General features: G+C 40.8%; 1 protein-coding gene across 2 annotated transcripts; it reads left to right on the forward strand.

Moving 5' to 3' along the window:
- The first annotated feature begins 6,771 nt into the window (after window positions 1-6,771).
- On the forward strand, window positions 6,772-62,255 carry COG6 (component of oligomeric golgi complex 6). Of its 2 annotated transcripts, none has more exons than XM_048295175.1 (19): window positions 6,772-6,915; window positions 7,480-7,623; window positions 7,957-8,028; window positions 11,356-11,414; window positions 21,839-21,950; window positions 23,908-23,990; window positions 24,225-24,295; window positions 25,543-25,636; window positions 30,322-30,450; window positions 30,560-30,651; window positions 34,917-34,981; window positions 38,777-38,868; window positions 40,536-40,653; window positions 49,423-49,554; window positions 50,098-50,265; window positions 52,198-52,305; window positions 53,718-53,771; window positions 56,203-56,282; window positions 59,830-62,255. In XM_048295175.1, the coding sequence occupies exons 1-19, from the start codon at window positions 6,787-6,789 to the stop codon at window positions 59,975-59,977; spliced, it is 1,950 nt and encodes a 649-aa protein (XP_048151132.1). In that variant the 5' UTR covers window positions 6,772-6,786; the 3' UTR covers window positions 59,978-62,255. The 2 variants fall into 2 exon arrangements, with proteins under 2 accessions (XP_048151132.1, XP_048151133.1); XM_048295176.1 differs by lacking the exon at window positions 6,772-6,915 and adding an exon at window positions 7,005-7,136.
- The last annotated feature ends 81,924 nt before the right edge of the window (window positions 62,256-144,179 follow it).

A 144,179-nucleotide genomic window follows, 5' to 3' on the forward strand; every position in this document is an offset into this window, starting at 1 on the left:
CCTGACCATATACTCTTGTCTGTTCTGTGCCACTACAAACATTTGTGCAGGATTTGCTGGGTTAGCAAGGTGAGAATTCTATCATCTTATGCAACTACATCCCAACCAACAGCTACCAGATCCAGTAGAGCAGTTATTAACACTAAGGACTGTACTTTGGATATTGACTATGGTAAAGGAGTCGCCTGGAGCTGAGACAAGCCTGTCATACTACCCTACCTGTGTGGCAGAAGTGTGTGTGTATAGATGCAAAAAGGGCAAGAGGGCAGAAGCTATATAACAGGAGTTTAAAAGGAGCTTTGGAAAATTCAAATAGTCTTCAAAAGAGAGACCAGCCAGTCAATGTAATTAAAAAGTGAAAAACAAAAAGGGCTGCAAAAATGCACTTCATTCTACATTCTTGCATTTCTTGTCCTGCCAAGTGGAGTTATACTATCTTGGAGTTCTGTATTGTGGATACAAATATGCAGCTAGCAAGAATTTTTCTTGCTTCTTTCCAGTCCCGTGAGATATTTTCTTGCTCATGGAAGATATTTGTAGAGTTCTATAAACTATGAACACCTGCGACCTTGCAGAGCTTTGTTTATAGTACAGTAGGAAAATATTTTGGCAATGGATGTTTTAGGATTTTAGCCAATCATCCCCAAGGGGTGGCTGATCCTTTGACCAATTAGACTATGAAGAAAAAAGTCTATAAAAGAGTTGTAAAATAATTAAATAGATGAATCTTGCTGCACAGTGCCTGCCTGCTGGATCTCTCTTCTCCTCCCTACCACTGCAGGATACCGCGGTACTGTATGAATCCTGAAAGGCAGCAATAGATGCTACATTTATCACACATCTTCGGTGACTTGAACTGTAAATACAAAATGACCATAGTGGCTGGGTTCTGGGAATAACACGAATGCTTCAGTGGAGAATAATCATAGTTGATCACTAGCTGGGGGGGGCTTAAGGCAGTGCCTGAGTTTCCACTAAGGTATCAAAATAAGAGCCTGTTCACAAGAAACATACCAGAAAAGTCAAGGGAGGAAAAAAACCAAGAGATGTGACAAACATCCATAAGACATGGACATATGACCCACAGTTCTGGATTAAAATACAGAAGTTGGAGTCAAAGTTTGCAGCAGTTATGGTCTTTGTTAAAACGTGTGTTGCTGATGTACTGACTCAAAAGGAATTCTTCTAATGCCATCATTCTTAAAATTTATTAGATCTACCTTTGGCTTGTCATGATCCACGTCATGACCCTGTCATGATCTCGTAGAGGGCCTTTTGTTGATCAGCTGATGTGAGGGCACTGCCCAGTAATTTAGGCATTGCTCTCTAGATTTTCTTTGCTAGAGATTGACTTCAGCTGAGATCAGCACATACTGAAGGATACCATTTCTTTGTCTGATGGGGAATAGTTGCAATTTTTGTTCAGTTGTTTGGGTTATTTTTATTCCACCTATAAAACAGAACACATTCCAGAGACTTTTTGCGAGCAGGACATGGAAAGTCATTGCTTGAAGAAATAAGGCAGCAGGTCTGGCACACATCATTATCATGTGTTATGTGTCCTGCTTCTATTTTTTTTTTTTTTTTTGGGTCAATATATTCCTCTTTGTTGCTATATTGTTATTATAATGATAAGAGTAATCTTCTATATTAGAGATCTTATCAGCATACTAGTGAGAATATGCAAAGGAAGATAAGCTTTATACTTCAGCCACAGAGACATAGTGTCACTAAGGTGATGCAGTTCGTCAGCCACAAGCAGATATTTGTTCTCATGGCTCCACAGCCTAAACCATTGTTTCCTTTTATTTAGACGAAATTTCGGCCCTCACTGAAGTGAGTGGCAGTGCCATGACCAATGTAATTGACCTTGCCAGGAATGTGGCCACATAGTTTAGACAACCACTTCCTTAGAAAAGTCCTCTATTCTGTAGTGTTCTAGTATTAAATAAATTTAGACTAAACCCTATTAGTTTTGCTGACACAGTACTTCCCTTGAAATCAATGGTTGGGATTTTTTAGCAGGAGCCAAATAGGAAGATTTCATGGGCTTGGTATGTATTAAAGTGCACACTGTACTGCTAGTGTTATCTTTTCAGTGAGTTATAACAAACAGAAGTTTTATAGCTCCTCAACCAGGTGGCTGATTCAGCATCACATATATTAGAGCCACTACTGCTGACTGTGAGGCATGACGATAAATCCCCAAGTGAGATAGCATGAGCTAACCTAAAACTGTACATTTTCCTGGACCATCAAGGGACACAGACAGGTTTCACTACATGACTGCATGTTGCTGTCAGGGTGACCTTTGGCCAAATCACCACAGTCATACCTCAATTTCCAAAATGAGGTCTACATTGTCTGAGTTTTTAAAAAAAATTGTTAGCTCAGGGAATTGATTTGATCTGGTGAAAAGTATCTACAATATTAACCTCTAAGAAAATAAATCATTAAAAAAGCCAGCTCTGACTTAAAGACACAGAACATTTTCCTGTGCTCCTGCCTATCACTTGGATTTTCTAGTCCAACCATAGCACAAAAAGGCATCAAAATACTGGAGAAAGCCAAGGAATAATTTCATGGCAGAGAACTAGTGAAGATTATAAGGTAGTGGTGGATTTCTTTTGGGGTATGCTGTGTGCAGTGGAGAGCCTGGCAGAGCCAAGTTCCACTCACCTGACCATCTGTAGGGATGACAGCATAAACATTTTCACAGGGAGGCATAGTTGAGCAGTAATATATCATAGACAGCTTCCTGCAGATACTCTTCTTCACTGCATCTGAAGGCATCAGGACCTGTAAATTGTATGTAAAATAGCATTGTCAAATTCCTTTTATCTATTCTACTGTAAGAAAAATACAACTAATTATGGGCATTTTTACATGACCTTTCACCTCCCTGACTTCACTTCATAATGCTTCCTGTTCCTATGTGCTCTGTGTGTCATATTGAGGCAAGCCCTGCATTAGTCTATCCTTCCTTCCTCCCTCCCTTCCTTCCTATTACTCTTCTTTTAATGTATTTGTACATTTTCTTTTTCCTTCATCACAGAAATCCTCCTTTATCACTCTCATTTGCCTATGACAACACTCATAGCAAGGGCTATTCCTTCTTCTTTGTGTTTCAGAAAATATTTTCTTTATGTCCAGCTCTGTCACTTCTCTTTTGCCACAGGGTAGGGAAATACATCCAGCCATTTCTTTGATCCCAGTCAACCTATTCATCCACTGAAGTTTTATTACTACTTAGCCTTTTGTGGAACAAATTCAGGTTACTACTACAAACCTTTTTTTTGTCTTTGTCTTCAGAAAGTACATGTACTTCCAAGCACTTGAAAGCACAACAGCACTTACTAGCTTTGGCTACGTAGACAGCAGGTGTCATTCCTGACCACACCTTGTTCTGCAGGCTGAACTGCGCTGCTGTCTGTAGTGCACCAAACGAGTGGTTTGTGAACACTTTCACCATAGTGGTAACAGTTGTCAAACAGTTTTGCTGTCTGATGGGGAAAGCCCACAAAACCAGAAACCAACACAGTAAGGAGCTAAGATAACCAAATTAACAGAAAACACCCTGTGCCAGACATTTCTTTACTGACACCTGTAGTTCTGCTGCCGTGTCAAGTTTTGGTAAGAGAACTTGCAGTGGAGTAAATTACACACACTATACAAACTGCCTACCATTGATACACAGAAACTGATAACTGAAATCAAAGTACCTTCTGGCAGTTACAGATCACAAAATCCCAAGCATTTTATCCCGCAGTGTACATCAAATTGATTTAACAGGATGTTTGCCGGTGAGCAAGCAGACTGGTAAGAGTATCATGCCAAACCCACCTTTGTGATGCATACAAGCCATGGCACACCAGCTGAGTTCTAGATGGTGACTTCGTCACAGTCACATTTGCATTTTTGTTTAAAAAGGTCTGTTCTGAGGAAAAATCTACCCTGAAAATATTATTCGTATCAGAAAAAGAGAGGATTTCTTTTTATAGCTGCATATAATATTCCTAAAAGATGAACAAGAGATAAGCACCAGTGTCCTCATACAAACACGTTTTAGACTTGTGAGAGGTAAAGAAGTGCTCCCTTGATTATTTATCCTCATTTTTTCAAAAGAACACATGCATAGATAAACACATGCTGTTTCAAAACTCCATTGGTGTTGGGGAAGATGAAACAGGAAAGCCTTGGAAATATGATTGCCTGACAAAAGATTTTGGGAATATGAAAACTACAGGCAACATCGAAATGAAAGCCACTTTTGAAATACCAGGTCTTAGTTACTGAACAACTAGAAAACAATGGTATGGCCGACTGAAGTAATCCCCTCTTGATGGAACAATACCCTCTGCTTGCAAACAGGTCCAAGGGTCAGAGCAGACCCTACTAGCTCAGCAGAAGGGGTCCAAAGAGTAGTTTTTAGAAGTTAAGATGTAACACTCTATGGTAATATAAGAACTCTTATAGGCTGTATGTAAATGCTATAGGATTTGTATCTTGTATTAGATTGGTTAGTGACAATTAGAATATTCAGTACAGAAGATGATTTATTGTATTGTAACCAGGACTTCAGACATTTCTCATTCTCATTCTCATTTCTCATTCTCACTTCTATTCATTCTCTCTTCTATTCATTCCTCTCTTCCACTTCTACTCTTGCTCCTACTCTCTCTCTCTCTCTCTCTCACCCGTTCACTCTCTTACTCTCTTGGGCCTGCTCAGAGCTGAGTCTGGCAGCTCTGAGCAGTGCCCCAATACCCACGCCCTTTACAATAAACCGGCTGTGCCCCGAGACCTGCCTATAGAGATCTCTCGTCTCCGTCTACGTCCGACCGTCCCGACCAGAACCTCAGAACCCCCGTAACCTACACATTGGTTCCTGTCAGCCTAATGTTTTACATTAGCTAGAAGCATTCTGGCTCACAAAACACATTCTTGAAGAAATGCACACCCATGAAGAAGCACCTGAAAACAGAACTGGTTGCTTCAAAAGAAAATGCATGTACTGACTAATAGAGGGAATTCTTTCTGGCTCCTTGTATGTTTGTGGTATAACTTGTTGGACAAGACTTGGCAATGGTCGTGACTTATCTGACACTTGTGCTTCAGATGTTGGAGCCTTTCTGACTTCAAGGTGTGCCTTCACTCTGTCAACTCATCCATCAGGTTAACAACATCTGAAGTGTTGTTCAAACAACTAACAACATCCAGCTTATAGGTGGGAGGGGATCTTTCTAATAATAGGATTTTCTTGACATGCTTAAATATCAATTGCTTACACCTGTGATGACTGCAGGCTATTTTATCTCTTCTGACGTGGAGAAGCGAGATCCTGGCTCCTGGAAGCTTAGTCAGAAGTAAAGGACATCTAGAAGGAGATAACATCAGTGTAATAGGGTGGATGAGAAACAGAAACTAAGGAAAACAAGATGTCTAAAAATGCTTGAAAACCTTCTTGCTGACTAGCCAAGAATAGAAACAAGTCACTACACAGACCGTTCAGAAAAGCTGGCCTTTTATGTAGAGGATCCATGTGAGGAAGCAAACAAACAAAAATTAAATAAAAAAATAGCCTATTGCTGTATCCATCATGATAAGATTTCAAGAGTGGGGCTCTGGTCCCACAGTTTTTTCTTGAGGTAAATGACTCAAACTAAAAGAACAAATAATTATTGAATAAAAGCATTCAGAAGCTCAGTGCTCCACCTTGGGCATAAAGGCAATGTCTACTTGACTTGTTTGCAGTTATTTTCAGGAAGGGTCTTTGAAAGAGCAATGTGAAACCCCCAAACTCCTGAAGAGTTAAGCTACTGCTTGAGTCTTTGGTTTTTGACCTCACACCATCAGACAAATGGAAAGGTGATGTTGTTTTCACAGCTAATACCACAGTGGGATCCGTGTCTGCTTATATAACAGCTGTGCACTATTAGTCATCTTCTTTCCATGGTGTCTTACCTTTATCTGCATACCTGCTTTCTGTCCTTTGGAAAAGCCTACAGAAATTCCTCCATCTCCCCTCAGCACTTCAGACAGGACAAGTGACAACATGAGAGGTCACAGACTTAAGCTGCACCAGGGGAGGTTGAGGTAGAACACCAAGAGGAATTTCTCCACAGAGAAATCAATCTCACAGAAAGAGTGATTGGGCATTGGAATGGGCTGCCCAGGGAGGTGGTGGAATCACCATGTGGCACTCAGTGCCGTGGTCTGGCTGACATGGTGCTGTTAGGACATAGGTTGGACTCGACGATCTCAGACGTCTTTTTCAACTTAATTGATTCTGTGATTTTGTGCTCTGGAGCTATGAGACCTTGAGAGTTCACCTCTGTGTCAGTAAATGCACAGCAGAAACAACATACCCTCCTCATTTTGACACACATTACAGCCACTGCTGTTGGCTTATACAATAGCGATCTCGTTTATTTTTTCTTTCTAGGTATGCTCAAAATTAAAGCACTTACTTTGTGAAATAAATATCGCTATCTGGCCTCGTGAAGTGAACCCTCTTTCTATCATCGACTCAAAATCCTTTATTTAGTAAGTAAATTATTTTTATTTATTAATATTTTAAATTTAATGTATTTTTATTTTAATGTATTTTTATTTTATTAGTAAAAACAAAGAAAGAAATAAACAGAAAAACCCCGAGTGCCACCTGGCACCAGGTGAGGCCTGGCTCTGCAGCCGGCCTGCGCTAGGCCGGAACCAAATCCTCGGAGCGCGTTTCCGCCGGAGCCGCTCCGTGTCGCGGCGCTGGGGCCGGGCCGGGCCGCAGCCATGGCCGACGCCGCTGCGCCGCCGCCGCCCGCTGCCGCCCCCGCCCCGGGGCTCCCGGCTGCCCCCGGCACCAACCCGCTGTCCCGCAAGCTCAACAAGATCCTGGAGACGCGCCTGGACAATGACAAGGTGGGTCGGGCGGCGGCTGAGGGCCGGGGCGGGGGCCGGATGAGCCGTCAGGGGCCGCGGGCCCCGACAGGCTTCGCGGCGGGGGGGCGAGTCCTGCCGTACCCTCAGTTCCGCTGCGGAGCTGCGGGCGGCCCTTTGCAGCCTTAATTACAAATAAAATTAGTTTTCTTTTCTCCAGCAGCATGCCACGCTCCTGTTTTATCCCTTCAGGTCGTAGAGAGGTTTGTATCGCTTGCCTCTTGAGAAGGGGCTTCTCAAGCTTTTTGTAATTTAAATGTTTTCTGGCTGCGGATAGGTCATTCATTTACAGAAAGTAGTCTTACTGATTAAAGCTACTGTAAAATTGTAGACAAAGTCTTCTGTTATAAGAGAAGAAGAAAAGCTCAGCAATTATTTTAGTTGTTTGCCAACTGATGTGGAGTGTGTTAAGGTAGTTTTTCCTCTAAAACAGTTTATTAGGTTTGGTTTATTTTTAATAAGACCGTGAACTTGGGGTGAGTACAGGCTATTTAACCTGCTTCTTTGTAACTGCATGCAAACTGAAGGTCTTTTGTTTTTCTCTAGGAAATGCTGGAAGCACTCAAGGCTCTCTCGACCTTTTTTGTGGAAAACAGTTTGCGCACCCGAAGAAACCTGCGTGGAGACATTGAACGACGAAGCTTGGCCATAAACGAAGAATTTGTGCACATATTCAAGCAAGTTAAAGAGGTGACATTTTTGCAGCATGACTAGCTATCTTACAAGAGTACTGCTATGTAATTGAAAGTTTAAAAAAGGGCTAAGAAAGATTTTTAACTTTCCAGTTTTACTTTACAGTAAAACTGTTTCATTTGTTGAAAATGTTGCATTGGATGTTTCAAACAGATAAGAGTCCTGAGTGAATGTTGATCTTTAGAGGTGCATTACTCTGTTCTGACTAACAGAGAGAGCCTAGAGCAACAATGTTCCTTGTAACTGGGGCATCTAATTGCAGTGGGAAGCTGGGCTTGGACACAGCATTTCTCATTAAAAGCACAGTTACTGTTACTTGAATTTATGCAGGAACTTGAGAGTATAAATGAAGATGTGCAAGCAATGAGCAGCTGCTGTGAAGACATGTCCAGTCGCTTGAAGGTAATACATAAATGGAAATGCTTTGAATATTTTCCCTTTTGAGGTGTGACTACTTTCTTTTAAAAGGACAAACAGTTATTTTTGAGGATTAACAGCAACACCAAGATGTTTCCATAGTATGCACACAATGTTACTTTAGGATATTAATATGCTTCTTTTAACTTGTTTAGAAAGCGTATCAAGAAAGTAATTTTAATTTCTTACAAATTGTAGTTCAAAAAGCAGCAATATACTTATTTTGAGAATAGCAATGTGATATCCAGGTGTATATAAGTGGAGAGAAAATATTTTATTAGATTGAATGTGAGATTTGAGGGCTAATTTGCGTATTTCCGTTTAAAATGGCTTTTGCATTGACTGTGTCTGTTGAGTTATGTGTTCATATAAATACCTCAAGTATGTCCATAGGAAAGTATCTTGTAATTCAGAGAGATTCAGAGAGGGAGACAAATCTGGTATGCATCTTCAGTTTATTGGTTTTGTTTCATAACATGGTCTCAGAATGCTGATATGCAACAAAACCAATTCTGTTTCACCTTAATTCTGAATCCATAATATTCTTGGCGGGGCTGGGAAGCGTAGGAAATTTGCGTTTTATGGTGTGTTACCAAATCTGGCTTGGTTTTAGGGTACAAGTTCGATATTCAATGCAGTGATGAGTATAAACAGCTTATGGATGCTGAAGTGTAGATGTTTGGCCAAACCAAACCTGTTCTGAACACAGCACATAAGTTATAGTATGTGAATAAGAATCCTTCACTAAAAAATCCTGTGAAAACTGTTGTTTTACTCTCCATATGTGTGTGTGGATATTAGATGTCCTCCTGCTTAAATAAATAGGTTTCACAGTCATTGTACAAGTGCTTGTAGCTTGATGAACTTGTACCAAAAAAAATGAGAGTACAGCATAGCCAACTGCAGTACTTAATTTTCAGTTTTGGAAGGAGCTGGGTAATGCACCTCAGAGGTCTCAGATCTCTTTGAACACTGTTAATGTGGATATATTCCGTAGTGCAGTTCAGGAACTGTTAGACTAAGCTCTTAGATGTGGAAATGAGTCAAGTGTCCATGCAGATTTTTGCTCTTTTCTGTCTTTAGATCATGAAATATAACTACTGTCTGTGATTTTTTTTTTTCTTTTCCCAGAGTAGAGCCACCCTGCAGAGATTTCTTTTTTCTATTGAAGTCAGTAGGTAGTTTTGTTCTGTGCCCCACAGAAAGTTTCCTCTAGAGCCCTGTAGAACTCGTAACTTGTTCAATTCAATCCATATTTTCTGTGTATGAATGTAAAGTTAATAAGCTCCTGAACTAGCATTCAATTGTGAGAGACTTTGGTACTTTATCTGTAGTAGGACATGAAGACTTGCAGGCATGTGCTCAAGCTGAATGAGAAGACAAAAATGCACTAGGTAGAGCAAATAGAAGATACAAAGAGGAGGATTTGGGGCATATAATGCAGAAAACTGTGCAAAGAGAGCAGTATATTAAGAAAGCAGAGCAAATAGAGGACATGAAAGGGAATACATTTGGCTAAGCCAAAAAGCTTTTTAGCTTTGTTATTTTGTAAGTTTCTAATACCATCTGATCCAAATAACCATATACTGTCACATTTGATTTTAGGACAGTGACTTGATAAATGCAGTGGCTGAAAGGGAGAGAAGGAGCAAGTGCTGAAATGGAATTAAGTGGGGTTGAAGTATAACGAAAGCTTTAACTAATATACTGAGGTGGAGAGGAAGAGAAAAATGTTTCTGTTTGGGATATACAAGAAACATCAAATACCAGCTTTCTGATTTTCCTGGCATGTCTGGCTCATTTGTGACAGTTACCTCGTTTGGTTAGATGTAAGCTCTTTCATTTCGTACATAAAATGATGACAATATCTGGCACGTATTTGAGTGCATATACAGAAAAACTGGCTTCCTGGTATACCTAGCTGGATTCAGAAAAAATGCTTTTACTTCCTTTCTGCTGTCTTATTGTTAGCATTTTTCGTGGTAATCAGTACTTCTGCCCAGAAAGTACTGGAAAGGAAGCAAATTTCTTCTTTTTTGTTTATTAAAATTTGGAATTAAGTTGGGCATGAATGGTTACAGTCCTACTTTCACCTTTCAAAGCATTTCTGTACTTTGACTGCTTTTCTGTTGTAACGAATGTAGTGTCAGGCTGAAATGAGTCAGGGTGTGTACATACTTTTGTTAGACCTCTCGGGAATCTCAAGACTGGGATCTTCAATTTGGCAAATGCTGTAATTTGGCCCTTAAACAGTATTGAAATCATTCACATAGAATATCTTTATTGCCATTTCCAGCACTTCTTTTGCAGTATTATTCTATACTGAATGCATTTTGATTTCAGGATTTTTTTTGTTAGACCATCTCATTTTTCTGTGTAAGGGATCACTGGTGGCATCCAGTGTGAAGCCAAAAATTCCAGATGTCTTTCAGCTTTTCACTGAGCAGTAAGTTTCAGAACACTTTAACTTCAGTTGCAGCAATCCTTTTAATCATGCAGTTGCTGTCTGATGCAGAATTGTTTCTGCATGGATTCTCTTGCACTGCCATCACTCAATAGTGATGAACTGTAATGAACTTCCTAAGTGCATTGCCCTTAGAGTGGTAGAGTCATTAAGGTTGGGAAAGACTTCTGAGATCATCGAGTCCAACCCAGCACTGCCAAATCCACCACTAATCCGTGTCCCTCAATGCTGTACCTGCACATCTTTTAAATACCTCCAGGGATGGTGACTCAACCACTTCCCTGGGCAGCTTTGTTCCAATGCCTGACCACCCTTTCAGTGAAGAAATTTTTCCTAATAATTGTCCTTGGTCCATACAGCTCTGTAAGCTGTTGGACTGTAGAGCTAGGCTTGCTTAGACTAGCAGAGCTGTGTTCATCATCTTCTCTAAAAAGTTTGGGTGGACACTGGTACTGAGCAGTTTAGCATCCAAAGGAATTTGTTTCATTTTTTGTTTTGTGACAGCAAACAATTTACAGTTGATGGGCAAACAAAATAATCAGAACTATTTCTAATATTTATAGTGTTTCTGTATTAAATATAAACTAAAAATAAACAGTGTGATTATAAATGTATATAAATATGGAAACAGAAATGAATAAGGATTAAAAAAAGTATGTTTTTTAATGCCCTGACATAGGGAGAGTTAATGAATACTTGTTTCAAGAAGGCCTTTTGTTTCAAAGAGTACATTCTTCAAATTGCTTGTACTCAGAAAGCTTCAAAAGTATTAGCTATTTTAAAGATTGTTTAATACATTTGATATGTTTGTGGTTTTCACATGCTTAACAATTCTAATTGTATTCTAGGCAGCAAAGGAACAAACCCAGGACTTGATTGTAAAAACCACGAAACTGCAGGCAGAAAAGTACGTATACCACCTTATTTATTTGATGGAATTTTCTTCTAGATGTGACTCTGCCACTTTGATTTATGACTTTGGTATTTTTTTCAACACTATATGTGTTTGTAGCTTAATTGCACTCTTAGCTTATTGCTAAATCATCCAAAAAGGTGAGAATGTGTGTTAGTATTTGTTTCAATAAAAATTTGCTTTATAGGGAAGAGAATCAGTTACAGTGGTACAGCATGCCAAATATGGACACACTTTACCTAAAGTCTGTTGAAAATGTAAGTTATATTGTGTCATAACAGTTATGGACCAACTCAGTTTCTCATCAGTTTGACAGGCTTCTTGTTATTAATGCCTTGTATCCAGGTGAAATCTCTCTCTTTTTCAGGGACTGGATGAGAGAGTGCGAAGTTGGATTCTAACTTGCTCTGCCTTATTTAAAGCTAACTGTAAAATACAGGAGTGCTGTTTAATGAGCCTAACACAGACCACTTTTTCCCTTGGTTCTCCAGCCTCCTGTGGAAGAAAAGATTTGTAGTTTTGTCTTTTCAGTATTTTTATTCCTGAGAAGGGGATAATAGCTAATGACAGATTCAAGCAGTCTTTATTGTTTTTATGGTTAGGATGTATGGTTTTATAGCTTCAGGTTTTCTCCATGTAGAAGAATGAATCTGCTTGCTTTATGAGCTTTCTTCGGAAAATTATGTACAGTTCACTGGAGGTTAGAAACAGTTATTTTGCAGTAGTAAGTTTCTAGTAGAAATTATGATTTTGGATAGCTCTCAGCTTTCAAAATCAGTAGGTTTATGATACGAACTTCAGTAGGAAGTGGATTATGTCCGAGTATGAAGCTGGAGTTTAATCTGTACATATTTTAAAAGTTAAATATAGAATAACTGCATAAAATGCAGTGCTGGTTCATATAAAGTGAAGGATTTGGTAAAGACACACTTTCAGTAAGTGAGCAGAAGTCTTAGAAAATACGTCATTTTAAATATGAGTCTGTGAAGTAGTAGGACAAAGAAGTGGTCATAGATTTTTGTAGTCTCAAGAAAAGGAAAGCTGCTTTGATTCCTTGTTCTGAAGCAGAATGGGAGATACCAAGACCAGTCCCAAGTGTTTTATCTCTAATTGGCCTTAAATTCCATTAAAAGAGATTATGGAGACTGTACATCAGTACTTCCACAAGATAGTCTTTGCACTGTTGTTTACTTCAAAGACCTTCTGCTAATTCCTTTAAAAGACAGAACATCCCCCTAGTGTGAAGAGGAAAAAGTTTAGGAAGTAGTCTGTCCTTCTCAGGGTCTGTGTGACCTCAGAGTGCACATGTAGGAAGAAGTTTGGAAGTTTATTTTTGAAGTATACCATGAAGTACCCATGAGCAGAAGCCAAAAAGTACCTGTGACTTTTACAGTAAGTCTGATAGTTATGGCAGGTTCGTATTACCATTTATTAGCGAAATTAATTTTTTCCCTGCCTAAACCTACGAAAAATTGTGAGGATTGTTTGGTTCTATTTGGGACATTTTAGTCATTTGTTCTTTTAACTCATTAAATTACTGTTCTGATGCATTCCTTTGGTTTACATCAAGCACAGGAAGAGGCATCTGCTGCCAGATATTAGAGGGTTTTTGAAGACCTGAAGTCTTGCCTCTGAAAATATACAGGCCTTAAATTGCTGATGCCTTCAACTTAATGTGACATTTTTTTAGCCAACAAATGAGTAAATGGTGAAACTGGAAGGACATGGCTTCTCTCTCCTCTGGGGGTTGTCCTAAAATGCTGTCTGTTTAAAATGCAGAGATGAAAACTGGACCTGTTCTAGTGTGTTCTTCTGTTAGGCTTAGCATTTGTGTGATTTACTTTAGCTGACCATGTTTATGTAGCTGAAAAAATGTTAGGATTTCATTCAGTGATCTAAAACTGAAGGGGGACTATGAACTTCCAGATCCATTTCCTGCATTTATGTTTACTAGGGATTTAGATTTTTTTTCTTTTTCTGTACTTGAAAAGGAATGGGTGGCTGAGTGGCTCTGTGTGGGTACTAGGTTTTTTATACTAAGTAGTTTTGGCATTGTATTATCATCTATATAATTAGTTGTAGTTCAAGATGATTTTCAGTTTCCAAAGCTTCTTACCTGAGCTCTTGTTGGTTATCCTAGTCTCAACTCTCTGTTGGTTATCCTCAGATTTGTGGTTTGAAGGCAGAGCTGCCCACCTGGAGTTTCCTGTAGGTAATCCTGTGAGCACTTTGGGACTTCCTATATTGGTGAAATGTGTGATTTTAAGACACCTGGGGTATTTGGGGTAGAAAATTACATGTTTGTCTCAGATTTAGGTTAATACTTCTGCATTCTTGGGTTTTTGCTTTGCAGCATTTTTTTTCTTGTTATTTAGGTTGTGAGCTTTAGACCTGCTTTGGCATAAATGCCAGATATAGGGTGTTACTTAGATAACAAATTTAAAAAGTAATTAATACAATTGCATTTTTGTATTTGTGAATATGTCAGAGTTGGTGCGTTTCTTTGGTCAATTAGGTTGCTTATTCTGAATTTATTTCCTGTGTGAAGTCCAGTTAAAACTACTGTACATTAGAAACAGAACAGTTTTCCTTCACACTATTTAAATTATGGTATCTGCTTAACATAGGAACTAGGATGGTTTTTTTTTTCTTTTTTTCCTTAAAACTGAGACTTACCATAACTTAATAGAACCGTGTAGTGTGAAATAAAGTAGTCCAAGCCATCCAACCCATCTCTTCATAACATAAGGTTAAGATACTGCTTCTCAGTAACACACTCTTGAATAGGGTGTTCATTTTAATATATTTCATAACAAACTTCTGTAATGAAGAAAAACTGAGGTAGTTAATTTAGACAATTTCTGGTAATTGTTAAAAATTTGCTTTCATTTCAGTTATCTTCAGTAGATTTGTATGCTTTTACTTGAGCACACTAATATTGTTTTCAGGTTGCATTAGGTTTTTTATGAATAGTAACAAGGAGATTACTTTGTTTTCAAACAATGAACATCTGTTGTGCTTTAAAAGTTGTGGGTTTGTTTAATTGCTATTGCTAGTAGGCTGACAGAAAAAGAATCTTGCTCTTTGAAGTGAGATTTTAATAATAGCTTTCTCTGACTTGCTGTTTCTCTTGTTATACCTGACTCCATTTTTTTTGGTTTTTTGTTGGGGTTTTTTTGTGAGAAACTAAAAACTTAATTGGAATACTAAACTACTTCACCTTGCATCGGGAACAAGCATCCCAGAGTTCAGTAATTCCCACACCAGAGAAATAACTTGTTTAGTTCCAAATACTGTGTGCAGAATGCCAGAAACCTGGTTTCATAGTAATTCTACCAGGCACTTAATAGTAAGATGTTGTGCAAGATGTTGTTTTTGAGGTTAGCCACAAGTTACAGTTGTCAATGTAACAACTGAGAAGAGAAACTAGAAGGTAATACTTACAATATTCATTTTTATAAAATTAAGTAAGAGCAGTTATATGAGTGTATGTATATGCTCACGGGCTTCACTGAAAATAAGTCTGCAGAAATACAAAAGCTGTTGAGAGCTAGAACTAGTGTTTTAGAACTAAAAACCACAATACTCTGAAAGCTAGGAAAGAATGGGAATGGAAACGGCTCAGGTACTTTTTGAGTCAGGCTAATGGTTCAGAGCTTTTGTGGAGATTATGCACTTGAACACCTTTGGAAACTATCTTATTTTGGTACTCTCTGTTGTGTTCTTAAACAGAGCGAAATTTGTGTTTTGATGTCAGAATCATTGTTAGTTATATCAATTCCACAAAAAACGGTTCACATAGCCCTGGGATTGTTTCACTTTTTAAAATACAGTTAAATATGATTCCCAGACAGGAATGTAACAGTGTGTACTTCAATTTGTTTTAATTGAGTTACATTCAGACTTGTTCTTTGAATAAAGAATAACAAACACCATTCTTGGAATTAAGTCAATGATTTGACTGTCATGTCTGTGTTCAATACAAGCTCAGAAGTCTTAGGAAAAGTGTTTCAAAGTGAGCATCTGCTTCAGTAGTGCTATACTACTGATCTCTCATCCTTGTCTCTTGGTGGTGCCTTTTTCCTTTTCTAACAAACAACTTTTTTGTTGTAGTCATTTTAGAAATTATGCAGGAAGTTCAGCACTATTTGTAGCAGGTTTGCTTTTATCAGCCTGTGCTAAGAAAAGTGGTGATCTGGTGGTTTGCATTGATGAGATGTATTTCACGCGTTGACCTTTGAAATTTGTATTTACATTTATTCCCGTGAATGTGCTTCATGAGAAAAAGCAGTGTTTGCCTACACTTAATTACAATTCCATGTGGGGGAGGGTGAAGGCTTGAAATTCTGAGGCTCATTTTCTATCCTGACTTGTACCAAAGTACAGCATAGGTAACAAGGTGCAGTACAGGAATAAAACCAGCTAAAATGGATCTGAAAGAAAGAAAAAACTATTTTGTCACATTCTAGCCATAACCAGCAGAGAACATGCAAAGCCTTATTTCTTGCCAGCATTTCTGCCTGGCAATCATGTACTTTGTTGAGACATGAAGTACTCTTGGTCAGTATGAAATGAGGTATGGTTTTAGAGCTTGAGAAACATTCACCAGAAGTGCAGAATCAGTTATATGGTACCATTTCTGACTGATGTTTGTCTAATCTGCTTTGAGAAGAAAAACCCAGGAACAGAGAGCCTGTGGTCTTCACTGGAAATTGATTTTGGTTCTTTATTGTTTTCTTACTATCTGATTTAGTTCTCCTTTTGCTGCAGCTTAAGCTCATTTGTTTTGATCTTATTCCAGGTGGATGTAGAGAACAGTGTGTAATTTTCATGCCTTTGGCAACATTTTTGAATTTGATGGCAAATTTGAAGCTAGACTGAGCAGGCCCCTTTCAAGTGGCTTTATATCAGATTTTATAAAAGATAAACTGAATATACCAGTCTGTTTGGTTTGGAAATATCAAATAGCTCATCTTTACAAGATGGAAAAGAACACGTTCATTGGAAACACACTTTTAAATTTAATCTCTGTGCACAACTTAGAAACCATGGATCATGGATCTTAAACATTGCTAAACACTGATTTACCTAGTGTATGCATATCTATATATATCGCATGATTGCTGCAAAGTTTCACATGTGAAAATTTTGTCAAGAATATATACCCATCATATTTAGAGGAAGCCTAATCAGTATGAAAGTAGAAAATTACTGAATTTCTTTAATTTTTTTACAACATGTAAGATTTTTTATTCTAATGTTTGGCAATCTGTTTGGTAAGATTTTAATCATTTCAGTGCAGATGTGTTGCTTGACTTTTGATTTAGCCTTTTCAAATTTTCCCCATTTATTTTTTTCACAGAATGTGTGAGATGGCAGGGCTGCAGCATTGCAGGCTGTCTTCAGATAGGGATTACAGGAGAAACCTTCTAAGTTTAAGTCCACTCCCCTGCTGCCACCTATTATTTGCATGATGCCTTTGGTAAACTCATCAATTGTTCAACACATAACTAGTGCGTTATTTTTGCATTTTGTGTGTGTTGCTATTCGTGGAACACTTACCCAAAAGCTCGTTCTTTCCAGTAAAAGCCTTTCCCTGATTTCCAACCTAATTATTGGATATAAATTGTCTGTTTTCTCATCTTCTCCTTTGTCTTAAGAGCTTCCTTCATCTCCTGTGATAAATTAGTTTTTCCATTCCCATGATCATTCTGCTAGCTTTGCTCTAGTAATGCGTTGTTCTTGCACACAGATGATCAGGATTGTGATCTATTTTCCAGATGAGGTCTCACTAAAGCCTTCTTAACTATTACTGCTTTTTTCTTGTATCCTGGAAACATTAGACAATCCACTGGGGTTTTTATGTCTTCCTATTTTTTAATTAAGGAGAAAATCACATAATTATATTCTGTGATGAAATGAGTCACTGAATACCTCCTCACAGTATTTCAGTTCTACTTCAATAAGATATGTTTGACAGATAAAATGCAGTATAAAAAATTTGTTCTCAGCATTTACAAATGCATTTTTGCACTTGTACTTACTCTTAAGAATGGTTTTGTGTAAATTTTGTGTAATGCCTGTGTGTAAATGTTTTGTTACATGGTCTTGTATATTTGCCTTTCACATGACAGGAAAACAATTCTTGCAGCTTTATACAAGTCTGTTAAAGATGGTTGTTATTTACTTATGAGTTAGAAATACTCCATTGTCCTGAGGCTTTAAAAATATATTGAATCCTCAGTACCACAAATCAAAAGTAATTTCAGAATGCTCTGCTTTGATTCATCCTAGGTGGAAGATGTATGTGATGGCAAGATAAAATTAAGCTTTGGAAAAGTCTACTTCTCCTCCACCTCACTTTTGAGCTGTCTAGGTGATAATCCTAACAAACAGTGCACATTTGTATTTCGTTCAAGGGAAAAGTGCATGAAGTGCATAGTTTTCCCAGCCTTTTGAGTTCTCTTGCAAAAGAATTCTGTCTCCCTGGTAACGATTAAAACTGGGGAAATTGCTCTTTGTTGGAATCCTGTCCTTTGCCCAAGCTCTAAATTCTACCAACACTTGGCACTTCCCTCTTTGCATTAATGCAGGATTCCCATAAGCTGTTAGTTTTGTTCCTTTATACAGGAGTAACTTTGTTAAAAGAAAAAGCATAAAATTTGGGATAACAACATGGTATGGCCTTTCCTCAGCTGTACTGCACTGCTTAGAATTTAGAAATTATTTTATCTACAGAAAGGCCAGTGGATCTTGAAGGTGTCTGCACACAGGTACTGACTGCTGTGGGTTATATGTAAGACAGCCTTACAATGGCTTTTGTTGTTACCTGCATTGTGTTTTGTATGGCACTTACTGCAGTGAAATGATTATAGCAACCTTGAGTGGCATTTTAATCCATTGCCCTGCCTTAATAAAATAGATTAAATTCTACTTAAATATCTGTTAGCTTGTGTGTGAGGAAATAAATACAAAAATAAATATATAGAGATAAAAAAGTTGAAAACAGATGTGAGTATATTGATCTCAGTAGTCCTGTACACTGCCAGGCAAAAATCAAAGGCATGTATAATTTACATTGTCATCTGGGATATAGGGTCTCTTTCTTGTGTAGATTGATAACCAAGGCAACTTTCACAGCCATCTCAAGGAGAACTGGCTAACCTGGATTCTGAAACTGAGTAGCTTCTTGAAATCCTGTGTGCTTTGTTAAGAGCTCAAAAGAAACAGGTTTATCACAATTCAGAGACATGCTTTTGTTTAGGAGAGATGCTTGTCACCAATTCCCAATCCCTATCTTGAGAAAGCTGAGTGAAACATTGCTGCCACCTTGAGGCTGTTGTCTTTTGAGTACCTTGTGAAACTTAGCTTGCCCAGTGTGCTTGAGTTTAATGCGTTGACTCTATTTTATAAAAGTTAATTATTGGGAGTGCACAGAGTCCATCAGTGTGCAGTCATGGCAGGTGTTAGCCCAAGACACAGCCAGGGATGGGAATGACTTTAAAGTATGGTGTTTGATCAAACCTGGTTCTCCATATGGAGGGAGGACGGTAGAGAGTGAGGACTTGCAGAAGGAGAGAGATTCATTAGCAAGATTGTTCTTTTTTTATAAAAGAGGAGTAAAATGGGGCACAGAGTTCCAGGACAGACTCACTATCATGCTGTTTGTACAGTTCCTGACTCTGTTCCTTGTTCTGCCACAACCCTAATTCCAGCTGAAAACTGCTATACCCAGTATACCGCATTTCTTAAAATCAGACTTCCTCCTACCCCCAGTTTGGTGGAAGTATACATTCAAAAAATCTGAAGAACACAAGATAATAAGTGGAGATCTTCTGTAAGAGCACCTAAAAGTTTATGCACTCAGGAGGTACACAGGCTTGAAGAGCAGAAGTTTCTCAGCATCCCATCTGCTTCTCTGTTTATGGAAGCTTTGTTTCAGTTGAAACCAAAGAAGGCCTTGCATTTGCCTTCTCTCATCTCTTTGCTATCTTCCTTCTCTTACTTAAAGGGAGGGATAATCCAGTCTATTTTCAGCTTTGTGGATTGAGACCTTTCATCACAAGAGGAGAGACTTGAAGCAACTATTAAAGTTAATCCACTAAATTACATTTTCTGTTGTTTCAACCAAATACAGTGATGATGATGTTGAGGCATTAGACTTGCTCAGCAAACTGTGTGAAACAGGAGTGCTTTGTTGAAAGCAGCATCACTGTGTTAGATTTTAAGTATCCTTGGCTGATTTTCAGCTTGACTAGCCATCATGATGCCTCTAGGGTTTTTTTGAGTCCTAATATTTAAAATTTTGATTATTAGTGGTAGTAGTTGTAACTTATAATTGAAATGACCTCTTCTTATACCTTAGAGGAGTTCTGAAGTGTAGTTTTCATCAGAGTTTCATAGCAGCAGTGAAGTCAATGCCCTCTTGCCTCTGACAGCTCCTGGTGCTGGCACACCCCAGTCCCTTAGTGCAGGCTGTGGTAAACTGAATTAGAAAATACATGTAATCTCCACCCCTGAGAAGTAAAAACTTCTGGATTTTTTCCTGCCAGATTTGTGCCCTGATCTGATTCACTACATGATGCTATAAACAGTGTGCCTGGCATGGTGGGAAGGTCCATACAGGGCAGGGATGAGCAGGATTGGCTGAGGCAGCCTAAGCGGCATTATGTTACTGCAGAGCAGACCTGACCCATCTTTCATCCATGTTGGGCAATTGCATAGTTAATCTCAGAACATCTCTTATAGGCCTAATATTGATTTAAAAATACTCTTTCATTAATATCTTCTTGTCTATGTCTTGTATGTTTTGTAGATCACTTGTCTTGGTATTTTTGCTTCTTATACCATGACTTGCTCTTTTCAGGTTTTACCACATAAATCTTCCTTGAATGTGTTCAAAATGGTGTTGTTCCATTCCCCTTCCACTGTGTTGGAAAGTGCCATGATTTTTCATGGATGCATCTGCCTGTGTAGTTGGTCAAAGTCATCCTCCATCACTCTTGTTCCTTTTCTGAGAAACATCCGGCTTCGTGGAGACCCAAAATTTGAAATTGTAGAGTTTACTTAGAGAAAATTGAATAGATAGATTGATTTTAAGCATTGCAAAACTGTCAGTGTAAAGATAAAATCATTATATTTGCCTAGGACCCCAGTGAAACCTGAATTATGAATTCAAGATGTGGTATTAAAGCATATGAGTTTTTGGTTTTCTTTTTTGATTAGGTCTCTTCTGTGTAACTTAGAAGTACTGGCATGTTTTCCCCTTTGATTTTCATAAATTTTACTGTTAAAGCACTGTTGGATTTTATATTACTCTCCCTCCTGCTGTTCAGTATGCTAGAGCATTGACAATTGCAGAACATTTAATCTGATCTCTAAAAGAGTTTGTGGAACTGCAGGGTAGGAAAGTCATCCATGTCTACAGAAGGGAAGCCAGTTTTCCACACTTCTTAGCTGAATGAAGTTCACATACTAGTTGGATAGTAAAGAAGGGGTAAATAAATGAAAGCTTACTTTCCAGGCTTTGATCTTGCAAGGAAATTTAATTATACAGTATATAGAAGTGCACTTGCCTGTCTTACCACTCTGTAGTAACTGTGTATTTATCTTGCAGTATTTGCATCACTTTGGACGCTGAAATGATCTTAAAGGAATTGAGCCTTATTCTTCTGCAAATAACTAATTAGTGCCATATCAATGTCCTGAAAAAGTAGTCTTTATTTCCTGGAATACTGTGTGCTCAAACCACAGTTTGAGGAAATTTTCTGTTGTTATAGGAGTCCCAGTCCATTCCATTTGGGTCCTTCTGTGGCTGTGAAGTGTGTGACAAAACGTGCAGGAAAATGCTGCCCATGAGATGGTGTTTGCATATTGCATCCCAGCTCTGTTTGTTTCAGGAGGGGTAGTCAACAAGAGAATTAGCCATTGCATTTTGATTGCTTGTGAGATTAGTAAATTGGTATCCCAACTGTATGGTGTTACAAAGAAATGGATCTGCTCTGCAGAAAAGTAGATTAATCTAAGGTTAATTTTGTCATTTTGGGTACTATAGGCTTTTCCTTTCCTTGGTGAATTTGAAAGGAAATAACTGCAAGCATTACAAGTGTACAAGCACAAAGTATCTGGATTAGATAACTTATGATACAAATGCTAAAGGAATATTATTTTAAAGAACTTAGTAATTTTCGAATGTGTTAACATACCTTTATATTGTCTTTACTGAATAATCTGTGTAAGCTTAATAGAAAATTGTATGTGAAAAAGCAACTCAAGTGTTTGATGGCAAGAATGTGCTATTGTAATTTAATAATACCAATTTCTGCTGCTGGTTGTATTTCCAAAAGTACGAATGTGAAAAAGAAGTCTTTGAGATAAGCATAAAAAGCTAATAATCTCTTCACTTTGTTTTATTACAGTCAGAGATTAGAAATGAAAGCACAAGTTGCAGATGCATTCATAGCAAAATTCCAGCTGACACCAGATGAAATGAATCTGCTTCGAGGCACGAAAGATGAGCCAATTACTGAGGTAGCTCAATGAACATTAAAATCTTTGCCCTGAACTAAAATGTAGAAATGCCTTCGCTGAATTGTACACGAGATCTTATTTTCAGTTTGCAATTGAATTTTTTATGGAGGAATGTACCTTTTAACAGAATGGTGAATTTCTGATGAGTTTGAAATGTGTGATGAAAGATTCAGGTAAAGAGAAAGAAAATCAACATTAAATTCTAGTTTGTGTAGTGATGTAATGAGTTTGAGGCAAATGAGCTCTCATGGGGTTCTACACTTCAAAAAGACCTTTATGAAGTGTGAATTTTCAGTGAAGACATTTTAAAACTTCATGACACTCAAAGCAAATGAGAAGCTTGAAGCTCTCTACTACTGCCTTTGTGCATATGTGTGTACATTTTGTGTATTCATGTCTATAGGTATTCAGTGACTTGAAACAGTATAAGCTGGGGCTTTCCCTCAATGTTATTTGGTTGCTGAAGATACTAGATACTGATTTGCTTTAGCTACCTTCCAAAACAAGTTTTGGAATATGTTTATGGTTTGAATAAGAAGACACAGTAAAAGGAAACTTGCTCTACAGTAAAAGCAAACTGAATAATGAAAGAATTGAGTATACTTAATAGACTTTTTTATTATTGTAGTTGCATGGAAAGCTTCCCATACTATGTCTCAGCAGGTAGTCCAGATTTATCTCATTTTCACAGGCATCCTGTTCGCAGTTAAAGCACTATTCAAAACATGGAACTGATAACCATAAACAGTGCTAATGAAAGCATAAATGGATTGTGCTAAATAATTGTGCACTTGAGTAATTGCTGTATGCTTTTGTACCACTATTGCCATGAAATAACATTCAGGTTTCTAGAAAGCACGTATTGCAGGGAACAATGACAGCAGGGCTGTGCCAGTTACTTCGTGATTGGTCTGTTTGATACTTTGTCTGAAAAATGTGCAGAAGTGACTGAGATGAAACAGCTGTGCTGCTTTAGTTGGCAGACTTCAATAACATCATGTGTGTGCATTTCCACTCTGATAGAGTCAACCAGTGTGCTTAAAACACCTTTAGTCAGACTTCTGGTTTGGAAATTCTTTTTTCCTGAAGGAAGAGTACTTTGGGTTTTTTATAAACATGGTCTTCAACACAATTGATGCAAGGCAGTAGATTAAATTGCTGGCCTGTTTTACTTGGAATATGTCTATTTTTATGTGACTTGAACCAGAATGAAACTACTTTCCTGAGCAAACTGTATTCAAATGACAAAGGATGTAACAAACAGTTGCATCTGAAATATGTCTTCATAAGAAGGCATGTTTGAAACTGTTACTGGTTTCCATTTGCACTCTGAAATAGTAACAAAGTAACCTTTTTAGTCATTTGTCCTTGTCTTCTAGCATTTGGGTTTTTTTCTTCACTGCTGCTGTTGAGTTACTCCCCAGAGAAAGGTTGTTTTCCAAAACAACCTTAGTCTAATCTATTGCAAATGGAGTTTTTTAATATATATATATTTTTAGAAATAGTTACCCCATTTTATGAATATAAAAATATCAACCTGAAATCCTTGTACTTTACAAAGTTTTATTTTGCTCTTTAGTGGCTAACAGTAATGGGAGACAGTGATGTCATGCATAGCAGTGTCCTCAAAAATCTCTCTAGAGTGTTACCTAATGAATGTTAAACACACATACTACCAAGACAGATTAAAACCACATCTTTACTTTTTTTTTTTTTTTTTTTTGGTGGAAGAAGAGTTTGATGCAATGGGAAACTTAAAAAATCCTAAGGCTCTTAGGGTGGAATGAAAGATAAGAAGTGGCAGAGGCGGAGTGTGAATTTTAAAAGCAGCATTTGGAACACAGACCTGCAGGAAACTTAAGAATGGAATTGAAAGAGGGAGTATAGAGTGCTAGAGATTTGAATAGAAATTACTGCTTTTACACACTGCTTGTGTTTTATTTTTAAATTGATTTAGGATTTTTTCAAGGCTTTGGGACGAGTAAAACAGATTCATGATGATGTCAAGATTCTCCTCCGAACAAATCAGCAAAGGGCAGGGTGAGTCTTACTTAAATGAGCGCAAGAGAACCATTTACAGTTAAAAACAGAAGTTAAAGCAAGGTCTCATTTTTTGCTTCATATGACTATACAGAATATTTTGCAAAAAAAACCCAAACAACATTTTAAAATGCTCAAAAATTTAATAATGGTAGGTTTTATTTTACTTGTACATGCCTTTGCTAGTACTGCCTAAAATAGTATTTGTAAATAAACTTTTTATTTGTCTTGTAGCTTGGAAATTATGGAACAGATGGCTTTACTGCAAGAGACATCTTATGAACGACTTTACAGATGGACTCAAAGTAGGACTAAGAATGTTTTTATGTTTATGAATATTATTATAATGATTCTTTTAATTCTTTCATGTGGATTGAACTTAGCAAAAACCCTTTCCAAGATATATTAACATTTTGCTTTCCTTCTTAGAGAAAGATGTGTTCTGAACCAAATAGTTAATTGGTGATTCTCTAATTTTTTGGGCCAATTTCATCATTATAGAAGTGGATTATTTATTTGTGTTTTTAGTAGATGGTTTTCCACAAAGACAACTACTACATTTTGGTAGTCCAAACAAATTTTTAATTATATTGAATTTCATCTCCTTGCGAGTTACAGGGAAGTTGTTGGTTTTAATGATTTGATAGTAAAATCCAGTTTAGTGGTGGATTACTTTTAGAAAATGAAAAAAAAAAAAGCCACCTCCTTTTGTCAGGATGCTCTTTAGAATGAGAGTAGGCTTTTGGGTTTGGTTTTTTTTTTTCCATATGTACTCCTGATGTAGCCATCCAGGTTCAGTGTAACACCCAAAACCTTTTGGGTTTGGTTTTTTTTTTTTCCATGTGTACTCCTGATGTAGCCATCCAGGTTCAGTGTAACACCTTGATAATGTAAAATATAGATGCATTTTTTATTACTTCCCTCTTCTCCCAAGCAAGAGACTGTCTCATTGACAGTAAGATTCATGGGGGAAAAAAATGGTGCATTGTGATTTTTATATTCATTAGCTGTTCTTCAGTGGATGCTGAAACCTCAGATAATAGTTGTGGTTTCACCCTAATGAAAAGTCATAATTTTTCTGCCAATGATTGATTTAGTTTATATGATTTTCACATTCTTGCTTGGACTATACAAGTTTATGTACTTATTTTGATGAAAGAAAAAAAATAACAGAACCAAATAGCAAAACAAGTAGCTTGCTTAAGTACTTGCTCCATTTTTTCTTAGTAGTTTACCTAAGTGTGGTAAACAGTTACAAAGGAGCCCAACAACATTCTGAAGGTTGAATGAGTCAACATTTGTATGTGGGCGCAAACAAATACTAAGCTTCCTTTAATCTTTTTTATTGTTGAAGTTTGTGATGCACATGCATTTTACAGTACTGCTTGCAGGGGAATTTAATTGTTTTAACACTAACTAGCCCAGGTAGCATATTCTGAAGTCTTCAAAATCAAAAGCCTTTGAGTTTTTAACTCATTTTCTTGTTTGACAACCTGTATAAAATGTATTACAGTGTAAAGAATGTGCTTTTATTTGGGTTGATATTTTATAGATGAATGCAGGACATTGACACAAGAATCATGTGACATTTCTCCAGTTCTCGCTCAAGCCATGGAAGCCTTACAAGATAGACCTGTCCTGTACAAGTAAGTAAATGTTTGCTATTACCTCTAACAGAAACTAGTATTTTCAGCTTATAAAACTTAAAGATGGGTATGAGTTACAGTGCCAAGGCTGGTGGCACTTTGGTCCTCTGTCAAATTTAAAACAACACAGAAACTTAAGTTAAAAAAAATCATATTTCAACTACTTTAAATTTCAGAAGTCTTTTTGATGTAATTATGGTACAGGAAATGTCATTGGACTTTTTCTAACTCACAAGTTTCTAATTAAATTAAAATGTCAGACTGTTTTAATTTAAATGAATTGTTAATTTCTGCGCTCTCATTCTAGGATTTTTCTGAAGTAAAAAATCCTGTCCAAAACATGTGATTGTGTCATTTAAATCCCCAAAGTAAAAAATTGGTAAAGGCTAATTAGCTTTTACTGAAATGCCTGTGGTAGTAAGAATGTCTTCCATTATGAGTTATACAGTAATCTATTAAAAACTTCTACATATAGACCTCTAAAGTTTAGAGATATTTATATATCTATATCTATGTGTAAAATACTACTGTTCTTACTCAGAATTTGCTGAAGGGTTGTTGAAGTAAATTAAATGGTACTTAGGAGAGCCAGCCACGAGGTGGCACTCTAAGAACTGTTTATTGGGGTGACCATACCCAAAGAGGTGGTATTTACCCTTCTTTGGTTTTTGGGATTTTTGTTTTCGTTGGGTTTTGTTTTTTTTTTTAATTTGCAACCATTGCAAATTACTTTCAGCTACAGGTATCCAGGACAGCAGAGTAACAGGCAGCCTTTCAAAGGCTACCCTTGTCTTTAAGAGTGTCAGGTGTGCAAAGTTGTAGGTACATGACACTGTAAAGCTCCATGCAGCCCTTCACAGGAAAAATGAATAGTGCACATTCACCTTAAAAATGCTGTCAGTGTGAGAGAACGCTCAGATCTTGACATGATCAGTCAGCTCTGCTGGTTAATGTGAGGGAGAAGTGGTGTCACTTGACCTCCCCAGCTGTTGGATGTGGTGCGTTGCAGTATTTCGGGCCATAGCTGGGGATTGCAGTCCTTTCTTGCATTCTGTCTTCTACATCCTCTTTTAAAACTGCAAAAGATTGGGCACTACTCTGTTTACAACATTTTATGGAGTTCTTTTTAGATACAGTTTTATTTTCTGTAATGAATACTTTGTTGAAATATGATACTATAAAACTTCATAAAATCATTGTTTTGCTTTCTTAGTTCAGGGAAAAAAGCCCATCTTGTGTATAAATCCACTGCTGGCCAGTCTAAAATGAATCTGCAAAAGAGAAATTTTTTTTTCTGACACTTCTCTCACAAACAATAGTAATAGTATTAGCAAAGAGATTGATAGGTAAGACCTTTCCTCTACCAAAAGGGCAAAAAATAAACATGACTGTAGAAGATGCAGGCACGTGTCTCTCATACAGATTATCAGGCTTAATTACTTGCTACAGCAGTATTATCAAAATTGCAGTACTGATGCTTTACATTTTAAATCTCAAGATTTAGTTTATTTCCTTCAAAAAAAATTTGTATACCTTTAAGTAACAAAGTGCTGAGTTCATAATGTAGAAGTTAAGTCACAAAAGAAAATAATTTTGTTTTTTGCTTTATGTGTATAAGCACTGCCGTGTGAACTAAACACTTTCCCTCCAAATCAGTGCTCTTGCATCTGATAAAGATTGTGATTTGATTGACTGAAAGTGAATAAGATGGAGAAGGACAAGAGTTTAGAAACAAATCTACAAATTCTTGTTTCCTTATATTGACTTATATTTTGTTAAAAGTGTCAGAAGGATTGCACCATGGATAGACTTTGGGGAACTGCAGTCAGTAGGGATGTAAAATAAACATTTCAGATTGGTTTTCACTTCCTGGCTCTAACAGAAGAATTGAAAACTGTTTCCTAGAAAATGCATGGAGACATAGCTCAAAGCAGCGTACCTCTTCCAACATCCACTCAGGTTTCCAAAGTTTTTTTTCTACCTCCTTCCTCTTTCCCCAGTGATCATTACTGTATATTTTAAACATTAAGACTGGGTTGAAAAGAATCCAAATGTTGTTTTCTTCTCCTATCATGAGTATGTGTAATAACATAGCAGTAAATACTGTGTTCTAGTGTAAATAACAGTTATTGCTGAATTTTTTAAGATGCAGGATTTTGTAATGCTATATACCCTGTTCTACTGAGAGCAAAAAGAAAATTAGTAGTTTTCTTTTTAAAGCAAAGTTACCATTATTAAATGCTATTTTCAAATCTAATAATGTTAAGATCCGTTTCACTGCTGTATATTTAACGATCTATTGTATAGCTGCTTATTGGAAAGGAAAAAAAGCTAACTGGTTTCTATAGACACTTGAAATTTTTCATTCCAATATTGCTCATTCTAGACAGTGGGCAGTTGTCAGATCCTAGATCTCTTCCACTTTTAATTGCATCATTTTTGTAAATAGTAATTTATTAGAATTATTTTGTTAGACTTTTTTTAATTGCAGATATTTACTCTCTGAGTTAACAAGTACAGTGTATAAAGAAAAAGGCTTAAACAGAAATTTCCAGATTCTTCAGTGTGCTCTTTCCCCACCCCTTTCAAATAATAATTAAAAGGAGCAAAACTGAAGGTTCCCTCAGACTTTTTATGGTAGAGTAGGAATCTAATTGAAATTAATGTCAAACATTTTTGAAACCATATATTACTTTCTTTTAAGTTTTGTTCTCCACCTCTATTAAATGAGTGCAGTACTTACTAAATGCAGACTTAAGTAAGTCAGTGAATAATATTCTTTTTATTATTTTATACTTATTCCTCTGCTGGGTGTCATGGGTAGGTGACACCGTGCTTACTCTTTGACATTTTTTCAGTTAGATTGTAAAAATAAACTGTAATGTGTATTTTCTTTTTCCCTTTGTAGTTTGTGCATTGTTCAAAATGCTTAAATCAGTTTAAAAAAAACAGAAATGTTCTGTGGCTTGCAAGTATAACAGGGATGTTACCAGTGTTCATTTCCCATCCTTCACTTGCTTTCATGCTTCAATGCAAACAGAAAGGTAGCCTGCTCAAGAAATGAGCCATGTGTAAGTTATTGGCACCTCCTCTACCACCAGCAAGCCACTTAAGATGCAGCACTCTGGGCTGTAATTGTTCATCCATTAAATATCTAGCTCAGACTTCTTTGATTAAAATCAGTGAACAACTATCAAACGAGTGTAAGCTTGTTCCTACTAGTCATGTGGTAGCCTAGAAGAAGGAAGAAGCCTTTTGTTGCAGTACAATAAATTGCTGCTTCTGTCAATCAGCTGGACCATATGCAAACAAGAGTCCCAAACCTGTCAAAGATGCTTATGTGTACAAAAATTGAAAAGCTGAGTTTTCATTTATTTATTTCTGTGGGGTAAGGGAATGGGAGGGTCAAGGAAAAGTTCTCTTTAGTATATGTTTAGAGGGGTCAAGAAAATCACAGAATGTGCTGAGTTGGAAGAAACCCACAAGGATCACTGAGTCCATCTCCTGGCCCTGCACAGGACCATCCCCAAGAGTCACACCCTGTGCCTGAGAGCATTGTCCAAACACTTCCTGAACTCTGTCAGGATGGTGCTGTGACCACTTCCCTGGGGAGCCTCTTCCAGTGCCCAGCCACCTTCTGGGTGAAGAATTTTTTTTTTAGTATCCCAACCAAACCTCCCCTGACGCAGCTGCAGGCCGTTCCCTCAGTTCCTGTCACTGGTCACCACAGAGAAGAGATCAGTGCCTGCCCCTCCTTTTCCCCTCACAAGGAAGTTGTAACTGCAATGAGGTCTCCCCTCAGTCTCCTCCAGGCTGAACAGACCAAGTGACCTCAGCTGCTCCTCATATGGCTTCCCCTCGAGGCCTTTGACCATCCTCGTGGTCCTCCTTTGGACAATCACTAGTAGCTCAATGTCTTGTTTATATTGTATCACCCAAAACTCACACATGGCTTAAGGTGAGGCCTCCCCAGTGCAGAGCAGAGCGGGACAATCCCCTCCCTTGTCCAGCTGACAGTGCTGTGCCTGATGCACCCCAGGACACTCTGCAGAAGCAGTCACTTGATTTTCTACCCTCACCCCCACCCTTCTTTTTTTTCAATAGTAGTAACCTGATCCTGGAAAGACTACAGCTTCTGCCAGTGCTCCTGTGTAGGAAACACAGTGCCAAGTACTTACTTCAGTCTATTTTGCAATGGTGTCAGAGGAGGAACACTAGAAAAACTGTTCAAATCCAGTAGAAAAACCCCACAAATGTGACAGGTAATTAATTTCGCCTGGAAACTTAAGAGCTGTCCAATGAAGAAAGGAGAAAAGGACTGTGTCTATGTGTGTGTGTGTGTGTATATATATATATATATATATATATATATATAAGACTATATATTCCAGCGCCTGTCTGCAATATCAGAAGTCTTGTCTCATCTTACACATTTGCTCTAGAACAGACAGGTGACAACATGAAATTTCTCTTCTTATCTCCTGTTTGTCAGATGTACTGTAGGCAGGGCAGGATGATGGAAATTCTGACATCATCAGATGATTTTGAATGCTTTATAGTAGAAGCATTGATGCAAGATTTCTAGAACCATAAAAATAGGTAGTTGTATTAGCTGTGAAGTTGAACTAATCAACTGTGGTGAGGGAAACTGGTTTTTTTAACCTGTTTTCATGTTTCAATAACAGATACACACTGGATGAGTTTGGGACAGCTAGAAGGAGTGCTGTAGTCCGTGGCTTTATAGATGCTCTTACTAGAGGAGGCCTGGGAGGTACTCCCCGCCCTATTGAAATGCACTCTCATGATCCTCTGAGGTACAGTACTAACAAGAATGTATATGAAATAATCTTTTTTTTGGTTGGCATTTTGAATTCCTGACTCCATAAACCATTGATTTACACTGAAATTTCTGTCTTTGTGTAGGTATGTAGGAGACATGCTGGCCTGGTTGCATCAAGCTACAGCTTCTGAGAAAGAACACTTAGAAGCTATGTTAAAGCTTGTAACTATTCAAGGTAGTACTGGTTTTAAAACATAAATTATGAAGTGATAGTAAGTCTGTGATAAGTAAGCAAGTGCGATTGGTTTCTTAGGCTGGGCTTCAGTTAAAAGTCTGAGTTTAAATTTATCCTCGAAATAATCTCGGAATAGCTGGTGGTTCCATTCTGCCAAAAGAAGGCCCATAACAAAACAGAATTTAAAAATGTACTTGTTTATTTTACTGTACTTATAATAGATTTACACTAAATTTACAAAGTGGCACTTTAGAGTGTAGCTGAGAGTTCAAAAATTGTTTGTAATGTATTACAAATATTGTAATTTCCTTGAAAACAGTTATTGCTTATTACGTTGATAATTTCCATTATGCCTTTGCTCTTTTGTTTAGTAATTTTTTAAAAATATCATTCCTTGTTCCTGTAAGTCTCTTCATTCTATGCTCCAAGGAAAATGGAATTTTCATCTGTCATTTAACATTATTCCAGGTTTATAGAGGTTGAAGTAGGCTGCTCACAGATAGATGAAGCTTTTTAATATCAAAGCTCTCCTTCATTTCAGAACTGCAGATTCTCATGCTTGGTCTTTAGCCGCTTTGCTTTGTTTTCAGTAGATTGAACCTATACTTTAAAGACTTTTATCCTGTAGAAGCTTTAGAAAGAATGGTTTGCCACCATAGCTTCAGAGAAAGGTATTTTTTAGAAATTAAGCATGTGTACTCAATTGTAACAAACTCATTGTAAGAATTTACATTTGATCTGTATCAGGTGAGCTCTTCAGATTGTATGTCTCAGTCCTACTCTGGGTTTTAAAGTGAATATGTATTCTGATTTTCCTTAATGCTGTAAGTATTAATTGGCTTTCCTTATTAATGGTATATGGGAAAGGAGGCTGTTTAGGACCTGTTGTAAATCAAACTGGAGGAATGCTGTTGTTTTTTAACTACAATTACAGTGTACTATAGTAGTGAATTTAATATTGTTCGCTGACGCTATTTCAGGGAGACAGGAAAGCAGGCCTCATGATGGTTTTAGTGTAGAGAAAAAGACATGGCAGTTCTTTGTAGATGACTGACTGTTGCTTCTGCTGGAAAGCTGGCCCCATGGAGCATGTAAATGTGTCTGGTTCTGCTGTGGGCTGGACTTCTGCTACTGCACTTTGTTCTGAAATTCTCCCACTTCTTTGTCTAGTGCTTTGCTTAACTATGAAGTTCTTTGGCCTTCTGACAGGACGTCGGGCTGAGATGATATGACCATGAAATGAGATATATTTAGAGCTTTTCAGCCACAGAGAAAGATACTTGATAATACAGAGAATATAAATATTTGGGGGAGAAGTTTCCAACAAAAAATCATCAGGCCAAAACCTTTTTGTGGAGAGACTGGTATAAACAAGAGATTCAGTGTTTCAGTCTGAAGGAAAAATATGTTTTCCTAAGCTCTCCAGGAGTGGATCTGCTATCACTGTTGTAGTTTTTAAGAAATGTAAAGAGGAATTCTTACTCTCATACTGGGAGCAACAAAGCTTGGGACGTGCTGTCTGTAGCTATTCCTCTGTGTCTTCGGGGTAATTTTTTTGATGGCAAGGGTGGTGATGTGATAAGGTCTGTAAGACAAAACAGTACTTAATAGGATACCACTGGATTTAGCAAGAAACATTTATGGGCAGTGAAGCCCTGAAGTACCTTGACATTATATGTTCTTTATAAATTTAGATCCTGAATTGGTAATGAGGAAAGCATCTGTGGTACTGAGAAACTCAAGTTGAATTTTCTGTGCTTTTGTGCAGTCTTAGGTGTCTGGCTGTGCAGGCTACAGTAAAAATTGAGTTAATTTAATGTAGCCGTTTAACAAGTGGACATCTTGTTTATTTGCAGTTAAAGATAAGGACAGAGATTTGCATCTTCAGAGTGCAGATCTTCCCAACAAAATTTGAGATCTAATGTAAGCATTTCTGGAGACTTTCATCACAAGCTGGGATTTTTTTCCATTCCCCTATAGAGGGAGCCCAAGCAACTGTCATAGATAAAACACCTATCTGGCAGTCTGAAGCTAGGTCAGTCAGATGTTTTCACTTCAACTTGAGTAGTTTTTTGCAGATGGAACTGCTTCTATTATTTTCATTCAGGTGTATCTGTTCTGAGTTCAGATTTCTGTTTAAATTCTCCTATAAGCCCTGTGTAATTTCAGGGCTGTGAAGAGTGTGGCAAATCACAGCTATACAAAAATTTCCCTTCTCAAAAACAACAACAAGAAAAGCCATACCTGTTGGTACGATACAGGTGGATTTGGTCCCACTGGATGAAAAGTTGTATGAATGACACTTTTTTTGAGAAACATTTCCATCCCAGTTTTTACTTTTAACTATGTAGCCCATAAGCAGAGTATGCAAAAATGGCTTTTTAAAAGTTTTAAAGTGTTAAGCTTGAAAAAATTAGCTGTTTAAAATTAACCTGATCAAAAATGCTATTAAAATTTTAAGCACTGAAAACACAGAAAAGTTTTAACTCTTTTGCTGGACAAGCTAAAGCATCTGGTTTTCCTCTTCAGAGTTTAGGTATTCTGCTAGCAGGAGCCTTGCAGTCATACAGAGATCTTCTACTTGAAAGGAATGGAGAATTGCAGGCATTTTAAGAGATGCAGTAGAAACCAATTTTTCATGGAGTTACAGGAACCCAGATGGAGAACAGAAGCTAAACTAAGTCCAAAAAAAAGCTCTCTCCTTTTATAGAAGGATACACAGAGAAAAATTATATATGGTTTACAAAGGAGTTGGAAGCGTATCTTCAGTTATGAGCTGTATTCTAAAAGTTATTTTGGACCTCTAAGAATTGTTTATTCTGTAATTCTTTTATGTCAAACTTGCACACTTATATAACCCATTCTGCTGGAAGATTTCACTGCTTTTGGAATCCAGATATTCTAATTGGACATGAAAATACATGCGAAGGCACAAGCATGTGGTATATCAAAATTTTTATTCCATGTCCTTTGGTATTCAAACTTGTATATTTTTTGAGCTAAAATTTTCATACCAAACAACTTGTTTTTAAGTCAATCTGGTCTAGATACACTATTGCAAATATGTGCTAGGTGCTTGTTACATTGATGAACGGTACAAGTGTGACTGTTCCTACTAAAAAATGTGTAAATTGCTAAGGTCTGTCTGGGAGCTAGCCATTACGTAAAAGAGCATGCACGGTGTGGTTTGTAATCTTGCTTTCTGCCTTGATATCAGTACTTAAGTATATAAGCATATTTTTATTACCTTACTAATTCAGTATGTTGAAATTCCTACCGCACTGAATTCAGTTGTTACTGCTTATGTGGCTTTTCATGTAACTTGGTGTAAAGAGGCATTGGCACAGACCTCTGATCTTTCATTATTTTTACTCTCTGAGGTAATCTCTCTTAGTCTGAACTAAGCAAAATATAGCTTCAGGTCACCTGATTTCTGTCACATGTCACAGTCAGTTTATTTACTTTAATTGCATGGGTCCCATCTGAAGATGAACTCCTGTTGACAAGTTTTAAATTAGAATTAAAGTATTGCTTTCTCCATAAATCTGTTCTGAGTTGTTACTGAAGTGAGAGCTTGAGGATCTGTTGCTTTCAGTTTGATTGATTTATGACAGCACTGGTTGCCATGCAACAATTCATTTGTGTTTCGTGGTAAGATAGGGCAATATTCTCTTTTGTACATCGTTCTGTGAAAGATGAGTTTCAATTGCTGCTGGGGAGGAAGCGTTTGCCAGTGCTGCAGCACGCAGTAGTGTGGAGGTACACATGTCGCTTCATTTGTAACAATGCCGTGAGCTCGTCAGTATCCAGCACTGACAGACACGTGTATTTGCCAGTCAGGCCTTTCAAAAGGGTGTGTACTGCTGCTCCTTGAGCGTCTCACTGGCCTGGTTGTTTTTTTGGAGTTTTTCTAGTTTAATTTCATGAAGTGCTAATATTGAGCCTTACTGTGACAGCTTCTTGCTAGGTGATTTATTCTTCCCCTTGCTGATTCTGCTTCAAATCCCCACGCACTGTGTTGCACTAGGAAGCAATTGCATAGCAAAAGGTAATGACTCCGGGACTGTTTTGCCATGCAGCTATTTCTTAATGGCTAGATTGGAAGTACAGTGGAGGTGTGAACTAGTCATGTGGAGAAAAGAACATACAGTTCATAATGCTTTTTATGGGAGGAGTACCTCCTACATTTGTTTATTTGTTTTATAGTCTTGAAGAAAAGAGAATTACATTTCCATAATCTTAGAATGTGTTTGCTTTAACTATAGGTGTGGAAGAAAATATTCAAGAAGTAGTTGGGCACATCACAGAAGGTGTCTGCAGGCCTCTGAAGGTGAAGTATTTTGTTTTCCTTAGCACTCTAAATACAAAAACTGCTCTGTCATGTTTTTTTAGAACTTGTGCTCCCATCTTTTCAATGTATTTTCATTGCCCTTCGTTAAGAATTAGATTGTCAACTTCTGAAGGGTTTTTCTCAAATTAAAGATTCCTTTGTAGATATGTAGTTTATAATAGTCATATAGTGAGAGGAACTAGGATGCTAAATTTGAGTCTTGATTTTGTTTTACTTTTCCTAGGTTGAGTGCTGATGTACAAAAATACAGCTTTGTGATAAGTATATGGGAATAGCTGTAGTGAATCAAATGAAAAATCAATGTAATTTACTAACCTGTTTTTCATAGTGATCATTATGCTTAGGGAAGAGTATACAGGTTATGCAGCTGTGTCATATTTCTGTAGGATAGTTTCCTTGCCTGTTTGTGAATATACTAAGGACTTACTGAGCCATAACTTCTTTGTATATAATAGATCTCAATGGATGTTTTCTTGCATGAATATGTCAAATTGTTATAATTTATATAAAATGTTGGTATTCACAACATATCCTTCAGGAGGGAAGTGAACATTTCAACTCTGTTGTGTGAAAAGCCGATTCCTTTTGTGGTTTGTGGGGTTTTATTGGTTTTGGTGTTTTGGGTTTTTTTGGTTTGTTTTGTTTAATAACTCTAGCTCTAGTATTTGAAAGACACCATGAAAATTTGTTTCCTAATTACCATCTTTCTGCTACCCCAGTTTTTTGTATTTCTGTCACATCCTTCCATACGTGTCTTTTTTTCAAGCTACAGCCTTAGTAAGTTTAGGGGACGCATTTGATAGAAATAATTAATGACGATCCATCAAATGATTGAGTGACTGGTCTATTGAATGTGCTTCACATAAGCACTGAAGTAATCAAGGTGATGAAGCTGATACCCATTATTGCCCAACTGTGCAGTGTATAAATCCAAGTGTTTTTAAAGTAAAATCTACTGTGCTAAATACTATTATAATAAATTTCTCTTAGGATGCTGTAACTATAACAACCATATCCAGTTGACAAATACTCAGTCTCAAATGTGAACAGCTACTTTCTGGATACTATACATAAGTTACTGATAAGAAAAGCATAAGGTCTCGAGAGAGGTAAAGTTCAAAAAGGTGCTATTTATAATGTTACAGAATTACAGAAGGGTTGATGTTGGCAAGGACGTCTGGATATTACTTGGTCCGAACTTCCAGCTCAGGCTGGGGCACCTAGAGTTGCTTGCCCAGGACTGTGTCCAGATGACTTAAATACTTCCAAGGGTGGAAGCTCCACAGCTTCTCTGGACAACGTATGCCAGTGCTCAGCCACCTGCACAGTAAAGAAAAAAGTGTTCCCTGATGTTCAGACAGAATCTCTTGTATTTCAGTTTTGTGCCTGTTGCCACAGAATTATGCTCAACCTTCACAACCTTTTAGTTTTTGATCTTTTGGAAAACACCATGACGCTACCCTAACAGACAGATACCACAGCATTGTTTTTTGGAAGATATTTTCCAAACTTTTTGTGTTCTTGAATCAGTTCTGTTAATACTGAATGCTGATGTTTGAGTTCAGTATTTCTGTGCATCCCAACAAAATAATTTGGAATAAAATCAAACTCCTCTGTTAGTCAGAGGGTGTTTTGGTCTTAGAGATATTAGTACTTGAGATTTTTATAGTTAAGTACAGAGCACCTTTCATTTTGATTGCCAAAATCCTTAGACTTGCATGCTGCTAGTCTCTTTAGAAATACCCCTGAAATATTGTTGTTAGTTAGTTACTGTGCAAGTAAAAATGAAAAAAAAAAATCTTAAAAGAACAATTAATACAATCCTGTTGTATTCTGTATTTTAATAGAATGCAGCTTATGGTAATTCACTGCCAGTCTAGACTTTACAGTAAAAAGTATGGAACTTTTATTGTTTCCCCTGGGGAAGGAAAAAAAAGGTAGAAAGAATCCTCCTGAGAAACCCCCAAGCAGAAGAGCCTTCATACAATGCAGAATAGGTAATTAGATAGTTGCAAGCCACCATGTTCAGAGGAACAACAGAAATAGACTCAGTTTGGAGGAATACATTGTAGAAGAGTTATGCTTACATGCAGTCTAAATTGCCCACATTTCTTACTCATAGGTGGTTTGTGTTTTAGGCATTCAAGTGACTCTTGAATACTCCCTAGTAGTAGATATTACCACAGGCCTCTCATTTCAGATGGAGACAGGAGAATCCTAAAAAACGTTTAAATTAAACTGTTCCTATTCTCCGTAGCATTTAAGATGAGTTCAAAACAAAATGTCCTTGATGCCCTATGTGGACTCCAGGTAGTCTTTTATGGTCAGCTAACAACAGGGCTACAGGACTCAAAAATAGTGAAGAGTTCTAAGTCCAGAGCTTCCCTGAACAGGTTAGGTTGAGTCGCTTGCAAATTTTGGTTCTCCAGTGCAGTGAAGACTTCTGTATGGGAAGCAACACTTCTTCTTTTCCTGCTTTGTTTTTTAATTCTTATTTTTCTTTCATGACCCTAAAAATCTCTTTTTTCCCCTCTCCTTCTGCCTGTTCTGTCTTTTTCAGTTTCTTAATTATTTTCTTTTAGTTATTCCCATTTTTTTTGGTCAATATTTTTTTTCCCTCTTTTTCCCCTGCCTGCCCTATTCTCTTTTGCTGTACAACTAGAATATGCTCAGTATTCATGCCTGCATGACCTAGGTAACACTGGAGACAGATACTGGTATATAGACCTTTGAATATACAAACACACTGAAGAGCAAAGTTCACCTTTGTGTTGAAATAAACTTTATACATTAAGTATTGTGAGTAAGAGTTAAAAAGTATTATTTGGTTTTGGTCTGTGAATTAGATGCAAGCTGAAAGGATTGAGGAAGCCTAATCTTAGTTGGTTCTCCCTGCAGCTGGCTCTGAGATGAAGGCACTGCAGCACATTGTGTTCCTTTGAACAGCAAATAACTTGGGAGAGTGGGTAGTGGCTGCTGATTTGTGTGTAGCCCTTTCACACATAAGCACGTGCAGTAATGGTGCAGTGATAAGTCACTGTCTATTCTGCTTCATAAGTACATAAAGATCGACCCTGGGGTAGCTTTTTTGAGTGGAGACTTGTGTATACCATGGAGACAAGACATCAGCTGTCCAACTGTAAAGACAGTCAGCACCATTTTGTTGTGTAGCCAGTATCTCCTGATTGAGATAAACAGTCAACATAGCTGGTTATTAGTTATAAATATAGCTAACTAGATACTGGTAGGAGATATATATGCTCTCATTTAAGTGAGGAATATATTTGTCCAGGTGAAATTTGTTTGTTGGGCAAAATACCTAATACTTTGACGTTCTGAATTGCTGCATGATGCTAGAAATCTACTGCTGTAGATGTGTGATTCTGCAGCATTGCAGCTGTTCTTGCTATTCAGTGCTGGGGAGGATTCCGGTATGTACCAGTATTAATCCATCAAATGATCTCATTATTTTTAAATTTCCAATAACAGCAGAAGTCTGTAGGGACTGTAGGATTTTTGGAAAGCTTTTTGGGTTTGTAGTTTTTCTTTTTTTAAGAATACATATACCTTCATGTTTTCTGCCCAGATGCTTGGCAGCCCAGAAGCACTTTGGTTCAATTGGAACGTTGTAGTTAACTGGACGTTCTCTTTTTAAAATTTATTTCTGGTTGAATTTATTTTTTAAAAATCAGAGATACATTGCATATAAAGTCATAGGAGGCTGGCTTTCGAAATTTATGACCTGAAGGATGTTTGTATTTGTTCATGATGCAGGTTAGAATTGAGCAGGTGATTGTTGCTGAGCCAGGAGCAGTTTTACTGTACAAGATTTCTAATTTGCTCAAGTTCTACCACCATACAATCAGGTATGCAAAATGACAAGGTATGTTAAAAATGCCTTTTTTCCCTAGTTGTATATGTAACAATCTGCTAAGAAGAGTACTTCTGTTGCTTAGTTGTTGCTCTGCACTATAACATCAGGAAGAAACACATGTGATAACAAGCAGAAACCATTTACCCATTGCCATTCCTCAGTTCATATCAAAACTGCTTTGGAGTATAGCATCAATTTGCCACAATAACTATTTCTTTGTTGTTCTGTGTACATTCAAATAGTATACAGAAAAACTCTACAAAGCATTTAAGATAACAAAGTCAAGTTCCCTTTGAGGAAATGTTATTAAAGGAAATTACTTCTGGGTTTTTTTTGTTTGTTTGTTTGTTTTTGTTTTGTTTGAACAATTATGTTTTGATAACTTTTTGATAACTTTTTTTTCCTAATTATGCACTTCCGTATCTCAGTGTTGAAGATGCACTGATCACCTTCCAAGCTTCCAGATGCCACCAGGAATAAAGGAACTGAAGAGAAGCCAGAGCTGCTAATTTATATATAATTTATATATTGTGGCATATGTTGTAGTTCATGTTGGTTAGAAAGAGCAGCAGCAGAAAAATCTTCCTCCACAGCCCTGGACTGAACTGCTGAGAATTGGAAACATTAATATTACTACTTGAGCTTCTCCGTCTAAAATATTTTAGATGTCAGGCAGACTGGGATAAGTGGTTCTTGGGCACCTCCCACCTTATTTAAAATCCTCAATTGTGATGGCAGGTCTATAGTAGAACACATATAAGAGCTATTCCTAATTTTATTGTCCAAAAATCCTAAAAGATTTTGGTGTCATTTTTCTGTCTCCAAAGTTAGATTTTCCCTGTGGTTATAAAGCTTGATGCAATTGAAAATGTGATGTTAAAATGGAAAGTCTTAGTCAGTCTTATCTGTTGGTCTCTGTCCTGTTAACAACACAATGTTTAAAGACCACTGAAGTACCTTCTACCAGCTGAGTAGTTTCCTTTGTATAGAGAAGGTGCACCTAACTAATGAAGGGAAAAAGCAGTTTGAGAAATGATCTCTTAAATGCAAGATTACAATCTGAAAATCGAGATACAGGTTTAGTCCTGTTATGACACAATGAATTTTCACTGCCAGTTTGTAGCTTAAAAGTGCAATTCCTATAGACAGAGGGAGGATGTATCTGTGGGAGGAGCATGGTCCTGTAGTGCCATTTAAGGGGCATGTGGTGTCTGTGCTGAGTGATAGTTTAACCCTTGGAACAGCAAGGCATGAATTCTTACATTTTTGGAGATGCCTAGTATCCCAGTGAAGAAAGGAGAGAGGTAATGCTATCCCTAGCAGGCAGTATGATAGAATATTGTTAACTCTTTTTGTTACATAATTTCTTTTCTATAACAGAAGTAGATTTATAGCATAATAAAGCAAAAACCCAGTACTCTACAAAAAAGTTGGTGCAAGTTTGATAGCCTGTATTTAATATCTGCTTAATGAAATACTTGATGGTGCTTGTTCTTACAGTCAACTTATCGCTCAGCCATTATGGAGAACTGTTCCCTGTAATTGTTTGCTATAAATTTTCAACTTTGAAAATAATCTTATTTGAAATGATATTTAAATATCTGACTAGCATGTTGTTCCCCCTTTAGATTTGTTAAATAATCTTAATTTTGCTTTCAGTGGTATTGTAGGAAACAGTGCAGCCACACTGTTGACAACAATAGAAGAAATGCATTTGTTGAGCAAGAAAATATTCTTTAATAGCCTGAGTCTTCACGCAAGTAAACTAATGGACAAGGTTTGTTTCAAAATTGTACAGCTTTCATGTTTCAAGACATGTTTCTTTTTCCCTTTGTCTAGTAAGACTACCAGGTAAATAGCTGTTTTATATGTCAGCTTTTCCTGAAGCTGAAGTCTTGTGTTTTCTGTATTTTAGTTACGGACCTACATTACAAACTTGCTGTTTATATTTTAATTCTATTGATAGTGGGAGGTTTGTGGATACATGGCTAAAATCCTGCTGTTAGCAGTATTTTTCTGCAGAGCAGTTTACATATTTTTAAAATCTACAAGAAGCAACAAAATAGGAAATTTTCTTAAGCGTAATAGAGCAAAGTCAGGCAATTGAGCTGTATAGTTTGTATTAATGCATCATCAGATCAGTAGTTAATTGTGCATTGTTCCTTTTTTGAAGTTGCAGTGTATATCCCAAAATGGTAAGCTAAGTAAAAACAAAATTCGGGCTTTTCTGTCTATTATAAAAATAGTTTTACCACATAAACATTGCTGTAACATTTGTAAATGCATTTCTAAATTATTTAACCTTCACCAAAAAAAAAAAACCTCCCTGAAAAAATATGTTATTTTCCAGAAACTATTCTTTGTGCAAAGACTTATAATTTGCTGGCCACTCAGTCAGGTTTTCTGAGTTTTGTCAGTATTGTTCTGTGGTCCTGAATGAGTTGTCTCATTCAGCACAGCCTGTCCGGACCTAATTTCCTGTCTTTCTGCAGGGGCTGGGGAATGCCTTTCTCAAAGAAGCAGGTGTTCCTCCTGTTCTCTCCCAGATATCCCAGTGATTCATTTCAGTGGTTTCGTTTGTTCACTGGGTTGCTCCTTAGCTGCTACCACACACAGTCTATACTTCTGAAGTTCACTTAATGCATTGCTCCTGTGGGGTACTTCCATTTGAATGCGGTGTTGTATCAATAATAGTTCCTTTGCTATTAATGCTTCTTCAAGGATCAGCTAAAGCTGAGTTCCTCAAACATGCAACGGGCAAGGACAACGTTAATTTTGCCAAAAAAACGTTTTATTTACTAGTATGTAAGCTAAAATGAAATATCTGTGTACGTTTTCCTAACGTGAAAAGAAATCAGTGATGTACCTTAGCAAAAATGTATGACTGCTCTTTGCTTACAAAGTGCTCAAGGAAAGACATTTTCTTGGCTTGAAAACATCTCTGTATTCATTTCTTTTCTGTTTATTTATCCTGTTGGGTATTACATCTGTACTCAAACAGGATCCATCATGATTTCCCTACTCACAGGAAAATCAGTTGTAACTCACTGTCTTTGCGGTTTTGTTTTGGGTGATACACTGTTTTCAGTTTGGAAATGTGTAGAATTCAGAAGAAGAATGATAAAGGAATTATGGTCCCCTAGTTCATAGTGTGTGTTCTTTCTGTTGTCACTATGGGAAGGTTGTGTAGTTCTCTTTGCCCCCTTAGTTCCCCTTCCCTCAGCCCCCAGTCTGGATGTAACCAGTTCTTGATGCTGTCATTGTTTTATAAAGTAGTCAAATTTTCTTTTACTGGCCTTAAATGAAGGCAGTGATTGCGCTGCCACCTTCAGTGGTGTTTTATTACAAGTAATGAATGGCATACCGAGCCTACTATGTAATGGGAAAAGATCATAATATTGCTCTTTCTCATAAACACATTTATAAATTAAGTCTGAAACGTTGACAATATTACATTGCCTATGTGCCCTATGAAGCTCTTTCCTCAGAATATAATTGAGGTCAAAAGCTTTAAGAGATTTAGAGGACTGTTAGATGTATGGGTAACAAAGGCTCCCACAATTATTTATTAAACTGCTTCAGGAGTTAACAGTGAGATAACTCTATATCTGAGAAGAAATCTTACTGTTCTAATGTGTAGTTTTTGTAACTGAGTTTTAGGTAGTCCTCTGTAGCACCTTATATTATTACCCTTTGTGAGTGGATTACTGAATTGATAGAATGATGTCTTATCTCTTCATGACTGAAATTAGTTTTGCTTCATAAAAAAATACAAAATTTATAGGCTGATTACCCTCAGAGAGACATTAGTTTCCATCCGATAAAGACCTTTTTTTAATCATAAATTTAATTCTCTTGTTACTTAGCTTTTTGCGTGTTAGTATACAGATAAGCAGGTTTTATGCCTTTTCATTTGTCTTTGTAAATTTAGTAGTGAATGCCACAATGCATTTACATTTTGAAGAAACTGAAGGTTGCTTTTTACCATCCTTTTTTTTAATGTGCGTTCAGACCAAAACTGTGTATATGTAATAGTAGGATTTTCTTCACATCCTAGCCTTTTTACCAGCTTTTTGCCAGCTATGTATGCACTGCAACTGCTTCCAGATTTTTTTTTTATTTTCAGAGAAGATTAAACCCCTGGAAGATGGACCCTTTGTGCTTACATAGGCAATTGCAAAGGCTTCATCGCTGTTCCTGTTGTGCAGATAGAGAATATTCACTGGGAAATTTAGTAAATTACTTTTCACTTGAACAATCTGGAAATAGTGGTTTCTTATTTCAGTTTAGATTATGCATCTTAAGGCATTGATAAGCCTGTTTCAAAGAATATCAACTGTCCAATACTTCGATTAAAATATGATTCTTAAGGCAATTTGAATAACTTTGGAAATCGATTAAAATGCAAATGGATGTTCTTAAGTAAAAATACTTTTATTTCTATAGATTTAAATGCCTCTTCTGTTTAGATTATTGGAAAGTGGTGAATGGCCTGTCAGGTCGACAGTTTTAATGATCGTTACTTCCTCAGTATCATCTCTTGTTGCTGATAATTTGCTTTTTTAATATCTACATTCTATGTAGTAGTTGATAGACCAGAATACGATTTAAGCAAATCTTTCACTTAAATATAGCTAGTTGGGAACATATTTTAGACAAAGCAGGTTTCATTAAATACGCTAACTCCTCAAGATCCCATCCTTAGGATGTAGACAAATGACAGGATGGTAATTTGATGTCCTCATCACCATAGACAATTTCATTCCCTAGATTATTGATTATCCTGAGTTGAGCATTGCCTTCAATCTGCCTGGGATTTAATTTTGAAGGCACAATGGGAAACTGAGACTTCAGGCTGTTCTTTCTAGGACAAGAAAATAGCTTCCTCTTCATATCTATTTTTGAGAAGAGTCCCACATTACATAAGGAGTGTCACAAGTGTGGAGGTGTATGGAAGCTTTTAGGCAGTCTTAGATCAGGATTTTCCCTCTTGGTTGTCAAGCCATCGGTGTAAATGATAGAGGGAAATCCCTGGTTACTTCAGAATACTTACTGCTTTGCCCAGAAGCACTTTGCTCTGAACTTTTTTTTCATTACATAAGAAAACCTCAAGCATCCTGGTTGTAAAATAGTCAGCAGCTCTCAACTTCAAGCTGTTTGTTCTGAGAAAGCTTTTTTTATGGTGTTCTCACTTAGACTTCTCAGGTAGCTCTGTTTGAGCTGAAATCCAAGTGACAGAAATGTTCAGCAGACTGCTGGAAAGCAAGTCCATTGTTATCAAAGAAATGCAGTACACCAGGGAGTCTCTTTGGCTCTGACACTTCTTGAAACCTGTCAAGAAGCTTGGTAGCAGAGTTGTTGCAAAGCCAGTTTGTTTTTAGGGTTTAAAATGCCATTCATGACTTTGAGATTCTTGGGCTGCTGTAGGGCTCAATGTTGTCATCCTACAGAAGCTGTGCATCACCAGCCACCTCCTGTGTCACTGAAGGTTTGGTGCATCAGTTCTTACTGCAGACACTGTCTCTCCTTTGCCTTGTTGGCTCTTACCCTTCAGAGGCAGTGTTGGGCAGTCTTGCCAGCACTTTCTAGCTCTGGTAGGAATTGATGTGTTCTGGTTCTTGGTTGAACCAGAATGCTTGTTGACCAGGATTGGTGTCCTTATGCTGAAAAAAATGTGTTTGTATTTGTTGCTTTTTAGCTTTTTTGGACCCAGCCATGGGTCTACCAATCGTGCTAGTAAAGTGGATCAGAATTATTGTTACAATCCTTATGTATCCTTTTACATGTTTCTTTTCACTGTGTGCTTAAAAATCAAATATTTAGGAATTCAGGATTCTGCTTGTGCTACTCATTGTCTGCCCGTTACAGATGACCATTTTACAGATGATTATAAATCCAGGAGAAAATAGTGAATGAAAATAATTGTCAGAACAGCAGAAACGGTTCCAATGAAACTGGGAGTAAAGTTCAAAGTACTTAATGGACCAGAGTGGATGGACTGCTCTTTCAGCCATCTCAATATGGAAGTTGTTTAATATCATGAGTGCATTGGTGAGGCATTTAACGAGTGTGTTAGATGTCAGCATGTTTTATTGGACCAGCTGTTAAATTAGGAGAGTGGGAATTTTCAAGCCCACATGTCCTTCCTCTGGCTTCACTAGTGTTCCAGAACAATTATTAAAGGAAAGAATAATTGTGAACATTTAATAAAATGGTATGAGAGTTATCATAAGGGCACTAGAGAAAGATTGCGCCAAACTCCAGTCATCTGCTGTCTGAGCTGTTAGAAGACTATTAGTAGAGTATCCCAAATTAAGTTTTGGGATTATTATTCCTTAATGCTGTTCTTTTTAGAGTAGATGTATGCAAATTAAATGCTGTGATTGCATTTTATTTTAAGTTTGTCTGTAAGAGAGATACTAAAATGTTGCATGGGAATAATTGTAAACTTGTCCTGCATAATTTGATTCCTGCCAGAATAAAACCTATTAGGTTTCTGGGAAATCAGATGTGGGGCAGATTGAAAAAGACTGATTATTGTTGTCGTGATCTGAATGCTGTTGTGCTTTTAGATGGATCCATGGGAACAAAGCAAAACTAGTTATCTTTTCTTCCAAGACGAACTTGATAGCTGAAAAGATAAGCATGCCGTTAGGCATTCTACTTTGTTGACCGCTGTAGGATCCTAATAGGACCAGAAAATCTTGAAACAGCTTCTCTGGTAGACATGCACTCAGGTTCCTTGGAGTGCTGGTGAATATTGTCTCATCTGAGGAGAATGGGCTTCTTCAGTTGATGCTGCTCAGTGTTAATTGACAGCATAAAAAATTCGTAACATTTTTACAAGGTTCCACTCTGTAGTACTTTGGATCTGGCCCCTGCCGGTGGGGGTTTTTAAGAGGCTATATTTAAAGCTGATTAGGTTCTTATAAAAGCCACTAGCCTTCCATTTGTTACTCATAAGTAGGGCTTTCTCTGTGGAATTCTGTGTTTTAAATTACCATCTTGTTTTATTTGGTAGTAGTATCACGGAATTAAAGAATGGATGAGTTCAGCAGGAAACTCTAGAAACCATCTAGTCCAACCATCTTGCTCATGATACAGTGTCAGCTAGAGTAGGTTGCCCAGGACTTGCTCCAGCTGGGGTTTCAATGCCACCAAGGACAGAGACTCCAAAACCTCACTGTGCAACTGTCTCCAGGGCTTGACTAACCTCACAGTTAAAATTGTTTTCTTGTGCCTTAATCTGTGCCCATTGCCTCTTGACCTGTTACTGGACACCACTGAGAAGAGTCTGTCTCTGTCTTCATCCCTCACTTCACATATTTATAACAGCCCCCCTGAGCCTTCTCCAGGAAGAACACAGCCTCTCCTTGTGTAGGAGGTATTCCATTCCCTTCATGAACATTGTAACTGTTAACTGTCTAATGTTCAAGTAGCATAGTATATAAAGTTCTGATCGACTGTACAGTATTTTCAGAAGAAAATCTGCCCTTTTTTAAAATGTAACCTTTTTTGTAAATGAGAAAGGGAAACAGCATACATGTACATGCTTCTTGATTGTTGATACTGCCTTTTGTTTTTTCTGTGTTTTCCTTTGCTGTTTGTAAAATTCTATAAAGCATCCTTTGAGCTACTTGCTGTCGTAGACAGAGAAACTTGCTCTAGATTATATGTTTGGAGGGAGATTGCTGGCTTAGTATCTGTTCCACTGATAATTACGCAGAAAAGAAGAAAAAACTTTTTGTACTAAAGTTTATGTACAACTTTCAGTATCCATTTCATAATTCATTTCAATTTTATATATTGGATTTTAAAAATGGGTAGTTTCTTGGGTTTTTTTGAAAGGCTGAAGAACTGTTTGACATCATTTCTGTATGACTGAACTGGTAGTTAAAACCAATTAGATACTTAATACTGTGATAGAGTATGTTTTAATGCAGTTGAACTCACTGCTGCAGAACTTCCCTAATGATGTTTTAGTTAGCTGCTGTCTAGCTTGCATCTGAAAGAGGTACTTCAAAAGTAGAGCTCAGCATGTATTTGAAACCTATTTTTCTGGAAATAGGATCAATTATAATGATCTCTTAGTGCATGTAAAACATTCAGGGAATCAATTATTTTTTCATTAGAATAGTGGTTATTGTTCGTGAGTTGGAGTCTCTAGGTTCCTCTATAAATTTGAAGTGTGTGTTTTTAAATTTTCTTTTCCAATTCTGAAAAAAAAAGCCCTCACTTTGTATTCATGTGTCAAAAGTTTGAATTTTCCAAATTAATATAGCACTACTTTGATTCTCGTTCCACTTACTGATAATTTTGTCTCTATTGCAATAGTCAGGAATTTCAGAATAACCCAAATAAAATCTAGTGATCTAAATCTTTTTTCCTTGCCATATTTTCTTCTTCCGTTGCTCTTACTAGGAGACAGTGGACTGTAAAGGAACAGACTAAGTGCAAGATGAAGCTAATTTAAGAGCTTCTGAGCACTAGCTACTTCAGGAGACAAAAATTCTGTGCAAAGCAGCCTGAAGTTGTCATTGCCATGATCTGTGTGTGTGCTGGAAGTAAAAACTCCATCAAACTCTAGTCTCAAAGTAACCCCAAAATATCCCTGAACATGGTTCAGTTCAAGTCTGAGAACAGTGTGTTCAGGACACAATCAATACCCCTAATAATAACAAGAAACAAGAAGAAAGTCATTCAGTGCTGTAAACACCAGTAAACTTTACTACTGATCAGCACTCAGTGCCTCTTTTCGAATTTCTGTTACTTCATCGCTAGAATGTTTGTTTCATGCTTTCAAGACCACGTGGGCTGAACAACTTTTCTCTGAACCTATTAGATTTAGTTTTCCCTTAGTTGCTTGAGTTCAGTATACTCTCTCTTGGAAAGTGAGAATAGAGGAACACTTTATATTCAGAAGGATGAAAAAGGTTTTCGTTAAATCTGTCTTGGTAACATTGCGGGGCCATGTATGGTATCTCAAATGTTTCGAAACACGAAGTATGAAAGTTCGGCCTGGTTTCAAAGAGGGAGAGATGGTTTTTTTTCTTTCTTTGCTGGCATGTTCATCAGGTATAGATTCATTTCCAGAAAGCTCTGTAATGTTATGCTCTGGATATGTTTGTTGTGCTCTCCTTGGTTTCTTTGGCCATCAGCCTGTGCCCCTTGGATTTTTATTTTTTTTTATCTTAAAGATTCAGACATCCTTATTACTATGCTATTTATCAGTATTTCTCATTTGGGAAGCTATGGAACATGTTGCCCATGACTTGGAGCCACCCAAAGCTGCTGCCTTTTCTTTTGAGCTGGAGTCTTAAGGGCACTGCAGAAGTGCATGCTGCATTGCTCTGCTGTGGCCAGGTACCCTGACTGAGACACATGGGCCGGTCCCATCCAAACTTACTGCTCCCTACCTCCTTCTGGAGACATTATGCCTTTAAGTCTTAACTTACTGTGTATTGCTGAGGGTCTCCTGACTCCCACACGATCCAGCCACATCTGTCTTTGCCCTTGGATGGGCAGAAGAGAGGAAGGTGGGAAGTAGATTTTTGGCAGAAGGAAATGAGGTTGTAGTAAGGGCTTGGAGGCCACAGGAAGACAGTTTGAGGCAGCATTGGAGACAAAAAGATGCAGCTGTGCGTGGAGTGGAACCTAAGAAATGTGTGTTGGGAAAAAGAAGTGCTAGATTTTTCTATAAACATTTTATAAAGTGTTTAATGAGTATTTGCCTGTTACAAAGAAAGGGCTAAATAGAGTATGTGAGCCTGGGTTAAAAATAGCATAGAATTTCAGTCCATTTCAGAGGATCCAATTTTCATAATTTGATGTGGAAACTACATTTTTTTTCTCTAATATACACAAAATTTCCTCCTTTGTTTTTTAAACATCTACATTACCAGCTTCTTAACTTTGGCATAAGCCTGCATTTCAGTTTGTGCAGTCTCATTGCAGTTCATGTAGGTTTACTTGAGTTAGCTTGTGTCCAGTTCATTTGTGTACTGGCAATTGAAGTACAAGATTGCTGGAGATTAAAACTGTTGCATTTGTGACTACAGCTCTCAGACGTAGCATTGTGGGCTGTGCAGCCTTGTCATGAACTGCTGCAGTAAGGCTCTCATTTCCCAGAGCGCTGCATGCACTAGATTCTGAAGTGTTTACAGGAGGTCCTGCTCAAAGTGAACTCAGTGGTGCCAACAAGGTGGCTATTCTTTGGCACCTAATCTAGTAAATGTACTTTTTTCCAGTACCAAAACCGGTAATGTTTGGGACTCTCCAGATGGTAAAATAGGCATAGTCTGAATGAAAGGAGAAATTCAATGTTCAATTGCTTATTTTGCACTGAATGAGATGGTTATGCTGAAAGTTGCAGGCAGTTATTGTCTGAAATGTGCTAGATTTGTCCAGTGTCAGATTAAAGTTCTTCTCTGCATGCCTGCATGTAATTTTGTTATTAGCTGGTTGCATTTGTGCTAACAGACTGTATGGTGTTTGCTGTAAATGAAATTAATAAAAAACCCCACAAACAGATAATCTTGTTCTTCAGGTTGAGCTCCCACCTCCTGATCTTGGCCCAAGCTCTGCTCTAAATCAGACACTTAACTTGCTACGGGAGGTTCTGGCATCTCATGACTCATCTGTTATTCCACTGGATGCCCGTCAGGCTGACTTTGTGCAGGTACAAGAATGTTTGACTGCTTTATGTGTGTGAAGAGGAGGGAGAGGGGCAAAAAAAGAATGTGTAAGTTAGTTTCAGTGCACAAAAGATAGATGGAACATTAATCTTTTTGTCTCCCATTTTGGAGCTCTCTATCAAACCAGAGTTTGTAATGTGAACAAGAGGGTGACTAACAAAATGGATAATTACAGTTGAGTATGGAGTGCTACTCTTAACACAGTATCTAAATTCTGTTATCCAATTACTACTCCATTAAGTAAATACACCCTCAAGATTGCACAATTACCAATTATCTAATCTGGGTTATTCTTCCTCCTGCTAGGCTGGAATCTGTTCTTCTCAGGTTTTTATACTTTACCCATCACTGTGGTAGGTGATCACCTGCTGACAAATCCAGTAGAAAACTGCTTTCACAGTTGGAAACTCTCATTCCTCTTTATTGTGCTTTGGGGAATAAATACGTGATAGAGACAGAATGAGGTTAGAAGCCTCGTGTGACATGATTTCCTCCCTCTCCTCCCTCTTCTCTGTTTGCTATTTTAGGTTCTGTCTTGTGTGCTAGATCCGTTGTTGCAGATGTGTACTGTGTCTGCTAGTAATTTGGGCACAGCTGATATGGCAACCTTCATGGTAAATTCACTTTACATGATGAGGACTACTTTGGCGCTCTTTGAATTCACTGACAAACGTCTAGAAATGTTGCAGTTTCAGGTAAGCTTTAGCAGCCCCGAAAGAAAATGAACTTTTTACTGATTTTTGCACACTGTAAGTTGTGATGTGCACATATTTATCTTAAAATCAACCCAAAGCCAACATTATCAAAATCGGGAAGATGGGATAAGAGGGCTTCTTGTTGGAGACCATAAGCAGATAGCATCTTTCATTTTAAACAGAGAAAAAATGATTAAAAGACTTGGGTTTGTTTCGTTCAGTTGCAGATAAACCCAGATCAGTGAACATTTTCATCATCCTAATCATTCTAATATTTATCTGCAAACTATGAGAAGAAGCAAATGGAAATTGAAAGCTCAGTCAAATGGCTGACTGTATTCCATCATATAATTAGCACTAGATCATCATCTATTTTGTACTAGAATATAGTGTAGTTGAAGTTACAGCTTCAGTCCTGCTTTCTGCCTGTCTTATCTCATTTGTTTGGTTTCCCCTCACATCCCAGGCTAGTAATTCATATGTGGTACAATTTTGAAATGGAAGTGAAAATTCAGAAACGGTTGACTTACAAAAACTTGGGCACTTCCCATTTATATTTTACTTCATGAATATGCCTGCAATGTATCTCAGGAGAGCTTTTGGAGCTGGGGGACTTGAAAAAGGTCACAGCTTCTTATTTTAAGGGATCAGCAAGGATTGTCTGTGAGCCATTTTTCACTTTCTGCTCCTAATCAGAATTTCTAGCACCTTTTAGCTCTGAAACAAACAGACAACCTCACCAAACTGTCTGAGGTATTTCTAATTTCTATTATCAGAGTTCCTTTCATAGGAAATGCTGCAATTGATTTACTCTTCAGAAAAGCAGTAGAGCTGAAGCTTACACATTTAATACCATTTACTTTCTTCAAACATTTTACAAATACAGGAACAGACTGAAAAAAAACCCTTTAAGATTATACATAAGTAGGTTATTCAAGTGGAGTTAGAATGGCATATTTATTGCGAGAAACATTTTTCATAGAAAAAGAATTCACTAAGAGAGTTAAAAACTCCAAATTGAAATATTAAGATTTCCCTCCTGATTTAAAAAGGAAAGTGTGTTCTTCTAAACAATTATAGGAAGCAAAAAGATGAACTCTTTATGTATCAGAAAAAGTCTTACATTTTAGGAGACTTTTATGTGTTGCAATTTTTTTTTCTTTTCTTTAGGATTGGAAGAAAAAAAAAGTTAGGTAGTTATCTGTAAAAATGAAGTAATAGTGTATATATACCCAAATGCCTTTCTGAGACTGCTCAAACTGAAAACTGGTTGCTGCTGCTGTGACTGGATTAAGGGATTAGGTTTTCCTGCTAAGTGAAGATTATATTAAGAATGTAAAATACTCTTACAACTTTTTTTGTATGAAGATAATTAAAACAAAATGGATAACTGTAATTTCATTGTCTATTGTTCTTTCAGTTAACTTTTTTCAAATGCATGTTTATCAGTATTGAATTTAAAATCAATTCTGAGTATGATTTAGTTTGTTTTATTTTCCTTACAAAAGACTGTCTCCTGTTTATTGTAAAACTGCCATGTTATTGTCAGTATTTTCAATAAGTGGTGAATGATTTTTATCACACATTTTCAAAGAATTATAGCAAAATAAAATTATGTAGGAATTTTTAAGATCAAGGCTATAATCTTCATTTTTGGTGGTGTTGTATTTACAAATACAAAAAAAATAGGTTCTTTTATTAGTCAGACCTGAAAGAACTCTCTGCATTTTTATTATTGGTTCCTTTTAATATGAAAAATGTGAATGGATAAAATAATTATGCTGTACATATTTGTAATATTTCCTTGTTTGTTGATCACTCTCCTTATTTGTGTTTTTTTCTTCTTGTGTTTCTAGACCTTTTAACCCCAGAACTCGTTACACTTAATATTCTCACACACTCTTTATAAATACCTTATGCTTAACATTTCAGATTGAAGCTCATTTAGATACACTCATAAATGAGCAAGCTTCCTACGTGCTAACGAGAGCTGGTCTGAGTTACATTTATAACGCTCTGCAGCAGCACAAGCCAGAGCAGGTGAGCTTACAGAATTTAAGTGTTGAGGGGGTACCACACACTTGCCAACTAGTAGAATTTTGGCACTAATGTTTTTGCAAATTAGGCTCCCTCTGAAAGCAAAGATTCAGTAATGTCTGTTGGTTTTTCACATGGGACCAGGACTATTAGACAAAGGCAGCTTGCAACTACAGATTCCCCCTGCACTGTGTGTTCAGCAGGCCTAGCAGGGTTGGTGTGCAGCAGTCCTGTACTGCTTGTCTGGTGCATACCAGCGCTTCCATGGTGCCTAGAACATACTAGACCTGCTGTGTATGTACACAGCATTCATCTTCTTCATTGCTTCCGGTAGCACCCGCATGGAGTCCGTAGATAGCTGCATGCATTTGGTAATTGCTGCTTTTTTCTTTAGTGGAAAACTGGCAGATGAGTTTAGTAGTAGTTTGAGAGAGTTTCTTCTTTCGTCCTTACTTGTTGCTGTAGCTATTCTAGTACCAAGACAGTGAGATTCTCAAAGTGAAAACTTGAGATTTCTTAAGAGGAGCTGAAAACTGGAATTCAGAGCTCACGCTCTCCCTTTCTTGTGAAGCACAGTTGCAATGTGGTAGGTGTTAATACAGCCCTTCTTCCCTTCAGCTGTGCCTGTGTCCTTTTGTGATCTTTTGTAGAAGTGAAAAACAGTGTTTTCTGGAGGAAGCGAACTCTATTGGAGAGCTTTATGTTGTTTCTTCAGCTAATAATTTTGCATAAAGTGCCCAAACTCAACAGACTTTTAAGTGTAAAGATGAATAAATAAATGTATAAATAATCTGGTTAATAACTCAACTTAGTTTTCTATTCATGAGCGTATCTCCTGTTTTAAAATCAATTTCAAGTGTCTAGGGCAGGTTGTTAATGGAATGTAGCAATTTTCATTTCTGTCTGTGCAGCTGCCTGGCTGCAGAGGTGATGTTGCAGAATTTTCTAGGGGTCTAAGCAGCATTTGTGCATGGTATTGCCATAGCAGCACAGAAGGCTTACTGGGAAACAGGTCTGAATTCTTCACAGTCCAAGAGCAGATAGAGCAACATTGTTGTCTCTTAAGTCTGGAATGCCAAGGGGATGTAGCCAGTTTGCAGTTCAGTTTTTATTCTAGACCTTGTAGAAGGCTAGTTTTGGCTTTATTTAATAGTGAAGAAGGAAAAAAAGGATTTGAAAGGACATATTAAGAATTCCATATTCTCAGCTTTTCATTTGAGGGAGTGGTAGAATACAAATGAACTGTTAACAGCACTTTAGTACTGAAATGGTTATACAGTTTACAAACACTTAAGATCCTGTAGCAGGACCGAATAAAAAGTAACTACTGAACTGATTACAGACTTTATTATTTATCTTTTTCTATATGCTAGTATGACCTTTTTTTATCCCTCTGTTTGATTACTGATTCTTAGGGTCCTCTTTCAAATTTGTCAAGTATGGATTCCGTGTCCCTGAAGGTTGCAATGGTAAGCATTTTTGACTTTCATATTATGGTGGTGATGCTGTGACATGGTAAAGAATACTGTTAATTATGTGATTAGAAGATACTCATCTGTAGTAGAAGATATTAATCTAATCTGTCCTACTCTTTAAGAATAGCTGAATTACATGTCTGGGAATACTTTCTTCATTTGTAGTAATTTGACCACTTGAAGTAATAAATACATAAATTATTTCTGAAGGGGTACTAATAGAATATTAGTTTCTAAGCCTTGAGAAGCAGAACTTCACTTACAAGAATGCTGTCCCATGAGTCATCTTAAATTGCTAAAAGCAAATACTTAGCTCTAATTAGTTTTAGTCACCAAAGTTTCTTTTTTTGCCTCTATGCTTTGAAATATAGGTTCTGCCATCATTTATAATCTTTGTCCTAAGGCTTTGATTTTATGCAAATGGTTCAGTTTTACTCAGAAGTTCAATTCTGGGTGTATGTCACAGTTATGTTTTTTTAAGTTGAAAGCTACAATATATATTAAAGCAAATTATCAGCTGGTATTTTTTCTTAGAGTGTGTGAAGGCTATTTTGCATAGAGATAGCAATATCACAGTTCAGTAGGCAATAATATATAATCTGTCATTCTTCTTGCTTAGCTGAGTTTAGCTTTATTCTAAAAGTTTAACTGTAAAGGCCTGCTCATACAGCAGTATATGTACACACCCATGGAAAAAAAGGGGATTTTAAAAGGGTTTTTAAAAAACTTGTATGTAGAATGCATCCCAGTTATGGTAGTGTAGCATATTTTTTTCTGTTCAGGTTTTAAACCAGCAGTTCCCAGGCTGGTTGGATGAACAGAGCTCTGGCACAGAGCACTCAGTGGTTTACTGAGATCAGCATGTGTTCTTATTAAAACTTAGGAATTTTGCATTTAAAATATCTTCTGTTTATCATAGTCTTGTAGATTAACAATGAATTTAAAGGCTGCAGCTTGAGGACCTTCTCCTTGAATTACATATATGCAAGTCTGTTATCTATAGTAGTACATAATAATTTCCCTTGAATAGTTAAGAGAAGAATCCAGCTGTTTTATTTTGTTCATTACTTAACGTCTGCTTCTGTGAACACACTTTAACCAGAATGGAACCAAGTATGCTGAAATCAAACCCACATAAATCCAATCTATCAGCCTAATCTATTGGCTTCTCAGGATTTAAACCAGGGGGAGTACTTGCAGGCAGATTCACTGCCTCCCATTTATGCTTGAAAGTTTTCCAGGTCCCAGCCTTTTAAGCTGTTCATATGTGCTTGCAAATGCGATGCTTACTAGGTCCATACCCCTCGCAGCAAAAGCTCCCTTGCTTTCCAAACAAGGGCAGAAAACCAAAAAAAGTTAATTTGTGAGAGCTGTGACTTCACTATTCATTTTTGCCTATGTTTTATATGGTGGAGGGATGTGGATTTTAGGATTTACCAGCTTGAGAATATATTCATTTAGTGAATGAATGAATAGGAAGGTTGCCATCATTGGATAAACTTACTTAGGGCCTTGTCTTAGTGAATAATTCCAAGGATGGAGATTATACCGTTTTTTTGGATAATCTGTTCAATGTTTGATGACATTCCTGATGAGAATTTTTCTTCTCATTATCTAATCAAAATGCTCCTTAGTGTAATATGTGTTCAATATTCCTTGTGTTTTCACCTGTGAGAAGACCTGGTTTCATCTTCTCAGTAGTCACCCATTTGACCACAGAGTCACAGAATGGTTTGAGTTGGAATGGACCTTAAGGACCATCTTCTTCCAGCCTTCCCGCCATGAGCAGGGACACTTTCCTCTAGACCAGGTTGCTCAAACTCCTATCCAGCCTGGCCTTGAACACTGCCAGGGATGGGGCAGCCACAGTATTTCTGATCAATTGTTGAAGACAGGAGTAATGTTTCTTCTTAGAATCAAAGCACTACTCGTTTTATCACTATATTCTGTGGGAGAGGAGAAGTACTCTTAGAAGCAGTTCAAGAAGCCTGAAGTGGGTGATTTGCTCTTTGTTTTTCTTAACATAAGCAGTGACTCCCTGCCAAAAAGTAAAAAGAAACATGCAAAAAGAATCAGGCAACATGTCTAACTTGGACAGAGTAGATATCTCTCCAGAGCTGTCTTATATTCCCTCTGCATTGAACAGACTCAGTGTGATCTTCAGTGATGTATAAGTACCTGCACCAGCTGGATAGGAAGCTTAGATGGATAATTATAAAAGCTGGATTCTCATTATTTGCCCTCCACTCATATTCCTCAGAGTCAGGAACAAAATTTTGGAGGCAGAGGTGCTGAAATCAGACATTTGTTTTGGATTATTAAGTTCTGTCTTTTAATGTAATCAGAAATGTTTTCAGAAATTTGTGGTTTTACCTATTTTTGCAGAACAGCAAGGTGTTAATATGTTGATCTCATATTCTCGTAGGCTCAGTTTGATCGCTATCTGTCTGCTCCAGATAGTCTGTTAATGTCCCAGCTGAATTTCCTTCTGAGTGCCACTGTGAAGTAAGTACCTTACCTCTGAATTTCTATTATACCTGAATAATGCTCACAAAGATGAATATGATAAGTTTTAGTGAATCATTATGAGAATTCAAGTTATCAGCTGTGATGATATTTGCGTTGTCCTTTAGGTCACAGTTCAGTTTTGTTCTGACTCTCCTCTTTTGAACAAGCAGTGAGGAGTATGTAATTCTGTAACTTTCTGAAGTAGTTACTCTTGATTTATGAGGCACCATCAAAATGAATTACATTAATCTATTTTGAACATGTTCTGCTGTGTCAGCATTTTTTTGTCAACTTAGTTGTATATTGTTTTAGAACTATTTTGTAAGCTTGTCAAAGACAGGTGAAATACATAATTCTCAAGATTTCTTTTATCCCCACTGCTTTGTCAGTTCTAGAATTTTCACCTTTGTTGTCTTCTGCTGTAGAATATTGGCATTCTTTCTCATTGAATATTGTGCTGAGATTATTTTACTTTTCACCTAATATATTTTTTTTAAGAGATTTCTTCTTTGAAGTATGAAAGTCAGAACTTTATTATTTATCTCTTACCTTGTTTTTTGGATATAACTGAACCCTAAAGCTAGGGAAAGTGCCACGAATTTCTTTCCAATTAAGTGTGAACCACATGAAGATTTTCTGTAGTACTTAGACAATTATATGTTGGACTGATCAAAAACTTTCCTTGACATTATTTTTCACACTTTTGCAAAGAATGCAGGTTACAGAATATACCAGAAACTAAGACAAGCACATCACATTTTACATAATGCAATAGTATATTCATTACTAGCACTTCTCCTCAGTGGGATTGTACTACAGCATCTTGCATTTACAAAATGACATATGTCAAGGGAAAAATAATTACTGTTGGGAATCAGCTAGAACAGTTCAGTTGGAAGGGACCTACAGTGATCAGCTAGTCCAGCTGCCGGGTTCTCATCCTTCATTTCTCAGGTTCTCCTTATCCAAAGACTTCTAGTGTTACACCATACAGGTGGAGCATGGCTGGTAATGCTGGTGCTTTTCAGCTGGCTTTGGGTGTCTCTGCCAGATTTACCATTCCCACAGCTCAGCTGGCAGAGCTGACCCTGTTGTGGTGGAGCTCTACTCTCTGTGCAGATCAAACAGGGTAGCTTGACCAGTAATGTCAGTGAAACATCACAGCCTCTGCTTCTCAGTGTCAAGGCATTAAATCTGTATTTTAGCTCTTGATATATTTTTTGAATGTAGGTCTATTTAAAAACCATAATAACAGTAAAGGTATTTTGAAAGCCTCAACTTTTCATTGCTAGCACAGAGGCAATTTTAAGAGGTAGACTTTATGGTAGCCATGCTACCATAAAGACTCTGTCACTGTGAAATTACTTGAACTAAATCATTCCTTCTGTGAGGTGACCCAAGGTGATGTAGGTAGTCTTAGCTTTATCCCATTGATAAGCTTTTTAAACCTCTCAGCACATTTTAAACCGAATTCATATTACCTTGCAGCAGTGGACAGTTGAGAGGTAAGAGGGAAGCGTTGTGTGAAGGTGATGGCTATAGCTGCTACAGCTCAGTTAACATGCAGAAGTTTATTAACCTGCTATAATCAGTGCTATAGGTCAGATTCTGCTCAGTTAAAACAAAATAAATAAATAAGTTAACCCATTAGCCTTCAAACACACAGCTTTAAACCCAAGAAATCCTTCTAAAGTTAAAATACCCATTTACAGAGATGCTTGTAGAATCACTGTCTTGATAGTCAATATTTTTGATGGTAAATAAGCCTTGAAAATTCAAAATTTTCTCAAAATTGAAGCAAAACATTTAACCAGTGCTATAATTTTAGTCTCTGGCTATAGTAGTTGGAATTTTCAATTTTGAAGATATATTCCTTGAAATTAGGTCTTTGGTTCTCAGAATCAGACCACATGCTTTTGATAAAGGACCAGTGTATTACATACTCATTGGCAATATCATTTAACCTCTGCAATTGTGAAGAACATTCCTTCCAACGTTACCAGTGCATGCTTTTGTCTTTCAAATTCCTTCACTCATTTAAAAAGTCTTAAGCTATGTATTCATATGGTTGTTGGTCTTGAAAAGCTCTTTTCATTCGTGTTGGATCACAGAAACTGAATGCTGGAATTACTATTTTTAGCAAGTGCTGCCATTTGTGTTAGTGATAAATGTATCATGTTGTTATGGCAACTGAAATCCTAATGTACTGATTAATGACACTGACATTATTTGATTGAACAACACATGTGATGCTGTTCAGTCCTCTGAATATTTTAACAAACTTTTTTATTTATGCATTTGGTTCAGTAGTTTTACACAAATTCAGTGTGTAATGCTTTCATTAAAAATCATCATGTTGCACTAGCTTAGTGATCCCAGGCTGAGGTCAGAGACAGTTTTCTTACCTGAGCACTCTGAATATATTTCCCTTATAATAGTGGGTTTGGATTTGCCATTATAAGGGCAGTCTTTTTTTCAGGTATTCTAATAACCTAGTAATACTTGCAGTTGATGCTGTATATGAAAAAACTGGGTACTGTGTGTCAGAATAAAATGCAGATTTGGTCTTCTAATCTGCTTTCTCATATCTTCTGTTCCTTAATGTTTCCTGTAAAGACAAAGATTTTTGTATTTGATCTTTGAAATTTCTTTAACTTGTCAATTCCCAACAGTCTGTGAATTCAGCCGTGATTTTAGTGGATGCAGTTTTGTTGTCTTTGTTTCTCTGCTGCATATTACAGCAGGGCTGAATCTGGATTTGTGGTTACCTTGGTTTCCTCAGCTTCTGCTGGAGTTCCTCTTGCATGGGTTTGGCTGTAAAATAGTTGTAACTGCTGTTTCTAATAGATAAAAATGCATCTGCAACTGTAAACACCATCACCATGATGATTAAACTGATTCAATGAGTAATGTAAAATAAAATTACTAGGTTGTCTTAAAAAATTTTTAAACTTTCCAGTTAAATTTAGCATTCGGTCTGTGTGCATTGTTACTCATTTATCTCCAGAAAAAAAACAGGACACAGACTTCATAGCATTGTTGTGTTTTAAATCTCTGACCACTATCACTAGTTTTTGTCTGATTATGGAATCAGGTGCTGTCAAGATATAGCAAATAGAATATATTTGCTAGTAGAAAAAAAAAAAAGTGTGTATTTACAAAGGACAGTGAGAATCCACTGGAGGTAGAAGGTAGATCACTAAGTTTATCAGTCTTTTAAAAGATACAGGGGAGTGCAGGTGGGAAACTAATGTACACAAATTAAATCCTTCTATTATTTTTTGCTTGATTGTAGAAATAAAGAAGCTCCTGTCTTGGGTATCAGGTCATATATGTGAGTTTGTCTGTGTGTGATACAACGAGAGAAAGAAGCCTTTTTTTTTTTAAACTTTGATCTGTTTTCACAGTTGAAGTATAAGGCTTTTTAGTGTAACTAAGACTGATTTTTAATGTGTATTTTTAATGTATATCTTTAATTCCTTGTATGTAGTACAGTTATATTCCCTAAAATTTTCAAATTGTGTTGTTTTGGTTTGGTTTTTAGAGAGCAGATAATAAAACAGTCAACAGAACTGGTCTGCAGAGCTTACAGCGAGTTATATGCAGCTGTGATGGATCCTTCAAATGAATACAAGGATCCAGAAACCATCCTACACAGATCTCCTCATCAAGTTCAGGCACTCCTTTCATAGTCCTGCATCCCCCAGATTTATCAGAATCCATAATTCTGTATTTCTTGAGTATTTGCATTGAATTATTTTTCTGCTTTGAATTTGGATGTGTAATTGCATAGTTAAATTATGTAGGAATGCAGTTTTCTTTAATCTGCTTGGCAGAAGTCTAGTCTTTCCCGTGTCTTTGAATACTTTCAATAGGTCAGAAAATAGAATATAGATTGAAAATTATTTTAATGTTTTTCTCTGATGGAAATGGACCTTGACAATGTGCAATCTCTTTGAAAAAGGAGAAAAGCTTTTTTCCTTGCTGTACATAATCCTTTCAGCTGCAGGCTTAACCAGTGTCTCTTACGACCTCACCAATATTTTTATTTGCTCTATAGTCTGTTCTCTCACTCTTTTTCTCAGCCTGCCATCAGTAAACACTGATAACTGAAATTTTAATACAACTGATACACTTTGAATGACTCATGCATCACTTTTGCAGCTCATAAATCATTTCAGAATACTTGATGCTCTTGCAAAGCCTGTTGATTAAATCTTTGAGGCAAAATTTGTGTGGTTTTTTTGCAATCTATTATCTGGTGTTTTCTGTCAGAAAAATAATTGTTTGAACTACATGCTTGTACATAACCTGGAACTTAATGCTTTAAGTTATTTTTATAATTCTGTTTTACTGGAAGGATTTTGGTTTAGTGCAGTTGTTTCCAGTAGGAATCTGTGTATCACTTGAAATTTGCTGATCTCCTAAGGCTGGGACCAGTAACAATGTAGGTTAGCAAAGTGGTTTGCACAGCAGTATGGCCATTCCTCCCTCACATGTACCTGATTTTTGTTTTGCTTGGCTTTATGTACAGAAAAGGTCCATCTGCTTCAGTACAAGTATTCATTCAGTTCATAATCCACCAAGAGATTTCCATGGTTTGCATGACTTGGGATTTATGTGGGAGAGCTGGAGTGCATCAATGTCCCAGTCTGATGCATAGAAAGCCATAAGTGAAGCTTTCATTTCTCTCCTCCGTTGGTGCAAGCTGAAGGTTCCCTGTGTAGAAGCCCTGATAATATAGAGTTATGATTTAGGAGACTTCTGCTTCCAGGAAAAGAGGAAAATAAAGGGGGGGGGGGGGGGGGGAGGGGGGAAGTAGGACACTTGTTCTCTGTTGGGCCTTGTGATAATTTTCTGCAAATTCCTTAAACATAGTTATTTTTTAGGAAAGTGTTGTTCAAGAGAAACCTTAGGAAACAAAAAGTTAGTAAAATGGATTTGTGACTAGGGTTTTGTTTGTTTGTTTTGAAAGGATAATTTAAGCGAACTGTTTTGTTGGAAGCATTTCACTTTTTTTCTTCTCTTTGTTACTGTAGGAGTGCCACAGAGTTATTACAGTCACCTGAGTTTACTCTCACATTATATGTGGCTTATTTTATGTACATCAAGGGGGAGATGAGCAGTCATTCATATTGAATAACTCATTTTACTTTTATTAGTAGTAATAGTGCACATATAAAATACATACTTGGTGGCAGCCAAGTCTGCAGTTTAGTGTATGCTTGCAGAAGAGCAAGACATAAAGAGCAGCAGCAATACGTTTTAGCCTCTTGGAAAACTCATTGCACAAAATGCATTCAGTGCGCTCAGAAAGCAGCTTCTGTGGTAATGCCACAATAAAGCAATAGCTCCTTTTCCAAATGGGAGTAATTTGTTGGTATAGAAAGTGTAAGTGTCCCTGGAGTTCTAGGTCCAGGCATAAATCTTTCTGTAAATATGAATGTTAGATTTATTCTGTTTAAAATCCCTAGACCTGTAAGACAAAAAATTCTAGAAGCTGAAAAAAAGCTCTAATGGAAAATTACCAGGTAAGGCTCTTAATATTACTCAGATTTTGCACTGCCATAGTATACATTCAGGCGGCTGTTCCTTGTTTAATAATGTTAATATTGCTTAATATGCCTGTAATTATTATCTAATATATGAAAATTACATCAGTTGTGAAAGGACCATAAGTTAGCTTGAGATGAGACTACTCATAAGAGTGAACTTTTTCCTGAAATAACACTCAACCTCAGTCTCCAAATTCAGTAGTTTGCATGAGGATTAGTCAGAAGTTACTTCCTATCTTTGATTCCATGTAGAGACTTACTCATGATTTTGTCTTCTCTTGGTAAAAATGCAAAAGCAATAGAAGTTGTAATTTAGGAAAATTAAAGTCAATTGCTAATTTTGGTCTGTGAATTAAAGTTGATGACCAATGGTCACAATAAGAAAGGACATCAATAAAACCATTTGATTTACTGACTCTGTCTTCCATGTTGTTATTTCCTCTTGATTGTCTTCCTAGGAGTAGAAAGGAAAGCATGATTAGATTATGACCTGCCTTTTCCATCTTGGCATTTCTGACCCTTTTATTTTATGAATTCCCATTATTTCCACACTAGGAACCTTGAAGCTGCAGTCCTCTGATTAGCTGGAGGATCCATAAGCATTGCAGTAAATGAAATCTCTCTGGGTGTCAGTACCTGGCCCATTTTCAGACCACCAGTTACTGCATGTCTGTCTTGAGCATCCCATGCCTGAAGAGATGCTCCCATGGCTGGGCTGAGTCAGTCAGCTATTCTGGTGTTGCTCGTTACCACTTTTCCTGGAGGGACGTGGCTTTTCCTGGAGAGAGCAACTCCCCCCTCTGTGCTGGGCAGCGACTGGGGCAGGTGGGAAAAGAGAGGGGTTTGCACACTGCCCGTAGTAGGCAGCACTCCCTGTGTGTGACACCCTGACAGCCCTGTTCTGAGAACAGATGTGTTGTCTGGTACAAAGAGCACTTTCCTGGGAAGTGGGAGAGCTGGGTTCTGGGCCAAAGGAGTTTGGAATCGACATACCCCATCTTCCTGGCGAGCACCCAGCCTTCTGACTGTTGTGTAGTATGAGATGGGGCAGGTCTGTTTCTTCTCTTTTGAATTTAGCAGCTGTGCATAAATCAGTGCAAAATATGGGAGGCAGGAGATGGAATAAGCAAGGAGGAGTTTAGCCCTGTGGCATGTACATAAGGGGTCTCTGAGGCCTCCAAGGTCTGGATCTTCCTCCATTTGTTACATCAGAACCTTATCTTTGGTTCCAATACGAGTCCCTGAAACAGAATCAGGTTCCCAGGACTTTTTGACCCACAGAATATCCAGTGAGCAGCAAGATACAGAGTTGGGCTTGGGTTGGACCCAAGGTGGTTCATCTGCGCTGGTGGCAATTCCTATGTGTTCACTCCTACATGTACAATTTTCTCCTTCCTGCTTTATAAATGTGCACACCACTGAGGAAATACAATATAAAAGTTGTTTTAATTACAGCAAGCAAGCAGCAACCCAGCCTTGGTGATTTTTTGTTTTGTATTACAGGAAAAGAGAAGCTTGCAGAGATTTGGAAAGGTGATAATCTATTTGTTTTGCAGCATTTCAGAGTGCTCCTCCCTGTTCTCTAAGATTTATGGCTCTAGCCCTGCATTTTGTCTGTTAGACTCTGCTGTAATTATTTTTATTAATGTTTTGAAATAAGTGTTGAGGGAAAATACTTTCAGAACTGCTAAACTTTTCCATTTGTATAAAAAACTCTATCTGTTCTTTGATCCCTTTGCTTGGCTTGCTGAGTCACTTTGCGGGCAACCCAGGGGGTGGGACGCTTATAAAATTTTGAAAATTAAACAAAGAGGTCAGACATATTTCCATGAGCAAAACACACCCTCCAGAAAGGAACACAGACATGGGTGTGGTTTTATTTGAAATCCACTGCCACCTGCTTCTGAGGGAAAATGCAGGAAAAGAAACATTTGCTTATGATGAGGGCACCCATCCAAAACGGCCTGGGTAGGGTTAGATGCTGCAAATGGATGGTGCGTTGATGTTATGTGTGAGTAGTTCAGAGAATTCTCAAAAATCATATAACTCAACATATTGAATTTACTTGTTAAAGATTTCCAGAACTGCTACATCTTTTGCCCACCAGTCTCAAGAACTTCGCAAACTTAATTTCTGGCCAATCCAGCAACTGCTACGCAAATTCTAATCCTTGAATATTTAGAGTAAAATGAGATGCTTTGAGTCACCCAATGAACACAAAGCAGTGGTTGAACTCAGAGCAAATGTGTGTCTTGAAAGAATTTCAAAAAATGGGAAATGAATTTAATTTGAACTTGGATATTTGTCCTGAGGGGTATGGGGGTAGGTCTCTCTGGTGGTGCACTACACAGTAGGAAACCAACTTCAGTTTTTCAGAATCAAACTCCTTGGAGGTTTTTTAAAGGTGCTCCTGTGCTGCTGTGCTGAGCTGGGTGTTGGCTGTCCAGCGGGGGCGGCTGAGCTGTGATCCAGTGGGGACGTCCATGCCTGGTGTACGTCATTACCGAATGCTCAAAAGGTGGGTGAACCTCTTGGCACACAAAGATCTTTTTCCAATATCCTAACTATCTCTATCCTTTAGTCAAGAGCCACTTTGTGCAGAGGTAGTGCAGGTGTGAAGTAAACACAAGACATTGGTTCTGGCTTGGTCCTCAACCAACTGTTCATCTGCCCGGAGATGGTGCCGGTAGATCTCCAGCAATCTGCAGAATCCTCTGGTGCAAAGCTGAGGAAAGACAAAGTACAAAGGAACCCTTTACGCCTGAAAATACACACTTTTGTACATAACTGTACATATCTTATGGCCTAAATGAGGGTCCGACTCCCTCATGCTACAGTCATCACACAGACTTTGCATACAATGGAAAGGTGAACCACAAAGGCTTTGCTCCTTACAAAAGAAGTTTGTTTTGACTACCTTGCTTTAGCGGCAAGGAAACCTTGATGGAGCAAGATATGGCTGAAAGGTGTTTGATAGATTACTGCAGAGGAGCTGACGGAAAAGAAAGAGACTGTTGCATGTTTCATATTCAGATAATGAAGCTTTCACTTGCTGACTCGTTCACAGATGTGGTATTGTCAAATTGCAGGAAAATGCCTGGCAGACTGTATCATTGACTATTTTAGGGAGGAAAAAGAATCAGAACACACTATTTATAGAAGCCACACAAATAAGTACAGAGTTCTTATCAGCCAAAGATAACATTAGTTGTGATTTATCAAAGTAATCTTTATTTTATGGAAAATGGGTAATAGGGTGTAATTTAATCCTCTGTGAATGTAATGTATATTTCAAAGGGTTCTTTTTTTGTCAATAAAACCATTTGTTATACTTGTTAAACTAATTAGTCTTGTTGCTGTTGCTTAGGACAGGATAAAAGATGCCCATTAATGAAAAAGGGGAGGAAAAGGTAGGTTTGAAAGTTTGTGAAATACTTGGTACTCATTGCAAGCCAGTTTTCTGATCAAAATGGATTTTGCCTCTCACTGCAAGCCTGTGTTAACTGAGTTTGTGCAGATGATACATTTCCCTTTTTTAATTAAAAAAAATAGAGGATTACCCCAAAAATTCATCTCATTTCTGGGTGTTTCACCTGCTCCAGGCATCTGGGTCTCCTCCAGCTTTTTTGGCTACCAATGCTGGCACAAGCTACCAACCCCAGAGCTGAGCGCCGGCAGGGAGGGTGACATTCCTGGCTGCTTCTCCCTGCTCTCTGCATTTTTTCCACCATGTGCAAACACATTCCAGAGTCACAGAGAAAGTGAAAAGGGAAGAAAATAGAGCTGTCTGGGTGCGTCCTGTGCCGGTCCCTGGCCAGCCACACGCCTTTCACTGGGTGAGGGCAAGTTCTACTGGGGCAGAGCACGGGGCTGAAGCTCAGTTGAGTCTTGGCTCTGAGAGGGGTCCTGGCAGCAGTGCTAGGCTGTAGAGGCAGGACATGAGATCATTCTTTGGATCTGCAGTTGACCTTGAAAGATCAGAAAGTCAGAAGTGGGTAAGAGTCAGAAGAGGACATATATTTTATTATCATAATTTTTTCTTTTTTTCCTTAGTGTTTTTGATGTCCTTGTTTGTAGCCTGGCAGCCTCATGAACTTTTAATAGGAATTTATGAATGATTTTCTGAGGATAACACTTAAAAGACTGGCTAAGCTCTTGGAGGTCTTCTCCCTTAGAAATGTCTCAGAAAATGCTCCTCAGAAGGACCAAGTTATGGGGAAATCCTTAGTGGTCTTGTCCTTGTCTGTAGCAGTTTTGCATGATCATCCCAGTTTCTTGATTATCCTTGTACCCTCCATTGTAGAAACTGTTCAAGTGCAACATTTTTGATCAAGAATTACTGCATCCAGTGGTTTCAAAGGACCTCAAATCTTCTGGACACAGAGGTGAGAAGAAGCCTTGGTCACACTTCCAGCTCCCAGGCCCCCACTGGAGAGACTGTAGAGCAGATCTGCCCTCTCCAACCCTTCCCCACCTTGCTCTGAGGGCACCTGCCTACTTCAGCAGGAGAGACTTGTCCCTCTATACAAAGGACAGTCCTCTGCTGCCTCTGTTACCACTGTCTGGAGTACAACTCATAGCTTGGGATAGGGCTGTCCATCTCCTTCTCATCTGAAAAGAAAGAACGGGCAAATTACCAGACAAGCTACTTGATTCATGTAGGCGAAATAAAACCTCCTTCAGCAGCCATTCAGTCAGAAATCTGAGTGGCAAGTCCAACACTTCTACCTTTGGATCAGGTGGCCCTGACTGTGGGGACAACAAACTTTTATCCCTGTGAAGATCCATTCCCACCTGTAGCTCAGAGAGAAACCTGTGCCTTAGGTCTGGTGCTCCAGTCCACATCAGCAGAACACACTGGGTGTCTTCTTACAGCAGCCCTGCTAACACTGCAAGGCAGAGCTGATGTACCCCATGGGCTTCCAGGACAGTGACCCAAGCAACTGCCAAGATCGGCTTGCCAGCACTTTGATGGGGAAAGGGCTCTGAATCTGAGGAAGTTGTATCCTTGCTGTGCTCTCTTTGGTTTCAGTAATAATTTCTACTTGAACACGCTCATGCACCATTCGGTTATTGTATAAAATACACGAATTTCTATGGATCCCCTTCCCCAGGCCTTCGTGGCAGCACTCAGGAATATCACAGTAGTGACAAAAAACTGTCAGCTTTCTAATTAAATGGGATCAGTTTAGAAAGTCCTTTGAGTTTTATGTTTCTACATCCAGAATGACAAAAGGACTGAAAACTGCCAACCACACCCAGAGCTGGATCAAAAGCAGCATGGCCAGGAGGGTGAGGGAGTTGATTCTGCCCCTCTAATCTGCTCTTGTGAAATCCCACCTGGAGCACTGTGTCCAGCCCTGGGGCCCCCAGCATAAGGAGGACATCCACCTTTGTAATACTTCCCACCCCCATGATTGCAAAAGCAGAGCCCAGGGAGGGAGGCAATCTCCACACAGGGAAGTGCAGAATCTGTTCCAGTAATCCCTACTGGGCAGGGGAAAATAGTGACCTTACTTTAAAGCTTACATTTTTATGTAAACACTGACTGATGTGTTTTTTTACTTTTCCTTCAGGGAATTGATATGGGCTGAGAAAATTGCAGAAAGGTGAGAGGTGGTAATTTTTACTGGTATTTTTTCTGTCCTGCAGAGTCTGTCTTGTCTTTCATAAACAGGTGAGGAGGTGCCTGCGGTTGTGAACATGTTCTTCCTTTTTCTTCTTGGAAATCCACTCTCAATTAGTCCGGAACATTAGATAAACTGGTGCTAATGAAATAAAAGGTTTTATTAGGTTACACAACGGTATGCAGTGACTTAGGGGACAAAGTCAAATATTTACTCAGGCTAACTTTAGGAAAGAAAACAGCTAAAGAGATCACAGGTGAAACAGCTGAAAATAAAAATTGCACCTGTCAGGTAGATTTGTAAATTAATTAGGGGGATAAATAATGTAAGGGTGTTATGTGGAGAGCAATTGATTTTTTTCCTACCTCTCTATTGCAAGCCTTTGCAGTTACCTCCAAACACCTGCTACATGATTAAACTTTGGATCAACTCTGCAAAGCTCTTCAGCATATGATTAAGACCAAGTGACTTCATGGGAATGTAACCATGTACTTAACCTGAAGTCCAATAGGTGCCTGAGGCCCAAAGGCCTGAGCACAGGACTTGGTGCTCAGAGCAACGCTCTTCTGATCAGGTCAAGAAAATTGCTTCAGAAGAGATTAACTGTGCTGTGGAATTGCTTATCTCCCCCCACAGACACCACAGTGGTCACCAGTTTGGAGACAGCTATCTGCAAACTGGAAACTGGGTTTGTTTGGGTTGGCATAGCTTTAAGTAACTACAGATCCCAGTATGGCCTGAAATACTCTTAAATGCCACAGTCGCAGCAGAAGCAAAATAATTTGATGGGCACTTAACCAGCCAGGTACATAGACACCCTCCTGTCTGTGTTTGTCTGGACAGAATGTGTAGGCTGCAACCTTTCCCAGATGTTTTTGAGCAATATCATTCTCAGCATGTCTGGGATGTCATGAGACCTAAGCTCTGCAAGTGCCAGCCTGGAGCCCAGCTCATGAGCAGCCTGCTGCTCCATGCTCCTCATTCAACAGGTGCTTACAGTGACTGCAGCCACAGCAACGTGACTTTGTACAGCAAAAATGAGGCTGAGACCCTCTAAATACATCTGTCTCCTCCATGTGAAAAGCTCAACAGCCAGTGCAAACCCCAAATTCCTGAGTAGAGATGACTTTACATGATTTAGTAGGCATCATTTCTCCCATCCCCTGAAGTCATATTTTCTTACCAGGTAAGTACACGCTTCTGAGAAAAGAGAATGGACGAGCACCAGCATTTCTGAGATTGATTTTGCTGATTTTATGGTTGCAGAAATGCAGTGGATTTAAAATGTGCTGTTTGGGTACTGAGATTTACAGAAGCAGAAAGTTTTTCGCTTCCCAAGTACACTTACCCTGGGTGTATTTTCTGTAGTCATGATGTTCTTGGTCTAGAAAAGTTGCTACAAGTGTTGTCTAAGTGGAAACCAGAATTGGCTCAGAGCTCTGTTGCAAGTGACTGAAGTGGGTGGAGTGGCAGAAGGGGAAGCATGGGACTACCTGATTTTTTCATAGTTTATTTTTCCATTGAGTTCCCAAAGCTGTAGAAACTTATGCACACAGTTCAGCATACAAGTAATCCTGCTGCATGTATATATTTCAAATTCAGCAGGTGAATTCAAAGGAAGGGGACGTGCATACGTTATGTTCTCGTGACCTCCATCCCACAGGCGTGTGAAAGGCTGCAGCTCGTTTGAGGTTTGGTCTCTCAGCAGAGGCACAATCTTGGAATAACCTCTAAGAGTGTACCATCACATCTGAGTTTTTTCTGGGTGCAACTGGAGACAGAGAAATAACATTGTTCTGGTCAATTGCTGAATCCAACAAATGTGCTTAGAAGAAAACTCCCAATCCAGCTCTCTCCATAGAGAAAGCTGCTGGCAGATTGAGTTTTTAACAAAACAGTGGGAAAAAAAAATCTTTCTTTCTGCATTTTGGTGTGTTAAAAATAGAAGCAAAATTTTATATATGTATACTGGCCAGTGTTTACACTTTCAGAGAATCTCCCATTAACCTCAGTTAAAACTAATCTGTTCACTGCATTTTTGATCCCCTCCTAAAAGGAAAAAGAGACTAATTAAATAATAAATTGTGTAACTTGGATATTGATGCTGCTTGGTGTTATAAGAGCACAGAACATGGAAATCCTCAGGTACAGTTATTTTCCATTTATCTGTTTTATAAAACATACTTTTTAATAGTCCATATATATAAAGCTTAATCTTCACTTTTTGTCCTGGTTTCTGCTATGCAAAATGGAAATACATTCAGTGCTGTGAATTTAGATCCACATTTTTATACGAAGCCCATTCTTTCTAGTTTCAAGACGTAATAGAGAACATTTGCAACTTCTTTATGACTCTCCTATATACACATTGTTATTTTAGAGTCAAGCTGCTAAATACGTTGCCTGTGACTGATTCCTTGTGAAAAGTCTTAACTGCAGCAATGATCACAAGCAGGTTTTGGTCCAAAAAGTGCGACAGAGAAAGAAAGTAGGAGAAAACAACATGTGCAGTGTACACTTTGAGTGCAACAGAGCAAGGGTTGACTTAAATATTTTAATCAGAAGGTCAAAAGCAAGTTGGTTTGGCAGATTGTATCATGTTGCCTGTAGATCCCAGCTCCTGAGAACAGGAAACCCTAAAATCACAAGTCAGTAAAGAAGACATTCAGTAGGATCAGAGGAAGTGTGAGGGACAGGAGCAAGGAAAGATAGGGTTTGCAGAAAGACATGACATGGAAAATGCTCACCAGAGGCAGAGATTACTTGAGGCAGAAATTAAGATACAAGTGGCCCAGAAAATAAGACAGGAAGCTGCTCTAGACCTTCATGGCAGAGTGAAAAGTCAGAGGAAAGTCTGGCAAGCTCAGATAAAGGAGGTGGTTGTGGCCTGGGCGATGGGGACTGGGACTGTGCAGAGGCTGCAGGGACACAGGGAAGGAGGGAAAGGTATTTCTGCAGATAGGGGGGCACTTCTTCTTCCACGGTTTCAGAGAGGTGGGGAGGGGGAGTGAGCAGCAAGATCAGAGGGTACTCACTGAGCAATGAAACAGAGAGGAGGAATTAACGGGGAGCTAATCATCATTCCGGAGTGAAGGATCCTGCCACGAGTTAGAAATGACAGGCAAGAATAAAGGCTTTTCAGGTTTCAGGTAATAACAGTTCAGACAGGCCCATCTGTGTCAGAAACATCAATACAGTGTGTTACAGATGTTCACATGCCAGGCACAAACAAACAAATCCCCCTTCATTTAGAAAACACCAGAGTCACCTTTCCGTAAGCCTCCAAGCTACACAGCTGGCACGATCCTTGTTCCCGTCTGCAGTGCCATAGGCTGTATGATACAGCCTGCAGGTGATGGAGGCAGGTGGGCCTGTGCCTGTCCCTTGTCCCTGTGCAGAAGGTGGAGGGACTCTGGAACTCTGCCAGTGGGACCCTTTCTGCTTTTGGCACCGGCACTAGAAGTCAGCGAGCTCCGTGGGAAGAGAAAGGGAAGTGAGAAGAACAGATGGAAATTGCCCTGCCTGAGCCCCAGCAGTCCTGATGCCACTGTTTGCTTGTGGTGTGGAGCTGTTTGCTTGGAGCAGGGGGACAAGCAGAGGAGAGGTTTGCAGAGCAAAGCAGGAAATCTGGGTTTCTTTCGTGGTTGTCACCACTGGTGGGGAAGCCACTTAATCTCTGTGCTTCCATTCCCCCGTTCTGGGTGTGGACACCCGACTGGAGTCAGGAATAGGCACCGGCCCTGGCGGGGTGGGAGGAGCCTGAACACACGTGTGTGTGTTCTCTGCTGCATATTCACATCCAAAACCACAGCTCTGAATAAGCAGATATTTTATTACCCTCATGCTGGCAGTCCAATCTGAATCTTTCCACTCTCTTTGTGCCCTGTTATCCGGCTATAAGCTGCAGAAGGATGGCAAGGAGGAGGCTCTGCTTGCCCCCCCCTTGGGTATCCCCTTGCATCTTCTTGCAGCAGGAGATTAAATATGCTTACCTCCCCTTCTTACTCTGCCTCTCCAGCAGTGTTGTAGATGGATGCCAGATCTCTGCCCTCATCTGAAACACCGTTTAGCAAAGATTACGAGGTAGTAAAGTGGTAAGAATAGTTGTATACTTAAATACTAAGAGAGGTCTTAAAGCCAGAAAAAACAGCCTAGCATCAAGTTCTTCAGATGGTAGCTTGGGACTAAAACATGTATATGTGCCTGTGGAGGACAATCCCAGGGTTATAAACACCTACAGGACCACAGTTCTAGCCCTGCCTAGGACGTGACCCAAAGTAATTGCAGCTTTAAGGCCTTGCTTACATTTTTGCTGCTGTTCATGTTTATTGAAAGAAATTACTTCTTCATTTTCTACCTAGCAAGATTAAAGTTTTCACTGAGAGCTGTATCTGATGGCTAAATAACTATTTCTTGTACAGTAGAGGCAGAACTGGCTTTTTCCAGCTCCTGATACTGCTGGTTCATCCTACAAAGATGTTGTGAAGCTAGTCATGGGGAGCAGAAATGGGGAATGGGAGTAGAGATGGCACAGATATTTACTCTTGCCTAGGTTGTCCTATAAATCCTTAAGATCTTCTACCTAATACCTGAAGATTTGTTTTATATTATACACCCTTTTCCTATTTTCTTCTATTCTTCTGCCCTTATCTTTTCTATATCAGAATTACCTGACTCTCTTTATCTTGTCACTTTGACTCCCTTCTTTTGTTGCTAATGCAGTTTCCCTCTTTTACCTCACTTCCCTTGTAAAGTCTCATTGCCTTTGTGCTTTTTTTCCAGGAGCATCATCTTCTGTCACAAACTGCAGATTGTATCTTTTAGCCTTCTCCCATAGTGGTTGATTTTAATCCTTAGTCCTAGTCACTAGTGACTAATTGGATTGCTTTCATAAAATCATAGGCATTTGCACTAGGAATTTACCCTGTGGTAATCTGAATTTGTTGTTACAAAATCTGAGTCTGTTTTTACTACTTCCAATCAGTTACTTTTCACTGTGAAAAATCAGGTTCAGGGTGGGTTTTCCTCTAAGTTCTTTATTTTGAAGACCATTAAGGAGTATTCTCTAAAAAAGGGGATTAATTTTTTAGCCTTTCCCTTGGTTTGTTTTTGTTTCTGGGGTTTTTTTGTTGTTGTTTTTTTTTTTGTTTTTTGTTTTTTTTGTTGTTGTTTGTTTGATTTGTTTGTTTGCTTCTTTTAACAGCCATGAAACCTAGAAGAGAAGGTTTTGAGTTAATTTCCCTCTCTTCCTGCATCCTGCAGTTGCTCAAGCCCTTTCTCCTGTTACCTATCTCTTGGCTCCTTGCCCCCGGAGCTGCCTGGGATTTCTTTACCACATGGCACTGTAGCAGGTAGTGCATTCCCTAAGGCCTCAATATCAAATCTCTAATTGCTCTAAGCACCATGTTCTTCCTGTGCTCACTAGGCTGTAAATTCACTTTTCAGTGGCTCTTCTATTTCTTCTTCAGTATTGCTTTTACTTACAGATATTTTAGAAAATTAATGACCTTCTCAGGCTTTCTGTACTTGTTTTGGTGGGCATCTTTATTTTCTTTTGGTTGGTTGTTTTGTTTTTAATAGGTAGAGCCTACGTCTCACACTGGTGGAAACAGCCATGCTGTAAAACCTTGGTGCACCCTTGGATCTCATGCAGCTGAATGTGTGTGTTCTCCACATCTGAAGGAGGATACAGTAGAATGAAAAAAGATACAGGGAATGGCAATTAAAAGGATGAGGAGAATGGAGCAAACTGCTTATAAAGAGAAACTGAAAAGGCCAGATCGCCTCAATTTGGAGAAGAGAAGGCTGAGGAAAGATATGACAGAAGCTTACAAAACACAAAGATGATAGTAAGGGGAATAAAAAGCTATTGTTCACCTGATCCATCAATAGCAGAAGCGTGGGCACTCAGTGAAATATGAATGAATTTATAACAGAGAGTAGCAAGAAAAAATTTTACATGGCAATTAGAGAAATTTGGGAACTTGTTTCCACTGGAGGTTGTTTGCATCTGGACCACCAGATGCAAAGGGACTGGAGAAAAACATCATGAACAACAGGTTGATAAACAGATCCTAAAGAAAAGAACCCAGGATGTACCCTCTAACCTCCATAATCCTACAATTGCTGTGTAGGGCACTACAAGGACAGTGGGCCTTGGGTGGCACCAAGACTTGTGTGCTGTCCCCAGAGAGTCAGGACATACAGACACTGATCTGATCTGATCTGATCTGGGAGGGCATTTCCTGCACTCTGCTGCCTTTCCTGTTTATTGCTAGAGATCATTAAACAACTAGAATAGCACCACGTAGAGGGAAGAAAGAAGAGCAAGAGCATGGCCTTTTGGGGTGGATGAATGTTCAGAGGCTGGCAGAGTTAATAGGAGTTAGGAAAATTTCAGAGGGCTCAGGTGAGACTGAGACACTGGGATGCTCAGCAGGAGGAGGCAGAGGGAGGATGTGATGGTCAGAGACTGCAGCCTCACTCCAGCAAATGCCAGGGGCAAACGGGTCTTCTTCTACACCAAGCTACCTTGTGAGATAAAAATTGCAAGAGAGGAAAAACTGATTTGTAGTTTTGCCCTGCTGCAACTCATTGTGGGTTGCAGTGATAATGAAAATAATCCAGAAAGGAAGTATGTGGTGCTCCTGCAAACTGTTAAGAAATAGACTTGCGGTGTGTTAAAGAGAAAGTTTGTTGCACCAAAAGGATACTTTGTGATTAAAGCCAGTTTCTGGTTTTACCCAGCCTTCCTGTACAAGCTGATGAGGGCTGCTCACCTCCTTTGATGTTGAATTTCTGCCCCTGGAGTGCAGAAAATACAAAGCAGGGAGGAGTGGCTGATACACAGAGGACTGTGCTGCTGTCCAGAGGACTGTAGAAATGGGCTGGCAGGAACATCCAGTTCAAAAAGGAAATGCAAAGTCCTGCACCAGTACGAGCTTGAAGCTGACCAACTGGAAAGAAGCATGACAGAAAAGGACCTGGGGATCCTGATGGACACCAAGCTGAGCACGAGTCAACAGTGTGTCCTTGGGGCAAAAAGGCCAATGCTATCCCACGCTGTATTAGAACAAAGTATTCCCAGCAGGATGAGGCAGGTGACCTTTCTCTCCTCAGCACTGGTGACACCATACCTGAAGTGCTGGGTTCAGGTGGGGGCTCTCTGGTACTAGAGAGACACAGACATACTGGGTTGAATCCTGGGAAGGAACAGAGAGAGGATAATGGGACTCGAGCAGCTGACATGCATGGAGAGGCTCAATCTGTAATTTTTAAAAATAATATTTGTTGCCCATGGTCTTTAACCTTGTCTACCCAAACTGGGAGCAGTTACAGCCAGGGACCATCCCTTTGTATCTAGTGCCTGAGAAAATTGATTTAACTGAGCATTTAATGCTATTCTATAAGCACTTTTTCCTTTGAAAGGATGTGCTGTAATGTCAGAGTATGGAAATCCAGTAAATACATCCACTGATATTATAAGGTGGGAAAATCGTAAGTGAGCGAGAGAAGCGTTTTCCTGTTATGTATAATCAAGCTGTGGGAAGCACAGAGGTGGCCTCACCCAGCATCTCAACAAGATTTAAAACACCACTGAGCACATGCAAGGTGAATATCAGAAGTTCATCACGGTGAATAAACATTGTGCAAGACATAACACACTCCATGTTTAGAAAATCTCCAACCCATAGTGGGGCTGGGGGCCTTGTGTGAAGGTGGACCTCTTACCACTCCCCTTTGTGAAATCCTGACCACCCTGCTTGGCCCTCCTCCCAGACAACTGTAAGCAGGAGGGGAGTCATCTCAACTTTAGATCTGGTTCAGGATGGCAAATTTGCAACTCCAGTTTATTTGCAACACACAGACGTTAAAACATATAAGTATATAATTAGTAACCAATGGATAATCTTTTAAATAACAGATTTTGTGTGTAAACCTCTTCCCATTGTCAGCATTTCTGCATGATTCCTGTTTACCTTTTGCTGGGGAGTAATTTCACAATCAGCTTCAGCTAGTCCATCTTCCAGAAACCCAAACTGAAGCTTAAAATAAAATTGACTTATAAAAAGAACTCCAAAATATGCACAACATAGGAAAAAAAGGAGGGAAAGGTTTGCCTTGAGCCCTGATAAAGAGCTGAAGTGTAATACTGCCCTGGTCCCTATTTACCCAGTGCAACAGGCAGCTGTGTTTGGTCCAGCCAAGTGAAAACAGCAGCAAAATGTTCCTGTTTATATTGGGACTCCTTTAAATCTGTTTTGGCGGCTGCTTGCTTAGCTCTAATTTATCAAAAATGAGACACCGGGAAAGAGTGGTTCCATTTTAAAACCTTGAGGCAGGGATTTTTGCTGGCATCAGTGGTGCTGAGCAAAGTTGTCCAAAAAGCTGTCCAAGGCTCAGCCAGAGCCAGGCAGTGCTGATCTCTGCACACCGAATCTGCGGGAATTTGGGAGGTTAAAGGCTGGACACAAGCCAGAGGTTGTACAAACAGGACACTTGACTCCTGTTTTGTGGCAGATGCTTGTGCCAGCATCTTTCTCTCCTACAGAAATCTTCCATCTGCCTGTGTTACTTAAGACCCACATACTTAAGAGCCAGACTGGTCCCAGCAATAAGTCCCTTCACCAGTGGCTCCTTCTGGAGCATTTCTATTGTCTAAAGTGGATGGTGTCTTTTTAAATGCAGTCCCAGCCCTCATGCGGGCAGGAAAAAAAATCAGACAAACAAACAAAACCTCCTCAAATCCTTTTTTCTTACTATTTGACCTGTCAGAACTTCAGCACTGGAGAAACTGGATACCTTTCGTTTCAGCAAGGGGAGGGGAGGCACTTTTATCACCTTTTCACATAATGTCTGAGGATAAATTTAAAAAAATGAAAAATGAAAAGAAGTGTCAGATTATGATAGTCTTCTGAAACTTTCAAAACATTTTCAGATTAAAGATTTTCTTGGAAACTGATGACACCCTCTCATTTTACCCAAGATTGTAAAATATGGCCTGAAATGCACTGTGGTTGGACAACAGAGAAAGAGATCCCCACCCCAGGATGTCACTATTGAGTGCACCCTCACACATTTGCAGGTGACACCAAGCTGACTGGTAAAGCTGACACACTGAAGGACAGGATGCCATCCAGAGGGATTTGGACAAGCTCAAGAAGAGGCCCCATGGGAACCTCATGAGGTTCAACAAGGCCAAGTGCAAGGTGCTGCACCTGGGTTAGGGCAACCTCCAGCATCTACACAGGCTGCGGGATGAACAGATGGAGAGCAGCCCTGCCCAGAAGGACTTGGGGGTGCTGGTGGGTGAGAGGCTGGACATGACCCAGCCATGGGCACTCACAGCCCAGAAAGCCAAACGTGTCCTGGGCTGCATCCCAAGCAGCATGGGCAGCAGGGTGAGGGAGGGGATTCTGCTCCTCCGCTCCACTCTGAGACCCCACCTGCAGTGCTGCATCCAGCTGTGGGGTCCCCAGCACAGGGAGGACATGGACCTGTTGGAGCAAGTCCAGAGGAGGGCCATGATGATTAGAGGAATGGAGCACCTCTCCTATGGAGAGGGCTGAGAGAATTGGGGTTGATTAGCCTGGGAAAAAGAAGATTTTGGGGGGACCTAATTGTGACCTTTCAGTACGTGGAGGGACCTTACAAGAAAGGAAGGGGACTTTTCACAAGAGCATTTAGTGACAGAACAAGGGGGAATGGTTTCAAACTGAAAGAGAGTAGGTTTAGGTATTAGGAAAAAATTCTTTACTGTGAGGGCGGTGAGCATTGGAACAGTTTGCTCCGTGAAATTTTGGGTGTCCCATCCCTGGAGGTGTTCAAGACCAGGTTTGGATGGAACCTATGGCAGGGGGCTTGGAACTAAATGATCTTTAAGGTCACTTCCAACTCAGTCCATTCTATGATTCTGTGACTCTGTGACTGACCTTTAACCTGCAGTTTGTGGGAGCCAGGACTGCATATATTTGTTGGGGTAAAGTTGCTACCTAGCCTTAGCACTTTCAGTCAGTCTCTTTTGTATCTGCACTGTTGATTCTTGCTGGGATAGTCAGCCACAGTTGTGCATAGCATTGTGATTGCTACCTGTGTAAGCCCTGTGATTTCAGATTATCTGAAGAGCACTGTGCTGTTGAGATACTGCTCAAAAATGCAAATATGCACTGTGGGAATGCCCAGAAAAGATGGTTTCCCATCTGACTTCTATTTTTGCAAAGGAAGATAAACATTAAACAGTGGAAAGAACAAAAACATGATGGGAGTTAAGAGTGTGAGGCAACAGGAGAAGATAGAAAAGTTCTTCAGATGAAGGTTTTTGCAAAACAACAAGTACACTTGCCTTGAAAGTCACAGACATTGTTTTCATATGACAATAACTCTCACACAGAGGCCTCAGGCTCAACGTAATCTTACAAGGTATTTTTAGACGAGGGTGGCTATTGCTGCTATCAGTGTCTAACCTCAACTATCCTTAGTCTGCCAATTCCTTGCTTACCTTTTAAATCTCTTGCCTTGTCCTTCAATAAAAGCTCAGATTTCTGTGTCTTCTGTGTATGAGCAGATTTCCCCCAACTAGAGGAGTGGAGGATTGGTGCAGTCTGTAAAGTAAGTCCGTGAGCTCAAAGCAAGGCTTAGACAACACCAATACATATAAACCTAGAGGTGAAAGACAGAAGTTTGAAGACCATTTAGAAGGCATAACTATAAAAAGGTGTACAATCCTCTTCCTCTTCCCCTTCTTCTTCCTCTTCTTCTTCTTCTTCTTCTTTGCTCTTTTTGTATCATTCAGACAATGTGGATTTTTCCAATGAGATGTTTTAGCTATAAGTTGTGAAGTTAAGTCTATCACTATCTTCAAATGGTTGAGAGCTTCAGCCATGAAGGGTTGTGGTCACCTAAAAGCTACTTTGCAAAGCACTCTTGGTACAACAAAACCATCATGGTAATAAAAAGAAAAAAAGGAATTCAAATCTGAGACAACTTCAATACAAAAATTCTGCACTTGGAAGTAATTTCCAGCAATGTAATGATGCTCATTTACAGGGATGGGACTGGGGTCCAAAAGAGAACTAACAGACTAAACAGCTTGCTCAGTGGGGCTAAGCCCTTACCCCAAGTGAAGGGAAGAGAGGGGGCAGTGTGGCAACAGGAGGTCTAAGCAGGCCCGCAGCAAGCCAGTCTTTAGAGCAGCCTGGAACATTAGTCATTGTGTGGCTGAAGCCATTTCAGCTATAAAAGATGCCACCAAACTGGCAAATGCTGACAAATAGCTGATAACATCTTTTATCTTACACTGCCTGAGTCATCCTCATTACAATTAACACAGCAGCTTGTAAATTAGGGGCGTAATTGCCTTAACATCCCAATAGTCAAGAAAGAGAAGAACAAATCTCCCAAATTAACCCCAGTTCCTGGAGGTGTGTCTCTTTCTCATGGAGTGTTCATCTACACTCATGATTCAGCTACCCCTTTTTGGTGTCCAAACTTAAGTAGCGAAAATTGGTTTGGAGGCCATTCTCCAAGAAGTCAGAAGGCAGCAGTGATGGAGCAGGGTCTGTGTCACAGAGGCATGAGTGTGCAAGAAAGGTGACCAAGGCATTGAAATGAGGAGCTGTGTCTGCAGCAAGGGCATGCCTTCTACTGACACTGTATTTCCCAGCAGATCTCCTCTCCAGTGTCTTCAAGGTTTATACAGTCCTCCCCAGCCACGTTATCCAAGTGTCTTCCAGAGGACACTGGTGACAGGAATGCCGTCTGCCACAACAGGCTCTTTCAGTTTCACCCATAACCTCAAAGGCAGTTTATTTCAAGTGCCCAGCATATGCATTGCAATGATGAGTAAATTCGTGCCTTTTCTCCTTAGAGATGGAGCCAGTGCCTAGGTCCAGCACTATGGATCAGAGAGAGCCTTCAGAGGGTAATCCAGTGACCCCAGCTAATAAAACACAGGGTGTGCATCAGTCCTGCTGCAGAGTGCCTCTTCCTCCCTCTTTGCTCACCTCCTACTGTTAGGAATGTTGATGCATTTTCTGTACAACCATCCAGCTCTTTCAGACCAGAAAAGAGCCTGCTCTTCCCTTCGAGGCTCTGGAGAACTGCTGCCAAGAAAAAGTAGAGGAGAGATGTGTCTGGTGCTGCAGTGAGCTATGAAGACAAGGATAGCTTACCTCTCCTTTCTGAGAAAATTGGGGCATCACATTCCCTCTTTAATCCCAGAGCTTTGTGGTATCCTTCTTGATTTCCATAATATTTCAAAATGTTTGAGGGGTTTTGGGGGTAGCTTGGAATGGATACATTTTTGTACTCTTCCTTAGGTAAGTGTCACTGCATCAGAAACAGGATCTCTGGGCTGCACAGGTCTGTCAATTCTTATCTTCTTAACATGCTCATATTTATTTCTATGCCAATATTTCCCACTCGATGAAAGAGCTTTTCAGAATTTTACTCTAATATATTCACAGGCAAAAAACATATCTACTGTCTGTCTTTGATTTGTAAGACTAAACAAGCTGACAGCTTTCTCTGTCCGTTCATAGAAAAGGTCTCTTTTCCCTCAAGCATCCCAGTGAGAACTCTGCTTAGAGAAGCCAAGGAATTCCTATGATATGCATAGAAAATTACCAGGCATGAAACATTTCTGAAAAATACTGTGGTTTAAGGCATTCTATAATCAGCATTTTTTACTTTTCCTTCTTAACACATCGAGGTTATCTATTAAAATGGACAGCTGTCCTAATAATACAATTCAAATTCTTAAAATGAAATTTCAAGAAATAGAAAATCCATAAAATAATTGTAACATTTTTTAAAATCTAAACATTTTCAGTAGAAGAATTTTGATATAATACACAACCTTATGTTACAAGTCAAAATATCATTAGTAGTTTCAATGATGCTTTAAATTAATCTGATTTATACATGTGTTACTTAATATCTCTAAGCAATATTTGCCTCATTTCATATAGATTTCAGGTTGCTTTTGTCAGTTTATATATAGTAGCTAACTCCTTAACACATTTGTGAATGTGATTAATTTATTTTTAGTTGTTTATGGCAAGTTAATATGTTTCTATAAGTAGCAATGATGGTAAAATTCTCCCAAAGCATGGCAGCTACAGATGCAAGCATTATAAAGACTAAATAGTGTGTATCATCTTATAAATTTGTCCTTGAGATAATACAAAATGAGGCACAGTCAGTTAAGATATTAATCCTGTATGTTTAAAGCCCCTGACAATGAAACTATTTTATAAAATAGCTTTTAAGGCAGTTATAAGAGCGGTTCTGTCTCCATTAACACCCACACACACATTAAGCAAGCCTCCATTTCACTTTGATAATTTTAGAACTGGATGGCTCTGTTATGAAGCTGAGAAAGCAACAAACTCTGTGTTCCTTTTGTGCTGCCTGCAAAATGGGGGAGATGATCTCCAAAACCGGGTGGGTACACCTTACACAAAAGCGAGACACGGACAGCAGGGCTTGCACCCAGGTGATGCCTCCGTGCCTCCCGGGGAGCTGTCCTCATTTTACAAGGGACCATCATGGCTGGGACCCTGTGCTAACATTTTGCAAACCTTTAATGTCACAAAACTGGTCTGTTCACGACAGAGGTGTGACTGGGCACAAAACTGCATGTCAAAGGCTGCATTGCATCCTGGAGGGTGTATGTATGTATATATATATATATATATATATATATGCACAGTCACATCTGCTTTAGCACGGCGCTTCAGTGAGGCACTTAAACCCAAAACGAAGGTCTGAAGAGGCAGGGAAAGGCTGTGGGGAAAGGCAGACCTGAGGCAGACCTCGGCAGGATGTGGCTACAGCAGGTACTGCGAATGATTTCCCTGCTTTCTCAGCCTTGCCTGCTCTCACAAAGCAGCTGTGCTGCTACCGCGGATCCTCCCGTTTGCGGCTCTAGAGCTGGGATGCTGTAAGTACAGCTTAGGTGAGCTCCTAACTCCCAGCGGAGCTCGAGCAGGAACTAGATCTTCAGATTTATCTCCCTCTGTCCCTCTCCCCCCTCCCTCCCTCTCTCCTCTCCCCCTTCTCCTTTGTGCTTTCAGCTCATTAACTCACTGATTTCAAGCTTGGTCCCAGCAGATTCTCTCAGAGGCAGAGCAGTAGCTGAGCTGCACAAACATATTTGTGTGTTATTATCTAAAAGGAATTGCTGCTGATTGATTGCCAGGAGGGCAAACTAAGAGACAACAAATTCTCCCCTGCTTTCTCTTCCTCCCCTCCTTCCGCCACCCCTTCTTTTGGGCAGTAAGAGGGAAATAGCTTGTGCCACTCAAGGAGAATAAGGCACCAATATGGGTAACGAAAATACACACGATTCAGTGATGTAAGATGAAAAGCTTAGGCACAGAAGCACTCAGGCTTAGGGGGAAAGCCCAGCTCACAGCTCATGGGCATTCAGAAGAGATCCTCAGCTGCTGCAGTTGATGCTGTCTGGTTTCATTCACTTGCAAGTGTTGCTCTGGCAGGAGACAGACAGACTGGTGCCAGAGCAGCGTGGCTGTGAGCAGGTGACCCAAGGGGGTCTGTGCCCTGTGCATTGCTGCCAGACCCCCTGGCAGCCCTCTGCTCCTTTCATGCCCATCGTGAGGAGGGCTATCTGGAGAAACTATCATGCATCGATGCCTGTGTCCATCTCAGAGTTTGTAGTGACAAAAACAGCAGGATGACGACTTCAGAGAAATACCCCCCAACAATGCTAGAGCTGCTGGGTACACAGAGCAACTCGGGTTTTTTCAGTTAGTGGTTCAGGTGCTCTTGAAGCCCCGTGTTGACCCTAGTCTGACATTTTCCTCCATGTCAGGATGAGATCCCACTGTCAGGAGAAGCTCCAGCATAACCACAGCACTGAGGAGGAGTCACATCTCTAGAGCATTAGCTGGCACAAAAGCCGTCCCAAGGCAAAGCAGAAGAGCTACTGGTTACCACTGGTTCTGCTGGTTTTCGTGCTGGTGTCAGCCAAATCTCTTCAGGATGGCACAAGGGGGATGGGTGCAGAGGGGAATAACTTTGCTTCACCAGAGGCTGGAAGGAGAGCACAGTACAGCAGGGTGGGAATCAGGTGTGGAAGCTCAGCAGAGCAAGTAAGTTAGCATCCTGTCCCCAGTGTGAGAAGTGTTCCCATGCTGCTTACAAAGCCAATGGTAAAAATGGAGAAAATGGGTATTTCTGGGCCACCACCCCGTGCAGGGATGGATGGAGGGTGGCCAGCTCTGAAGGAAACCCCGCAGCACCAGCGGCTGCCTCTGAGCGGACGAAGCCCCTATCAACGTGGCCCATGCTCTGCCCTCTTGGGCATAATTATTTAGACTATTCACTTCCTAATGTTTGCTTTAGAGTAACAGATAGATGCACCACATGATATTTACTTGCATTTTGCCTTGGTGCCAAGTACTACTACCCTGTATTCTCTGTGTTGAAATGTAACAGGGGACACCACCTGCTTGCTGAAGTTTTTTCTCCCAGTGCACAAGACAGAAAAAGAGCCAGATTTTTTTCTGCAGTGTTACACACAGGAGGATGAGCAAACCCCCATCCATGGAGGGTTGCACTGCAGCAACTCTTAAGCACATCCGCTTTACAGCAGCATGTGTTTAAATTATTTGCTAAATCAGGGCCTTCAAATGGAGCCAAATCCATTTTGGGAAAAAGGTCCCAGTGCCAGCAATTAGACAGGGACTAGCCAGGTCCAAATTTTTTGCCTTAATTATAGGAAGGTATTTTATCTACTAGTGCATTCTTTCAAGTCATACATATAACTCTTCCACAAGTAATCCAGGAGGTCAAAAAAACATTTTGCAAAGCTTCCAAGATGCCAAGGCACAATAAGAGGAAACAATTATTTTTTCCATTAAATGACAAAAACAGAAAGAAGGGTGCCACTTCTATGGAAATCACATTGGCTCCCCTGCTCCTCTGAGGCTCTTCTAGGAAACAGGACTGGGTTCCTTTGGTTCCCTTTGAAGAGGACAATGTCACTGAATTTCAAGCCATTCATTTGCAGAGACCAAAGACAAATATTTTCCTGAACTTTGACTACCTGAATCAGGGAAAAAAAAAGTTTATAAACAGACACTGATGTTATTGATGACATACCTGGCTGAAATCACAAAGGCTTATCAGTATTCAGGGGCTTCTGAAGTAGGGTTTGTAAATGTCTAATATGTGTGTAAGTGAGCTATTTCCTGTAAATCAATGTACCTTACTTTTGACTTCAGCTTAATAGCAAACATACCCTCCAAAACAAATGACACAATCATCGCTTTATCTCTACATGAATGCTGTCCTATACCATTCTGCTCTTTTGTCTTTTTCTTTCAGCAGAAAATTTGTACTCGTCATAAGCTTCAATTAAGGTAAATGAACACTATAAATCTGGAATCCCTGAATGTATAATCAGCAAACAAAGGCTGGTTTCTTGGATGTTTTTATTAAGAGGATGTACCTTAATGAATAGATAGCAATGAATGCTAGAGATGACAACATCATGGCAAAGTGGGGACTTGCTTTATATAGTTTTAAGAGTGCCTATTCTGATCATTTAAGAGACCAGAAGAATAACATGGAGCAAACACACTGGTTCAGAGATCAAGGAAGAAAACCAACCCAATTTCATTTTGTCCTTCAGACCACAGAAGATAGATGGGTAGAGTTTCTGTATTCTGGATTTCTGGTATTAGCAACATTTTCATGGCCAGTCGCCCCCACCAAGTGATGTAAACAGACAGTATCTTGAACTGGTTGAAGTCCAGTTGAAGTTTATCATACCTTCATGTGCCCTTGTTTATTTTTAAGAGCTGCCATGTGGAAAGCACACCATTAGCCAAGCAGCAGAAGCTGATTGAACTGGTTCTCACACCACTGGTGAGCCTGGTCCACAGCTCCACCCTGCCCTTTCTCTCCAAGCCAGTACCAGGGTCTAACACACATAATTTGTCCTACAGAGCTTCTGGAGTAGACTTGCTTTGTCATTTCTCAGGCACCAAGTTGGCAAAAGGCAGTTTGTCTGTCTCTTTTATGGCTCACAGAGAGCCCAGCTGAATTGCCATAAAGTGGGAACCTCCACTGCCATGAGCTTTCCCTGTTCTATGAGCCCAAGGTAAGCAAGCAGCCCGGCCTTGCTCCCCCAGGGCCATTGGCACGTCACAGGGTCCCTTGGGGGCTGGCCCTTGGGCCCTGCTCACTGTCACGTGCGCTGGGCGATGCAGGTAAATATCTGATGTGGTGCTCTTTGGACATGGGCTGTTTGCCAACCTTCAGAAAAGATTGAGGCTCTCATTTCACAACTGAAGGGGGGGAAAGCTAAAACATTTGGGAGCTGGCCCTGTTTGAGTACACACATCTCTCTTGCTAAATGGGATGTCTAAATTGCTAAGTCTTCAGCAGTGTTTTCATCAGTAACGTAGCGTTACAGAGAAAGCTCTTACACAGAGCAAAAGACAAAAAACTCACCCCAACAAACAGTCAGGGCTTGAGATCACTTTGAGATTCATTACTTTTAAATTATCTTCTCAAATTGAAAATGGCTGCCCAGAGAGAGGGAGGAAATAGCCTGGACCATCTCACATATCTACGGCACTAACCAGGCAGAGCAGAAGCTAAACCAGACCTCTCTGAGCAGATGTGTATGGAACATTTCTGCCAGCACTGCTTGCCTGTGTGGATTCTCTAATGTCCAGACAAGAATGAGTTTATCAGCCATCAGCTCCCTTCATGATAATTCTCATCAAAAGGGAAGAATTAAACCACTGGATTCACACATTATGGGGATAGGAGAGACACACATATGCCTGTAAGTTTTCTAAGATTATGTATTAACCTTAGGAAACAAGAGTTATTTATCTGCTAGAGCAGAAGGTGGTACAGCAGCTGTTCCTAAAATCAGAAGTGCTTACTGAAAAACCCAGCAGCATGTATCCATTAGCTAAGAGGAATCTTTGCCATATATCTTCAGCCATACAAACAACCAAGGATTCACCTGCTCATCTCCCTGATGAGCACAAACACTTGCACAGCTCACATTTTGTGATACCATTGAGATCAAAGACAAAATCTCCCTGCACTTCAGTGGATCAGTCAAATGCATACTGAGATCCTGCCCAGCCATGCAATGTAAGAGAATGAGGTCATCAGCATGGTGAACAAATGTAGGTAAAATCCACACACACTCCCATTGCCTAAACCCTCTGTGCATTTCATGCAGCATGGGTGCAGGATAGCCACCTCCTGGAGAACCCCATTTGTTTGCCCATGGCATGGTCACCATCATTGCAAGGCATCACATTGCCCTGCTGTGCTAACACTACACTGGAGGGCTGGGCACGCAGCACCATGCTTTAAATTTTCCACTCTCTTCACCAGACACCTGGCTTTTGTGCCATTGACCCAGTGAAAATTCGTCTCAGCAAACACCAGGGACATTTCTCCAGCAATGTGGCTGGGACAAGAAATCCACTGGGCTATAAGGTGCCCAGAGTCTATGAAAGCTGATTTCATCACCATCACTCAGGAACTTTAGCCATGATTTTGCATGGGTCTACTGAAATTCACCATCCCCAGGGGATGGCTGCAGTGTGCTGCGCAGGGACAGGGATGCAGATGGACCAAAGCATCCTGGGGCACTCCTCCTGCCAGCTGGGCACTACTGGAGCCATCCTTGGGTCTGGGAAAGTCTAATGCTCTGTCAGGAAAGTGTGCTTGAAAGCCTGCAATTCTGCTTCGTGAAGGCTCCATGCATGGCTGAGGTCAGGCTTGAGGTATGCTGGGAGAATCAGGAATTCATTCCCTTGCTGCAAGCCGGGTGATGGGGATTTTCTCCGTAATACCTGAATTCTGCTTTATAATAAGAAACTAATTACCTTAAATGAAGTGAGGCTCAGTGCAACTAGTGAACTAGATGTAAAATATAATCATCCCTCATATTGACAGGACAGCAAGTAATTGGCTAGTTTCCTGCAATTTTCACATCAGCTCACTTTGGTATGCAGTCACTTCACTGCTCTGCCTCAAACCTCCCTTCTGTGCCAAGTAAATAGGGTGCAATCTTTTCCATTTATTGTAAGAGGTTTTGGAGCAAGCCCTGCACATGTGGGAATTACAGCTGCAGTGTGATGGTGCTGCCTGCTGTCTCTGAAGCTCTCACTCACAGAGCTCATCACACACCAGTCCATAGGCCAGCAGCCAGAAATGCACTTGTTAGCTCCTTGTAGATACACCTGTGAGGTGATTACAGCAGAACAGACAGATTTTTGTGGACTGGTAGTCACTGAAAAAGCCAGTGCTCTTCACAGATTCAGGCCACTGGGTCTGACCCAGTAAAGCAAACTAAAATCAGATCAAACCTTTAAACTCCATCAGTTCATGAGAGTGTTTCAGCAGTCCCGTGTTTGGTACCATTTAGCAAAATGAAGAAATTAGTGCATTTCTAATAGTTACAAGAAGCTGATACTTCCTTTTCTATTCATACTCCAGAGAACTTTGGGCTTCTCCAGGTTTACTACTTCTGTCTGCCTGGAAAAATTTGAACCTGCCTTGGCTGTTTCCTTGAGCAATGTGGCAACCACCAACTGGGAAATACTTTCAGTTACTGATCCTGGTGTCTATTTCTGGAGTAATTTACTGAATATATAATATTTCAGTTATCACTGAAGCAGACCCTGGTCCCCAGCTGCCAGTTTACACATCCTATGGATTTTCCGTCCTCATCTCAGTTAATGTTTAAATGTTGAATAGTTATTCTTTATTGATAAATATTTAAGTGAGAGAAGTATGCTTCTGAGGGCTCTTGCAAAAGAGATGGCTGAGGAGAATTAAAAGGAGAGGAGCTGATTTGAAGCCAAATGTAAATCACAGTGAGGATATGACCTGTGTCTCTTATCCTTTGGATGAACAGCCACAGAACTCCAGAACTGAAGAATAAGACTACAGCCCTGTAGATAGCCAACCCCTTTGAGGGTATTTGTTTGTTCATTTCTTAGGCAATGTCCCTGGACCCAGCCGAGGCAGTCAAATACAAATTCCTAGAAGGACAGAGACCCTATCTGTAAATGAGAGCATCCTGCCTGCCATGCCTTACTGCGGCTGTTCCCTGGCAAGAGGACACAGCCTCAAGTTGTTCCAGAGGAGTTTTAGATGGGATATTAGGGTTGTCAAGCACTGGCACAGGCTGCCCAGGGAAATGGTGGAGTCACTGTCCCTGGACATATTTTAAAAATGTGTAAATGGGACACTGAGGGACATGGTTTAGTGGTGGACTTGGCAGTGCTGGGTTAATGGACTGAACGATCTTGAAGATCTTTTCGGTCCTAAATGATTCTACGATGCTATGACAACACCAGTGGCTTTTCTGTCCTCTCCCTAGGCATGAAATTAAGAGGATCCATGTCCTCTTTCCTCTAGCTGATTATGGAGCTTTCTTGGCCTCTCCTTGCCACCATAAGCATTAGCTTTTCCACCGTGCTAGGATTTGTATTTATTTGGGTCTCTGTTTCAAAACACAGTAGCCCTGACTACAAGCATTTTACTGCATCTGTATTTGTAAACATGCTGAAAGGTGCACAGGATCACATCTCTGGAGACAGCTGAGCATCTCATGGTCCTGTGGAACACAACAAGAAGATGAAAGAGCAAGACATCTCATATATGCATCTCAGGTGGAGATCTAGCTAAGGGGGAGACAGAAGAAAAATGGTTCTCATGAGCAGATCTGGTCAGGAGCAGTAAGACTGCAGGTAAATTGTCTCCCTAAGGTATATTATTTTTAGTACTTGAGCACAAGTATCCAGGATACTTTTCCTTTGAACTGTGCCTCAGCCGTGTGCTTGGAGCCACCCTCACCTGTCCTATGCCCCTTCAGTGTCTGGAAAGTGGGACAGTTTCAACTGAGAAGAGCACAACCCTGCCCAAAAGGTAGTCAAGGTGGTTGCAGCACTGCAGGAGAAGATGCTTTCAGCTCAGAGCAGGCAGGGAATAGAAGATGTCTGCCCATCCTTTGGTCTGTAAAATCAGTCCAAGGCCGCTTGCCAACTTCTCACCACCAAGTTGTGGTAGAAGTGGAGTTTCTAGATCCCATCTTGGTTTTGTCTGACTTCTTAAATTTTTTCATGGGAGCAGATTAGCGGATTAGTCATATTTTTTCAAGTGCTGGTCCATAGGATCTCAGAGTCCCAGCTGTAAAAAACAGGATAGTTCCCAGGTTTTGGAACTGTTTGGGAAAGAATGACATTTCTTGTGAGGAGTGTGAAGTCAGAAGTGAAAACTGTGCTTTGGTGTATGAACACACATCTCAGTGAGTTCCTGGGATAGAGGTGTTAATAGGTGCCACGGATACGATAAAACAGAGGACTTGTTTCCTGATGGAGTGATATTACTTTCTGTTTATTCATATTACACTTATTATAACACTATCAGCGTGAAGAGGGTTATAATAACGAGGGCAGCAGAGATAAGATCATGTGCCTGCACAGGCTGCTGGTGCCTTGCACACAGCTTGATCCTATTCAAAGTCTTAAACATACTTAAATCCTATCCAAATCCTTTATCACTTTAACCCTCTTATGGCTTTAATGCTTCAAAAATACACCCTGGATCACTCAGCCTGACAACCTGTAAAGAGAGGAAAGGCTGGGACTTTTGATGGCACCTGTGGCCTGTGCCTGGCACGTCTAGCTCAGGGCAGAGGGGGTCCTCAGAAAATCCTGTGTGGCCGGGCAGGATCCCCCTGGACCAGGGGCAGGAGGGGGCTCCCTGACCCCTGTCTCTAGGAAGTGGGATGGTGCCGAGCGTCATGGGCATGGGAACATGTTCCTTTCTGGGAGAGACGAGATGGAGGTGGGTTCATGGTGCTGTAAATGAAAGCCTCTGCATGGCAGTGGGCTGTTTGAAAGGATGAGTGTCCCCCTGGTGCTGACACCCCTTTTCTTGGAACAGGCACAGTGCCAGAAATCCATGTCGCCATCATTTTAGGATAACGATTTGGAGGGGTAGGGTTTATTTTCCAGTCTGGGTGCTCACTGTGCTTGGCATGACAGAGACATCACTTTGGCTGGAGCCTGTAGCTTTGACTGGAATATGAAGAAAGAAAAATGGCAGCAACAAAGTAACTCTTTGGGACTGAGGTTTGTTCTGCAGGGAGATCTCTTTTTACCTCTAAAGTTTAGGCATTGTGAGCTGCGGGAGAGGCATTATTATCTACCATAATTCTTTTTCCTGAGACAAAATAAGAGTTAGTAGGTTTGACATTAAAGGATGCTTTTAAAATATTCTTTTGCAGTGTATTTCATTGCATATATCCACCAAGTGTGGGAATAAAATGTGATACTTTGGGGTTTACTCATCATGTGGCTTCTCTTATTTCAATGAAAATAATTGATCCCAGATTTGTACATGCAATAGTGCTTTGCAAGGAACCACATACTGTACTGAATGCTGCATACTGTACTCGTATTAGAACTTTGTGTCAACCCATGTGAATTATTTGCAAGGCAAAATACAGAGGAATTCTCTCCAGGGTAACACTGAGGTTACAGCAGTTCATTCAGCAAAGACAGATCAGCTTCTGGGCTGGGAAAAAAGTTTTATGATCTGTTTGTGGGGCTGTTCTGGTTCAAATATGAGTGTGCCAGCAGCAAATGCTAACTGGAAGAGTAAGACACATCTCAGAGATCAGCAGCAGTGACCGTATTCCAGCACACACTGCAGACGGCGCCCTGGGGACGAGCTCCCGCTGTGGCTGAGCAGGGACAGGGAGCACAAGTAGTGCTGGGCTCCAACTGCACTGCGGCGCTGGGGATGCAGGCTGGGCTCCCTCCCTTCTCTCCCTATCACCTCCCCACCCCAGCCTCCATGCAAATGTGGCCCAAAGTAACAGAGTGACAGAGCTGCTGGGATGATAGGGCGGTGGCACCCCCACAGCCTTCTTACTGCTGATGACAGACACGCACCAGGAGGGAGCATGTTTTTGGGTTAGGCGCTACCTCCCCACCCATGCCCACTCTCATGACAGACAGCACAGCCTCTTCAGCCTGCAAGTTCAGACCTCCTGATCCACCACTAAACTTGTATCATCCTGCAAAACCCTCTTATGCTATCAAGCCAGACCTCACAGATATTGCTCTGTGGGCTAATGCTCTTGGCTGCCATGTACATCAGTGACAGCGTGCACGAGCCAGCCCAAACTAGGCACCTGCCAGATGCATCAGGACCCAAACTGTTATCAACTAATTAATTTTTTAACACTAGGACACCTCAGGTCCCATATGAATCCCATAGAGCACAGCCTCACCACCTGAGAAGCCTCTTTAGTGCCCTGAAATGCTGACTTCATACAGTTCAGATCCTTGAAGCTATTTGGGCTGTATATGGGGAAAATTGCATCCCTGCCTCCTTGGCCTTGTATCACACTTCTCCTCATGGTAAAGATGCAGTGCTATGTTAAGTCTTACCCCCACTCTGCCCTCCATCCTGTTGGGAATTTGTCTCTTCTCAGAGAAGCCTATGGAGTCATCCAACTCCTTGACCCCCTATGAGTGATGGAAGGGCAAAAAATACAAGAGGACCTGCAGTGCCATTCAGGGGAAGAGGGCACCTCCACAGGCACTGAGGGTCAGAGTTACGAGCTTGTTGTCCAACAGCAAAAAACATGGGTGCTATGAGGTCTGCAGCACTGAGTATCCAGGTTTGAAGTGTTCCAGCAACGACCACAACCAATAAATATTAGCAAATTTAGGGAAATTTCAATTTCCCTGAATTACTTAACATTTACATAGTCTTTCTGATGACATGTACACCCCAAATAGATATGGGGAGGTTTGTTTGTTTATTTGCTTAAACTTTAATTTGCTGTTGTTGTCATCGTCGGGGTTTTTGTTTGGGTTTTTTTGGTTTGGTTTGGTTTGGTTTTTTGTTATGTTCATGTGCTTGTTTTGTCTTCATTTCCATCCCTGCTTTCTTTTTTTCCAGCACTGCAATATTTGGAGTCCACCCTTGCAATATTTCTGATGTGACTTACACCCAAAGGAGCTGGCTCCATATGATGGAGGCAATTCAGCACACAAACTACAGTTTTCACATTACCTTCCCTCCTTAACCAACTCGCCCAGAAATTCCAGCATTCAAAGATGAATTCTGTACAGGTTGTCCTAGAGAAAGGGTGAAGTCCATGCAGGGATACTGAGTAGCCCTGTGCATAGAGTCTGCTGAGGAGACCAGCATCACAAACCCAAAGATGGGCCTGTTGCACCAGCTTGTCCATCTCCAGAAGAATTGGTACCATCCTCTGCACCACGTGTGTTGACACCTAATAATCTGATCTTTTAGTACTCTGTCAACTTGGGAAATCTACCTGTGTCCACCTTCTGAGCTTGGTTCTGAGTATCAAGTCTGTCTGTATGTGCCTTTGTTAGACTTTAACACTGGTGTTTATTTTGCCTGTGTGTGTGTGGTTTGACTTTTTTTTTTTTTTCTTTTCATTCTCTTTGACCTTAGGTATGAATTCCTGGAGCCATAGGAAGGGAAAATTCTTGCATCACCTATGGATGTGAAAATCACCTTCACAAATGTCATATACAAACAAGCTAAATGGTGGCACCCTCTGCCAAACTAGATTTTTCCATCACAGCCAAGTGCTGAGGGGTGTCCAGGTGGGAGGAATGGACATGTTGCTTTCTACCTCTGGCCTAAACTCCTGCTGTGATGTGTGAAAGAAATCAAGGAAGGAAAAAGCATCCAGCTGTTTTACTATATTTAGACATCTTGTGTCTTTCTCAGGCTGGTTGAAGCATCTGGAAGTAGAGCCACCACCACTTGAGCAATCTGGGTTTGGGACAGCCCCAGGGATGTTCGTGACCTGTTTGTGCTGGGGCTGTGTGACCAGGGTTTGCACAACCTGGGCCAGACAGTTCCCCATTGCAGAGCAGGGTGAAGCAGATGTTGTGAAAGTCAGCTGGATGGCAGTAGGCTGAAGGCAAGTGAGACCCTCATTTCTCATTCCTTACCTCTCCTGGATACAACCTGGCTCCCAGTCTGGCACTGCCCTCCCTCTACCCCTACCCTCACATTGGGGTTTACCCCTGAAGAACAGCTACACCAAACCCGGGATGCAATGGGGTCAATGTGGCAAAACCAGAGCCACTCAGCCTCCCCTGCAGCCCCTCCTCCCCCTCTTTCATCACTCATCAAGTCCTAAGCAAATGTCTGTTTTCTGAAAATGACTTGACCATTCATTCTTTCCATTTCTAGAAATCAATGAGAAATGGAGAGCTTGGAGGGAAGCTGTGGCCACTTCATGCTACTGCCAGCAGCTGTGGTAAGCTACTTGGACCTGAAGCAAGCATAAGGACATCTGCTCCAGCCTCCTGATACCAGAAGCCATAAAAGCTCCTGCAGGATGCTAAAACAACCTTGGAGACTTCTGTAACAAAGACTCAGATCCTTAGAGACTTCACTTGTACCGCACCCAGAAAGCAGGGGGATCCTTCTACATATTTGGCCCTTGCAGTGCAGGTAGGTCATGGCCAAAGTTGCTGAGAAAAACAGTCCATTCCACTGTGCAACAGCCAGAGACAATATGATGGCAATAGAGATGCATCTCAAAGATTTGGAAACAAGAACTTTCTCCTAAATTGTACTGACAATTTTCCTGCAAGAGGTAAACTTAACTTGTCTTCTCCATGGGCAGTCACAGCTTAGGAGGCTTCCCTTGTGTCTTGGCTTCCATTGTGCTTTCTTCCAGGGCTGGGTAGAAAGGTGTGTTTTAAGCTGGGATTAAGAAAGGCAAGACATCTGAGGTCAAGAAGATTAGCAGTGAAATTTTGTTTAGCTAGACAGATCACTAACTACACTGTACTGCAAGAGCTCCAGTTCAGCTGGCCTGGCCCAGCTGTTGAGGTAACAGGCAGTCTTGCACCTTTCAACAATGCTGTGGGTTTATTTCCCAGCAGAAATACTTGAACTCTGTCCAAGTGAGTGACTGAATACTGCCTCTCACTTTTCCCCCTAGCAGAGGAGGACAAGCAGGCCCGCCTGGAAGGGAGCTCGCATTTCTTCCTGCCTTGCTCTCCGAAGGCATGTGAGCTCAGCCTCGTCTTATCACTCCAATCTCTGCGGGCCTGAGCCTCCGGGGTTACAAGAGTTCAGGACCACACAGAGTCAGATGCTACATTAGATGGATAACGTGAGTCCAAAGCCGAGGCTAACACTGAGAGCTGTGCAGTGGGAAAGCAGATACCACATTAGCTGAGTTCCATGATGCTTTCAAACATGCTTTGATACCATGATGCTGGGTTTTATCTTTTATACGCTCAATTTGAACACTTTAGTGAGATATTTGCAAAATTCTGCTAATCAGTTGCAGCATCACCTAGATGTTTCATCTTTTTTTAATCAGAATGTTACCCTGTCACTTATTTCACCATAATGGTCCTATAAAAAGGTCTAAAAAGGTTAAATGCACTACTCTGATGTCAAGAAGCTTGGCAATGAAAACATAATTTTACAAGTTGCTGCCAGACAGTAAGTTGTGAAAGATTCACCATGACCAGCAAGGAGACTGGATATGGCCTTCCCCAAAAGTCTTTGGAGTATAAATACTTTTTATCAGCTGTGTAAAATACCAATGCACTGAGTGTGTGCCAGAATGCTGACCAGGCTGCAGCATGTCTGACTGACCATAAAGGCAGTCTGGGACTGAGAAGGCTGTGATGGATATAGGCTGGGAATCTTCTCCTTGGGACAGGCAGCAACAAAGGGTTTCTAGGACTTTTCAAGGCAGTAACTTCTCTGATCTCTGAATGCAGGAGGACACTCAGAGCAATCATGCCCCCTAAAGCCTGACTGTTATTGTTCTGTTTACTTAAGCACCTCTCCAGTTCTCAATAAGTAGCAGCAGATTCCAGGCAGCACTAAGGCTAAGAAATGGATTATTGGTAGCTCAGAGATATTCTCCCAGTGCTGGTCCCCTCTTGTGCGGGTCCAGTACTGCTCCAGCTGTCACCAGGGAAAAGCTGCATTTGCTGCAATTTTGTTTTACATCCCCTCCCTGCCTCCCCCACAATGTACATTATGGAAAAATAAGAGCAGGCAAGGCCCTCCATTCACTGAAAACCAGCAGTGAGGTAGACTTATCAGGGGGATTTTCCAATATTTCAAGGTCTGGTTTAGTGTTTCATTTTGGCACTTGTTTGCCTTGATTTATCAGAGGGAAAAGGGGACCAGCCAGCCAGCTCCAGAAGGTTTTACTCAGTTGTGATGATGGTGAGAAGGGTGCTAAATCAACAGCAGAAGGTTTGGTGATGTTTTCATTCTGTAACTCAACTGGCAATTGTAAGACATACAGCAGGCTTGACCCATACATGCCCTGACCAAGGCTCCCTGTACCTCACCACCCTGTCCCTGCTAGTGCAATCCACAGTTCCTCAGCGAAAGTGGAAACTATGAAGGCACTTTCTCACACGTACTGTCCCAAATTCCTGCTGTCTATGGCTCAGGGAACAGAAGCTGTCCTTATTCATGTCCTCCATGAGCTCTTTGTGTATGAAGTGGTGAAAATTGTTTTACTGAATGCTCCCCTCTCCTTTTTCTTGTATCTCAAACTAAAGTACAAAACACAAAGATCAAGACAGAATGAGAGGCTCTTGGATGTGGTCTCAAATGGCAGCAGAAATGCTGGGAGAAGGGTGAAAGAGAAAGGAAACCAAAGTAGTTGATTGTGCAACATCACGATATTTTTATGGTATAGTAATGTCAGATTCAGCTCCTTCCTGCAAATTTCAAGAGATTCAAAGATTGTGTTTTCAAATGTTGTTTCAGAGAAATATTATTTCCATCAAACATATATCTATGTATTTCATAGCTGAGTGCCATCTCTCTAAAGTAGGGGTAGGACAAATACTGCATGACTTGAGTGACTGATTACACTTCATTAAGAGCAACTATTGTATATCTAAAAATCCAGGGCAGGAGCAACCTACAGAAAAGCGCATTCCTGTAATCCTTAAAAATAATCAACAAATTCCCAGAAATTAGGGAATGATTGGAAGGCTATACTGATTGAATAATTAAGCCAGAACAGATGATTCACTTACGCTAATCAGCAAAAATACATGGAGAGAAACTTGAAAACCACTCAGCTGCTGAATTGCTTGGCCCAGCGGTAGTTGTCGCTTGTTTTTATTGGCCATTAATTAACTGATGCATTTAAAAAGGCTAAATATAAAAAGGGGCCTTACAAAAAATGATGGCGGCAAGCCGAGCGCTGTGTTTCACCATGACAGCTGGAGTAAAGGTCTCTGGCCGGTTATCGCCGTCGCTCCAACGCACTCGTCTGGAGCCTCTGCTGCCGTTTTGCCTCTGCCTGCTCCGGGCACAAGCGCTGCTTGTCTCAGGGCTGCATGTTCCTCGGAGCCACGGTGAGTGCCGGGAGCAGCCCAGGGCCGTGGCTGGGATGTAACGCACCCGTGCGCGGCATGCGGCTTTTCCCTGCGCCAGCTGTGGCGATAATTTAATTCATCCATGGAGTTTTGGTCACACTTGTCTGCGCTTCTGAGCTCTGGCAACTGTGCTGCCTGGCACAGGGGCAGAGCCCGTGGCAGGCAGGTGGTGGGGTGGGCTTCAGGCATCTCTGTGTGTATTTATAACTGCTCCGTGCTCTGCGACCAGAGGCAGCTGACAGCGGCAGTCAGTGAGGCTGTGCCCAGGACTCTCATGCCTGCTCTCCGACCAGCCACTGTCAATCACGATGCTGAGATTTAAATTTCATGAGCTAATCTGGTTCCACAGTGAAATGTCTCTCAGCTGGAAAATGCCGGTTCCATTAAGACAAAATTTTTTTTTTGAAAACTTTGTTTTTTTCCATGGAAGTTATTTTCAAAAAAATTGATCAGACGCCATCAGTCAAAAGCATCCCTATTCAGCCTTTTTGAGATGAAATTTGATTTTCTGTTTCAAAGCAACTTTTCTATTTTGTATTAAGAATTTTGCAAATGTTCTAAGTCCTAGAAAAACATGGTATTTTCATTTTTTCCCAAAAAGGAATCTGACCAGAAGCATTATTTTTCTCTTTTCAAATTGTCTTCTAAATAGTTTATTCTTTTTGTCATCTTTTCATGTTCCATTCCTAAAAAGAAATAATTTTTGAATCATCAACTGTCCTTTGAAATGTAAAAAGTTGGTTCCCACAGAGCCCTTTCTAACAGAAGGAATGTATTTCAGCGAGCGTTCCTACCATAAAGAGCTTCCAGACAAAACTGATTTAAAAGTCATTTAATTTAAATTTCCTTTTCTGCACAAGCTTCTGCTGGTGCTCACAATTGTTTCTAGATCTCTGTTCTTCATTCATTGCAGACTCGTTCTGACCTCAAGTCCCACTTCCTGCTAAGCCTGGGAATAGAGATTTATAACTTCACTGGGTATCGAGCACCATGGATTTGGTGAAGATACTGCTTTTACAACATTTCATAACCTTCCTCTCCTCACTGAAGTCTCCCTGTCCCATAGGCATAAATGAGGAGACTGTCTCTCTTTTCCTGCTAAAATTAAGGCTACTTCACAGGTTCCAACAGTCTCCTTTCCAATCCTCTGAAAAATATCTGAGTACACTCAGCGCATTTGTTCACAATCCCTATTTAGCTTTGAAATTTGCTGCTTCTCTATCAAGCCTGCAAAATGTCTTGCCTACCTGAAAGCCTGTCTGCTTTTTCAAACTGCATTGTTTGGCCAATAAGGGGAAGTATCTACCTGGAGGCTTTACACTGCCTTTTGTTGCAGCTCTATTTTGCAACACATGTTACTCTCAGGGACAGACATCATGAGGAACATGAGACAGTGGGAGGAGAGCAGAACATCATCATTATGCCAATAGCCCATGTTGTAGGCCCTGGAATAAGATTCAGGGGACCAAATACAGACATATCTGCTTGTATCCTCTGTCCGCCGAGATGATCCCACTCTTGGTGTCAGGATAGGACCAGGCTACTTCACACAAAGCCTGCTGTTCCATAGGAACACACCAAGACCCACCATAGAGACCAGCCCCACCCCCCCATGCACCTTCCAGCTTGAAGAGAGTTGCTAAAATAGGGCAAGAAGGTCTTCTAATTTGGAGGAACCAATGCAACTAGAGATAAAAGCCCTTTGACTATCCCGTGAAGAACAAAACTGAAATCCAACGGTCCTTCCAACATCGTAACGTACAATCTTGCTTCCAATTCTTCATCAGATAAGAATGTCTTGTGCACTTTGGGCCAATTTATTCTGGAGCAGAAAGCTGTAGCCACACACAGCCCACCCCACTGTTTCTTGTGGGAGTTACTAAAAAATCTTCTGTCCTTCCATTCCCCTGACCAAAATATTTCTAAACATTCTGAGAGGATCTTGCAGGCAACCATGTGACTACATTTAGGAAGCAAGCAGACAGCAGCAGGCAGTCACCAGGGGATGCATATTCATTCCTTTTGCATCTTGCTGAAGTTTTTATGAAAGAGAGCTTAACCTTTCTTTGGCTTGCAAAGCCCTAACCGATTAACTGCTATTTATACAAGATAATTCCATATAATTGTTATAGGAAGAAATTCCCCCCATCCAAATCCTTAGAGACCATAAGAAATACAAGAACAATGAGGAGTATCTAGCCCTGAATATTTGACCTCTTCTACTAAATTTTAGACTCAAAGTGGAGTAATTATTCCAGCATAAATTCCCTTCTATTTCAGAACACAATGTGTACCTAGGGAGCTATCATGGAATCGTGCAATCTGTTGGTCATTTCACCATGTAGATTAGACCTAAATATTGTTTTCCTACAGTTCCTCAACTACTATCTTGCTTCAGATATAGTTTAAAGAAAGGGAAATTCATCCCACATGCATTAACTGTTCTGCCAAATGAAATTCAGTAGGGTATTCTGTTTGTAAATCTTAAAAACTATTAAGTGGAGTAGATTATTCAGCAAATCTCAGACATAATGAATTAACTTAAGAACTATATGGAAGATAATGCTCCAAATAAGAGAGATTACCAAGCAAAAATTTTGTAATGAAGGAGATCAAGCTGAAATTAAGCCTGTAGGGAAATCTTTTTTCCATAGTTTGAGTTTTCTCACCTTCCTAAGCCTGTTTTGTCATTATAATGGCATTACCGATTAAGGGCTCAAGTAAAGGATTTAGGATTCATGAGCTTCATTTTAAGATGCACCAGGAAAGGAGCTGGGTTACAAGAGAGCAATGCCTGAACTTCCTCCAGCTCTGTAGAAAGTTCCTGTGGGCATTTAGTACCAATGGAGATGAGAGCTTAGACAAGTCCTGTCTTTGACTCAGACGTCTGGCAGTAGCTCTGCTTGGGGTGGCCTGCTCCCCAGATTGCTCTCGTTGGCAAGTCCTTAATAATGGCCAATTAGGTCTACTACAAAAGGAATATTGAATAGACACAAAATTAACTGACATAAGGCTTTAAACAGGCTACTTACTACGCCCTTCAGGTGATTATCATAGATATCATAGTGGCCCCTTTCCACTGCAACCTAGACTTGCCTAAACCACTGGCAGTAGTGTCAAAATTTTGTATCCTTGACAGGCAGACTAAATCCCCCCTTGGGTTTTCCACAGGAGGCCCTCAACCCAACCACAACAGCCTATTTTCTTCTCTTTGGTATGTGGCTTTCCTTGCTGGGAACATGCAGCATATTTGTCTCTGGAGGGGTTGTGCAGCTCCCTTAGTTACCTTGGTCAGCCTCAACCTTTCCTATAGTCCTGTCACAGCCATCACCTGCTCCTGTTGAGCCCCTTTTCTACCTTCCCAGCCCTTGTCCTTTGTGCCTCTAAAGCAGCCTGTCTGCAGCCAGGCCAAGAAATCTGCCATGGGAGTTTAACTCTGCTGCAGTGACAGTTTTGAGCACTACTTGGGTTGAGCAAACTTACAGAAAAGTTACAGCAGGCTTGGAGCCAAGTTGTAGGACCTGGTGGATGATTAAATGATATAGTGTGAATTGTTGTAATCAGAGCAATCATAAAAACATTTTCTGAATGCTCTGAACTGCAGCCAAATAAATTGTCCTGAACTGCAGTATATAGAAAATACCAGGATTGTCATGCTAGTTTCACATTATTTTGTGATCTTCCCGAAAACTCCATCCTCAGACAGGCACTAGTTTATTCACAAGTTAATGCACAGAATCAGATGTAAGACTAGATATAACAAAACAATTAATATTTCAGAGAAGCACTATGTAGTACAAATACCTAGGGTACCTCAGGGTATCCTAAAAAAGTGGAAAGAGGTCACCTGTGAAAGTCAGAGAGTTTTTCTGTAGGCTTAGAAGAGATCAGCATGTATAACCTTAAAAAATGCAGAATGTTCAAGAAGAAAATCAGAGGTCACTGAGTTTTTGTCACGTTTTTAAGGTGCTTCTACTATAAAATGAAGCCCTCTTTGCTGCCATTAAAACACCATCCAAAATATGATAGCCTTGATATTGTTGAGTCTGCAACAGAATATAAACACATTCTATTGGCAGTGTTGCATGAAATAACCGCTTTCAAGTGACCTTCAGAGTGGTAACACAACAGATCATATTCTTCATTATTATTATTTCCAGGCTGCTCACCATAATATGTGAAGGATGAGCCAGACAAGCAAAATTGCATCTCACTGAGCTGATTTTTAATGTCTTGATTTGTCAAGTAATGGGGTGATTGTTGGCATACATGATTCTCATTCACATACATTGATGATAATTGCAGGAGAGTATCCCGAGCAGCTATTTTTCAAGCACTCAATATTGACGATTATCGTGAAGAATTTCCCAGCCTGTCCTGGATATAATTAACAGCTTGAGCAAAACACCTTATTTACTGCTCTTGCTAAGCTCTTCTGAATACACTTTCAGGGTGGTGAATTGACTAGTGCATGCAATCTTTAAAGGATCAGATTGATGGTGCGTGCTGAGAGGACAAAAGGCTCTCTTTGACAAATAACAAGAAGTCTAGTTTGTGGATTTCACTGAAGAAGGGCGTCAGGTATTAAGAGGAATAAAGGCCGCAGTGTGGTGGGCTGTATTTTAGCTCTGTGCATGGACTTGATCAGCAGCACTGGAAAAGTCTTTTAAACAGTAATTTACACAGTTCGGGAGGGGAAAAAAGGCTTCTGTTCATTGTTTACACATTAGAGTAAATAACATTTGATGACAGGAAAAGGAACATTTGGCTCTCTCCGCCCTAGGACTCTGAATTTATCTTTTAAATTGCTCACTTATGGTTATGGAGTGGATTCCTTAATGTCTTTTTTGCAGCATCCTGGGTTTGGAGGTTGCTGTATTTTCTTTTAATTAGTGCATCCCTGGCCCACCTTGGGATGCTTGGCAGGGACTGGGAAAGGTACAGTGGCTGAATTGATGTCCGCCTCTGCGCCACCAGAGCAGTCGGCTTTTAAAATAACCATGCCTGATTACAGGATGGCCATGGACTGACTGACTGACTGCAAGGGCTCAGCTCATTAAAATTGGACTTGAATAATATAGCTTGACCCACTTATGCAACCCCAGTGATCAGTCACTATTTTTACAGAGAAAAATGCTTAAGGAGGCTGAGTGTGATCTCCAAAGCACTGGAGTGTTGTTCTCCTCACCACTTTGCCTCTCATAAACACTGTGACTGTCAGGTTTAACATACCAGTATCTGCTGATGAGAGAAACATTTTGCTGCTCCAAACCCTGGGCTGTTGTCACCAGTGGCTGTCCCCAGCAGACCATGCTGCTTTCTGGGGGCTTGCTTGGAGGTCACATATTATGGGTGGTGCTGCCTGCACAGGGGGCTCACAGCTGCAGGGCTACAGCTGGGTTGGTTGTTATTAACAAGCACTCAAATCTCATGCTTAAATTTCACTGTAAAAGCTTCCCCTCCCTTCTCCCTTGTCTCTCCCAGAGGAGAAGGTGGCTGCTAGCCAAGCAGCTTTTTTAAGACATTTTTTTCAGACAGGTGCCTATAGACCTAATTTTTGGGGAGGGAAAGAGAGGTAATGCCAGAGGAAGCCATAGCTGCTGAACCTGTCCTGGGTCACGTAGACTTTGCAGTGGTCTGCATTCCAGGAGGATCTCATCCCATGGCTGGGGAACCTCTGCACCAACACAGAGCTGTAGTGTGAGTCCTGGTCACCCCTCCAGGAGTGTTTGCATTCTCATTTTCCTTAACCATTTTTGTTGAAGCTGAAAAACAAACCAGCCATAAATCTTTCCATTGGTTTTGGTGCCCTGTTTTGTTGGCTTTTTTTCCCAAACCCCAAATATAAAGCAGAATTGAACCTGACAGTGTTTTCTTTATGTTCATCATGATCTTGCTATTAATTCACCTCATGCTATGCTGGAAATATGCCCAACAAGTGTTTTTAATTTGAAGGCAAAATAACAGAAAAAGTTATATCGCTTGCAAATTGATGAATGTAATTTTTTTGTTGTTTTTAAAAAATTATCTGCTCTCATTTCCAACACCCTGGTCTTGTAGATGTTATCAGTATGAGAAAATCAAGGTAATGCTGGAGTAGGCTGTTCACAGTTCAGCTAAGAACAATTCCAGCCCTTTGCATGTTTCTTTGTTTGGGTTTTTTTAAGTGCATGAATGGTTTACAAATTCAGCAGTGTCTCAGGTGACCTTGGACAAGATTCTTCCACTTTGTCTCCCATTATATGCTGGGGTACTGCACGGCTCCAGATACCATACTATGTCTAGACAAGACTGTCAAAATCATTTCATTACCTCACTCCTGTTAGTGATCTGGGCCCTTGGTCTTCCTGAACCCCAAAATGCCCTAAACAAGCAGCCTTTGTTACACCAGTTTTCTCAAAACTGTGGATTTCCACACTCTAGACCAGTTCTACAGGGACTTAGGAAGTAAAGTGGAAAGGCAAACTTTTGAATTGTCGCAGTAAAGTAATTACAAAAACTTGTGTTTGCACCACAAAAGAAATTTAAAAAAAAAAAAAAAAAAAAAAAAGAGAGAGAAAACAGGAATGGGGAGGAGGGAAAATCACTTTGAACACATTGAGTAGCAAAATAAAATTTACTAATGAAGCTGGAATGAACATTTCAAGTGAAGACCATTTCAGAAAATAACTGGGAAACATAAACATATGCTCATCTCATCTCCTTTAGGCGCCTGTTGGAGAGGAAATGCAACCATGGAGGAACTTTCAAAGCAAAGCACAGGATTTCTGGTCCTCCTCCTGTTTTTGTCTCTTGGACACAGACCAGAGCAGCACAGCGGTATTCGCAATAAATATTCCTCGCTGGTCAGTGCCAGCAGGAGGAAGAATACAGGTTCAAGCCAAATGTCATCACTGGCCTGGCATGCCCTGACACCCAGAACCCTGTGCATGGGGAGGGGGCCAACCGAGTGTCACCTGCCTGTGCACTGCTGCAGCCCCATGCAAAGCAGAGGCACGGCAGGGCACTCCTTGTATGAGTGTATTCCCCCCATCTCTGACGTGCTTGGGCAGAAATGCTCCTTTTGATCAGCTTCTCGAGACAGAGCTTCTGTCACAAGTCAGGCTGTGTCTGTAGTGCACAACAGAGACTAGAGGGGTAGGGAACATACTGCATGCAAATACCACATCCACCCCGAATCTGGCAAGGGCTTGGTGAGCTATACATTTACTAACATATATAGTAATTTTTAACTGAAAATCTGTCATATTTTGGCTTAAGCACTCTAATTGTATATAGTAATAAAAACTGCTGAGGGTAAAAATTCAGTTCAGTAGTTGCTGAAAAACTGATTTCAACCAGGAAAAGAGTCTCTCTAAACAAAACTTGCAATTACAGCACTGCAATGAGTTAATACAGACTGAAGCTTGGTAAAAGGACAGAGATGAACCAGCAGATATATGTAGGGAGGTTTATGCTAGCACCTACTCCTACAGGGTATGAGTCAGGCCAGTGCTGTTGCTCTTTCACTTTTATAAGCATTAACCTTCTTTGCAAGCTTTTGAGCTACTACAAAATTTCAGGTAGAGTTTTTCAACTGACTAACCAGCTAAAATGTCTGCATGGGAATAGACAAGCTTAAAAAAATATAACACAGGTAAAAGAGAAGAAAAAAGGAAAAGAGAAAAAGGAAAAAAAGAAAAAGGAGAAGAAAAAGAGAAAAAGAAAAAGAAAAAAAAAACTGGGTCCATTTAAGAATAACAGTACAAGTAAAACTGAAGGTCTAAACCTTGAATGCTTGAGGCATTTTACAGATATATACTGTTTTAAAGGTGATTTGCTAACTTGACTCGATCAGGGATTTACTTATTAGCTGTAATCCAGTTCAGCCTCTTTCTTAATTTGAGCTTAGATCTGTAGTGTTTAGAGTATATAAATTCAGAGGGTACTGCTCTCCTTTGGAGCAGACAACAAAGAAAGCCCAAACAAATTCCTTTTAAGACATTGACTGAAGCATGGGACCAAGCAGAGAAGTGGGACACATTTAACCCCACTGCTCTGAGGAGACAAGTGACAACTTGAGGGTGAGACCAGAAGGTGAGACCAAAGACTTGTGTTTGAATCACCTTCTCAGTGCGGTTAAAGTAACTATTCTGACTCCTTTGACTGTGAAGAAGCTGAGAAGAAGCACAAAAGACAGTGTCTATTTTCAGGTTTCAGTATCTTTTTTCCCCAACTCATTGCGACACAATCTATGCTTTAGAATTTACTTCATTTCCACAGGTTTCTTTTCCTTCAGACAATTAAGTCTTATGAGTAGTTTTTATTTAGCTGTTTTTCCATACTATATATAGCTAGAAGCAATTTTTTGTTCCCCTTCAAACCCACACATACATGGAAAAGGCCAGTTTAGCTTCAGAGGTATACCTGTATCTGAACCTAGTGGTTATGGCACTCCTGAAAGAGGGTGGGAATGTGTACCTTCACAGAGTCTTTAAGCCTGGTTCCCAGAAGTTACATACCCAACTGGGAGTTATTTGAATAAGGCAATCTCATCCCTGTTGCCAGCACTGAACTCCTGCACAGCCAGGGAAGTGAACACTGAGCAATCTGTAGCAGCTAGCAGAGAAAGCACAGGAAAACAAGGAAAATATCCTGATGAGCCATGGTTGAGAGACATCCTCTAGGAGGTTCCTGCCAAGAGAAGGAGGGCCAGAGCTGTCATTCCTGGAAGTTTTAAAGGAGGTACAGATGTGCAGAAAAACCCACAAGAGACCTTTGACGTAAGAAGGGCCAGGACTTTCTGAAGAATTTTCTTTCTGACACTGTTTGTTTTGCTGTACTCAGCCATTTCCAGTTTTGAAACCTTTGTGCCTTTCTTCCTTCACATATAAAACTTAAAGTAATAATACTTTAAAAAGTCTACATGTCTGACAAAATTCAACACCTCTCTGGGTAAATACATCCCACTGCACCCTGTAGCTTTCACTGTGAATCAGAAGAGATGACTAATGCCATAACTGATTATTAAAAAGAAAATTATTAATTTCTTTGTGAGCTAAAGTCTTAGAATTCTTTTTAACACTTTAAAACCAAGGAAAATTCGTTTTAAGGATATAAAGCACAGGCATGTGGAGTTTTTGTAGATGTAAAAGAGCATTTTTTTCTCAAGAGCTATTGCTGATTTTTCTTTTTGCTTGACAGATGAGCTTATCAAGTGTCACTGACATTTTTGCAGTACTGTGCTAAAATATGCTTCATTTGCTACTCATCTGAGCACTTCAGATATATGTCATTCAGACGGCACTAGAGGCTTGATCCAACAATCGTGTGGGCTGGAAATGCCTCAGTTTCCTAGAGACCTCTTGGTTTCATTCCCAGTGCCTCCACCAAGAGTAGCAGATAACCTGGTAAATAGAGCTCTTTCCCAGGCAGTGGGAAGTGATAATTTGAACCTCCTCAGACTGGTCCAGAATGTCTTTCACCACCTTTGGTGCACTTTGCTCAGTCTGTAAGGCAGCTCAAGGACGTACTTAGGCATTCAGTGCTTTTTTAGGCAAGAATAAACATATACAATGAAGAGAGGGCTGTATGCATTGCTTACCCTCTGCATCTGTGAGCACTTCATCCTCAAAAACCATCAGCCATTTGAAATAACACTGTAACTGGGGCCTCAAAAAACAATACCTGATGGAAAAATTAAGTAGAAATTAATTCTAAAAAATTGGGTGGTAGAGACCACTGCAGTCACCTCATCCAGCCCTGTACTGAAAGGAGAGCCAACTTCTACGCTAGATATGAGGATGGGGGTTCCTGTACAGTCAAGATCTGATTATATCCAAGGATGTAGATTTCCCAAGCCTCTTTGGACAACCTGATCCAGTTCTACAGAAACAGTTTCACAAGTACCAAGTGTAGAGGAAAATCACTTCCCTGAACCCACTGGCATCTGCTGATGCAGCTCAGGAGCCTCCTGACCTTCTTCACCCAAACTTGTTGTCCTCCTGGACCCCCAGGTTGCTGTCTGTAGAGCTGCTTTCCAGGCAGTTTGTCCACAGTCCGTAGTGCTGGTTGGGATTATTGCACACTTGCACTCATCTTCATTAAACTTCATGAGGTTTCTGCCAGCTTGTTTCATCAGCTTGCTGACACATCACTGAATAGGAGCCCTACTTTCTATTTCCTCTCCCCACTTTGGTGTCATTGCTATACTTGCTGTGAGTTCACTCAGCTCCATCATACATGTTATTAATAGAGATATCAAACAGTATCAGCCCCTCTATCAAACACTAATGAATGTCACTCATGACTGGTGATCAGTTCAAGCTATTGGCCTTTATTCTTTCAGTGGGAAAGCCCAGACAGATTTTTTCACCAGTGTTGTGGTTCATCCACCAAGTCCAGACCTTCCCAATTTGAGCACAATGGTGCTATGGGACAGTGTGTTTAAAGCCTTGCTAACAAGCTTCTGTTTTCTGAGCCAGTTATCTCACCAAAGAACACATTCAGACAGGTCAGACATGACTTGCCCTTGGTACTGGGGCTTCTCCTGGAAGTCATGTCCAGGCACATGAATTGTGGTTGTCCTGTGCAGAGCAGGGGTTTGGCTTTGATGATCCTTGTGGGTCCCTTCCAACTCAGGATATTCAATTGTTCTATAATTAAGTGATGGTATTTCTATGATCAAGATGCCATCACAGTCATCTTTCTCTCCTTCATGTGTCTGGATGTGGCTTCCAGAAGAATTTGCTCCATTGTCTTCCCAGGGACTAGGGCTGGGATGATCCTGACCAATAATCAATTGACTGGTTCATAGCAAAGCTTCATGCTCTCAAGCCACTCTTTCATCCAAAGTGGAAGCCCCCCCTCCTCACCTCCTCTCTCTGACCTTTTTAAAGATAGTCCATGGCACTAGCCTTCAATCAAACTCTCTTATTGCATCCCTCTGATCCTAACTAAAAGATTGTGGCAGGGATACATTTGTTACAGGAGATTTCTATTTACTTCTCTCTTAGCAGCAGATGCAGGCTCAAGAAGAAAACATCCGAAGGGAGATATTTAGTTCCAGAGGTTATATTTGTAGTTTCTCTTATGAGATTACAGCCCATGAGCTCCTTTGACTTCCAGTATTGGTTTTCACACACTTTGCAGAATTTGAGGACTTGTAAATGCCGGAATATTCTTAATGTATTGCACCTCTGACAGCAAATATATCCTTTCATTGAAAAGGTTTGGTTGCTAAGTTTCTCTACTTTATGGAGATTGATGAGATTTACCTTACACTTAAGGCTATGCAAATAATTGATTCTGGAGTTCAATGGCAGAACACAGATGAAGCCAAACCCAATATTTTGAAGGCTTTCTTGCCAAAATAAAAAACTAAAATATTTAAATTTCCTTTTGAAAAGAACATTGAACTCAATCAAAACCCAAATGTTTCATTTAGTTTTATTTTTAGTAAAATAAATGAAACAAAACAAAACCGACCCCCCAAAAACCCCAAAACACGCACCAGCAAAACACCAGCTAAGGGGTGAGGTCACAAAACCAGCATGGGGAAAATTGTCCATTTTACCTGGTTCCCCAGTGTTTGGCAGACTTTTCCAGATCACAGAACCATCACTGAATCTTTGAATTTGTAAGGGACCTCTGGAGATCCTCTAGGCTAATCACTGTGCTCAAAGTAAGGCAGATGAGAGCAGCTTAATCTGCAAAGCAGGCTCCACGTGAATCCGCCTCTCCACAGGATCTGGCTGGGGACAATCCCCGCATCTTTCTTGCCATGTGTTTGCAATGTCACTTTACTGGCACCAGCCTGAGTGGTTGCAGGAACATGAAATGTCACACAGGCACTAAGATATAGGTTCTTACACTGGTTAACGGGGTGAAAATCCCTCTCAAATAATTTTTTTTTTTTTTAGAACAATGGAAGAAATCTTAGCTATTCTGCTAATTAATACTCCTCTGCTGCAAAGAGAAGATACACAGCAGAGATAGGGTAAGGCAGAGCAGTTCCCACACTACTGAAGAAGCTTACATAAAGCAGGCTATTCATGTCTCTTACAAAGCACAATTCTTTGATTTTTTGCTGTTTGGTACTGACTTCCCTTAGTGAGACTCTACTTAAAATGAAGAATACACTCTTGAGTGGAGGGATCTGATCCTGCAGGGCTCACTCTGTTCGTGCTCCTTGTCAGCAGAAGGAGAACCTTGTGTGGGAGGATGGGGCTACACAGGTAAGGAGGCTGGGTCATGCATTTCTGTGTTTGTAGCCAGCCCCAGACTCAAGGCTGGCTCTAAATGGTACCCTCAGAGTTCAGGGCACCTCAAAGCTATTGTGCTGTGCATCTCTCATTATCATAAGTTTGGCCAGAGCTGAACTGTGGGAGAAAGATTTGACCTTGGCCACTTTGAGGACCTGCTGCTAATACCGCTCAGGAACAAGGTACTATGAAAAGCAAAGCCCCAGCTTTCACTCTGCTCACAACAGGTTTGGCTGCTCATTTGGTGCACCCTTCCTTAAGCTCATTTGTGGAGATGGAGACCCAGCAAGCCCCTGTGGTGTTACACATGCTCCACAAGGACCAGATCTAGCCAGTCCCTTGCACCTGCTGAACTTTTACCTGGGTCCCCTTTTTTAGATAAGGAGGTTGCATGGGGAAGCCTGTTCCCATGCCTGAAGGGTCGTACATTTGGCTGAAAGGTTTTGGGAGATGTTGGCTTAGGCCAACATTTGCAAGGACTTCCACTCTGGTGTGGTGTTGGTGTGGAAGCAAGCTACGTGACTTCTCCAGGCTCTGTTTCCTGTGGTGCTTCTCTTCAACTTTACCCTGAAATCCCTTGCTCTTGTTTCTCCTCCTCCACAGTATATTCATGTCTGATACTGGCAAAAGGCATGTGGAGAACCTACAGCCTTTCCAAATGTCTAATATTTAGGCAGAAGGATCAGAGCAGCAGAAGAATCCTACATCCAGCTTTTTCCTGTGCCATTGTCACAGCAAACTGCTCATAGTATCCAAAATTTCTGTTGCATGTGGTGAATGGGAGAACAGCTTTACTGTTTAGGTTTGAGTTAGAGCTGAAGAGTGTTACACAAATAGATCCACTTTGTAAAATAGCTCTGCAATGTCCTCATAAAACACAGGAATTTTCACCACAGCCCCAAATTTGAGCCTTTATTTATATTAAAGGAATTTTGGACCCCTTGTAATCGATCCCCAGATCACTGATGTTGGGGGCCCATGGGTAAAGAAACAGCACTATTCAGTGAGTCAGTAGCAGGGGTGGATACAGAATTCAGGGACCCGTGGTGTTGAAGCCTGCATAAAAACTAGGTCGTCAATTTTTTCAGCTTCTCTTTTAGACATGACTATAGAATGGTTCATAAACACTTCTGCAGACATGAACAGTAAGACTTTAAAGCAGTTTTACAGACAGAGAGTGTGTTAAAGCTGGTTGCAAGTTCTTCTGATAAGTGACTCAGAACCTGTTGGACTCTACAAAATTAGTCATTTATTAAAAGGTGTGAGAATAATTTCTTGATCTATTAATGAATTCACTCTACTGTAAAGTGTGACTAACTTCCCATAAAAAGAGAGCAAAACTGTGGGTGCACATAGTCACTTTGTTATCTTCCTACCATAACTCAGTCTGTTTCTGCACTGTGCATGGGCACATCCAGGAACTGACTCCACAGGTGCCTGAAGGCGCTTGTGCAGGGCTGACAGACTCACTCCTTGAAGGGAAATGTTTTCTTGGAAAGTCTGACTCTATTCTTATTTGGAATACAGGGAAAGCAGCAGCAGCCTCTCTCATCTGCTTCATCAAGCCTAGACCTGTTTCCAGTCAAGCTATTAGTCCCAGCCACTTTTTAACTGTTGTGGTTTTACTGACCCAGCCTTTATTTTATATTTAGGCCATTTTCTTATAAGAAGTCACAGCTGTGACTGTCATTTTACTACAGTGAAATATGTCAACAGGACCAAGAATAGCAGCTGTTTGTCAGACCTCTACCTCATGTGTTAATGGAGATACCAAGCATTGGAAACAAAACAAAAGGCACAGAAACACAGAATGCAACTCTACAATGAAATTCATCTTTGAAACAGTATGCTTACTTCTTTTCTTCCCTAAAAGAGATAGTAGAGTTTTTTTTTAAATTAACTTAGAGGGGTTTATCACTTCCAGACCAATCTAAAGTAATGGAATTTACTGGGATAAACTTTCTGCTGGGAGGACTGGAAGGTCCAGAGTCATCTGTACCTCTTCATCATCACCTCAGCCACCTATTCTGATTGATAACAGCTGAGAACTTGTGACTTCCAGCTTCATAGGAAAATAGATATGGCCTGGGAGTACAGCATGATGCTTGAGAGGAGGTTGTCTCAGCTCTGCCACAGCTGCCTCAGCTCCAGACATAAAAACTTTCACTTCTGCAGGAGCTGCTCAGTTTTGAGATGCTGTGGTCTGTGGTGCAAAGACCAGCTCTCACTCAGTAACTAGCAGAGTCCCTAAGGGATCTGAGGCCTTGTGGCACTCCTATTGCTCAGATGCTCAAATCTTTCATTTGACCTGCTAATCAGCTTCTGTGCACAGAAAACTTTTACTGAAGCCACCCAGATTTCCGTGAGAAACTAGTGTGGACTAGTTTAAGGGCTAGTGTGTAGCAGTACTAGCCTACAGATGATAAAAAATTATGGTTAAGTGACCCCTCAATATCTGTCAGGAAAATTTCAAGTGCCTTGACAAATCCTGCTTCCTAACCGCAAACTAGCACATAGTAAGTCAGTACATTGAGGGGAATTAGGCATAAGCAATTAGGAGAGTCTGACTTAGCCTGCCTGAGTTACTAGTGTTGAGACAAGTTTAAAAATTTACAGGTCCCCGAAGGGACAGACGCAGCAGAGGTAGCTGAGAGCACTTCCTTCAGCATCTGGACTGATGCTTAAGTGGTTCATACTAAAAGGCTTTAGAACCGGGTTTCTGAGATCTTTTTTCTGGGAGGGCTGTTTACTGAGCTGAACATCAAGCTGGGGCCAGATAGCAAACTTCATATGAAATGAAATTTCCCTCTGTTTAAGAATGTAATGTAAAAAGCTTTACAAATTGAGGCCTGAAGTAGAGCTAATACAATCACATTAACTTTTCCATGTTCGAGGGATATGCATGTAGGGGATTTAATTTCCAATAAATTAAGGCAACCTTTATTCAAAACCTCAGCCTGAAGGACTAAGCAAAGGTAGTCCCCAGCACAGCTCTGCACATGCCACTCCTAAAGGAGATTAATCCAGATCCCACAAGCATGGTGTGTCTAGAACAGACCTCAAAGAATTTATTAGCTCAGCATGGGATAACAGGAGGGCTCAGAGGAGTGCTTAGGGACAGAAAAGTTGTAGAAATTAAACTCATTATTGCCCTTTCCAGCAGCCAGTCTGGGGTCATCATCAGTTTTGTACAACATTGCAGTGTTTTATGGAAGGAATTTGGGTGCAGGGCAGGGAGAAAGAGTGGTATAGTAATGTGCACTGTGCCTTTTAGAGAAAGAAAAACATCATCAATAATTATTATCATGTTACTCTAAATCATACAAAGAAGGAGTGTACCAGCTTCAAGGACACATTCCCTCTAGCACTGATGCACGTGGAGTTTGTTCAGTCATAAACAGTATCATATCAGCATGATGCACCTAGTTAAGAGATTCTGAGATTCTAAAAATGAAAAAAACCTGACACCTTTTCTGAAATAGCCTATGGTGATGTACCTCCTCACCCTTAGGTGGGTTCAATGCTTGGATCTGGTTAAATGCTTGTTTTTCAGAATGATAAGTAGAGATGGCAAAACCATCACTTCTTTCCATAGCTTGTTCCACTGGTTGACCTTATTTGTCCCCTGACATCTTGGCCTTTCTGGTCTGAAGGTCTCTGAGTTCTGCATCTGTACATTGGCCTGAGTCCTCAACCAAACTGAAAGCTCTTTCCATATGATGTTTTGCCCTCCCTAGAGACAGCAGTACCTATTATGGTCATTTGCCAATAACTGGGTTGCAACTAAGCCTTGGTTTGGATAAGCAGACCTAGCTCTCCTTATAAAGCATTTTTCTCAGACCTCAAAACATTTTTATGATTCATGTTATGACCTTGGACACAAATACTGTGCTTCAGGGAACCTCTGGAGAGTGAGGGCTGAACCCATGAGAGTGTGGCTCTGCTTCAGATACTCCTGCAAGAGATAAAAGAGCCGGGATGAAAAAGGTATGTGTTCCCCAGGAATGCTGAGTGGTTCCCTGGGGGAAGAGCTTCAAAGCAATGGATCTGAAAACCAAAAGTATCTTAAATACTGATATTTCAGCAAAGAAAAAAAGAGAGATTTGATTCAATATGCAAAGAGTTAATCAGGCAACACAGATGGATAATAACTAAAAAATGAATTTGTATTTATGCGTTTGTGTTCACAACCACCACTGTCAACTGATTGTACCATGTGTCACTAAATAACAGGCAATGTTGAGATCACACTCTCCTATTATTAGAAATGTAATAGTCATATCTTGTTTAAAAACCTGTTTTTAAATCTGTTGCCACCTGGAAAACTAGATTAAACAGATCAAGAGTTAAGGTTATCTACAAATATTCTGAGCAGAAACATAATTAGGGCTGTTATTATGATTATCATTTAGTAGGCAGTATAGAGGAGACTGAGAAGATAAGCCACTATCAGTTGCTGTTGAGGGCTAAAGTGATTATTAAGCTTGTAAATTTGGGCCATGTGTTTTCCTGGCAATGTGGTCACATAATGTTGAATAGCTTCCAAAAACCCAAGGCAGGACTGCAGGTGGTCTCTCATAAAAAGTTTTCCAGTGTGGCACCATCAACAGACAGGTGAAGTGCTGGTGTGTGCCAGAGCCTGCTTGCAGCTCTCCAGCACCAGGGCAGTAGAGCATGTAGGATGAAGTTGCAAAGTGGAGCATAAAGCTGCATGCCAAGCAGCCCCATGAGTTTGCCTCCCGATGTGAGCCCCTCGGGGCCCACAATGTCCATCCCAGATGATTCACTCTGGACACAAAGCACTCAGCACTGCTGCACAGCACCTGCAAAAGGAGGCTGTGATAAGATGAAATTCCATGCTAGGATGGAAGATTGAAATTATTGAACCTTTAAACAAACATGTTTCAGGATGTGTAAGTGCCTGAGCACTCTACATGTGCCTGCAGCACATGACTGGAGGACATAAAATCATAGGATGGTTTGGGTTGGAAGGGATCTTAAAGATCACTTAGATTCAACCCACCTGCCATGGGCAGGGAAACCCTCCACTAGCCCAGGCTGCACAAATCCGTGTGGGTGGAAACATTAACCTTACCTAGCTGAAGATGTCTCTGCTCATTGCAGGGGAGTTGGACTAGATGACCTTTAGAGGTCAGCCCAAACCATTCTATTATTCTGTGTAGGAACACCACTTGGAGCATCTTCCCGAGTAAGGAGAGCAGCCAGCTCTGCAGCACCAGCTATTCTTCTCCTCTGCTCCCTCTCACCTCAGTGAGACAGACAACTCCCCAGCAACCTCACCCTCCCTTGGAGCTGCATTTCCCAACTCCCCCAGGTCTTTACCACACCTGCCACCAGTGATCTATTGCTGTAAGTTCTTATCACAAGGAAATCCTCATGGGATTAGGTGCTGGGACCTGTGTGCTTCCATTTCTCTCCCTGGTTCCTGCAGGGGGAACTGGTGGCACCTGCAATTCGATGTCTGCATTGCACCAGGGACAGGGGGAAGTCCCCAGCAGGGACCCTCCAACACACAGCAAAGAGGGTAAGTGCTGACAAGAGCAGCTTGGTGCCACAGGCAACTGGCAGAGGTCAGCATGTCTCTGCAGGGACTATAAAGGTTAATGTGGCTGTCACCTACTCAAACAGGCTGACTAATCCAAAAGACACAGGCACTCTCCAGCAGCCCTCTCTTTCTGCTGCCGTGGCTTCACAGAACCCAGGAGATATAAGAACGGAGTTAGAAGTGACACGGGTTTGATGAGGTTGGTGGGCTCTTCCCCAAACCTTCCCGTTCCTTGGAGCAGACCAACCACTCCTATTGAACACAGCAAACCAGCAGCAGCCCCTTATTCTTTGAAGCTGCTGATGTTTTGCAGCTTTCTGAACTGCTTAGTGAGAAACCCTCATTTTGTTTTCAGAAACAGAAATAAATTGCTTTCTTTCAGATAACTGATATTTTTCTTCCTCTTGAAATACTCAATGGACCTGTTTTTATCTGTGTGGTGTTTACTTTCCAGGAGGCTTTGCCACGTTTGCAGCTTCATGGGATTTTTTTGCCTCAAGCTTCTCCACAAAATACACAGAGAGCCCAGGGCTGGTCTCTGCTGTTGGGAGGGTAAATCTGCTCCCGAGACAGAAAGGATGGCCCTTCTCGTGACTTTTTCTTTTCTTGGTTCTGTTTTGACATTTTATCTTCCTTCATGCTACATGAACAGGAAGCTATAGGGACAGCCACAAATCATCTTGCTGCCTTATGTCCTTCAGCTCCACTATTTTTATACTTGTTTTTATACAAGTGCCTCTACATTTGCAGGATGAAATGGTGATGGCAGAATGTCTCTGATTACAAATTCCATTACGTCTAAGAAGACCAAGTGCCGTTCTCCTTATTCAAACCCAGCCAAGGAGCTTTCCTACTCTGAATTTATAGTAACCATAATTCCAGAAGATCCTCAGATACCTCACAGTGGTTTTTTTCAGCACGAATAGGTTTTACAGCTGGGCGAGGTCTTACGTTACAGAGAAATTTATGTCTAAACATCTGCTCTTAAATGTCCTTCAGCTACTTGAGGTGGTTACGAATCTATCCACAGCACCCGCTGGAAGATAGAAAAAACCTACTACCCTAATTTAATGTAGAAAAGTATTTGTTATTCCACTGGCAGTCTGGATAGCAGGAAGGAAGATGGCAGGAAACTTTAGATTCATGTCAGACCTCTCAATTTTCTCAGTGGTAGGGAAAAGCTCTCCTCACTTTTTTTTCCTCTTTGTACAGTCAGTGATATGTGACCAGTTGAACCAGTTCAGTGTTTGTGAATCGACAGTCCTAGAGGTCCTAATAGGTAGAAAAGTGCATTCACTTATTTCTGCTTGCCCTAAAACTTTTGATAAGGTTTTGATGAAGTTCATTGTGGTAGATTGACTCCACACACATAATAAAAAATAGTCCTTGATACCAGAAATGCATAGCTGGGAGGTGAAGCCTACAGAAAACTGTATATATGGTTTCTTTTGCTGTCATGAGTAGTGGCTTGTTTGAGATAATAGGCCAAGCATGTCTGTAAGTACTGCTGTTTTACTGAATTAATAAATAATTTCCCTTGAACATCTTTGCTTCTTTACAAGAAACCAAAACAACCAACCAACAACAACCAATAACAACAAAAAACCCAACAAACCTGGAGAGCTGTCATTAAGTAGACCAGCCTGGCTTCGTATGGTTGACCACAGGAACAAGGTCCTATGGGGCCATTCTCCATGGAGAAGATCTTCCCAGTGGTTTTCCTAATTCATTTCTTAATTTAGCAGTGTATTGATCTAGGCCCAATCACTGTTGTACCTCAGCATCTTTGATGTTGGTCTTTCCAGTAAGGCAATCCATACAGCCTTCTTCAAATCCAATGGCACAAAAAATCCTTGTTACCCAAAATTTCACCCTCAAAGATTTCCAGCAGTAGTATACAATAGCAATTTAATTAAGCCAAAGAAGTATGTCAGTCACTGCAGAATTATATATATATTGTTATAGTAATTATGTGAATTGAAAAATAAGAATATTTATTACTGAAAATGTAAACTTACCCAAGCTGGCCTCATTGGGGTTCTGTAAAAGCTCAAAATAGTTTTTATTTTCTATGCCACAACCTCTCTTTCTCTGCCAGCACATTCAAACATGAATAGCTCTTTTACAATGCTGCTGTGGAGTTTCTACATCTGCAACAGAGCCAGATTCAACCTTGAGTTCTCTTTGAGCATTTCATATAGTGAATTTCTTCTTTAATCAGTTAATCCAATGTTGAAATGAAGCTAGCATTTCACATGGGCTACACATTCAGAAGAGTAGACAGATGGAATTATGTGAACTTAAACCAAGCAAGGACAGAACCAAAGGATCATTTAGGTTGGAAAAGAACTCTAGGATTATCCAGTCCAACCATTGTCCAAACACCATAAAATCCACCATGAAACCATGTCTCCAAGTGCCACATACTCAATGTCTTTTAAATTCCCCCAGGGAGGGTGACTCTGCTGCTTCCCTGGGCAGCATGTTCCAATGCCTGACAGACCTTTAGGTGAAGAAAAAATTCTTAACATCCAATCTAAACCTCCCCTGGTGCAACTTGAGGCCATTTCTTCCAGTCCTATCACAAATTACCTGGGAGATGAGACTGACTCCACATGTCACTACACCCTCCTTTCAGGCGATTGTAGAGAGCAGTAAGATCCCTACTGAGCCTTTTTTCCAGGCTAAACACTCCCAGCTCCCTCAGCTGCTTCTCATCAGACTTGTGCTCCAGACTCTTTCCCAGCTCCATTTCCCTTCTCTGGACACACTCCAGCCCCTCAATGTCCTTCCTGTAGTGAAGGGCACAAAACTGAACCCAGGATTTGAGTTGAGTGCTGAGTACTGAGAAAAAATCACTGCCCTGGTCCTGCTGGCTACACTATTGCTGGTACAGGCCAGGATGCCATTGGCCTTTTTGGCCACCTGGGCACACTCTGGCTCATGTTCAGCTGTTGTCAACCAGCACTCCCAGGTCTTTTTCTGCTGAGCAGTTTTCCAGATACTTACTGGCTGTAGTGTTGCACAGGATTGCTGTGACCCAAGTGCAGGAACTGTCATTTTGCCTTGTTGAACCTCATACAACTGGCCCTGGCTCATCAATACAGCCTGTCCAGATCCCTCTGTAGAACCTTCCCTACAGAGGCATCTGTAGAGAACAGCAGATCTGTAGAGAAACAGATCAAGGCTGATCTGCTGATCAACACTCCTGCCCACCTGCAAACTGGCTGAGGATACACTCAATCCCCTTGTCCAGATTGTTGGTAAAGATATTAAACAGGACTGGCTGGAGTACTGTGCCCTGGGGACAGCACTAGTGACCAGCTGCCAGCTGGATGTAACTCCATTCACCGCAATTCTCTGGGCCCGGCCGTCCAGACAGGTTTTTACCCAGTGAAGAGTGCACCTGTCCAAGCCATGAGCAGCCAGTTTCTCCAGGAGAATGCAGTGAGAAATGGTATCCAAGGCATTACTAAAGCCCAGGAAGACAATCTACGACCATTCCCTCATCCTTTAAGTGGATCACCCTTTCACAGAAGGAAATCACTTTGGTCAAGCAGGACCTGCCTTTCACAAGCCCATGGTGGCTGGGCCTCGTTCCCCACTTGTCTCATACATGCCACATGTTGGCACACAAGACGGTCTGCTCCATGACTTTGTCTAGTACTGAGGTCAGATTTCCAGGCCTGTAATTCCCCAAATCCTTCTTTCAGCCTTTCTTGTAGGTGGACATTATATTTCCTAGCCTCCCATCAACAGGGACATCTCCCCATCAGGGCGGCTGATAAATAAATGACGGAAAGCTGCTCGGTGTGCACTTTTGCCAGCTCCCTCAGTACCCTCAGGTGGATCCCTTAGGTGGATCCTATCTGGCCCCAAAGACTTGTGTGGGTCTTAGTGGCATAGCAGATTACTGACCATTTCCTCCTGGATTGTGGGGGCTTCATTCTGCTCCCCATCCCTGTCTCCAGCTCAGGGGGCTGAGTACCTGAAGAACAACTGGTCTTACTATTAAAGATTGATGCAAAGAAGACATTAAATACCTCAGCCTTTTCCTCATCCTTTGTCACTCTGTTTCCTCCCACATCCAATAAAGGATGGAGACTGTTCTTAGAACTCCTTTTGTGGCTGATGTGTTTATACAAACATTTTTTGTTGTCTTTTACAGCAGTGGCCAGATTAAGTTCAATTAAGTTCACGCTTTGACCCTTCTAATTTTCTCCCTGCATAACTTCATGTCATTCCTGTAGTCCTCCTGAGTTTCCTTCCAAAGGTGATAAGCTCTTCTGTTCCCCAGGTTCCAGCCAAAGCTCTCTGTTCAGCCAGGCTGGTCTTCTTCCCCACCAGCTCATCTTCCAGCACATGGGGACAGCCTGCTCCTGCACCTTTAAGATTTCATTCCTGAAGAATGTGCAACCTTCCTGGACTCCTTTGCCCTTCAGGATTGTCTCCCAAGGGACTCTGTCAGCCAGGCTTCTAAATAGGTCTTAGAACATAAAATCTCAGTAATAAAAGACAGGAACCCACCTCAGCACTGATTAAAGTAATTTGGATTTTTTTCCATTGACTTTACTAGTACATATATTAAGCTGTCAAATTTTTTCTCCTTTTCTCTCAGGAAAATTTTTCTTCCTTGGTGAACACTGTGGGTCTCTTGTACTTGATGAAGAGCTGTGTAAGACATTTTTCACTCTTCTTTATTTGATTCTTTTATAGCATTTTGCTATGCTAGTGTGTGGGCCTTACGTGACTGGTACAAATGCAGAATTGGCAGAAGATGCTACAGATGTAGATGAGAAGGGAAAAAAAAAGCACGTGACATCTTTTAGGAGGAAGAATTTCTGTATTAAATACTCACTGCTTTGCCAAGCTGTGAAAATGTCAGTGTCTGGAAATAGCAGATCTCAGTTTTTTCTTTAAAAACATATAAAATATATACAATATAAAAAAACTCAACATGCCCAGCACTGAGAGAGTCTAGGTGGAGGTTACAAAGCTTAAAAAGAGTCACTGATTTTCTAAATAAGCCTTAAATCCATGGTTAAATCCAATTTCAGGGATGTAAGATCATACTATGGAAGACCAAAATTCGAGCCTAAATATTATGCTAGGCTGTGCTTGGTCTAATCAAATTCATTTAACCCCATTATTTTCTTTCTTGTGTATCACAGATGAAAATAACAGAGCCCTCTTGGCAGGAAGCCAGTCTGAAGCCATCTCTTACCCTCCATACTGAAGTTCTGACAAGGAGAACAAGGCAGCTGCCCTTACAGTAATTGATATTAATGACTCAGGTTAGAGACCATTGTGCCAGCTTGGGACTGACAACAAAGAGAAACCACAGCCCAGCTCCAGCTCCATGGCAATACAGACAGGAGTAGTCTGAAGACAGATGGATATAGTCCTTTTAAAAATATATATTTTATTTTGTCTTGGATGTTATTTAGATGAGACATCAATATACACTAAATGAGAACAAGAATTACACTTGTAACTGTCAATATCTGTCTGTGCCATTTCTCTGATGTGTCCTGCACTGTGTTCGTGGGCTGGAAAAGGCAGATGTGGTGTTGGCCACCCCCCTGGAGTGAGGGCACACTGGCCACGAGGACTGCATCCCTAGGCACGACGCAGTGCAGGGGTGAACTGCCTACAGCTTCAGCCCCAGCTGTTCCCCGGCAAGTCCTGAATTGAGCCCAGGCCCTGCCCAAACTTCATTCCCAGGCTTCTTACAACATTCATGGTAAGGTTATTTTCAGTGTTTTTGGAAATCTGTTCTAGTTTTATCAGATGCCTGCAGATTTCACACTTTTTTGCTGAAAATTAGCTCTTGCTTTCAAATTAGCTGGAGCTATTCTAGCTAGCAGAAACAGTGATTTGCATTGGTGAAAACCAAAGCGATTGTACCTACTCTGTTTTGCTTGTAACATAACAGGCTCTGCTCTGACAAAATGTGTCTCAAGGTTGAAATGAAAGGATGGAGAGGCAGCCCTTACAATACAAGAGACAGCATTTACACTGAGGAACAAAAATTTTGCAGCGCTGCTTGGTTTAGTTTGTGACAGGCTTTGGTTTTCAGTTTATTAAGGGGAAAAGTGGCAAAAGGGACAAACACATGGGAGGGGCCTCTGTTGTATCAACATGGGGACAGATGCCGTGTTGTGACCCTGGGAGTCATACACCACTGTGTGCTGTCTCAGGCCTAACTCAGGTTTCCCTGGTCTCCTTCATGTGCTTATTGTCTCTTGATGCATTATCCTACTCCAAGTTTCATATCCTGAGCCCCCAAACTGTCTGGAGCATCATGCAGATCATGTGAACCATGATTACCACATATCACTGTTCTGCCTCTCAGGGTGTTTTTTCTTTTGGCCATCTTATCATCAAGGTGTTGAGAAGCTCAGCATTGCAACATATGCTGTCTGTTAAAATAGATGTCGTGTCTATGTTGTCATTGTTGTTGAGTAAAAGGCTTTCCTAAGTAGGTCCTTGAGAAATACATTTTCTTCTTGACCTAATTCTCTTCAAAAGACTGAGAGATAGAGTCAAGTGTATCATACTTTTGAAATGAAAATAGCACTCAAGCTTGCTCTATAATTTCTGGTCTCTCATGTAAACATCTGCTGACATTCTGTTCAAACTTTACCTGCTTTTGCACCTTTGGAGTATTTCAGCATAAAGTGCAAAGAATGAAGTCTTTCAAAAAGAAAAATTAGTCTGTGTGTCCCCATCATTCAGAAAGAAAGCAAATCCCTGGGTTACTACACAAATATCAACATCTGAAATGCTCTTGCTTTTCCAGCCTCTTCTCTACTGTCACACCTCCAATGTCCAATTAGCACAAAACATTTATTCACTATTTTTCTGGGCAGATAATTATTCAATGACACAATAATCTGAAATGTCAAGACACAATTCAAATCTGATTCCAACTGTTACCTTTAAGCCACAAGAGATTCAAAACTGTGATATAGTCTCCTATTACAGGGAGTAGGGTAAAATTTCAGGAAGCAAATACTTATCTGGTAGAGGAGACACCATGATCAGGCTGGTAGTTTTTCCAGTAGGAGGCTCATCCCCTGCACTACCTTTCCTTTCAGATCATGGATCAGATCATCTCTGAAGCTATTTCGAAACCTACAGAAGGCAGGAAGGTGATTAAACAGAGCCAACCAGATTCCACCAAGGGCAAATCCTGTGTGACTACTCTAGTGGTTTTCTAAGATTAAGTGACTGCATCAGTAGACAAGGTAAGAGCTACAAATACCTTCTCTGTGGCCTTTCATAAGTACCTTGATAAGGTCCCCACAACATTCTTACCTCTAAATGGAGGGACATGGATTTGATGGATAAACTGCTAGATGGGTAAGGAATTGGCTGGATGTCCAGTCAATGACTCAAAGACCAAGGGTAAGTACTGGCTCCAATATCGATTAACATCTTCGTAAATATAGTGGTGCACTTGACACACCTGAGAGAAGAGATGACATCCAGGGGGATCTTGAGGGGTGGTCTTATGTGAGGATCATGAAGTTCAATTAGGATAAGTGCAAGGTCCTGCACCCGGGTGAGGACAATCCCCAATACCAGTACAGACTGGGTGAGGAACGAATTGAGAATCGTAGAATCACAGAATGATCTCCCCTGTAGAAAGGAATTTGGGTATACTGGTGACTGTAAAATGGGACATGAGCCAGCAGTGTGCATTTGTAGCACAAAAAGCCAATTGTAACAAGTACAGCCAGCAGGCTGAGGAATTCAATTCTCCTCTACTCTGCTCTGGTGAGACCCCACCTGGAATACTGCATCCAGCTCTGGAGTCCTCAGCACAGGAAAGACATGAACCTGTTGGAGCAGGTACAGAGGATGACCTCAAAATGGTCAGAGGGCTAGAACACTTCTCCTACAAAGAAAGCTTTTCAGTCTGGAAAAGGCTCTGGGGAGACCCTCATATGGCCTTCCCATATACAAAGGGGACTTTTAGAAAGACTTTTCACCAAGGCCTGTAGTGACAGCATGAAGGGCAATGGTATTAAAATGAGAGTGGGTAGATTTAGACCCTATATAACAAAGAACTTTTTTTCACCATGAAGGTGATGAGACAATGGAACAGGGTTCTCAGAAAAGTTGTGGATGTCCCATCACTGGAAGTGTTCAAGGATAGGTTGGAAAGGACTTTGAGCAACTTGATCTTGTGGAAGGTGTCACTGCCCTTGGCAGGGGAGTTGGACTGGATGATCTCTAGTGGTGCCTTTGAATGAAAACTATTCTAGGAATCTATGAAATCCACTATGTATGGGTATATGTATGTGCATATGTATATATGTGTGTGTGTGTACAAATTTTAAAAAGTAATGTCCCAAATAGTTCCAGACATTCAGTGCCTTTTTCCCTCTTTCTTGCGCTTGAGATACTTTTGGGACCTTTCCATTGTCTCTAGGCTGTCACAGGTAGAGAGTGTTAAAAGATTCAATGGTATAGTGTGACTTCTGGGTGAAAAGCAACCCATGAGGAGTTCGTACGAGACCAAAGTAAAAGACCATAGCTGTAATAAATCCTTAGAGGTGGATAACCCTAATCCCCAGATGTGACAGGAGATACAGGAGCCCACAGTGCCACTGCCATCTCCTTATGAGAACATCTCCCTGAGTATGTATAAATGAGGTCTGCCATAAATGTCTTGTGGTTGTCAAACTTGGACATCTCGACTGTGTTTTGCAGAGTAGAAAAGGTCACTATCTCAACTGTATGTGACATCTCTTTTCTCGCTCTTGGCAAGTTCACCTTGTACAGTTCCCTCCTGAGCTTTGGCTCTCCTTTCTCTATATATTTGCTTTTTAATCTGTATTTACACACCTTTTCACACTCTGTCCTCTGGGCTCAGAATTTCTTTCCCAGGAGACCTGGCAATGTCTCCTCTCAGATCTCTCCATAGAATTCTACTCTTCTATGACTTGCCCAGATACAATACCAATTTTTCTTTCAGTTCAAGTATTCACAGACAGAACCTTCTTTCATGTCTCAAGTGAAGTCTTGTCGTCACAACAGAATTACTGACATTGTTTACAAAAGTCCAGATTGTACATTAACATGAATTCTCCACTTGTGCCAGATTCTGTAGGAAGCAGCTCATAAGACAGTTCATTAAAAAAAAAATTTAAATAAATCCATTTCAGAAACAATAGTATATACTGTCTGGAGATCAGGATCTTCCTACTTAAATCAGTTGCTTATTCTTTAAGCACTGTGGATGCCTGAAGGCACTGTATGAACATCACCCATTTGCCCACATTTTTCTGAGCAAAGGTGAATCTCACTTTTGCTTCTGAGAGCCATTTGGCAGATCCTGAAGGACTGTCTTGGTGTAAAAGATTGGTTTGCTGGGTTTAAATCTTAAGGCTCATAGGCAACAGTAAGCCCACCTGTTACACTATTTGTTTTCAGATATTCTTCAATTTACAGTGAAACAAATGGGTTCCAGCCTAATATGTTGTCTCATCTGTGACCACAAGACAAATTCAGGGTCATGGGTGCCCTTCAAGCCTGGAATTCACGTGTGATGGAAGCTGGAAGAGTTGCTTGATTAGGATTTTACTTCAGATTAGGGTAGGTTGTTATTGAAGAAAAAAGCCTTAGCTATAATACTTAACTGTGCTAGTCGAAGCCTGTCAAACCCTTCAGATAATGTAACAAATCTTGTAAATGGAGTAAGTGATATGCCTCTCCGAGCATCACATTCCAGCTAGTCTTTAAAAGATGAGAATGACACTGATGCTATTAGTCACATGGGACTACACGATCACAGAATCACAAGCAGTGTTCCCCAGGGCTCAGTAGTGGGGCCAGTTCTGCTTAATATCACAGAATCAGCTGAGTTGGAAGGGACCCACAAGGATCATTGAGTCCATCTCCTGGCCCTGCACAGGACACCCCAAGAGTCACACCCTGTGCCTGAGAGCATTGTCCAAACACTTCTTGGACTCTGTCAGGCTTGGAGCTGTGACCACTTCCCTGGGGAGCCTGTTCCAGTGCCCAAACACCCTCTGGGTGAAGAACCGTTTTCTAGTATCCAACCTAAACCTCCCCTGACACAGCCTCAGGCCTTTCCCTCAGGTCCTGTCACTGGTCACCACAGGCAAGAGATCAGTGCCTGCCCCTCCTCTTCCCCTCACAAGGAAGCTGCAGACTGTGATGAGGTCTCCCCTCAGCCTCCTCTTCTCCAGGCTGAACAGACCAAGTGACCTCAGCCACTCCTCATACAGCTCATACTCAAGGCTCAAGGACCTTCACCATCTTTGCTGCCCTCCTTTGAACACTCTCTAATAGTTTAATGTCTTGTTTATATTGTGGCACCAAAACTGCCCCCAGCCCTCAAGGTGAGGCTGCCCCAGTGCAGAGCAGAGCTGGACAATCCCCTCCCTTGCCCAGCTGGCGATGTTGTGCCTGATGTACCCCAGGAAAGGGTTGGCCCTCCTGGCTGCCAGGGCACTGCTGACTCATGTTCAACTTGCCATCAACCAGCACCCCCAGGTCCCTTTCCACAGCACTGCTCTCCAGCCCCTCATTCCCCAGTCTGTCCATACATCCAGGGCTGCCCCACCCCAGGTGCAGAATACAGCACTTTTCCTTGTTGAACTTGATATAGTTGGTGATTGCCCAGCCCTCAAATTTGTCAGGGTTTCTCTGCAAGTCCTCCCTGCCTTTGAACTAGTCAACAATTTCCAATTTTGTATCATCTGCGAATTTGCTTAGTATCTCTTCCAATCCTACATCCAAGTCATTAATAAAGATGTTGAAAAGCACAGGGCCAAGGATGGAGACCTGCAGAACCTCACTAGTGACAGGTTGCCAGTCTGATGTCACCCCATTCACTATAACCCTTTGCCCCCTGTACTCAGCACTGGTGAGGCCACACCTCAAGCCTGTGTCCAGTTATGGGCTCCTCACTACAAGGACACTGAGGTGCTGGAGCGTGTCCAGAAAAGGGCAACAGAGGTGGGGAAGGGTCTGGAGCACAAGTCTGATGAGGAGCAGCTGAGGGAGCTGGGGGGGTGGTGTTTAGCCTGGAGAAAAGGCTCAGTGAGGACCTTATCACTCTCTACAACCACCTGAAAGGAGAGTGTATTGACATGGGGGGTGGTCCCTCCTCCCAGGTAATTTGTGATAGGACAGGAAGAAATTGCCTCAAGTTGTACCAGGGGAAGTTTAAATTGCATATTAGGAAAAATTTCTTCACCTAAAGGGTTGTAGGGCATTGGAACAGGTTATTCAGTTAAGTAGTGGAACCACAGTCCCTGAAAGCGTTAAAAAAAGTTGTGGATGTGGCACTTGGGGATATGGTTTAGTAGTGAACACAGTGGTGCTGGGTTAACAGATGGACTGGATGATCCTAGAATTCTTTTCCTACCTAACCGCATCTATGAATTTAAGTGCAGCATTAGAAAGGTCATAAATAGCTGTCAAGGGCCTTTATATCCATATCTGAGAAGATTTAAATACCATTAAAGTGAGCAGTGAAACCAAATTTGTACCACCTTCTACCAGTAATCCATTGAAGAAGGCCTTGGTGTGAAAGGTGCAGGTTTTGCTTAACTATCATCCCTATCAAAATAATTTAATTCTAGCTGGCACTGATTTTTACATCTGCTGTTCATAGAGGTTTAGAGAGATCACCTATTGCCTGGAGAAGGGAAGCCCTCCATTTACTACTTGCCTGCCAACAAATTGACCAAGAGGATATAGCCTACAAGCATGCATTTGGGTATTTGGCAGTGTTTAAAGCCCACTGTCATTTACCAAGGGCGAATTGAATCAGTGTGTAATTTGGAAGAAGCAGTTTCTCTCCTGAAGAGATGAGCGGACACTGACCCACGGTACTGATTCATAGTTCAGTTTATTCAGTTATACACTTGATAGAATTGGGATGATAATTTGTACATTTCGCTGTCCACATGATAATTATTTCTTTTTGCAGTGATTTAAACTGTTTTCTATCAGTCCAGCTTACTAGCAGCTCAGATGAAGCATAGGTTATAAAGCCTCAATTGCTAAGGTTGGATCTGGACAAACAGTGCAATAAATTTTGCTGATGTCGATTTGGAAAGCTTAGGTGCACGATTTTGGTTTCTACTCTCTTGGTACAAGGTTGCCAAAATTACTGAAGCCCTACCAGTGTAAAACAGAAGCACAATTTTCTCCTGCTGTTTTTCATTTGGTAGACATACGCACTAGCAGGAACTCAAAGTCCCTTTTCTTCTAAAGACGTCATGGGCAAAATGTTAGGCTATAGTATTACCTGGTATTATAAAGCCCTCTGAAGCAGGCAGAGTCCAGTGAGTTCTCAGCAAGATGGGAACAGTGGCTCATTCACGTCACAGCTATATGCTATTTTTGGCATGCAATTGACTTTTCCTTATTAGAAAAATAAAAATAATTCAAATAGAAAGTTCTTCTAGCTTGGTGTATATACCAATTTGGCTGCTCTCAGCCATATTGATTTCCTTTCACCTGCAAAAACTTACTTTTTTTAAAGTCTGCAGAATTTTGTTTGAGGCTGGTTCTTTTCAAGCTCCCTTTGTCTCCATGCTTCCTCTCTGAATGTGGAAAAGGGTTGTCCCTTGGGAATGATGATGGATCTGGTTATGTGCCCAGCGGAGAAGGAGTTAAGGTAGACAAACAAAGGGTGGTGAGTGCTCAGACTCAATTTGGCTTTCTGTGAGCAAAGCACATACCCTTGTACAGATTTGGCCCCTCATACAGAGACAGCAAGAGATGCCATGTCTAGGCAGTGTGTCCATACCTCTCTCAGTGTTTCCCTTCTATGTAACTTCTCCTCAACTTGAACTTCTGAAAACAAGCTCTGGAGCTGTCTGGGCCAAGGATTTTCAAAGAACTAAGATAATGTTGATTTTGTGCCTTCCACATTAAGCAGATTAAGCAGAAAATTTTAATTAATAATGTCTGGAAATCTTGTTCTTTTACTGTTCTAATTGATATACTGCATCTGAGCACTACAACAAGGCCTGATTCAGGGCAAATCAGTTCTAATGGCATCACTCCAAGATGGTTTTTGCTTTATCCATACCAATCAATTTTTACACAAAGGTAGCAACTTAATAAATTAATACTTACTGATGTACATCAGCATAATAAATAAGATGTAAGAAAAAATGTGTTGGTCTATTTTTTATAAATTTTACTGAGGGGATGAGATTATACAACTGCACCACATGACTTTTCCTTACTAAGAGAATAAAATCTCTAACATTGGAAAGCATCCCTTGGTCATCTCCTGAAGTATTTCAGATTTTCTCCAGTGTCTTCTTGTTATTTAAAAGGAATGTAATTCACATCCATAGTGGTCATGGGTTATTTTCTGGACTAGATCTCTGTCATGATGGCAGGCATATATTACACAGTAAAATCATGCAGGGCCAAGGGTAGTTTCCAGTTTATTCTGAATGAATGGAGTAATAAATGAAAGGTGGAAAGCTCTTTATTTCAGCATGTGTTTATGGACCCAGCTGGAGATCAGCTCCCTTCCAGCCTAACACAGAAAACGGAATTGAATTTTGTCAAAATTATCCAGTTTTTTAAAATATATATATTGAACCTAATCTGCTTTCTGTAAGTTTCATTTGGTTTAACCAGAACTAAACAGGAGCAACTTACCTGCAGCTGACCCTGAACTGGAACTCACCCAGAGTAGGTACTGCTTCAATTTAGCAGCTTATAGAGGAGGTTAGCAAGCTCTGATACCACCTGAGCACTGCAGAAACCACATCTCTTGTGAGATTTGGATTGAACCAGGTCTTTGTTGTGGCTAATCCAGAATATAAGTATTGCTCTACTGTCATGCTCAGCCTAAAGATGATGACTTCATGAAAAGAGGGATTCATCTCATCTCAGAACAGGACACTTGATTCAAGCTAGTTGTCTTCTCCATTTACAGTGATAGACAGAGGGACACCCAGAGGAAGATTCACAGAGAGCCCAGGTGACTACTTTAGACTAATTTTATGATTATCAGGAGATGGTTGGACAAAAATTTCACAGTTGAAATGTCTGCACGTGTTCAGACACCCTTTGATACTACAACCAACTGCTTCTTTGTTCCATAACTCTCCAGCTGACATCTTCCCTCTTCCTGAGGCACCTCAAAGCAAGAGCTTTGGGAAGTCACCAGTTTCCATGTCATGTGGAAAGTTCACATTTTTCAAAAGATGGCTTTTTTTCCTCTGTTTTATCACAAACTGGCAGCACCAGTCTGAACAAAACCAATTGGAAAATAGGCACTGGAAAGTCATCATGAGCTAGGAGAAGTGACAGAAGGATATTTTTTCATTTTTATTTTAATTTAAGTTTCCACGGTTGTATGAAAACAGGATCGTGAGAATCTCTCTTCCCTCTTTCCTTAGTTCTTGTTCCATCTGTAAGTAGTCAGGAAGAGATTACAAAGAAAGAATGGATTGTTCAAACTTGTTTGTCCATGAAAGTATCTGCTGCAAGAATTTTTTTTCTCCCAAAGATCTAAAATGCTTCTTTTTACCAGTCAGACTGCATGAATGCTGTGAAGTAGTTATACAAAAACAGTTGAAATTTTTAAATGAATTTATTTTAGTTATCTTTGCATCTGGTGTGGTTTTGCTTTCCACAAATATTCATGCAAATAATTTTTTTGGAACGAAGTCTTTTTCAAAATAAATATTAAGGATGAGCAGTCAAATGTATATGCAAAGGAAATTTTACATTGCCTTTCTGCGAGGCTTTAGGAGCAAAAAGTCAGGAGTATTGGCTTTATTCCTGATGTCAAGAAACAGTAAGAATACAGAGTAGCTGAAGTGACACGTCCAAACAGAGAAATCCAGGTCTTATCTCAAGGGTAAATTCCTAGTTCCCCCGAATTCATTAGTGGAATGCCAATACGTTTCACAATGACAAGATTTTATCATAGTTCTAAGGTACTGAGTCCACTTTTTTTAGCCTAAGGGTTAGACAATGCTGACTTAATAAACTCAAAAAAATCCCTTTGTATTTTGGAGACCTTTAAATAGCACAGAGTAGGCAAATAATCTTTTTCCATTACTGTTCCAGGTTAATTTTAGACAATTTTTGGGCTGCGTCACTGCCAGAAAAGGTATTTTGCCAATGCTGGCTGTGCCCTCCCATTCCTTCCCTCACACCTGGCACTCTGGTAGATTTCTTTAGCTTGACTGATGGGCGGAGTCAGCAGAAATAAAAGGTTGCGAGCAGTTTAGAGAGAGATTGGCTTCATTGTGATAAGCCCCCCCTGATCTGGTGGCAGCTTGGCTGTACAAAAAGAGGAGTCTGTGGAGGGAAGACATCAGCAACCCTGGCTCTCGGGGGGGGCAGCACGAAATGGGACTGCCTCTACATTGCTTTTAAGCCACCTACATCCTTGACCCTCATAATAAGCAAGAAGTGTGGGAAGAAACACCTTTAGCTGCTCCTCTGACTTTTTGGACACTTTGCCTCAAAAAGGTGAAAAAGTAGAGATGCCAATTCAGTTTTCGGTAGCAGACAGGGGTTGTTCAGGCAGCAGGCAGCAAAGCAGCACACAAAAGCACGCCAGTTTGCAAAATGAGGGGGTTCAGCCCTGTATCAAAGACAGGGAGGCATGTTCTCCTCCTTCCTGGCAACATTTGTTAAACAAACAAATATCGGCAACATTTGTTAAAACAAAGAGGTGGCCCCCTCCACACAATGTGCATTCCCCTTGGGCTGGGCCTCTGCCCCAAGGGGCCCACAAGTTCTAAACCCAGCTGGTGTTCCAGAGGCTCCAGGGTGATGCATCTGAGGTGCTGGGTTGCTCTGTTCTTCTTTTCCCACTCCCACAGCACAGCCTGCAAGGCTGCTCCTGCTGCTCCCCTGCTTTCAAGGCAACGAAGGATACACTGCCACTGAAATCACATGGATGTTATTGGATTCACAGCTCTGTTACCTGTCTTGGCATTAGGAAGCAGCCCTGAACTGCCTCTCCCAAACATCAGTTTGGAAGTCAGTGCCTCCACAGAAGCAGGGCAACCACCTCTTTCCACTACCAGTGGAAATCCCTCCAGCATCAGGATGTTAAACCTTTGGCCTTTATCTAATCTTGTCCATCCACCCCTTCCCACCATTCACTACCGATGTCTCCACAGCTGTAGATGTGTTTTGCTGTAGCCGTACTCAGTCATTTCAGGTTCCCACAGGAGTGCTGTCAGTGCCCTTCGTGTGTATTGGAACAAACGGCTTATATAGGTATATTGGAGGAGACACCAGCCTCAGGTAAGCTTTATTTCAAGACAGTGTCATTGGGGACTTAGAAAGGATTCAAAACAGAATGTGAATTCTCCTGAGACTCCTCTCCAAGGTGCACCTAAAATGCCAGGTTTTCTTGGCTCAAGCGACTATCAGACAAGTTTTGTTAGCTGGATATACCTGCATTTCTTTAGTAATGGCTTTTTGAGATGGTTGCACTATGAAGTGAAAATCACTGGCATTTACCAGCTACAGGTGATGGCTGACAAGGTTATGTGTTAATATTCTGTGGCTACAACATGCTGCCTCAGATGAGTTGATTCTGATGGAAAGCTAACAATGTGCTTGTCTTTGAGGTGATACTATTGGATTGCATTTGATGTAGCAGTTGATTTTATACCTTGCTTTTATATTAAACCAGTTTAATAAGCAGCACGAGAACAGGAGAAGAGTAAACAGTGAGCCTTGTTCAAAGCATTCGTCAGCTCATCTATGTATCCAAGAGGGATGAGAGAGCTACTCTTTTATAAAAAATACATCTGTCATATTAATAGAGCATTTGATATATTGCCACATCTGAGTGTCAGAAATTGTCAATACTGGTGACAGTGGGATCTTAGAAATTAGGAATGGAAGATGGTCATTAGATTTACAGCCTGCCCTTCTTGTTGATGTACCGCTAAATGACCTTCTCTGCTGTGTTCTGCAATTGCATTTTAAATGAGTCCAAAGTTATACTCTGTTAGTCAGTAATCAGGGGTGAGGAACTCAGAGCTAGAGGAAGTGTGCAGGTTAAGTGTCAAGTCAAAAGAATTTGTTCCTAGTGGATTTTTTTTTTTCCAAGGCTATTTACTGTTTTGCATTACTTCAAACAGAGCCAAGAAGACTCAAATTGACAAAGCTGTGCCTCAAAAATAAAGCGCAAAACAAAACCTGCTGGTGATGTTTTAAAGAAATACTGAAATACAGTTAGACCATATTGCGTCTCTGTACTCCAAAGATTATAACTTTTTCATCGTGATTCGTGTACTTTTCCCCCTTTTGCTTTATAAGCAACAAAGAAAAAGAGGGGAGAGTACAAGAGACAAAATAACTGTATCACACACACAGAGTTAAAAAAGGGAAGATTTCTTCTACTCTGTTTAGTCAGATTATCTCAGGTGTAACTTGAAACACTAGGAGATCCAAAGAGAAACTGAACAGAGGGTAAATTTAAAAGTTTTGAAGAGATAGTGTAAAATAGTTCAGCTTAAACTTTGACGAACCTTTATTTTTGTGCACACTGCCAGTTTAAACACAGACATATAACAAAGTCATTCAAAGTGTACCACAGCCCATAACACATTGTCTTTCATCCCATCGTATGAAATGTCAGCTTAACAAATACTATGCTTTTGTAAAATTTGCCATTTGTCTCACAACCCAAGACAAACCTCTGGTGCCGGGGCCAAGCTCAGTTCACAGTTGCTAGACCACACACAGGCAGGCTCATTTGTGAGATATGAGTGCATATGCATGCAGGACATGCAACATCTCCTCTTGTAATAATGCGCTGATATGACTATCCCTGGGTCTGTTTGGGCTGGCTGTTTTTAAGTTTCCAACATGTTATCTTTTATCTATAATTTGTAGCTTTGAGACCCTTAAATCCCTGAACACACTGAAGACATTACTAGGGATAGGTTAATCCTGGAGGGTACCACAGCTAGGAGACTTCTGGAAATGCATTATACCCTCCCTCCCCTCCCAAGCTGAGAGGTTGGGAGGATGGCCAAGAGGCCAGGTTGTGAGGATGTACGCTCAGGTCTCAAACTCACAGGCAGCAGAGCTGATTCCAGCTGTGCTCTGCAGATCAGGGCCTCAGGGCATGCAGACGCTCATCTGCCTCATAAATTGTCCAGAAAGGCGCAAAGAAAACAAGTTTTGCACATGGAGACCTCTTTACCAGTCCCCAAAGCCTCTCAGAAATGCACCCCCCGTTAGCAGCCCTGTGCTATGAGCTCCATGGTTTGGCACAAAGTCAACTTTACTCCAGCATGCAACCACATTAAATGTGATTACTTTGCTCGTGCTAACTCTCCTTCTAAATAAGCCAGGCTTCACAAAATGAGAAACCACAAAAATACCTGAAGCAATTAATTTTTTATTGACATGATGCTACTAACTCCAAGTGCCAGATTAAATTAAAACTCACTTCCAGTGATCAGAAGACGCCCAGCCAGCCTACTGCTTGCAAATCTCCACTCACTCATGATGTTTTGAAAATGGGAGTAGACAAAATCCAAGAGATTTCTTACAGCCTTCTGGCTGTATTTAAGGCTAAGGGGAATGGGCCTTCATCACAGTTTCAAACCACAGGATAAGGGTTCTTGTTACCAAGAAAAATTACAGAAACTTTTAGAAGATCAGGTGAAGGGATTAAATATAGAACAAACCACCTTCCTGCAATTATTCACTATAATATAGCTTACATTTAGTCACAAAAGACTTCATGATGAACATATAGAAAAGGCAATTTCTGAGCAGAAGAGGCAACAAAATGAGTTACTGATTTCTTTGCTTTTTGAATAATCAGTCTTGGTTATTTACAAAACTTTTCCCATGCACATCACTTAAAATACTACTGGGGTCGCATTCTCTTAACAGTGATTATATTTTTTAACTGTTGACTAAATTGCATTAGAATGGCTAATTCTCTACAAGTTGGAAGGAAATTAATCTGTAGTTACTAATATATTGCTTTGCTTATGATTTTCTTCATTTTCTACCAGCAGTACTCAGGGAATTAGGGTTGGCTTCCACTCCTGGACTCATAAACTCAGTTTAGAGAAAGAGGGTGTCTGAATTATGTGCAAATCAGACCAACACAAGAGACAATCAGGGCCAGTTGGGTTTCAGAGGCTTCAGGAGTATTTGCAATATACTCTCTCTTGCTGCAGCTGTGTTTACATGCATCCTAAGGGAGAGCTTGGGCCCAGCTCTAAAAGCGTTTCTATTCCCTTTCCCAGCTTCACAAAGCTCAGCAGGACTCTGCAGGGTGGCTCAGCAGACACCTGCCCATGCCAAGAAACTTAACTGGAGGTTACCTACGGCAAGTCAGTCTTGCTTCTAATTTCGCGGTGTAAACTGGAAGTAATCCAAACAAAGTGAACCCTAGATATACCTACAGTGATAAATGCATTGTTTTCAGAGGGTGATCCTTGCAGGCTCCATAGTGATCCACAACCAGTAGCTGTCTTGGCAGAACCCAAAGAAACAGTTAAAATTCTGCTCGTTGAAATGCTCTCTGGGCAAGGCTCTCCTCCAAGATCAGTGTATGTCACACTCAGCATCGATGTTTTGCCTTTCCTACGTGTGAAGAGCTCTCACAGTTGACAGTATCAAAGAGCAAATATCAAAGCTCAGGGGTGTCCTGCAGATCCAAGAATAGTACTTTGCCTCCCTACAGCAATTTACACAAGGTGCAATGTATATGACACATGGCATGAAAATAAACTTGTCATTTTCATAAGATCCCTCGTGATTTTTCAGACCTCAAGAATGAACACCAAGCAATATGTTTGTGTGACTGGAACACCCTTGTGCATGCAGTCTCCTGCTTTCACACATTTTTGGGCTCATCGCGTATTGGGATCATCGGGTATTGGGCTCACCTTTCCAGTGAATCAGGTATTTGAATATTAAGCATTACAAAAGTGGAGGGGTATAGAAATTTTTCATCTATTCAGGTCTAAGTGTGCTTTCATTTCTCTGATTTTTAATTTTTGCCCCAGGCCCACTTGTTCCTCAGTGTTTTGCACACTGCTGTTCTGAAAACAAACACAAACTAGATAAGATTCTCTCTGTCTATCAAAAATTAAGTCTAATCCAACTGGAAGGAAGAAGAAGGGGGAAAAAAGTAGCATAATTATGCTTGCAGCCATACTTTAGGGCAAACTTCAAAGTAACTCCATGTGGGGTTCCAGGAGGTACTTTGCTACACACATAGAGGCAGCAGCTCTGTGCAGAGCTGCATGCATGAACATTAAAAAAAAAAAGTTAGGCTACTTCAGTAATTTGTCTGTAACTTTGATGTGGATCTAATACTGCTAACGATATGTGTGCCATGCCTTTTGGGAACTGTGTTTTACACAGTAGGGCAATATTCATTGGTATGTCTCCTGGCCCTTGGAAGAGGCACTTCTATGAGAGGCAAGCAAAGCAGAAAAGGAAATACTATGTATTTTTTTCATTTAAGGTCTTAGACATGCTAATGTGTCAGAAATACATCTTCTGAACACCTGTACTCACCTGAGAACCTGCTCCACAAATAAGGCCTCTCACTCTGTAAGAATTCCTTAATAATCAAATTTGAGGGACAAATGGCGTTCATTTCTCACCCAAGTTTTTCCATAATAAGCCTCAGGAGGAAAAAAAAAAAAAAGAAAAAAAAATATTCCTTCCCAGAAAACTCTCTTTCTCCAGGCTCTCACATCCCTGTAAACATATTGAACTCAACAGAAATAAAATTAGCCTCACTGGCTCTGCTACCTTACAATCAAAGGACAGTCCCTGTACAGATATTGCTTCTACTGTATCCTCACTGGACAGTAAAACACATACCTAAAGGAGTAGTGAAAGAGAAGACACAAAGTTTAAAGAAAGTGTAAAAGTGAGAGAAAGCATGCAAGAAATGCAGATGCAAGAATGGAGACAGCTATTTCAATAAGCACAACATGAACAGGCTGATGCCCAGCGCAATGACAGGTGTTGGGGAGGGCTAATTTTAGGACTTGAACTTGTTTTGGAGTGGTTTTGCCAGAATAGTAAGCACAAGCTCAGTTACCATCAGCATGATGCCTTTCCCTGGTAGTTTGACTATGCAGAAACAATTGCTGAGGTTTTAGTTCTAGCTGAGATCCTGCTCTAGCCTCTAATTAACTTCACATTTATTGGGCTTGGGAGAGATCTTCCCTGCCATATAATTTGGTGAAGATGAATGGAAGCACAACATAAAATCCTTTTCTAGTGATGTTTCTGCCATGTCAGGATAACACATTTAGTGCCACACCCATTCCTGTCCTCTCTCTTCCTGTGTCCCACTCCAGTGGCAGAGTATATGAAAGTCTCGTCCTAGGATCTGAGACCCATGGGTTCTTATCTCCCTGAGAAGCTAAGCATGCAGGTGTCTCTTGGGGGAGGACTCCTTGGCAGATAGATGCATTTGTGTCACACCAATAGAGGCAGAAATTGCCTCAATTTCGTATGCACTTAACTATGCCAAACTGACACAGCAGAGAGACCTCATAATGCAGAAATCTGGACACCTTTTGTGTGTTGGAACAAAAATAGACAGAAAAACAATTAAGCAAATGCATTACATTAAACTTGGGGTCTTGATGCTGTGAGAGAGAATATTGGTGAATGCAGTAAAAATACAATTAGGCAAACTGGGATTTTTTGATTGTTGTCGTTGAACAGGTGATTACTTAAAAGACTGAGCAATAAAGATCTCAAAAGCACTTCAAATGTATCTTGACTAACAAAAACTAGCGAAAGACTAATGTATTTATTTGTTGAGCAGAGATATACCCTCTAAAATTGCTAAATCTCTTCTGTGTTGAAGTGACAGTAATCAAACTTCAAAGAAAAGATCAGGCAAGTAAGGAAAAGGGATAGGAATTTTGTGGAGACACACAGTTCAATTTCTTGATTCTTACAGTTTTATTTCCTTTTCTTCTTAAGTTGTTATTAAAGCAAAACCTTCTTCTTCCATGGCCTGTAGTAAGTAGACTCCTCTCTGGACTCTCTTCTTTCCATTAAGTTGTCAATGCATTCAATATACAGGAACAATTTGTTTTTCCTGAGTTTTAGCATTTACTACCTTTTCCTTCCAACAAACACTCATACAATAAGCTGCTGGGATTGGCAGTGAACTTCAGAGAGCAGCATCCATCCCTGCCTTAGGCAGACTAATTTGTAACCTTTGTCCTCTCACCTCCTTCCAAAATTGTGACAAGAAAGTACAATTCTACCTGATGTACAGTATGATATAAACAGTGTAAATAACTAAGTGTGAATAATGCAACTTAAGTCCCACTTTTCCTTCTGCAAAGATTTTTCAATGCTGGCAACAGATCCACTTGCTAGAAACCCACTAAATTGGCTCTGATTGGTAGGATTTGTACAACACAATATCACTTCTCCATTCGCCCTCCTGACTGGTTCTGTGAAGAGTTACCAAAATCATAGAATCATAGAAAGGTTGGTGTCAGAGGGGACCTTAAAGATGATCTAGTTCATCTAGTTCCAACCCCTCAGCCATGGAACCTTCCACCTGACTGGGTTACCCATAACCACATCCAGCCTAGTCTTGAACTCTTCCAGGGATGGGGAGTCCATGATCTCTCTGGGCAACTTTTTCCAGTGCCTCACCACCCTCACAGTAAAGAATTTCTTCCTAATATCTGACCTCAACCTTCCCTCCTTCAGCTTAAGTCCATTCCCCCTTGTCCTATCTCTACATACCCTTGTGAAAAGTCCTTCTCTAGCTCTCTTGCAGGACCTCTTTAGATACTGGAAGGCTGCTCTAAGGTCTCCCTTCTCTTCTCCAGGATGAACAGCTCCAGCTCGCTCAGCCTGTCTTCACAGGAGAGGTGTTCCAGCGCTGTGATCCATTCAGTGGCTCTCCTCTGGACTTGATCCAACAGGTCCACGTCCTTCTTATGCTGGGGTCCCCAGAGCTGTACACAGACTCCAGGTGGGGTCTCACAAGGGCAGGGTAGATGGGCAGAATCCCCTTCCTTGACCTGCTGCCTTTTGATGCAGCCCAGGATGCAGTGTATTTTCTGGGCTACAAACACACACTGACAGGTCATATGGAACTTCTCCACCACAAACATCCCCAAGACTTTCTTCCCAGAGCTGGTCTTGATCCCTTCTCTGCCAACCTGTATTCGTGCTCGGGATTACCCTGACCCAGGTGCAGGCCCTTGTACTGGGCTTTGTTTAATTTCATGAGGTTTGCACTATCCCATCTTTCAAGCCTGTCAAGACCCCTCTGGATGGCCTCCCTTCCCTCCAGCATGTTAACCACACCACACAGCTTCGCAAACTTGCTCAGGGTGCACTCAATCCCACTCTCCATGTTACTCACAAAGATACTAAAACTTGACAATCCCAATACCCTTGGGGAGCACCACCTGCCACACCTCTCCACTTGAACACTGAGCCATTGACTGCAACTCCTTCACTGCAACCATCCAGACAATTCCTTATCCATCGAGTGGTCCATCTGTCAAATCCATGTCTCTCCAGTTTAGAGGCAAAATGCTGTGGTCTAGAAAGAAAAAGAAGGAAGAGAATGGAAAAGCAGCCCCATACTCCATCAGGAATTATTCTAGATCTTTGCAAGTGTAGTGGAAATGTGGGGATGTTGAAATATCAAGCAGAGGTACACAAATGGTTGGTGCCCAACTATTGGTACAAAAAGGAAAACTGGGAGGAAGAGGCAGAGTGGTGATCAATCGTGATCAACTAGTGTCAGCAACAACTACCAGTTTTCCTCTGCTGAGATTTACGTGTTTTGCTGTGAAGGTAGGATGCACAGACATGATTAAAAAGAGCTGGATAAGACCTCCAGCACTTGAGACATATCATCCAGCATGCCATACAAAGCGGTGTGACTCAGACCAATGATACCATTTAATCACCAAGTCCCATTAAATGATATTGATAACAATTTTGAGAACTGTGTCCTCACAACATAATTTCCTTTCCTTTCCCAGCAGCAGATTTTCACCTGTAACTTACTGATATTTTCCCATTCTTCTCCTTCTCAAGTTCTATTTCCCAAACTTTCTGCTTTCTGCTTATGCGCTTACTTTCCAGCAGGTTTCATTTGGGGAAACAATGCCTGCACCATTCCTCTCAGAGAACAAATAATACAATATACTTCTGCATATTATATGAAGCCAAATTGCATTTTTGTTTCCTTATACATCCAAGGGAACTCGTTAAAGAATGATAGAAAGATCTCATTCTCCAATCAAATAAGCTAGATCAAGTTTAGCACAGACCAGTAACTGAACTGCCGCATTCTGGCTCTGCTGCTTGTGCAGACAATAAGGACATTTCCAATAAAACAAACATAAACAGTTAACACAGAGTTGTGAACTCTAATAGGCTTCAGCTTATTGCCTTTGCAGGAGCACACTGTACCAGTGAAGTACAGAAATTAGGCATTCAGGCAAATGATCCGGGCGTTGGTGACAGAGTGCGATCTTTCAGACCTTTGAAGCTATTTAGCTGTCCTCAAAACACACACACAACAACTCTGATAATTACACTCACTGCAAAACCTAGGCATGGTGCACTGGAAGCCTTTTAGGGGCTCTTCATAACTGCCTGCCTTTGCCAGAATAAGGCCAATTTACTCCTATTTCAGTGGGCTTGGGCAGAGTGAGAAAAGAGAGACCGGGTGGTCAACATTATTGAAAAGATTCATGATTAGTCACATTCACTTGAAGGCAAGTTACTTGCCAGACACTACACCACTCATTAAAAGACCTTCAAGCTGGCAGCCCTCCAGCAGCTGTGAAACAGCTCCAGAGCTGGCAGGCCCAAGAGGACCCCTGAATCCCCATGCTGTCCCACACACTGGAGTGCAAAAGGCCAGGTCAGTCATGCTTGGGTGTGATCGGCACCCCAGGAGTTTAGTGAGTAAGACTCATGTTCTACAGTGAGGAAAAATAAAGAAAATATTGCATAGCCCAATTTTTGCTAATGCCAAGGGAATGCCTTTTGAGGCTAGTCTGACATTGTTGCCTTTGCATGACCCCCATTTCTTGGTAAATCTCATGCTTGGGTGGACAGAAGATTCTTTCAGTGATATGGGAATTTGGAGAGTTTCCTAACCTGACTCAGCTCTGATTGGATTCCTGCAGGAGATACTGAGATATGTCAGAAATGCCCGGCTAGCTCAGGCCCACAAGAGTCAGTTCCCAATCTGTGGTGTCATTTCCATGCCCTTGACTTTGCCACTGCTTTATGTGAGAACAGAGCATAAACAATTCCTACCTCTTGCTTTGGATTTGCCCCTTCTTGTTCAGTGCCAGCTCAAGCCAGACTGTCCCAATTTTTCCAGCACTTGTTGAATGCTGGCTTGCCACCCCCATTCCAGAAGCATCAGAAGAAACAAATGTTCATGACTACCTTACTACATGTCCAGGCTGTTTCAAAACGGGATGTAAGATGCAGCATTAGCAACCCATGTTTAGCTCACATAACCCAGGGATACCAGGTGTCATGGGATGCCAGGAGTGAGGGTTGGTGAGATGGCCAAGCCAAGCCAGCAGCTCCCTGGCTATCAATGGCACAGTCCTTTTCCTCTCTCCCTCTTGTCTCACCATAACCCAATTCAACTCTCCTATCCTCCCCCCAGCTCGACTTCTTGCATTCATCTGATCCCTCAAATATTCAAAAAGCTAAGCCCTGCTAGCTCCCCCAGCAGTCCACAGAGTGAGAGCAGGTGGCTCCAGAGAAATGGTCAAACCACATCCACCACAGTGAAGGTAATAGTCACTGCCCTTGACACCTTGGAGAAGTCCTTGCAGCCTGGTGGATCAGCATGGACTTAGGCCAACATGTGCTTTATTCTCAGCTGAACCAGGAAAGACCACTGAAGGACTTGATCTCAAATGGAGAGCAGCATGTGAGAGTGTGTATGGGGAACAATGACTTCTCCTAATGATCTGAAGCAAAATAGTGCTTCCAAGAGGAAAAGTACTTTTTAGCTAATCACTCTTTCTTTTCCTTACCCCTCTTGTAAACAAGCTTTTAATAGAAAACTAGTGCACAGGTATGCTCCTACTATGCTAGATTTGTATATTGTGTATACAGGGAGTGTTCATCTTCCTATCGAAGAAGTTAAACTGTAGTGTACGAATAGCAGTCCCCATGGAGAAAAAATAATCCTCCTCTTATTTTTTCCTTTATGGGTAAGAAATCCCATCAGCACAAAGTTTATACCTTGAGTGGTTGGTTGGACTTAAACTTTTTTCCTGTCTGCAAGCAGGGACACTGTATTTGTAATATCTCTGCTGCACAAACACCTCTGAGGAATCCTCAGAGCATGGAAGGGATGTCAGTGCTCATCTCGTCCCCTCTGTCATCCCAGACCTCAGAGCCAAGCCATTCCCCAGCAAAAGGCAAGGGAAAACTATTACCAACGCAGAATCCTGGATGACAACTCTCCCTCTTTTCTTGGCTGCGTGGTAGCTCTGAAGAACTTCTTGTCAGTTTCCATATGATGGACACTAAGCATTATGTGTTCCAGCTTGGGTTTTTATACACTTGGTGCTTGGCACATTCTCTGGGCCTGTGCAAGTTCAGGAGCCTTGCTGGTCACACCTCATCTATTCCAGCTATCTGCCCCCACCCTCACTAGGAACAACCTGAGAGGGCTTCTAGGCCTAGCAAAAGGTTGCTTTTTCTTTCTCCAGTGGTCCTCATTTCCACTCACTGGGATATAAATCCATGTTTTTCCCTCCATCCTTGTTCTCCAGAAATACTGGTCATGGGACTGCAGTCTGATGTGACTCAGTGAAATCATTTGAACTCAAAGCAAAACTAAACTATTCCCGCCTATATCCACATCTGTCTTTGTGCTCAAGAAAGGACTGGATGCAGCACTTAGTGCCATGGTCTAGTTGACAAGGTGGTGATCAATCTAAGGTTGGACTGCATCTCAGGGGTCATTTCCAACCTAAACATTCTGTGATTCTGCAATTCTGATTCTTTATCTGTACATCATCTCTTTGTGGGTGGTTCCATTTTTTCAGCCTTATCCTTCCACCATCACATCTTACTGCCTGTGGATGCTCTGGCAACAACTGAGGAGGGGTGAGCAATGGGCTGCTGAGACAGGGGAGCACAGGAAGCTTTAAACTGGATTAAACCGCTGAGGTCAATACATACTGTGTAACAACGCTATCCCAGCCCAAGTGCAGGACTCTGCTGGCAGCGTGTGCTGCCCTGTTCTTTGCCCTGTCACTGCACATTATGACTTTCCATGACAAACCTGACTAAGAGCTTCCTACACCTGCCCACTCCCAGCTGCTCGCTGCTGTGTCCTTCCCAGCTGCCTCCCCAGTGTGCAGATTCAACTGAGCATGTGGCCACTATCTAAAAATGGATGGGCGTTGTTTCTTTTTTTTTCCTTTTCAGAAGGAGAGGAAGTGATTTGGGTCATTATAAACAAACATGCCAAGCTGAGAAGTGGTAAAATTGGAACTGAGAGGAAGGGTTTGGGGAGACAGGACGGAAACGTATGATTAGGATACAACATGGAAAGACACCTGGAGAGGCTTGACCTTCTATATCTGTGCAGAAACACAAAAGAAATTGGGAAAATCCTGGTGTAAAATATAGCGCTTTTCTTTCCATTACTGGAATGTCTTTTGACACCTTTATTCTGTTTACTGGCTGAAATCAAAATTGTGAAGGTTTTGGATAGAGCACATATTCCTTATAAAATGTTACTCTATTTCAACAAGTGAAAATTAGCTTCTGTCTCTTGTTTCTGATACACTCAAAAGCCTCATGGGTGAAATGTGTAAGGTACAGCAGCCTGGACCCCCTCAGCTGAGAGTGGCCTGATTCACATCCTGTGCTTACCCACAGCACCATCTCTGGCCTCCACTGCTCCAAGAAGCAGCTTTTAAAAATAAAATAACCTACTTTCTGAGGAAAAGGAGGAGTCAATACAGATGTTTTCTCCAGGCAGAACCTACAGCTGAAAGATTGTATCCTCTTCCTTCAAGCATGCTATGTTACAGAGATCTCCACGTGTGGGACTCAGGAGTGTGGTTACAGGAGCCAGGGTGGTGAGTAGGGCCCATTCACTTCAGAGAATCCATATTCATGCACATCTCCAGGGTGTGCATATTCAGCACATATTTTAGACAGCTGTTAATGCTGGTGTGACTTGGACAACATTTTAAAATGCAGTTTTTCCCTTTCCTCACCACATACGTATTCAAAGCACTTAGAGTGATAAAATTTCTGACCATTTCCTTGAACAAGAGACCTTAATCACCTTTAAAAATTCCCTTTTCTGTTCCATCCCCCTTGCTGTCAGCATGGATGCTGGCCATCTGCCTGTTCCCACACTGCCATTCTGGACTTCCCCTGATCAGCAAGGACTCTTTCATTCTGTATAGAAGGTCTCACTGGCCAAAGCTGAACCTCCAGGTCACAGGTTTATGTCCAGGGTCTCCTGGAAACTTCTGGAAACACTATGAAGCCTTCCACATCCCATGGAGTGGAGAGGGAGTACCCAGCTTGTGTTGAGTGAGCACTGGTACGTTTTCAGTAGGCGGAGGGCAGACAGCGAGCGCAAGAGCGTGGGATGTGTGAGCTGAGGCAGAAGGTTAGTGATGAATACTAAAGAATCCCAAAATTATGAGTTGTAATCCACAAGCAGTTCCAGGGGAGTTTCCATTCAGGACTGTGATTCAGCAAAGCTGCTGTCACAGGCAATAGCATATCAGCCTAAAGTCACCACTAAAACCATCTGTGACAGTCAGCCTCTTCTCAGATGGGTGGTTGCCTTGCCCCCATGGTTTTTCACTAACTACCATTTTGCTCTCACATAAAATGTTGACAAGGCAAGAAACCAGAAAACTCTAGGCTCTGGCAGATTTGTTCTCAAAGTTATAGCACAAAACCCATGGCAAAAGACATCGGCTGCTTCTGGAGCTGCAGGAAGGACTCGTTGAGAAAAGTCTCCTCAGCAGCAACCTGGCCTGGAAACGGGCAGCGGGGAAGGCGAGCTGAGAGTGCTGGAGCCGTGCGAGGCTCGCCATGAGATGGCAGCCTTCCCCGCCGCCTTTGCATGCCCCGCATGCCGGCAAGATGTGCCAACACCGCTTCAGCACAGAGCACTTCTGTCTTCCCGGCAGAGACGTGCTGCCAAGATTTTAACAAAGGGCTCCCTCAAAAAAAAAAAAAAAAAAAAAAAGAGAATCAGCCTTGCTTTGCAATATATAGAGCAATCCCTTGGCGAAATCCTTCTCCTTCGTTGAAATAAAACCCCAATCCAGTAATTACACATTTCCAGTACACGTTCTCCCCACACAAATCTACCCACTGCAGATTGGCCCCACAAGTGAGCTTGGCAATCCTGGGCTGCTCCAAGCTTGGGTTCAGCAGGCACATCGCCCTCTCCCTGGTACAGCTTTGCACGTGGCAAAGGCCTCTGAGTGCTGCCAGCCACATCTCAGAGAGAAGAGCTCTGTCATGGGCTGAGGGGCAGCAGGAGCTAGAGCAGACAGGCAGCATCCCATTCAAATACTCCCATGTCTCCAGTGCATTCTGGAAGCACATTCAACATGATGTGAACAGAAAGTACTGGCATGAAGGAGTAGGAGTACGGGGCTATTGGCCCCATGGCAATCCACTCCAGAAAAATGGCTTGTGTTTCAGAGCCTGTCAGGATTTACACTGTGGAGCAACCTGTGCCACTCCTTCCTTTAAGAACACAGACCAGAGCTCTACCCCATGCTGCTCTCATCTGTGTGCTGCTATCACAGAGAGGATCCAGACAGATTTGGAAACATCAGGGTATCTTTTGACTCTCTTTTTGGTAGTCGTGCTAGTAGGAGTTAACCCAGGGGACAGAGACACTGTAAACCTACAAGGAAATAAAAAAAAATTATCCACACTTGTCCCTTTCCTTAAACAGATGGAGTCACTCCACATGTAAGATTGTGTCTATTTAAGCCCAATTCAATGAATTTTGACTTGAAAGTGCACTAAGGTGAACCTGGAGAATCAGCATTGCCTTGGATGAGTCAGAGAACCCCTCATATGTCAGATGCTGAATTCAGTCACACCGCTGTGACTCTCAGCTCTCACACCTCTGGAGGTAACAGTGTGATTTCAGTGGGAGAATTGCACAACCGTGCTCAGAAGCTACCTCGCTCACCGCAAGGTGTTGTATTGGTATTACTGACAGCAGCATCTGACTTCTTGCAACTTCAGTCTTCACTGAGCTTACACATGAACAGAGGTCAGCTGCTGAGCACACTGCTGACAACAGGAGGTGACAGGATAAATGAGCAGGACTTGCCTCCAAAATCAGCTTCACATATGCCCCTGTACAGCTGTGTCAGCAGAGATGAAAATGTGGCACAGCCTGCTCCCCTCTCC

Source organism: Corvus hawaiiensis, chromosome 2 (genome assembly GCF_020740725.1).
Source record: "Corvus hawaiiensis isolate bCorHaw1 chromosome 2, bCorHaw1.pri.cur, whole genome shotgun sequence".
Taxonomy (NCBI): domain Eukaryota; kingdom Metazoa; phylum Chordata; class Aves; order Passeriformes; family Corvidae; genus Corvus; species Corvus hawaiiensis.

What these genes read in the sequence shown, in the direction of transcription:
- COG6 (XM_048295175.1), top strand. Translation starts at nt 6,787, where the DNA reads ATGGCCGACGCCGCTGCGCCGCCGCCGCCCGCTGCCGCCCCCGCCCCG. An exon ending in AAAGCTTGTAACTATTCAAG is followed by an intron (nt 30,652 to 34,916) that starts GTAGTACTGGTT and finishes CTTTAACTATAG; the next exon opens with GTGTGGAAGAAAATATTCAA. An exon ending in CAAGTAAACTAATGGACAAG is followed by an intron (nt 40,654 to 49,422) that starts GTTTGTTTCAAA and finishes CTTGTTCTTCAG; the next exon opens with GTTGAGCTCCCACCTCCTGA.